Raw genomic sequence first — 101,249 nt, 5'->3', positions numbered from 1 at the left:
CCAGGAACGTGGGGACAATTACAGTGGCTCTGAAGGCCGGTCGCCCAGCCTTGCCATCTGACCGCTTCCGCGATGTTACAGGAGACTGCTTGTGAAGCCATTTCTTTGTTTGCATTTTGGAAATAAAGCGAGATACAACTTCAGAAATGTGTGTGCCGGGCCCTGAACTCCATATTAATCAAACAAAAAAGAGACACTTTTAAGAATTTACCTTCTAATTTTATGAAGTATGAACTTTTTTTGTTTTGTTTTTAAAAGGAAAACCAGGTTTTAAGTCGATGGAGACTTAAATGATATATGTCTTCACAAATAATCCTGACCCACGTATAATCATTTAACTTATTTTGACAAACTGCATTTGGAATCTTGCTTGTATTGATAACTACAGCTGGCAGACGTATTTTAAAACATGTAAAACATAAAATGGTATAAATGCTTTCTTTTAAAAGGTAATCCAATAATTATTAAAATTACAGAAAGTATGACCAAGTGAGCAAAAACAAAACGACATTTATTTTAGCCATAGAAAGTCAACTGGTGGGGCTGGGGTTGTGGCTCAGCGGGTGCCTAGCACGTGGGAGGCGCTGAGTTCTGGGTTCTATCTTCAGCAGCACATAAAAATAATCAAATAAAATAAAGGTACAACTATAATTAAAAAAAAAAGAAAGAAAGTTAACTGAGTAAAATGATATGTCCAAATAGAAATTTTTAAAAAATATTTATTTATTTATGTATCTTTAGTTTTAGGTGGACACATTAGTTTGTTTTTATGTGGTGCCCAGGATCAAACCCAGTGCCTCATTCATGCTAGGCAATCGTTCTACCACTGAGCCACCACCCCAGCCCCTCCAAATAGAAAATTATTTCACTCCTTCAATTAGTACTCAGAGAGCCCTTGGTGGTGTAGGAATTCAATGATGCCTGGGGACTTAGTCTTGTCTTTGGGGATCTCTGAGTACTCCCGAGGAGGAGTGTAGAATAAAGAGGCCAAAGGATAAATTACAGGTGCTACAGGAGAGACACCCCACAGAGTCAAGGTCATGGGTGCTTGGAGCTGATGAAAGAGGAGAGAGCCACCTGCAGGTATCCTGAAGATACATTAGGCATTAAGCCAGAGGTTCTCCAACTTTGCTGGACATCAAAATCACTTCAGACACTGTTAAAACTCCTCATGGCCCAGGCCATACCGCAATTAAATCAGAATGCCAGAGGATGAGAGTCTGGTATCCATATTTTTAAAAAAGATTCCAAGTAATTCCAATGTACAGCAAAATTTGGGGGAATTATTACTAAAGCAGAGAAAGGAAATGTAATGTTTTTAAATTTTTCTGAAGAAAAGTATCTGACCAGTAGGTATGTAGTAGGTGCTAGTAATTATTCTTTTATTCTTCCTTTTCCTCTGCACTGTCTTGCTTTTTAGTAACCACTCAGGACATTATTATTGGAGTTAGAGTAAAAACTAATTTTAAAATAGCTGGGTACAGTGGCACATGTATGTAATCTCATACACATGTATGTAATCTTAGGAGGCTGAGGCAGGAGGATGGCAGAGTTCAGGGTGCCTCAGGAACATAACAAGGCCCTATCTCAAAATTTAAAATAAATAAATGCCTGGGGATATAGTTCAGTGGCAGAGCACTTACTGAGCATGTGTGAGACCCTGGGTTTAATCCTAGGGGCTCAGGGTTTAGCTGAGTGGCAGAATATTTGCATGGTATGCTTGAGGCCCTAGGTTGGATCCCCAGCACTGCAAAACCAAACCAAACCAAACAACAACAAAAAACAACCAGATTCTATAGTTTGGATGCTGAATGTCCTCCAAAAGCCCATGCATGGTCTCCAGCTGGTGTTATTGGGAAGTGGTGGAACTTTTAAGAGGTAGGGCTTAAGGAAAGGTTTTAAGGTCACTGAGGGTATGCCTGAATGGGGGAAGATTCTCTTTTTCTCCTTTGCTTCTCAGTCATGAGGTTAGTGATTGTGCTTTGCCACATCCTCCTGCCACGATGTGCTACAACAACACCAACCCACCGTGGACTGAGACCTCTGAAACTGTAAGCTGAAATGAACCTTTTTCTCTTTATATCATTTTAGGTATTTGTTATAGGACTGGAAAGCAGACTAGCATACTAGGCCTTCCTAAAGAATGCCCTTTAGCACTAATTAGAGTCTAAATTTTACAATGGTGAATTCTCACCTAAGGAGAACGTAAAATGCAACATTTTGACAGTTGGTAGAAAAAGTCACTCCTCTCAATTCATCTGCTTCATCTTCAGGTGTGTGCTATAATCATAACTATATAGGACACGGTCCAAATAGCTTTGTTTCTATTTTTAAGTGATTTCTCCCTCTTTACTAAAAAAGCCCAAAGCTTGCCAAAATTTTGGGTGTGTTAATCATGATAAATGAAGAATAGCCCAAGGAAGAGGCCACAGAAGAAGGAATATTCCTTCCTGTTACTTGAGACAAGCCATTGGGGCTGGAAGCTAACTAAGGTTCTCTCCACTCACCAGTTGCTTTGTATCCCTGCAGCTCTCAGAAGAGAATGATTGGCCTCCACTTTCTTGCCAAGCATTCTTGGAGGTTCTGCTTTGTAACTGCTCCGGCATGAAATGGCCTCTTGCAATTTATCTCCTGTTTTGAATGGTAGTTCCATCAGTTAAAAGGGAGACAGGAAACAAAACAAAACTCTTTTAATCCAGACTGAGTCAGACTGCATTTTCATTAGATCACAGACCAAACGGTTTGAACTCCCTTTTTAGGGGAAAGATGGTGGGGGCCTCTAGTGTCTGACATTCTAAAAGACCTCGGAAGCTCTGACTAAAGAACATGCCATATCACTCAGGGCTGAGGATGTACCTCAGTGGTACAGTGCTTGCCTGAGTTCAATCTCCAGTACCACCAAAAAAGAAAAAAAAATCTACACTTAAATTCCTATTAAACACACTTTCCATCCCTGTCAATGGCTTTACTTGTGACTCACCTCATTTTAGGCCAGCTTCTGCTTTTCAACGCTTTGTGCTTATCTCAACTTGTTGGTTTCAAAGGCACAGCTACTTTATTGCCTCTGCTATGGGACTAATGAAAAAGGTTTCCTTTCAGACCCATTCTTGGCCCTGGCCAGGATTTGGGAAAGCCTTTGTGACATGAATCTAAGTCACAAAACTGCCCTTGTAAATCTCATGGGGTCACAGTTGAAGATAGTGCTTCAAGGGAAGACCAATGAGACAAAATAAATGCCTTGTATTTGCCTTCCTGCTTTCTTACAAAGAGATGGCAAAAGTTCCTAGAGGTTAATAAAACTGCATCATAGTAGTAGAGTGCTTGCCTACTATGCACAAAGCCCTATGTTGGATCCCCAGCTCTGGAAATAACAACAACAAAAATAAAGCTAATTAATATAGGAATTTAACTCCCTGAGGCTCCCCATGAGTGGACTTTATTTGACAAAGGAGTGTTTTGTTCTGATTCACAGTTCCTGCAAGCTCTTGGATCTAACGTTTCCTTTCCTTGAACCAAGCTGACCTTGTTTCTGCTGGGGAGGACAGATGTCTACCTGCTGCCTCCTTCCCCTAACACTCTCCTAGTGATTCTTCCAGAATGCTAGATGCTCTCTCTTTAAGCAATTCTTTGGTTTCAGATAATGACATGCACAGAAGTCATCTGAAGGGGCTGGGGATATAGCTCAGTGGAAGAGCACTTGCTTAGCATGTGTGAGGTGCTAGGTTCCATCCCCATCACTGTAAGAAAAAATAAAACCTTCTGATAATTGTCATTTAAGTCACCAGCAATCCTAAGAAGGTGGAGCACTGGTTGGGCCAACTTGAATGGACTAGGATCCTGGCATGAGAAGAGCAGGGTATAGGCATTACTTGGGAGATTTTGTTTCTTTCCAGTTGGATGAACTTGTACAAGTCACTCAACTTCTCTGGGCCTCAAAAACTTCTTATGAGAAATTCAAGGGAGTATAACAGGTGCAAATCCTCTAACAAAATCCGTATGCTGAACCCCAATGTGTAAAATGAATGAAGGCTGAATGGGGTAGGAGACCTGCAGGTGCCTGATATGACAGATTCCAGGAATCCACAAAGACTTAGCAAATTACAGAATGAATATGTGAGGTTTTATTTAAAATTTTTCTTTTCCCTCTCCTCCTCCTCCGCCTCCTCCTCCTCCTCCTCCTCCTCCCTCTTCTCTCTCTCTCTCTCTTTCCTTGCAGTGCTGAGAACCAAACCCAGGGACTTGTGCATGCTAGGCACACACCAAATTCCTTTATTTTTTTGATCCAGGGGCACTTTATTACAGAGCTCCTTCCCCACTCTTTTTTTTTTTTTTGAGACAGGGTAATTGCTAAGTTGTCCAGGCTGGCCTTGCATTTGTAATCCTTCTTCAGCCTCCTGAATTGCTGGGATTATAGTTGTGCACCACATACCTGGCTAAAAATTCTCCTTTAGACTGAGGCAACATTATATTGACAAGGAAGTATCTTGGGCTATATAGTCAAGAGAAAAAAAGCAAAGGTCTTATATGACAGAAAGGAAGATTTACAAAACCCTCAGGGAAAAGGGAGCTCAGGAATATGATCTGTCGCAATCTCCTTTATCTACCCCAATCTCCCTGCCTGTTGAAAGTAAGCCTGCCAAAAGTAACTGACTAACTCTTCCCATGACATGATCCTGCTAAACCCCATAAAACTCAGACTCTTGTTGTAGCCAGCCGCCATTTTCCTCTTAAAATTGTGCCTCTCGCTTGCTTAATAAAGCATCACCGATCCATTGAGGTCTGTCTCCTTTTCTTTATTTCTTTTTCTTTTTTCTTTTGTATTCTCTCTTATTTGCTTTCATTACATACTACTATTTGTGTTTAAAAGAAAGAAAAAATGATTATATATGATTAAGCATAGATTTTTCTGAGAAAATACATAGGAAACTGATAATGATTATTGCTTCTATGAGGGAAATGAGTAGTAGGAGAGGGAAAAGGAGGTAAATAATTTGTAAGTAATAAGATATATGGATAATTTTAAAATTTTGCTGTATGTACAGCATTTTCCAAAGTTTCTACCTTGAATATGCTTAACTGTTAAAATCAGAACAATCAGTTACTAGTTTGATTTCAATGGGTGTTTTATGGCCAATCCCCAGTACTCCTTGGGGCAGTTGGAGGAGTTCATCCTACCCCAGAAAAGAGCCTGGTTCTTTCTCTCTCTGGGAATCCAGCCCTGAAAGGGGATGCATTTGCCTCTTCAGTTCAGTCCTTTTGATTGGGAGATGCTGCCATTAGAAGATGTTAAATGCCATATAACATAATCTGGAATTGCATGGTGACCATTTGTATAGCCAGCTGGGAGAGGGGTGTGTGGCATCACCTCTTACTTGCCCTCTCCAAACCCCACCCAGGAGGGCTGGGAAGATACAAAGATGGTGTGGTATGTCAGGGTGGTATGCAAATGCAGGCCTCTAATCCTATCAGGAATGCTTAGGGTGTTAATTTGACTATCTTTCACAGCTCATAAATCTACTTGGGGGCAAAGCCAAGCTGCCAGACACCATCAAGCCAAACTCCTTCAGAGGCTGGCAGTTTGAGTAAAGCAGCTGGGATCATGCCTCAATAAAGTCCAATAAAGAGCTTTGTATGTGGAGGACTGAAGAGCAGCTTCTCACATTTGGATACAATAGAACAAAACAGTGGGAAATGTGAATGTCTGATTATTCAGACTGGTGGTCTCCCCTGTGCCCTGCCTGCCCACTGAGCCATGGATGCTCCTTCATTCACAATTCTTTGCACGCAGATGGATCTATCTTGCTCCCAAACAATTGCCTGCACAGACTCCTGTTGGATTAGTTTGTTTAATCCCTGTGTATAAATACAAATAGACTATATTCACTTCCACTGGAATCTGCTAGCCTTTTTATATTAAAAATCTATTAAACTCGAGTCAAGTCATTTCTGCCTAGATTCATTCTTATTTTATTCAGTGGTCAAAACAGAAGTATTCTTTTTTCTTTTTGGAACAGAACATCCTCTACCACTACCTCCCTCCCCTCACGAATTAACATCATTCACAAATACGTGGGGGTTGAAACAGCCAACAGAAATCAGTTTCAACCTCTGGGTTACAGCTTCATCCAGAATCCATCTGTTCCGTGAATTGGTCAGTTTAAAATACAGCAGATTCAGGATTCTAAGTAAAAACATCCTTTGTGTCATCTGTTTCAAGGGGAAAGAACCACAGGCACAGACTTCCATCTACTTCCTCCTTGGGCCAAACCTCCTGGAAGGCAAGTTGATTTGAAGAATGTAAAGCTCCTCCAACAAATCTGCAGTCTGGTAGGGGTGGGGAGGGAGTGGGGGTTGCAGCAGAGACACAGCAGTTATTACCCATAATCTCAGACAGCAAGTACCAGAAACATTGCAGATACCTACCCATTTTGTATCCTTATGGGGCACAAGCAACGAATGACAAGCCCACAGATCACCGAGGATTACTTCCAACCCTTCGGGACTGATTTACTCAATACCAGGAGCATAGTGACTTGGGTCTTGAGTAAATTTCTTTATTTTTTAATTATTTTAAGAGAGAGAGAATTTTTTTAATATTTATATTTTTTAATGTTTATTTTTTAGTTTTCGCTGGACACAACATCTTTGTATGTGGTGCTGAGGATTGAACCCGGGCCGCACGCATGCCAGGCGAGCACGCTACCGCTTGAGCCACATCCCCAGTCCCAGTAAATTTCTTTAAATCTTGAGCCCTAGTGCCCTCATCTGGAAGACAGATTTAATATCGTCCATGTGGACTATCTGGCTTTTAGTATACTGTTTGCTACATGGTAATTGGATTGCTATATGGTAATTGATCCACTGGTAGTGGATTTGAGAAACAACTGTGATTATTGATATTACTCATGGTAAATTTTAAAAATAAATGATTATTGACGTTGTTATTGCTGACTTTGTAAGTGACTGTTGTACCATTATTAGCTATTGCTTTCTCCATATAATGGTGAGCAGACCACAAAAAGAGCTGAATGGAGATCATTAACATAAGTCCATTCATTCACTTAGTGTTTATTCCATATCATCTATATGCCAGGCACTGTTCTAAGCACTGAAGCTACATCAGTGGAATACATCTTTTTTTTTTTGTACCTGGGATTGAACTCAGAAGCATGTGACCACTGAGCCACATCCCCAGCTCTATTTTTTGTATTTTATTTAGAGACAGGGTCTCACTGAGTTGTTTAGCGCCCCACCATTGCTGAGGCTGGCTTTGAACTTGCCATCCTCCTGTCTCAGCCTTCCGAGCTGCTGGGATGACAGGCGTGAGCCACCATGCCCGGCTGAATACATCTTTCTGAAGTTCACATTTTAGTGTGTGTAGGAGACTGATGATAAATATAATAAATACATAAATTCTATAAAATTATTATTTTTGGTGCTGCTGAAGATTGAACCCTGGGCTTTGTACACTCTAGGGAAGTATACCACAGAGCTACACCTCTAGCCTCTTTATTGAATTTATGATGTAATTAGAGTTGTAGAAAAAGAGAATGCAGGGTAAGGATAGGGAGTGATTTGGGGGAGGAAATGATACAATGGGATTTAAAACAAGGGGTCCAGCCAGGTGAGGTGGAACACACCTGTAATCCCAGAAACTTGGAGGTAGAGGCAGGAGGACCCCAAGTTCGAGACCAGTCTCAGCAACTTAGTGAGACCCATAGCAATTTAGTGAAACCCTGTCTTAAAAATAAAAAGGATTGAGCTGGGGTTGTGGTTCAGTGGTGGAGCGCTTGCCTAACATGTGTGAGGCACTGGGTTTGAATCTCAGCACCACATACAAACAAACAAACAAACAAATAAATAAAAGTCCACCAACAACTAAAAAATATTTTTAAAAAAAAAGGATTGGGGATGTAGAAATGGTGTTATCCCCAGCAACCACTCCACAATACAATACAATACAGGGATCCAGAAAACATTCCAACAACTGTGAAGGTGGTGGGGTTTAAGTCACAGGAAATGCTGAGGAAAAAGCACTCTAGGTACAGAAAGAGCAATTGCGAAGACATCTGGGGAGAATGTCTGTGTTCTGGAGAAGGCTGGAGAAGCCACAGCAGAATGATCCATTGGTAGAATGAGAAATGGTGTCACTGGGATACAGAGGTGTAGACCATAGAGGATCAAGCCTACATTTTAAGACTTTAGCTTTTTACTTTAAGCAAATGGGAGACACTGCAGCGTTCTGAGCAAATTAAGTGGCATGGGTCAACAAGATCACTTTGGAACTTTAGTTGAAAACAGACTGTGGGAGCTGGGGAGATGGGAGTGGTGGAGGACAAGGGTAGAGAAACCAGTGGACTGTATGCGAGATGTTAGGGAAAGACAGTATGACAACTTTGTTTTAAACAACTGGAAGGGGCTGGGGATGTGGCTCAAGCAGTAGCACGCTCGTCAGGCATGCGTGCAACCCGGGTTCAATCCTCAGCACCTCATACAAACAAAGATGTTGTGTCCGCCGAAAACTAAAAAATAAATATTAATAAATAAATAAATAAAATCCACTAAATACAGTAAAAAAAAAAAGGACTTACACCTTAAAACTTAGTGTGTGTGTATATATATATTTTTTTAAATTTTATTTTTTTCTGGCGGTGATGAGGATTGAACCCAGGGGCCTTGTGCATGCAAGGCAAGCACTCTACCAACTGAGCTATATCCCCAGCCCCAAGCCCTTAGATATTAATTAATTCAGGGAATGAACTCAAGGATGCTCAACCACTGAGCTCCATCACCAGCCTATTTTATTTTTTATGAGGATCTGCCACTGGGCTACCCCTCAGCCTACATTTTGCTTCTAGAAATTGTTTCCCAATAATGCAGAAGAAGTATTCTTCTCCCCTTGGGCTTCCTACTACATATAAGAAGCAGTTGTAGCTGTATAACCAACAGTGAGGCTGTGATGGTTGTTAAGACATCATCAGCACACTTCTATTGCCTCTGGTAATTAGCTGCTGCCCCTAAGCCCAAGGGTGTTAGAGGTTCCAGTTGCCCAAACCAAATGAAGAATTAACAACTGGCAGAAGAGGGCACCTTAAATCTGTTCTGACTGGATAGTGCCTGGGTAGTAAATATTTTGAATATCACTCTTTTATTATTTCTTACATACATGACAATAGTGGAGTGCATTACATTCACATTTTTTTTGCATTGCAATTCTTAATACACCTTTATACCACAATTTATCAAATCTCTGTTTGTATAGAAGGTATGTTGACACCAAATTCACATCTTCATACATGAATTTTGTATAATGTCTCCTTCCACTATCCTTGCTATTCCCCTTCTCCCTACCTTTCCCTCCCACCCCTATTCCCTATCTAGAGGTAATTTTCCACCCATGCTCTCTCTCCCTACCCCACTTTGAGTCACCCCGCTTATATCAGAGAAAACATTCGGCATTTGTTTTTTTGGGATTGGCTAACTTCACTTAGCATAATCTTCTCTAATGTCATCCATTTCCCTGCAAATGCCATGATCTTATTCTTTTTTAGTGCAGAGTGATATTCCATTGTGTATAAATGCCATATATTTTTTAATCCATTCATCCACTGAAGGACATCTAGGTTGGCTCCACAGTTTAGCTATTGTGAAGTGTGCTGCTATAAACATTGATGTGGCTGTGTCCCTGTAGTATGCTGTTTTTAGGTCCTTTGGGTATAGTCTGAGAAGAGGAATAGCTGGGTCAAATGGTGGTTCCATTCCCAGCTTACCAAGCAATCTCCATACTTTTTTCCATATTGGCTGCACTAATTTGCAGTCCCACCAGCAGTGTATGAGTGTACCTCCCCCCCCACCCCCGCATCCTCGCCAACACCTGTTGTTGTCTTCATAATGGCTGCCATTCTTACTGGGGTGAGATGGTATCTTTCTCTGATTGCTAGAGATGATGAGCATTTTTTTTTGTATATTTGTTGATTGATTGTATATCCTCTTTTTTTTAAATTTAATATTTAGTTTTTAGTTTTTTCGGTGGACACAACATCTTTGTTTGTATGTGGTGCTGAGGATTGAACCCGGGCTGCACGCATGCCAGGCGAGCGTGCTACCACTTGAGCCACATCCCCAGCCCAATTGTATATCCTCTTCTGAGAATGTCTGTTCAGGTCCTTGGCCCATTTATTGATTGGATTATTTGTTTTTTTGGTGCTTATCTTGTTGAGCTCTTTATATACCCTAGAGATTAGAGCTCTATCTGATGTGTGAGGGGTAAAAATTTATTCCCAGGATGTAGGCTCTCTATTCACCTCACAGATTATTTCTTTTGCTAAGAAACTTTTTAGTTTGAATCCATCCCATTTGTTGATCCTTGGTTTTAATTCTTATGCTATAGGAGTCTTATTAAGGAAGTTGGGGCCTAATCCCACATGAAGATTAGGGCCTACTCTTTCTTCTATTAGATGCAGAGTCTCTGGTAAATTCCTAGGTCCTTGATCCATTTTGAGTTAACTTTTGTGCATGGTGAGAGATATGGATTCAGTTTCATTTTGTTGCATATGGATTTCCAGTTTTCCCAGCACCCTTTGTTGAAGATACTATCCTTTCTCCAGTACATGCTTTTGGCACCTTTGTCTAATATAAGATAGTTGTAATTTTGTGGGTTAGCCTCTGTGTCCTCTATTCTGTACCACTGGTCTATCAACCTGTTTTGGTACCAGGGATTGAACCTAGGGGCACTTAACCATACAACCACATCCCCAGCCCTTTTTGTGTTTTGAGACAGGTCTCACTAAGTTGCTTAGGGCTTCACTAAGTTGCTGAGGCTGGCTTTGAACTCATAATCTTCCTGCCTCAGCTTATTGAGTTGCTGGGGTTATAGGTATGCACCATTGAGCACAAGTATTTTTTAAAAAAAATAATGAAAAACTGTGGGAACACCAAAAATATTCATAAGATGGGTGAGTATAAAGTTAATTAAAAAAAGATTGATATTTGGCCCTCTTAAGATTTCATTAGAACAAAAGGACTAGTGGTTAAAAGTTTTAAAATTCCTGACAACTGGGAAAACTGAAACCTAGTCCTGAGTGTTCAGTGAAATGTTAAGTATGATAAATAGTTAACTGCCAAGTATAGTAGCCTTTCTACTTACAAATAAGAAGCAGTTGTAAGGGTTGGAGATATAACTCTATGATAGAGTGTTTACCTTATCAAGCAGGAAGTCCTAGGTTCAATCTCCAGTACCACAAAAACAAATTTAAAAAGAGGCTTAACACTTCCATCATTTCCCAATTCTATTATGCTCATTTGTGGTTTCTCTTCCTGCTGGTGTTGTTCTACTAGATTTTGTTTGCAGGTATTTTAAAGAATTGTGCATTAACAGCCATTCTTTTAGTATTACCCTATTGCTGTACTTTGAAAATTGGAGGCTTGTGGCTCAGGAGCCTGAGGCAGGAGGATCGCAAGTTCAAAGCCAGCCTCAGCAAAAGCAAGGTGCTAAATAACTCAGTGAGAGCCTATCTCTAAATAAAATAGGAAAGAAGGCTGGGGATGTGGCTCAATGGTTGAGTGCTCTGAGTTCAATCCCCAGTACCCTCACCCTGCCAAAATTGGAACTTGTTTTTTTCCACTCTAGAACAGTTGAACATTGAAACTATCTGCTCATTACTTAATGGGCTGTCAGAATTTACTTATGTAACTCTTCCAGGAATTGTTTGGGACCATTTTTTGATAGCATCTCTCTGTTTCTTCCTTGGCATCTGGTTTATTTTGCTCTTTTCTGGGGTTCTGATAATTTATGCTTTACTAAAATACTACCCTAGGATTTATCTAAGGTACATTTCCAAATTTATTGGCACAGAGCAGAGCAAAATCCTTCAAAGTTCTTTAAAAAATTTTCTCTATACTTGTGGTTACAGAGATAGGGTCTTGCTAGATTTCCTAAACTGGTGCTGAACCTGTGATCCTCCTGCCTCAGCCTCCCAAGCCATTGGGATTACAAGAGTGTGCCACAAAGCCCAACCCATTTTAATATTTTACATCGTAAATTTATTTTTCTTGATTATCTTATCTATTTTATTTCCTTAAAATGCAATTTTTGTGTTCATTTTTTCTACTTGTCTTTCTTTTCTTTTTTCCCTTGTAGTGCTGGGGATTAAACACAGGGGCACTTTACCACTGAGCTATATCCCTTTTAATTTTTTGAGACAAGGTCTTATTTAGTCATCCAGGCTGTCCTTAAATTTGCAGTCCTCCTGCCTCAGTCTCTCAAGTAGCTGGAATTACAGGTGTTTGCCACCATACCTGGTCTAATGGTTCCTATTCCTTCTTTTACCCTGGCCCACCATCACTTAAAAACATTACTATTCTGGGACTGGAGTTGTAGCTCAGCAGTGGAGCGCTTATCTAGCACATGTGAGGTGCTGGACTCAATCCTCAGCACCACATATAAATAAAATGAATGTATTGTGTCCACCTACAACAAAATATTAAAAATTATTATTCCATAGTTATTATGCTACTTTGTGGGATGCCAATCTTCCAATATTGAGTCTATTGACTTGTGTTCCAAACGAACTGCTGTGAATTTTGGATGACAGTGTCTGTGGGGCTTGTTTTTACTCTAGGAAGACATGCAGCTTGGGTTTGGGTATGTTTTCCTTGTCCAACCAGGTTGTCAGGTTCTCAGCAACTAGGGATTTATATTTGGCCCTCTTAAGATTTCTTTAGAACAAAGGGACTAGTGGTTAAAAGTTTTAAAATTCCTGACAACTGGGAAAACTGAAGCCTAGTCCTGAGTGTTCAGTGAAATGTTAAGTATGATAAATAGTTAACTGCCAAGTACAAAGCTTAGTGGTATATATGAATGATCATTTAGTTCTCGAAATAACCCTGAGGTAATAAGCACAATCAAACTTATAAAGATTATGTAATTTATTTGAGATCAAGATTGCACAGTTGGCAAGGAGTAGGAATTCAAATTCAGATCCATCTGACCAACCAATCACTTAATCACTATTTGTTCACTCACTCAACAAAAAATTTACTGAGGTACTATATGCCAGACTGCTAGGTGTTAGTTCCATTGATATACAAAACAGATAGCGTTGTGAAACCTTTCAAATGATTTGCGAAGAATTTTTTTCTTAATTTCTTATCTGCTACAGACCAATATTTTTGAAAATATTAAATAAATATATTGCAGGAACATCAAGTTGTTTAAAAAGTTTATTTCCTCCCCGCTTTTTTTGTGATGTTGAGGATCAAACTCAGAGCTTTCATTGTGTACTACACTGAGCTACACCCCCAGCCCTGTCTTTACTTTTTATATTCGTCTCTCTCCAAGGGCAGGTAATAAAGAGTTTGCAGACCCATAGCCATAGGCAGACCACACTTTTGTATAGCAATGATCAACATTATGTTGGCTATTTTGGGAGCTGGGTATATCTGTGTCATGGGGAGGAAGACTGTGAGTGGATGACGAAGTGAATGAGTGACAAAGACATTTCTAATAATGGTGTCTTGTACTGTGAACAAAAAAACTTCTTAAGTAGAGTATAATTATTTTAGGTCACAGCCTGCCTGTTCTAGGAAGCATAACTCAGAAGACAGAAAAAGGCCATGTTACAATCTAACTTTATAGAAATCTGACAGTTCTCCTAGTTGCTTAGTACTATTTCTCCTACTTGCTTCCTCTGTCACTCTAGTCCTCTAATAGGACAGGACAGTAGGTAAAGGCACAGTCAGGAGTACTAATCATAAGAGCTTTGGGAAATTTATTTGCATGTTTTCTTGCTTCATTAACCTGCAAACAATTGGATCACATCATACATTGGCATGCACGCTTAGGAAATAGTAAACATTTCAATATTATCTTAAATGAAGCAGGAAGATAAAAGATAAAGCTGCTGAAATGTATTTCAAAGCCAGACTTAAGAATTATTTGCACCATCATTTTCTTATTATGGTCAGTAAAGAATTGATCACACACACGGTCACTTAGCATATTGAAATATAAAATACATAACACTATTATACTTTCTTTTAAGAGAAAAAAAAATACCACTAACTTCGAGATTTAGAAGCTTATCAGTAATGTTTTTATATGGCATAGAAAAGAAAAATATATTCCTTTTTATAAGTTAAAAAGACTGATTTCCAGGAATGAGTTTTAAGGTTTAACTGAAAGTTGTGTTGGATGGTCTAAATGTCTAAAAGCATCTTACAGCTATTTTTTTTTAAATTTTTTTCCGGGTGGTCTTCCGCATTAAACTCAGGGTCTTGCACATGCTAGGCAAGTGCTCTACCAATGAGCTATACCCCAGCCCATAGCTATTTTAATCTTAATGTATCTGAGTACACATGGCCACAACATTCAATATTTTAGACTTTAAACTGTACTCTTCATCACTATTACTTAGAACTACACGTTGATTTCTATTTGTGGTTGTTATAATCTCAATCCATTTTCTCAAAGACCATTCAACACGTTTATACTACACCAGTAATTAACATGCTACCCAGTAAAACAAGTGAACAGTTTATTAAGAATTAAATGAGGGGGTATGGAATGTGATACAGTACAAGACACTCAAGATGGGTATAATATTACTACTCACACAAAAAAATTAAATCTCACTTAAAAAAAAATCACAAGAAAAAAGAGAAAGCAATTCCATCATTTTAAAAGTAAGATATTTCATGCAAAGCACTAAAAAATTCCCCCCAAATCCCAATCTCCCAATAAACAAAAAGCTACCTGAAAATATTGCCATGCTAACATATTAACCACAATATAATCATTCATGGAAAAACACACTAAGTAAGCAATGGATTAGATGAAATAACACAGTTCACAATATTGTAAACTTATAGACCACAATGGTTTACATGACACACAAATCCAAAATTACTCAAAGGGTGAGTGATATGGCCTAAATGTTGATAACAAGATATGTAAATATAAATCCATTAATTCATCTTATTATTCTCTAATTATAAAACCTAGAGGCCTAGAGAACCTGAAAAATGTATAGAAAATTTGGCATACTCCATTTGTATTCTTAGAAATGACTTTAGGATCATATTTGCAATTAGTAGAGAGCTGTATAAAAGCATTTCAAGGTCAAGATTTGACCTCTTAACTAATGATCACAATTTATATCATAGAGATGACTCCACAAATGCATTTACTTTGACTCTTATTCAGAACAAGAAACATGACTTTCTAGCACTTTATATACAGGTTACTGCAAAGGCCAGTTAATTTAGAGACTGAATAAAATGTAAAACAAAGGTGAATTGACACAGAGAGTGAAGTGGAACGTCCTCATTGATAAGGGCTTAGGTGGATAAAAATCTTTCCTTGACTTCTGAGGGAGCTAGAACAGGTAAAATAGAATGCCAAGCCATTATGCATGTTTCTATACCAGGATGCCCAAGTATGCTTTGTAGAAAAGATAATTTCACTTCTGAAAATAGGAATGGCATTTTATGGAATAGCAATTCCCTCCACAGCTGCCAAACTGGACACAAGTTTGGTCACCACGTGGTGCACAAATGAAAGCATATTTCCAATTAAGCACTGTGTTATACAGAGGCAACCCAGGATCAGAAAGTACCTGTCTCAATGCACTTGCCCATTCAGGGGCCAAGGAAAGACTGAGACATTTACATTCATGGTTCTGGGTTCAGTTTACCCATGATGTATAGATTGGCTATAAATATAACAATAAGATTAAAAAAAAAAGAGCATAAACAAACAACACTTAGGATAAAAAAATTACCCACTCCTATTTGCTATCCTCCTCCCTTTAGATTTAAGGTAATTAGAACCAATCAGGCAATTATCCAGGATTACTTTTTTCCAACTCTGAAATTTAATTTCCTATTTACATTCCATGAAAAGAATACCATAATTGTTCAAAAGTTAAGATTTAACCTCTCTACAAAAACAGAAGCATTTGCTCTAATTGTCACAGAATGACACTGGAAAAATTTCCTAAGTAAAACCTAGAGTTTGAGGCCAGAAAAGAAGCTTCTTTAATAACCAGGACCTATCATAGTTAAGAGCTCTTTGGAATGTGTGTCTAATACATACAAAGGCATCACAAATTAAATCCCCAGAGTATTCATAATGTTCTTAAATGAGAAAGATTTCTAATGAGAGAGAAATGCTTTCATCAGTAAATTAAATCTGATAAATTAATCTTTGCCAACTAAGTTTCTACTAACAACTCAACATAGCCTCTGGAATCAAATATAAAGATCACTCAATCAGTATAATGCAAGATGAAGTACAGATGAGCAATACATATGAAAAATTTTGTAAACCGCTGTAGTTCTAAAACAGTAGATTTATATTACAAAGCAATGTAAATAAATATTGGGCTAGTACAAAAGCTCTTATTTACAGTTTTACAAATGAAATTGTATTCAGTGTAAATGCTGTGTTTTAAAGAACACAGTACTGTATTAGTAAAATGAGTTCTGTTGAGGGCATTACAGTTTCTGTTAGAATCAATGCATGACGTATAAAAGGTTCAAGTTAACTGTTTATAATTCGGTACAGACAAACCCAGTTTAAACTGGAATGACATCTGTTAAAGTGCTGAAAAACAGGAAATATTTAGAAAACACTGTACATTATTAAAGCTTTATCAAGTCAGAATGTTAAATTTCTTTCACATTTTTTATCCTTTTGCCATAGGTCTGGAAGCAAGATGAATTTTTCCAGCAAAGGAGAAAAACTTAAGAGGCCACCAGCTGCTTCGGTGATTTTAGGTTTAGGGGAATTAGTTTCCTTCCTCAAACAACTATTTATCCATCAACCATACCTTCAGGCCTCACAATCTGGTAGGTAATTAAATATTCAGGATAAGCCTAGAAGAGAAAGATTAATTCAAATATAGATAAACAAAACTTTTTGAAAGATAAAGAGAACTTCCTTAAGGATTCCTAATCTTTAGGGAGGAGGTCCTAAATTAGCCTTATAGATCAGAATCATCTAGGGCCCTTTCTCAAAACATCCTAACCTTAACTCCAGTTAATCATCCCTTAAATTCTCAATCAGCAGGTCTAAGTTAATATTAACTACATGCTTGTTTTTATTAACTGAAGTGATTCCAATACCTATCCCCTACTGAGAATGCTGTTCTAGAACAAGTTTTCACTCAGAGCAGGAAAAAAATTATATACTTCTGAGCTACAGATAGATTTTTTTTTTGTGTGTGTGTGTGGGTCTGGGGATTGAATCCAGGGCCTTGCACATACAAGGTAAGCACTCTACCAATTGAGCTATATGTCCAGCCCTAGATTTAACTTATTGAAAGCAGAATTTTGGTTAGAAAGAAAAAACACAGTAGTTAGTTCTTATTTGTAACTTCTCAAGCCTGTAATTATTCCCAAATAAAAATTTCAAAAAAATCTAGTTCTCAAAGAAGTATGTTTTGTCAATATAAGAGATGGTAAGATTAAGAGATTAGTAAGAAGTTGAAAAGTCACACTTTTGAAGATAACAAATAAAATGGAATTACCTGTTCTCCTCTATAAATGACATATTCAGCTAATGCTAGGCCATTTACACTGGGCCGACCAGTGACTGAGTGATGACCTGGAGGAGAGTGTGCCATCTTCATTGCACTGAACTGCAGAAAAGACTTTCCCAAGGTTACCCGACAAAAGAGCAGCTGCCTATAACATAAAAAGGAAAAGATCAGCCTGGAGACAAAATTCATACACCAACATAACAATTTTTTTTGTATGTGTGTCTATACTAAAAAAATCCATTTACATATAAACACAACTGTTTGCTTTGCTCTGCTATGGATAGAACTCAGGTCCTTGAGACAGGTAGGCAAGAGTTTTACCACTGAGCTACATCCCAACTGCTAAATACCTGTTTTTATCATTTTATCTTCAAAAGAACTTTGTAAAATTACCTTCTACTACTCTTTTTCCTTTTTTTTTTTTGGTACTGGGTATTGAACCCAGAGGCACCTGAACACTGAACTACATCCCAGCCCATTTAATTTTTTATTTTGAGACAGAAATTCACTAAGTTGGTTAGGGCTTCATTAAGTTGCTGCCTCAGCCTCCTGAGATGCTGGGATTACAGGTGTGTGCCACTGTCCCAACTTCTACTGCTCTTACTAGTGAAAGAAATCTGTCCATTTAGTTAATTCTTATTTTAACTACAAGACTGAAAAATGGAGTAACTACCATTTTATCTTTATTCCAGTAAAAACACAAATTTTTTATTTTGAGACATGGTCCTGCTAAGTTGCAGGCATGTGCCACTGTGCCCAGCTTGTGTATTGCTTTTCTTACTCAACTTAGTTTTTTTGAGTTTTGGCCACAAATCTAGTTTATTCACTTTATTGCTTTTGGGATACATTTATTTCCAGACAATCAAACATTTTAAATGGTGATGTACTACAACATTGCTTACTACTAGCAATCAGAACTATTTAGCCTCCAGACTATATATAACAAGTAAAAACAGCATTCAGCTTATAGGATCCTGGGAAATTACAAGTTTCCTAAACAGTCCAATTTATGATCTAAAATAGAAGGGGTGGGAGGTCATGAACATGAATCCCTCTGTACATTTAGGGGGAAAATAACAACAAGAATAAAACAAATATACTACCACTAGCTTGTTCTCTCCAGGACTGCAGCTTTTCACCTTGGTGTAATTTTGCATTACTGGGGTTTGAATCAAGCACCCTACCACCGAATGATATCCCCATCCCTTTTTATTTTTTAATTTTGAAATATGGTCTTGCTAAATTACCCAGGCTGGCCTCAAATCTGTGACTATCCTGCCTCAGCCTCCCGAATGGCTGGGATTACAAAGTGTGTATGGTGAAATTCAAGTGAGTTTTAATTATCTCTCTTCCAGTAGCAATATTATTAACTGGGGATCCAGGATCATATTATAGTGGAAAGGAGACTCCTTCAAGCATTACAAAAAATGATTGAACTTGCCAAGTAATGCCATCTAACATGTGAATATTACATTATTATTTGCAGTGCTGGGAATCAAACCAAGGGCCTGTGCATGCTAGGCAAGAGCTCTACCACTAAGCTACATCCTAGCCCCCACTACTAAATTTTTAGAGTCCAAAGTCTGTAATAAAAAATAAATATATAGGACTGGGGTTGTAGCTCAGTGGTAGAGTGTGCCTGGCACATGCGAGGCACTGGGTTTGATCCTCAGCACCATAAAAAAATAAATTTAAAAAAATATGCACATATGTGTGTGTGTATGTATGTGTGTGTGTGTGTGTATATATATATATATATGTAAATATGTATATGTATAAAATATATATGATAGAGACTTTATCATATATATACTTATATATAAGTATATATATGATAAAGTCTCTTTCGTACCCAAAGTTCTTTTCTTTTTATTTTTTAGTACTGGGATTGAATCCAGGGCCTTGAACATACTAAATAAGTACTCTACCATTAAGTTACATCCCCAACCCTTTTTAACAATCTTATTTTGAGACAAGGTCTAAGTTGCTTAGACTAGTCCCAAACTTGTGATCTTCCTGTCTCAGTCTCCCAATATTATTTTCTACTCAGTATTCTTTTATTATTTTTTATTATTAGAACATCAGGTGTTCTAATGAGTAAATGAGTTAAACAGGTCAACTGCTGAGAATCATGCTTGGCCTGTACAGGTCATTTAGTAATATCAATTATTATAATTGGTGAGAAGGCCAAAACAATGTAAAATACATCTCGTGTAGATACCTAAAGTTGTCAGACATAATGCCTTGTCCCCTAAACTTTCCAAATATGTAATCAGTTCTTATCTGATTCTTATCAAAATAAATGACAACAAGTGAGACTCTTACCTGTGGCAAATGTAACAAGATCTATCTTTGTGAACTGGACATCCAGTACCTCCTCCAATTCCATATACATACTGATTGCTTTTGGAAGAGTTTTCAGCAAAATAAATCCCAGCTCCAAACATGCCACCTATATACGCATGCCTTTCATCAAAGCCTTTATGGATAATTGCATTCACAAAGGGAGACCCTGAAATACACATAAATTGGTAACAACAATTTGAAAATTTATCTTAGAAAAAGCTAAGTCCTCTTAGAAATTTCTAATTAATTAACTATTATTATTATTTTTTGGTGCCAGGGCCTTACATATACTAGCCAAGTGCTCTGCCTCTAAGCCATACATACACATAACCCTAGAAGGTAGATCCTTAAACATGTAACGACATAGTACTAGCACAATAAAGCTAAAACAAAAAGGAGTAAAAAGTTAACTGTCAGCTGTTTCAATCAAACTAGTGATTAATCAAAATCAGCGCCCCTTGTTTGTCAAGGGACAAAGAAACACACTGAATTTCACATAACAGAAATACAGATAAATTACTCAGAATAGGATGCATACATTTTTTTATAGGTGATTTCCAGGCTTTTATTTTAGAATAAAGAAATCCTAATGTCAATTAGTGTTTTCAATAGGGTGAGTGGTTAAGATGCCAAAGGACAGATTTACTAAAAAACAGATTACCTGAAATATCAATGCAAGAGTTATTAGATTCCAGTTCCCAAATTCATGCAAATCCAGAATGAAGTCTCATAATTCATCTAGTATAGCAAGCTGAATGCAAAAAGTTTTACAATGTTGCCTACTATCTGCATTTTTTCTAGATATCAAAAGTGGCCTAAGGAGTCTGTGTCATATTCTCTTCTTTACACCTCTTGTCCTGTCTTCCATCATCTGCTACACAAGATTTATATTCATCTATAAACGCAGCACTTTTTCCTTTGTATGTCAAGAAAAGGGCTGCAGCCAGAGGAAGTTGTGGGAACCAGACCAGGGAGTGGAGGGAGGATGGGGGTGGGAAAACCTAAACTAACAGAGGTAAGTGATTAATCAAAATCAATACCCCTTTTTATCAAGGGACAGTAAAATGTTAAATTCCACTTGACAGAAATACAGACAAATTAACTCAGAGAGGATGCAGCACACGTTCTTTACAGGTGATTCCAGGCTTTATTTTAATTCCATCAAGTAGTTAAAAGCGTAAAATCTATTCCCAGTGTGATATTAGGCAAAACTCATTACATAAAGGGGGGGGGGGGACCAACCATGAATAGTTGACATTCCTATTTCTGTTTTTCCATCATGTAATCTTATTTATAAACAATCCATTATAAAATATACCAATTCAAAACAACTTGACATAAATGTAAGTATACAAGTTAGAGAAATATTGGGTGTATTTATAAAAATGACAGGTAGAATATAGATGCATTATTATTTTGTATCTGACAAAACCTATACTAATGTGGAGGAGCACTGTAGTAGGGTTGGGGGAAAGTAATCTTACCATGAAATAGCATTCTTTCATTTGCATGATTGTGGTTTTCTTCAGAAACTTCTTTTCTCCGGTGAGTGTATCGTTCCCACAGTTTCTTATTACAAACTTTCTGAATCTATAAAAAATAAACCAGAAAAATAAAATCTTTAGGTCTTAGTAACTACCTACTTCTTCATCTTTTTTTTTTTAATATTTATTCTTAAGTTTTTTTTTTTTAGGTGGATGCAACATCTTTATTTTACATTTATGTGGTGCTGAGGATCGAACCCAGTGCCTTGTGCATGCTAGGCGAGCACTCTACCTCTGAGCCACAACCCCAAGCCCCTACTTCTTTATCTTAACCAAAAGTTGGGCCATATATTTAGCCAAAAGGGAGGCACAACTTCTTTCTAAAATGTAATATATATATTAGTCAACTAAAATTATTATGTCTTAACCATAAAGCTGGGAGTATAGCTTTATTTTAAAAATCAACAACTTCAAAGAGAAAAAGGCTACATACACATGGCCATACATGAAGGGATCAAGAATACTGTTAACTGATTAAAATATCCCAACTTTGGGTTGGGGCTGTGGCTTAGTGGTGGAGCACTTACCTCATGCATATGAGGCACTGGGTTCAATCCTAAGCATCACAATAAACAAACAAACAAACAAATAAATAAAAAAACGTATTGTGTCCATCTACAACTAAAGCATAAAATATTTAAAAAAAACTTCAATTTTAAAATTATCTAAATTTCAAATTATTGCTAAAATAAAAAATAATTACCAAATATTTTTAAATATATATATTTTTTTGTTGTCAATGGACCTTTATTTATTTACATGTGGTGCTGAGAATTGAACCCAGTGCTTCACACATGCTAGGGAAGTACTGTACCACTGAGCCACAACCCCAGCCCCCAAAATTGTTTTAAAAATGCATCTAAATCAAACATGCTGAGTTCTATAATGTATTAGGAAGAGAACAGTGATCTTTTTTCCCCCTACTGTATCCGGCTCAAAGTGCCCACTAAGTCTGTTTTTAATAAAAAAAAAAAAATATTTGAAGTAGTCACACACAAAAAAAACATTCTTAAAATGCAAACACACACTCCTATTCCTCCTTTTATCTTCCAATTTCAAAAATTTTTGTCTGGAAAAGATTTAAAGATGAATGCAGGTCTCATTTGTTGGTCAAAACTCACAATCCTAGTGTTGTTGTTTTAGCTGTTTTAAAGATGATACAGCCCCCTGGTGGTCCCTAGAGCATACCCGGGAGCTGATGAGTTCTAGTTTGGCTCAACACAATTCAAAATATTGCCACAGCCATAATCAAGGACCCTAACTGGCAAAGCCAGATCTTATTTATGTATAAAAAAGGAATAAAAATAAACCATTTTATCACTGAAAAAAATTTAAGTATTTCACTAAAATACCTTTATAAAAGGAGGAAAACATCTTTCTCAAATCCAAATATAGTACTTTAGAAATCAAATATGTTTAACAAAACCTCTACACATAACTATGATCCCTTACTTCCATAATGTGTTCTAAATCATCAGATTTCTGATAGTATGACCACAGCAAACTAAAAATATTCAATATACATTCCCTATCTCAAAAATATCAATCTAATATTATAATAGTATATTAGTTGATACAAATCACTGAATTTTAAACTTATGTATTAGGAATACATTTGCCAGATATTCTAGCCTTAAGTCCAATTTTTACAATTACTGTTAAAAATATATCAATGTAGTTAGTACAAAATTATGATGCATCTCAAGTGGTGTATGCAGTTCTTGATTGCTATAACTAAAGGAAAGTACAACAACACTGGAAAAGGTCCTGAGAAGAGTAATTGAAATCAGTTAAGAGAGTCTTATTGTCTTAACTGATTTCAATTAACATGGCTACATACCACCATAACAACAGCAGTCTATTATTACTATGAAAGTGGAGACTTTGTCATAAACCACACAAAAATTCAGCTTTCTTACAATAAAATACATTAATAGTACTCCATATATTTAAAGTCCTTTTAATAAAGTTTGGATCTGGAATGAACCCCAGTGTTTCTCTTCTTTGCTTCCTGGCTGCCATGAGCTGAGCAGCTTTCCTCTGCCACATCCTTTTGCCATGGTATTCTGCCTTTCCTCAGGTCCAGAGCAATGGAACCAGCCAACTATAAACTGAAACTTCTAAAACTGTAAAGCAAAATAAATCTTTCTTCCTTTAAATTGTTATTGTTGGGTATTTCGGTCACAGTGATAAAAAGCTATCTAATATAGTCTTGAACCTACTGGATTTATCATTATCCTAACTTAACTCTTTAACTTCATTATGTTCAAAAAGAAATGAATTATTATTGGGCTATTAAAAATAGTAGAAGGACTTTGAGGATCTTTACTTTCCAAGGATATAGTCTTCCCCATAATAATCCTCGATGCCATGTCAAAGAACTATTAGGCTAGATAGATCATTATATTCTTACCAGTTACTTGATGTTTAAGGTTTTGGAAACTATGGTCCCAGGAAACTCTATTTTCACTAATTTATTACCTTGAGAATATTGTATCTGTTGAAGATGCCACCTGCATGACCACCATCTCTGTGTTCTCGAACTGTACTTTGCATCTGATGGAAAAATAAATGTGTTAGCCTTTTTTTTTTTTTTTTAAAGAGAGAGAGAGAAAGAAAGAGAGAGAGAGAGGGAGGGAGGGAGGGAGAGAGAGAGAGAGAGAGATTTTTTAGTTTTCAGCGGACACAACATCTTTGTTTGTATGTGGTGCTGAGGATCGAACCCAGGCTGCACGCATGCCAGGCGGGCGCGCTACCGCTTGAGCCACATCCCCAGCCCATGTGTTAGCCTTTATGTCTTTTTTGATTTGGGAAACATGCAACTTGATTCATCTGATTTTACTTTTGAGAATACAAGATAGGAAGTAACTATTAACCAATCATCCTAAAAACTATATTTACAGGTGAAAATTATGTAAAATCAAAGAAAAAGAAAATGCAAGGTGAATTAAACATATAAAAGCATACAAAAAGCAAAATGTTTTGCTCTGATTTTATCCTAATAAAGCACAATATGTATTTCACTGACAGTTGAAGTTTCTTGAGTTTTAGAATTAAATATCTTTAAACTTTGTATCTTTGTGCTCAATTCATACACATAAAGCATGTGTTACTCAAAGTGTAAGGAGGACAATGTTCAAAGATTTCAGTAGATTCTAAAGATCTTTGGAAGGAACACTAGAAGAAAATTTTCCTGGATAAACAGTATCTACTTGTTCTGGGCTTTGTCTGAGTCTCTAGGCTTTGTAATTGTTCTAATTAAAGGACAGAATGTTAGCATTTTCTTTCAAATGAAAGAAAACTCTTATCCAACAGAATTTTGTGTCAGTATCAACTGTAGTGCTGAATCAAGTAACTGGAATTGAACTTTATGGTGGGAATGGGCCTTAAATCTTAAATGCTTATTTTCAGCTTTCCAGGTGGCAAAAAGAGGAATGATTTTCAAAACCATACTGTATGTCCAAATAGGTCTGGAAACCTCCAGGCAATTTAGCAAACAGAACTAACAATATATGTGACTGAGCTATCTTTTCCATTTATTTAAGGAATATGAACATACCTCTTCCTCCACAGACTGAAACTCTTTATCATCAGGAGACAGATCTATGAGAATTGTTCCACTACCAGAGTTGTTCAAAGTTAAATATGGGTTAAGACCTATGAAATGAAATTTGAAGACAAAAAAAAAAAAAAAAAAAAAGCCAGTAAAACAACACCAACCAAAAATAAGCAACTGAATAATTTGATGCTTACTATTGATTAAAAAAAAAAAAAAATTTTTTTTTTTTTTTAATAGCTGTAGATGCACAGCATGCCTTTATTTGTGTATTTTTTTAATGTGGTGCTGAGGATTGAACCCAGTGCCTCCCACATGGAAGGCAAGAGCTCTGCCACTGAGCTACAGCCCCAGCCTTTACTACTAATTTTTATAAAATTTTTTTAGACAAGGTCTGGAGCTAAGGTTGACCTTAAACTTGTGATCCCCTTTCCTTAGCCTCCTGAATAGCCAGGGTTACAGGCATATACTGCAGCACCCACCTTAGCTTACTACCATTTTTAACAACTTTTAAATTTTGGAATATATACTTGATAGGACGGCTGTATCCTTTACCCATCTTTCCCATTGGTTTTATACCACTTCATGTAACCATAGTACAAGTGTCAGACTTCATTCGGATTTCACTAGTTTTCCTACCAATGTCGTTTTTTTTTTCCAGGATACCACACTACCACACTGCATTCAGATTACTAATTTTTGATCAGATAAGTTGTTAAGAGTTTTGTGGGAATACTTTAGAAAATCCTTTTCTTCTTTGTCTGGAACACATTTTTCCCCCTATTACTTCCTTTACCAACAGTGCAGCAGTTATATGGCCAGAACTTCAATTATAGGATGCTTCTGGCCTCAGCATAAACTCCCTCCAGTTTAACAATGAAACTAAAATGTGGTTTTTAACACCTAAAACAATACACCTTTTAATAACCAGATCTGGTAAATAGGAAGTGTTAATACCTGTTGAGTGAATGCAACTTGCCTTTTCCTTAATTACTAACATAAATGAGAAATAAAAATATCATCCAACTTTGTTTCATTTAATTTCCTTAGATGTAACATTATTTTCCAGTATTTTTATTTCAAGTGCTTTGAATTTTAGTTGTGTGAGAGACTTACTATATTATTTCACAGGCTAGCTTACTACCTAGTCATTATCTGTTATATTGGCATTATATATAAGATACTTAAGTTTCAGGTTGTTTAGAGTCACAAAATTTAAGAGCTAGAGTAACTTCACAAATCATCTCATTTTAACTTCAATTTTCAGGAACTAAAGAAATCCTCAAATTTCTGAATGGCCTACTAATTAATTAGGCTCACAAAGAGCTGAGAAAGTTTAGCAGCTGAGAAAGTTTAAACAGCTTCTTACAAACTTTTATATTATTACTTAGTATACCAAAGGCTGCCTTTATGTAAACTAATAAACTGGTAACAACAATTATGAAAATGAAATACCTTGTTGCCCAGAGATAAGTCTTTCAACTCCTTTAATTAGTTTGTGTCTATGTCCATAAGCATTGATTCCAATCTCCTTTAGCTCCTTGTGTCCCATGTCAACCAATACATCCAAAGTGATCTTACAAAAGAGAATGAAACTATTTATAGAGTGCTTATTCATTTGTTGGACATTCATCTTATATTGGTATTTTCATAATAAATTATTCATGCATTTGCTTCAAATTATTTTAGATAGCTCTGATACAAAAATAAATCCTTCACTAAGCTGAAATTAACTAAAAAGCTGGAGCAAAAATGTTGAGTCATGAATGTACCTTCAAATTAACCACACTGAGGTATATAATTTCTTCTCTATGATACTGTGTCATGAATTGAGGATCCTGGGCATGCTAAGGAAATGCTCTACAACTGAGCTACAACTTGGGCCCCCATTTCATCTCTTCTACTATATTTTTCCATCACTCCTTAACATCCAACCTGTTTACAAAATGGCTTCAATAGTTTCCCCAGAGTTTGGACTATGTTAAAGCAGTACTTATGTATCACTGTTCAAACTAACCCTTTTACCTAAAATATATTATTCTCACTTGATGAAACTGAAGTCATTCAATCCTATTTTATCTATATACCTTCTAAGAAACTATCCCTGAATAGTCCACAGTTCATGGTAATTTTTTCCTTCTTTGAATTTCTTAAATCTAAGCCACACAAAACCTTAAACTTTTCATATGGTCTTCTAGTTCCAAAACAAGATTGAAAGCTTCTTTGGATACAAGCCTACAGTAACTATATTTTCTGAAAAACAACAACAAAAATCAGTCACTATATCCTGGCAGAATACTTTAAATTGGAACTACCCAGAAAAATCCAGATGTGCAGATGGCATATTTATATACCTTTCCATAGCAGCTGACAAAATATAGGTGGTGACTGACACAACAGAATTGAACAAACAGAATCCACAGGTAACTTAATTTGAGAACTGATTAAGATAAACCTGTCATTCAAGAAAGCTATTTTATTACTACATGAGAGTCAGTTTTTATGGTCTGATAGGAAAAATGGAAAATTCCAACACCAAGCCAAATTAGAAGAGGAACTGATTTCCAGTCCTACAAAAAATATTCTTGGGGCCAGGAGTGTAGCTCAGTAGTAGCATGTGCTTAACCTGCACAAGGCCCTAGCTTCAATCCCTAGCAACAAACAAACAACAAAAAAAAACTTCAAAACCAAAACCCAATGAAACCATTCTCTCCCCAATAGTTTACAAGGCTCAAGGGATTTCAAGTATATCCTAATTTTTCCTTAAGTTTTCAAAAACACTAAACTAAGCAATACAATTCATCTACTTACCTGTTCTCTCTCAAATATATCCATTAGGTGCTCAAGTCCAAGATTCCTTACAAATTGAGTTATGCTAAAATCTACTCCTGGAACTGGGGAAGGGGGAAAGCAGAACAAAATTTCACATCATAATAATGTACAGTACATAACAATAAAGGTTTTTGATGTTCCTATTTACTTGGAGTAAGTAAGTATGAAGCAAAATATAGTCCCTTAGGATAGAATACTGTATGTAACATTAAAAATTGCTAAGACAGACCTATAAAATTTCAACATCATAACAGTTAATCTATGAGACCTTTTGTTGGGTAGAGGCTCAGATCCTGGCAGATGGAAGACTCAAGACATTTGTATCTGGAGGCAGCAACAGCCCCTAACCATTAGTTCCAGCCCCATTTTGCCCCAGCCAGTTCCATTTAGCCCCCTGAGCCATTTCTATAGGCCTTTTTTATATGCAGGCCAGACAAAGGTGGCACACTGCCAACAGGTTGCATAAGTAGGCATGTTCACAAGAAATGTTTATGACCTTGAGTACATACGCTGAATCAGTGTGTTCATGCCTTAACTATATACTTTAAATATAGCTGGCTGGAAGCCTCCATGTGAGAGCCTAACTCTAGTCATTTTGGGCCTGCCCAAAAACTTATCAGAAAGAAACAAAAAACAAAGCATAAAACAAAACAAAAGTCTCACTTTTTGTTTTAAACTTTAATTTTATTTATTTATTTAAAAATTTTTTTTTTTAGTACCAGGAATTGAATTCAGGGCGCTCAACCACTAAGCCACATGCCCAGCCCTATTTTGTATTTTATTTAGAGACAGGATCTCACTGAGTTGCTTAGCACCTTGCTGTTGCTGAGGCTGGCTTTGAACTCGAGATCCTCCTACCTCAGCCTCCTGAGCCACTGAGATTACAGGCATGCACCATTAAATTTTATTTTTAATTGTATCTTTAAAATCAACAAAACTCTTACTTTCAGGCTGTAAGTTCCTTTACAAAAAGTTTATGAAAACAAGTTCATCATTCTTACACAGGATAAGCTGAATTTTGACATCTAAAAAATTTATACTTAAACAGTAGGTGGCAACAATAAGACTCATCAACTTTCAATGTGAAAGGCAAAACTTTCATTATGAATTCTATTAATAATGTAAAGAAAACCACAAAGGGCAAAACTTATAGTCTGTGTTAATTGATTTGATATTAATAATTGTATTTAAGGCTAAAAAGTACTTTCAAGCATTCCAAATGAGAAATATGGGGCTTATGATACCAGTTAAGTTCTTTTTATACAATGTCTCACCTTCCTTTCTCTCCAAACTGGAAGCACCCTCTGTTCCACTTGAACTAACTACTGATGACAGTTCAGAAAAACTCCCAGATAAGTTGTCAAGACTGCTGGCTGCAGAAAGGCTTGATGGGCTGGATGGACCTGAAGACAGAGCATCTGCAGTGGCTCCTGGGCTTCTCATGCCATTGAGCACTTGAGGTTTATAACATGAAGGTAGAGCGGAAGGAGGCATGGCTGCTGTAAGGAGAGCACTGACATCATCTGCCTAGGGTACATTTAAATGAGATAAAATCTGTCACAGGCAAGTTTTAAAATTCTATTATAGCTAACAGAATGCAGTTAAAAATATGACAGTACACAGCAACTGTGCCTTAGAACTGGCAAAAAACTGGTAAGTACTTGATTGTTTTAAAAGTGAAGCAAACAGAATGATATTCAGCTATATTATTATTGATTATAATAAGAATATCCCTTCTAGATCAAATATAATCAAAATAAAACTATTAAATGGGGCAAACAATGAAAAAATTATAACTCTGACACCTTGATTAAAAGGCAATGATACTAATTACAAAAATATCTATTTTAAAAGGTCTTTACAACCTTATTACAATTACTCTGAAATAAGAAATTCACACTACATATGAAACTTCACCAAAGAGAATTATGTTTGCTTTTCTTAGAAAACATTCAGTGATATCTCTGTTTCTCAAAATTAAAAGATGTTTTTGTTTTGGTAACAAAGATAATCAATCTTAATCAAATCTGCCAGAATGGGGGGGGGGGAAGCCCTAAACTGACCAGTACATTAATTTGTTTCATTAGTGACATATAATCATTCTTTCACAGTGATCAATTCAGATACTAAGAAACAAACATTTAGCATGAAGTACTTTTTTTTTTAAAAAAACATTTATTTTTTAGTTGTAGGTGGACACAATACCTTTATTTTTCTTTTTATGTGGTGCTGAGGATCAAACCCAGTGCCTCATGCATGCTAGGCAAGTGCTCTTCCTCTGAGCCACAATTCTAGCCCCGAAGTACTTGTTTTCACGGTCATTTTTACTGCCTATTCCAATCCTCCTCATCTTCCCTTTCAATCTGTGCATTCTTGTGAAACTCACTGCTTGTATATAACATTTGTTTATAATAGCAGTATCATTTATTGTGTGCTTTTTCTGTACCAAATACTGTTCTAAGGACTTTAAATATATTACCTTATGTAATTCTCATACTGACCAGATATACTCCATCTCTTATAGTTGATGTATCTAAGGCCTAGAAGCTAGACAACTTGTATGACTGTACAACTCTAAGTGATAGAGCTGGAATTCTAGTCCAGGTCTGTTTGACAAGACTGTGAATATTCTCTACAGCATTCTATTTCACTGTCACTATCACTTAATACTATCTGGTAAATGAAGACGTGGGTTTACTTCTAAAGTAGCATGGAACTGAAAAGATGATTTCCTAGAAAAACAATGCTGCAAATGCAGTTGGTTTTCAGCCTGCTGAGAAAAATCTACTTAAACCTCAAATGAAGCTGAACTAAATCATCTTCTCATTGTATTGAAACAACAAAATCTCTTTCAGTAGAAAACAGTTTTAAGACTCTTCTTCCTTTCCATCTCAAAAGTGTTTCTTCTTCCTTTTCCTTTACTGCTCTGGTTAATGTACTGAGTGGGAGAGACAAGAGACCCATGGTTTGTACTATCTTGCACTGTATGCACAGTAACAGCATTTATGGAGGGCCTGGGATTGGTTGTTGTTTGTTTGTTTTTTTTGGTACTGGGAATTGAACCCAGGGCACTCAAACACTGAGCCACATTCCTATCCCTTTCTGTATTTTATTTAGAGATAGGTCTTGTTAAGTTGCTTGGAGCTTTGCTAAATTGCTCAGGTTGGCTTTGATCCTCCTACCTCAGCCTCTCAAGTTGCTCAGTGTATAGGAGTGCGCCACAGTGCCCTGGCCTGGAATTGTTTTGTTTCTCCACTATGTAAGCAGTTTTAGTGCTCTTTTCCCCATCTCCAAAGTACAAAATAGTATAGTACTATATAACTGATATCATACCAAAGAGATCCTGAAGAGTAGGCTAAAAACCATATTTTGCCACATTTACTATGAAGACTTTTTTTTTTTTTTTAAACATATATCAAGTGAATTTTAAAAGGTCAGGCAAGCATTGAGATTTTTCCAAGAGCCCATCACTTACTGAAACTAAATCTAAAGGTGTTTGTCCTTCCTGATTTTTAAGAGTAGGATCAGCTCCGTGGGCCAACAATAAAGCACAAAGCTGTGTTCGTCCCTTTTGGGCTGCTTCATGCAAAGGTGTGAAAGCCCATTTGTCCGTGGCATTGACACATGCATTATACTTTATTAGTAAAGCTGCCACATCTACATGCTGTAAAAGAAAATACTTCTGTTACAGTCTGAAACATTATCACATTTTAGTTCTTAAGAAGAAACTAGTTCTGTACCTACCCCCATATTTTCAAACTAACTTTGGAAATGAAAAGTAAAGCTGTTTCTCTCCAATATCATAACTTACGGGTAGTTGTTTAAAAATTATAGTAGCTATTTCAGTAACTTGAGAGACTAGAAAATAGTTAAGAATTCTACAGAGTTGGAAGCAACTTTAATGACTTTTAACTTAATCTTGTGTTATAACTGCTGAATATCAATGTATAAACTAACACATTCTTTAATTATTCAAACTTTATCACTGACATTGGTTAATAATGATAACATCCTTGATTGTTTTAAGATAGGAGTGTACATCTCAATCTCTACAGATTTCTGTGAAACACTGTGAGTTTTCTGGGCACCAAAAAATAAATAAAACAAAACCACCATCTCACCGAAACTAAGAGGTGAAAAGGAAGGTAATAAAACAAGTGACAACAAATTGAAAACTAAAATTTGGAACTTATTTGAACTTTATAGTTACTTCCTTGAAAATAAGAAACTCAAACAAAATTTCATATGAACTGCAATACTGACTTTCACATTGAAAATTCCATAGGATTTTTTTTTTAAAGACAACATAACTTACCCCATAAGATGCTGCATTATGTAAAGGAATAAGTCCTCCTTTGTCTTGCGCATTCACATCAGCTCCATGTTGTAACAAATACTCTGCAACTTCTAAATTATTATAACCAGCTAATTTAGAAAAGAAGTAACATTACTTTTACTTATAAATTTAAAAAAGTCCAACATAAACTCACACAGCTATAAATATTTATACAGCACAGACATCACTGGAAAAAAAAAGATTTTTATATAAATCTGAAATTCTTGAGTCCACAAAAATTTATCTTTTTGAAAAAATTTCCCACTGGCCTCAAAAGTTGGAAGCTTTTGGTGATAACATCCATTTGTTTTAGAGACTTTCAGAATTATATTGATTGATTTGCTTATATTTTGCCATTTAAAACCTGCCTTTCCGTTTACTACAACTTCCTAACCTCAGGTCCATGGTTTCAAAAGGCTGCAAGTCATAGACATCCAATCATAAAAAGTCATGTTAGGAATACAAGTAGCTGTAAGGCAGGAGGAAGCACACCGGAGTGGGCCTCAGGGTAGTACTCTTCTTCCCCAGAGGGTTGTAAAGACATGTTTTTTTTTTTGGAGGTGGGGGTTACCAGGGATTGAACTCAGGGGCACTCGACCACTGAACCACATCCCCAGCCCTATTTTGTATGTTATTTAAAAAAGACAGGGTCTCACTGAGTTGTTTAGCACCTCATTTTTTGCTTAGGCTGACTTTGAACTCACTATTCTTCTGTCTCAGCCCTCTTAAGCCACTGGGATTACAGGTGTGTCCAACTGCGCCCAGCAAGACATGCTTTTTATACAGAAAACTTAGGGGTACATATTTCCAAAAGACATGAAGTAAAGCTTAGTATTTTGGAAACATGCTATAAACTCCTAGCTATTACTTGTGAGCTATCTCAGTAAATACTTTTATGAGAAAGCATATTTTATTTTGACACATAGAAAACAAATCTAGAACTTAACTTTGCCAATATAAAAACAGATAACACTTGACTTGAAAATTGTTCAAAATGTTTTATTCATATTTTTATTGTAGTTTTTATCCTTTTGAAGGAGGACCTAAAGCGCAGAATTTAAAAAGATCAAGAAAAACAAAACCATAAAATTCCCTTAAATTTAGCATTACACTGATTAACAGTCCTTCTAGATTTCAATTTAATATTATATCTTCTAGGTATACTACTTAACACTGCATAAGTAGGCCAACATATTTTGTGTACATAACCTGTTTGTGACTTACAACGACAACATGGATTTTAACAGTAATGTTAAATGTTTTAGATAAGCCACAATAAAGATATAAAATCTCATATAAATATATACAGCAAAATTTCTAACCAGAGGTCAGGTCATAGCTTCTCTTGCAAACTTCTGATAGTGGAAGTGGTAAGGCTTTCTTACCCTATTAGCATTTATGGCTTATAACTTCCAAAATGCACCAAAAGACACATGGATAAAGAAATTAATTTTCTTGGACACCGTAGTCCAAATTTACATGAAGTTGATAATTTAAAGGTAGAAATAAGGGCTGAGGATATAGCTCAGTTGGTAGAGTGCTTGCCTGGAATGCACAAGGCCCTGAATTCAATCCCCAGCACCACGAGAAAAAAAAAGACAAAAATAAAACAAAACAAAAAATTATCATTTTAACTTTTTTCCCCAAAGTATTGGGGACTGAACCCAGGGTGCTTTACACTGAGCTATATTGCCAAACCTTTTAATTTTTAATTCTGAGGCAGGGTCTCACTAAGTTGCCCAGACTGGCCTCAAACTTGTGATCTGCCTGCCTCAGCTTCCCAAGTAGTTGGGATTACAGGTATGCACCACTGTGGATAAAATTATGTTTGTTTTTTCTTTACAGTGCCAGCAACTGAATCTAGGGCCTTGTACATGCTAATCAAGTGCTCTAACACTGAACCCCTAGCTTCTTGAAAACTATCTTTGAAATGTTAGCAACACATTAAGTTATACTGTAAGACTGAAATAAACTACATATTTTTCTCTTATACCAAGCAGCAGTAATAACTGCACTACTTAATTTTTTTCTTTTGTTTAAACCACGTTTAGACAACTGTGTGCATGATGAAACTTTACTGAGATATTAGCTGTAGCTAGCCCAGTGATTTTCAAGGCCTATTCTTTGTCATCTGCCATAAAGCTGAAAAAGCTGCCCTGATACTACATCACTGTTCAACTGGACTAAAAAACAATGGTAGTCTGTGCCAATTTTATGAGTGAAAACTTAGAACAAATGTTATGGACTGAACTGTGTTCCCCCAAATTCTTTTGGGGTCATAGACCTAACCCCAGTAACTAGAATATGACTGTATTTGGAGACTGGGTTTTTAAAGAGGTAATTAAATTAAAATGAAGCTGTTAGGGTAGGCCCTAATCTGATCTGACTAATATTCTGATAAGACCTGCTGACATCTAAATCTTGAACTTTAAGCTTCTATACCTGTGAGAAAACAAATTTCTGTTGTTTAAAGTCATCTAGTCTTTGGTATTTGGTTATGAAAGTTCTTTTTCTTGCATCTTCAGGGCTTTCTATTTTTTATTTTGAGATAGGGTTTTACTAAGTTGCTGGAGCTGGCCTTGAATTAGTGAGTTTCCTGCCCAAGCCTCCTGAGTAACTGGGATTAGAGGTGTGTGCCACCATGGTTGGCTGGATTATGGCAGTTTCTTGCAAAGTAAAACAAGGAATAACTTTGGTAAGGTTTATATTACTTTTGAAACTTTTTAAAGATTTTTTTTTCTTATATCTGTTCTTAGCAGTTATCATCAGAATGAAAAGCTTTAGTATCCCACGAGGAAGGCTGACTCAAGCAGGCATATATTTCAAAACTCACTCATCAAAAATGATTCAAACAATATAGTGAACTAGAGTGAAAGATGCCAAAGTACATGGTGACTGGTATAGCCTGTTTGAATTGTTCTTATTGATGCAACATACTAGTACTGAAATGAACTGGAATTTAGCTAATAGCTTGAAGAATGGTTGCCCTGTATAAATACATGAAAGAGTATATAATGGTGGCATTAAAAGACATTTGATCTGAATCTTTCAAATTTAGTTCAAATTTAGAAATATTTCACTCAGGTAAAACCAATCTCATCACTAGCCAAAATATATGAAACTTCATTCACTTACCTGCTAAATGTAAGGGTGTAGAATGTCGGCCTTGGGTATCACGGCAATTTACATTATCAGGAGAAGACAACTTCTTGACTCTGGCCAAACAACCTTTCTTGGCAGCATCAAGCAGAGCTGCATCTCCTCGAAGTAGATCTTGGATATCTGTATCTCCATCTTTAACAAGATCCAAAGGAGTATTCCCATCCCTGTTTTTCTTTGTAGGGTCTGCACCATGCTAGGCATGTGAAAAATAGGAAGGGAGGAGAAACTGGCTTAAGTGTGCCCTTTATCAACGAGAAAATAGTCAAATGTAACCATACAAAGAACATCAATTTATACTGAGACTCTACCTTAAAGATTAAAACGACTATTAAAACTTAACCCAAGGAAAGATGGTGGAATGAGACAGACATCATTATCCTAGGTACATGGATGACTGCACAAAGGGTGTGACTCCACATCGTGTACAATCAGAGAAACAAAAAGTTGTGATCCATTTGTGTACAATGAATTGAAATGCATTCTGCTGTCATGTGTAACTAACTGGAATAAAAAAAAATTGACCTATACCAGAAAATTATAATAAGAACAAAGAGGCAGTTAAGTACTATTGGGTTTTTATAATGTTTAAAATTAGAGTTTTAAATCATGTCATTAAACATTACATTCTATAGTCATGCTTCATTTAATGATGGGGCATGTTCTGAAGAAAGCATTCTCAGGAGATGTTTTATTGTGCAAACATCAGAGTGTATTTAACACAAACCTAGATGGTACTGACTGCTACATACTTAGATTATATGGTATAGTTTATTGCTCCTAAGCTATAAGCTATATATTACAGGCAAATATAACACAGTGGTGAGTATCTGTGTATCTAAATACAGAAAATGTATGTTAACCTCCATTATATTGGCTTAGGAATGAACTTCCTCAATAAGACTCTTAAAGTGCAAGAAGTAAAACAAGAATCAACAAATGGGATGGTATCAAATTAAAAAGCTTCTTCACAGCAAAGGAAACATTCAAGAACGGATAGAGAGAGCCTTTAGAATGGGAGAAAATCTTTGCCACCTGCATCTCAGAGCATTAATCTCTAGATATATTAAAAAAAAACCAAACAACTCCATCAATAAATGGGCTAGGAACTGAAGAGGCACTTCACAGAAGAAATACAAATGGACAACAAATATATGAAAAAAATGTTCAACATCTCTAGCAATTAGAGAAAAGCAAATTAAAACCACAACCAGTATAATTCCATGTCATGTTCAACAATGTGAATGAGATCCTAATTAGAATAAATTATACTCTGAGTATGCATAATATACCAAAGGACACTCTACTGTAATGTGTATCTAAACTGAACAAATAAAAAATGTAAAAAATTTTCAGCTACATTATAATTGTATAGGAGCATGGTCATAAATGCAATCCATTGTGAAATGTCAATATGCAGCTCATAACTTTATTTTTACTTTACACAAACAATTAAATAAAGCATGAATCTATCCTCTTGGCTTTTGCTGTAAAAGATCTATTGGTATCTGTATTAAACCAATGCCATAAATTTTATGCTAAATAAGCTAGGCTTATAAACTATTCAATTCATCAAGTATTCTGATTAAATTATTAGGAAAAAGTAATAATCAGAGATCATGTCATACACCAAAATTCATGTGTGGCAAATATACTGAGTAAAATTTAAAATTGTTTCATAGTTGTTTTTTTTTTTTTCTTTCTGGAATCTAGTTGCAGAATTAGGTAATTTTGTTTTCTACTTTTACTAGTTTATACTAGAGTTATTTGGGGGGTGGGGGGAGGTCCAAAACTGTTAACATATTCTAGATAATTTACACTGTCCACAGTAAGTAAATATACCTGGAGCAGAAGTTTGCAAATTTCATATTTTCCTTTTGCTGCAGCTTCATGTAAAGGTGTGAATTTCCATAAATCAGCTACATTAACTACTGCTCCATGCTTAACAAGAAGTTCTGCAACTTCATAATGTCCATAAGAACATGCATTGTGCAAAGGTACAAGGCCCCTGAAATGAAAAGTTAAATGAGAATAATGCTAGAAGGATGATTTAATTTCAATAATTATATGTAAAAGAAGAAAGAAATTTCTTGAACTAAGAGACTATACTGATTATATTTAGAACATTAAGAACTGTATATTTTTAATGAATAATGATCTTAAGATAAACTGGAAAAATTCAAATATCCTCAACAAACACTGAAACACTACATTAAAAATCAATACTTTAGGGCTGGGATGATCGATTGATTGCTCAGTGGTAGAATGCTCCCCTAGCACAGGTGAGACACTGGGTTCGATCCTCAGCACCACATAAATAAATAAATAAAAATAAAGGGATTGGTCTACCTACAACAACAATAACAAAAAATCAGTACTAGAGGGCTAGGATTATGGGTCAGTGGTCAAGCACTTGCTTACCATGTACAAAGCCCTGAGTTCAATCAAAACCAAAACCAAAACCAGACAAAAATAAATCTTACAATAATAAAGATTTTAAAAAATGTTAACTGAAATTAAAAACTATATTTAAATCAATGTAAGGAAAACAGACCACCTCCTAGGAAAAAAAAAAAAAAAAAAAAAGCTATCAACCGTCAAAAAATATTTTCACTAAGCGTAGTAGTGCACGACTCTAATCTAAGCAATTCAGGAGGCTGAGGCAGTTCAAAGCCAGTCTCCACAATTTAGCAAGACCCTGTCTCAAAATTAAAAAAAAGAGCTGGGGATGTGGTCAGTGGTTAAGCACCCCAAGGTTCAATTGCAGGTACCAAAAAAGGGTCATATTTTCCTAAAAGGCCAGATAAAGGTAAGGAAAAGAGAGACCTTAGTAACTGTTGGTACTCACCCTTTATCTTTAGCATGCACGTCAGCTCCATGCTGTAGAAGATATTCCACCACAGACACCCTGTTATACCCTGCTGCAAAATGGAGTGGTGTAGACTGACGTCCTTCAATATCTCTGCAGTTGACACTCTGAACAGTACACAGTTTCTGTAGGATTGAACACAGCATACATGCGATGCTACACATTCTCATTTCTTGTTTCAATCCATGTTGTAGGAAATTTCATGTTTGGCTTATTTTCTTTTTTTTAAATGTTGATGGATCTTTATTTTATTTATTTATTTATATATGGTGCTGAGAATCGAACCCAGGGCCTCACACATGCTAGGCAAGTGCTCTACCACCGAGCCACAACTCCAGCCCTTATTTTCTTATCTAAGAAGTATTCTCAGGAATCTATTCTGTCCCCCCCCCCCGGGCTGAGGACCGAACCCAGGGCCTTGCGCATGCTAGGTAAGTGCTCTGCCACTGAGCTAAATCCCCAACCCCAGGAAATCTATTCTTATTTCATCTTGTTGTTTACTGAGAATATCCCTTTGGTCCTCTCATTTATGCCTGTATCTTCTATTTTTTCTACAGTAAGTAGGTCAATTTTATCTTTACTACTACTCCTTACATAAAGATAACCTAAGTATCTTTATCACAACGATAACTTCCATTTTGCGGCAATTACACGTACAGGTACACTGGATCACAGGAGCACCAGCATTGTCAAGGTGCTTATTAAAAATTCAGCATCTCAGACTCCTATGTACCGAGTTAGAATCTGCATTTTAATAAGATTTCTAGGTGATATGTACACACATTAAAGTTTGGAAAGTAATGTTCTAGACCAGTGGACCTCAAATTTCCATGTGCATTGGGTCCCACCTTTAGATTTTCTGATTCAGTATGTCTCTGGCAGGACTTGAAAATTTGCAATTTTAACAAGTTTCTAAGTGACACTGGTGGTCAAGGAACTATTCTTATAGAATAAATTAATACAATGCTACTGGTTAATCTTGAGAAAATTAGTTACTCAAATAATTTTCTGTTTTTCGGTTCAAATGAGGAGGCAGAATGGAAAAATCCTCACTTAATTTTTTTTTTTTTTTGAAAATTTTTTAGTTGTAGATGGATATAATACCTTTATTTTGTTTATTTTTATGTGGGGCTGAAGATTGAACCCAGTACTTCACACATGCTAGGCAAGGGCTCTACCACTGAGACATAACCCCTGCCCTCATTTAATATTTTGCATGAAGAACATGGAAGTTTAAGGAAGGAAAGCAACATAGATAATAAATCACAGAGTAAAACAAAAAAGAACAAAACAAAATCCAAAAAAGTCACTATTAGTAAAAACTCTTTCCTCCTTTAACTATCCTACCTTGAAAAGCAGGAATATATAAGCTCAATAAACCAAGGGGCCAGTCAGTGGGTTTACCTCAAGGGGCTTTATCATTGGACTAGCAAAGCTCATTATGTTTACTGAACAAGAACTTCATAGATATATAAATTCAGGGGTCTATTCAAAAGACGGCGTTTCAAAGGTTATGAAGTTGGGCATCAGGAACAAATATTTGTAATGCGTATCAGGTGTTAGGTGTGGTATTATCACGGGCCTCTCTACTTCTCAGTTTAACTATGTCCATTCTGGGGACAGGCTTTTTTTGTGTGTGTTTAGTGCTAGGGATTGAACCCAGGGCCTTGTGCATGTGACGCATGCACTCTACCAACTGTGGTATTTCTCCAGCCCCTGAGACAGGCTTTCTAATAGTAGTCCAATTAAATATATAGTCTGATGGATCAGCACTAAACAAGTAGAACTGAGGACACAATAAAGTGTTCATTGGATAAAACATACAATGTTCTTGTTCCAGAGATTCATACAGAGCCACCTTAGAAAAGAGAAAGGCTGGTGGAGATAAATGGGAAGTGATTTTAGAAGGAGAGGGGAGGGAAGACAGCCTAATACCTCTCACTAGGAGAGCTGGCCTTCCTTAATCCAGTGGTGTTACTTTATTCTCTAAGTTAAATTCCTGCCTCTACCTTATGTCTTCTTCATTTCTCTTTTCCTCTAGACCCTTTCTGTTTTTAAAATGCTTCATATTGTGCTTACTGAAGAGTTTTATGTTTTTTAGTATGTATAGTGAAAAGGCATTTAAAATTTATCAGTCTCCCTTCCCTCACATGGGGGGGGGGGGAGCGGAATCAGCTAGTTGTCCTTTAACTATTTGGTTTAACTTAATTTTCTGACCACTTCTTTTACAAAAAAACTAAAATCCTGATTATTTAAGATGTCTATATTACGTATAAAGATAAATCCAAAAGAAAGGATCAATTTACAGAAAGCTCTTCATTTATAAAACCAGTGGAGGGGCTGGGGTGGTGGCTTAGTGGTAGAATGCTTGCCTAGCATGCATGAGGCACTGGGTTTGATCCTCAGCACCACATAAACACAAACTAATATATCTACCTAAAACTAAAAATACATAAATAAAATTTTTTAAAAAAAAGACCAGTGGATAAATTACTTTAAGTTCTAGAAAGAGATCAATATTCATATTTATTAGAAAATCTAAAATTGATTTTGTCTAGTGGGTCTGTTTAGTACTGGAATTACCCTACAGAAATAGTAAAATTATTCCAAATAGCTAAATTTGCCATGAATTAAGTCAACAAATACAGCTTTTTATAAAACTTATTACCTACTAGTGCCCCTTTAATTTGGATCAGTAGTTTTAGGTTTTTCTCTCCCTTACTAGCTTAGAAAATAAAAATAACATTTTTACATTTACTGAAGAATTATTTAATTAATGAAAAAATGTTGAATTAAATTCTTATATTAGTTGAATTGTGATCTATCAATATATTAGGCTTTTGAGTTATTTACCTGGATGTACAATTTCTGTAGGCAGGGAAATATCTGGTATATTTACCAGATATATATATAAATACAAATATATGTCTACATATATTTGTATGTACATACATATATATATATATACACACACACACACACACATATTTGTATGTGTATATATATGTATTTATATACAAATATATGTAGACATGGTAAAAGTCAAAACAGAATCTGAGGAAAGGTTATTCGGGAAGATTGGTATTACACGAAACATATTTAAATCTGTGAACTCTAACATTTATTGACATGTATGTGAAACTAAAAAGTCCTTTTCTTTCATTACTCAGTGTTTTTTATCTGTAGAGAACTAGATATTTTTGTCCTTTAAAAGCAAGGTACATATAAATAAACCAAGCTCTTCATTATAACAGAACAGACTTCATTAAATAATGTCAAAATAAAAATGCATGGTTAACAAATACATAAAGATTATATCTTACTTTTACAGTTTCTACATCTCCAGCCTTTGCAGCTTCCAGCAACTGTCTGTCTGCCTCTGAATTCCCTAATGGGATACCCTCTAAAAAGAGAGAGGGAAAGAGTGATTAATTTATGTTTAGAAAATAGGACCAAGCTTCAAGTGAGGCATCTTATCAAAAGGTAAAGTCCTTTTATAGTCTGCTAGACTATGCAGGAAATCTCCATGGCAGTGGGGGAAAAATATTAAGACTGTGTATAATTACAAAATATGATTTAAGCAACAAAAAGGAAATAAAATAAATGATAAGCTAGCCTGCTCTATAATCAAGCCATATGGAATGTTACAAAAGTATTACATCAGGAGAGCAAAAGCCAGAAATCTAATAGTGGTTCTTCCATTTACTAGATATCTGAACTGGGGCAAATCAGTGTTCTGAGGCTCACATATTTTTAATTCTAAAGAACAAAGTTGAACTAAAAAACAGATAAGGTTATTTCCAGGTCTGAAATTCTGTTCTACAGCTCATTTAACATTTCAGAAAAAAGAACATCTACTATTACCTTAGCACAAAATAAACTGAACACAGACTCAAGATTTATGTATAAAAAATTAAACCTTAAAAGAACTAGAATAAAACATAGGTAAGTATCTTCATATCTTGAACTAAAAAAGCTTCTTAGAGCAAAACTGATTTGGAAAAATAACTGGCAGGCAACAGAGCATTAACCAAATTACAGAACAAAATGGCAAAAAAAAAAAAAAAAAAAAAAAATCACATTTCAACATACAGTTTACGAAATACTATATCTAACATAAGGTGTTCTTATGAGCATACTAGAAGGCTTAAACAGACAACAAGCAATTCACATACAAAAAATAGAGAAATGATCAATAAAGATAAAATTATGTTTAAACTTGGTCATTATCAAATACAAATTTAAAAAGATCCTATTGTTTTCTTACCCACTTAGTATGCAAAGTGGAAATGTGGAGCTACACTAACAGTATTTCTATAGTTTGCACTAAAAAAAATCTCCTTTTCTATTAATTCATAGAGGCATGTTTACCTAAGAAAAATATTAATATTTACAGTATCTAGTATAACAATAAAAACAAATCTTAATACTTTTTGTGGGTTTGTGAAATAGTACATATAATTTTCCTAGAAAGCAATTTGAAAATTATATACCATTCTTTGATTGAAAAATTTTCCTTTAATAATTATTTTGAGAAGCTAGTTTAAGAGAAGCTATAAATAACAACAGAACTTAGCATAAAATTGGCAAGACTAAATTTTATCATTAGGCAACTGAATAGGGCTAGTGTTATTATCCTTAAACAGATGTGTAAAATATAGAAAAAAGGTAATTCAGAGAGCCACTGTAGTCAGTTTAGTTTTGGCAGATCCTATGAGGCTACATCAATCTGCCTTCACTTTTTCAAGCAGTGTTTCTCAAAATGTGATTCCCTGACAACAGGCATAAAGATCATCAAAATGACTGTTAAGATAAGAATGCTTGCTTCATTATCTGAGCTTTGAGATCTCAAAGCCACTCTATTAGATTCTAAGAGAAAGTAGAGATGTAAGTAAGGATATTTCAATTTTTTTTTTTTGTACTGGGGATAGAACCCAGGGGTGCTTTACCTCCAAGCTACACTCCTAGCCCTTTTTATTTCTGAGACAAGACCGCTAATGCTGACCTTGAACTTGGAATCCTCCCACCTTATTTCTAGAGTCACTAGGATTAGAGGCGGGCAAGTGCTACCTTGCCTGAAGCAAAGATACTTCAAATATTATGTGACTGGATTTCTACACTGAAATATTTAACCTGTAATGTGTTCAGACACCTGCTCTAAATGTTTAATTTTAAGAATATGAGTACCTTCAATAGTTAAATAATACTTTTTTTTTTGTGTGTGTGTGTGTGGTACTGGGGATTGAAGCCAGGGCTGCTCTACTACTAAGCTATATATCCCTAGTCTCTTTTGAGACAGGGACCAAATTGACCAAGCTGGCCTTGAACATGTGACACTCCTGCCCCATTTTCCCAAATTGCTGGAATTATAGGTATGTGCCACTGCACCTAGCTAAATAAGTTTTAATAAGCCACATAGTGTGTTACCTTGTACAAAGTATATATGACTTCAATATGCTGGATCTAAAAAGGATCCTAAAAAGGAATGAAGTATAAATGTCAGTACTTAGGGTATTATGTATTACCAGCTTGTGGTCCTATTAGACCCATCTTTTCAGATTTTCCTTTCTCTAAAAAGAAATAGCAACTATTATATCTTATTCTTAAAAATTTTCTTGATAAAAACTTGAGAGCCATCTATTTTCGCAGAATAAACGTTGTAATGAAATCATAATTGTGACTTCATGACATTTGGGTAGTTAAGTACTTGTAAAGAGTACTATTAAGAAGAAATAGCCAAAAATTTTCTTTTCATTACCAGCTCCTACATTAAACACCATAATGTTAAACAATTTAATTAAAAAAATTAATGTCACAGAAGCATTTAATACCTTGAAGCAGCTGCTGCACATTTTCATTTCCCATCTGCAAGGCAGTAAATCCCTGAAGGGATATGATGTTAGGATCACACCCATAGCTCAGGAGTAGGCGGCAAGTTTGTAGATGGCCACAATGTGCAGCTCTGTGCAGAGATGTCTGACCAAGATTATCGAGAGCATTAACCTTAATAATGCAGAAAAAGTTGAAATTAGCCTGCAGTGCACAATTTAAAACCACTCAACCATGTATTTAACACTTGCTACCTATTTAAAAGTTTTGAATATTTCTTTTGACACTGGGGATTGAACCCAGGGGTGCTAACCACTGAGCCACACCTCCAACCCTTTTTATTTTGAGACAGGGTCTCATTAAATTACTTAGGGCCTTGATAAACTGCTGAGGCTGATTCTGAACTTGTGATCCTCTTGCCTCAGCCTCCTGAGTCGCTGGGATTTCAGGTGTGTGCCACTGCACCTAGCTCAGGTCTTCTTTTATGAAATCAAAGCAAGTATTTTTTGCTTAAATCTAGAACACAAATACACCAACTTATGAAGGCTGGCTGACATCAGAAGAAAAACCCAATTTTAGGCTAAAATGCTGAGTGACAGTTGAATTTATCCACAAATTATTTATAGGTGCACTGTATTTAGAGTTAGATATTGCTTAAGAAAGCTGAATCTCTATTTATGGATTTGGAGTTCTAGAAATGTAGAGGTTAACCCCAAGATGGACAACAGTCAGGAGCAAAGCTAGAGTTAAATTAGTATTTAAAATATTTACTTCTATTGGCTTAATCCTCTACCCAATTTATCATGCAAAATATAATCTGTATAGATAAACACATGGTATATCCACACAAAGTATTATTTCTTAGCAATACAATGGAACAACTATTGATAGGTAGATGAAATCTCTAAAACATTACACTGGGTGGAAAAAGCCTTACACAGAAAAGTATGTATTGTATGATTCCACGTATATGAAGGCCTAGAGCAGCCAAATCTAATCTGTCAGAAAAAGGAAAAATGGCTGATACTGTTAGAGGTGGAGATGGCCTAGGTTGGAGCATTACCTTTGCCAGAGGATGTTTATTATCTTGACAAGAGTTTTGGTTACACAGATGTATGCATTAATCAAAATTCAGCAAATGCACATTTAAAATTTATAAGTTTTTGCTGAATGTAAATTTTGTATCTTAAGAAAAATTATAAACAAATGCTGAACTCTAGTTGATGAACATGTGGATTTAGAGATGTGTATACTAATATGCAAATTACTTTGACATGTATTCAAAATAAGATATATTAAAGGATGTATAATAAAACAACATAGTAAAACATTAGTGACAGACACTAGATGATGGATATACAATTACTTATAATTACTTATATATAATTATATATCTTTGAAATTTTTCACAAGAAAAAAATAAGACTATAAGACTCCCCCTATCTCATTTCTACCTCCATATTCCCACCATGCAAACAATTCTTTGAAATATAACTGAGAAATTAAGTTACTTAGTAATCAATTCTGTGTCCATCTGTGTTTTGAGACACTGGCCAATTCATATTCATGGAATCAGAATATTTTAAGAGGAATATAACACCAACTTCTCAATGAACATGAAACTATAAATAACTAGTTTTAATGTTTATAGAACCTGAAAAATCTATTTAAAATGCTCAGGGCAATTATTTATTAACATTTCCAAACTCAATGAAAAGTGAAAAACATCCACTAGCCAAAATTTTATTTGAGTACTACTTTGTATTAGGATTAGGATGACCAACTTGTCCTGATTTGCCTGGGATTTTCTCACTTTTAGTACTGAAAGTTTTGTTTCTGGAAATCCCTAAGTCCTGGATAAAACTGGGTGGTTGGTCACCCTAGTCAAGATTGTTTCACTGAGTTTCAGAACTTAAATTTAATATACATTCAGATACTCTTCAAGAAATATACCACATGTATGAAAAACAGCAATCAATGAAAAGTTACAGAACAGAGACAAATGAGGTATGCCAAGCAGTCAAGCAGAAATAAACTTTTATTCAATAATTTACAATAGAAAAGATCAAGATTATACATTATCAAGAATTCCCCCAAATCAAAGAGATTAGGACACTGAGAGGTAACATGAAAAGAAAGTGGGAAATTCTAAGTTGTTCCTTGACTGAAGGAAGGACAGATAAGAAGACTAGTCTGTAAAACACATTAGGGAAGGGCTACAGAGCCACCAAAGCAAAAAGGGGTATGTTTCTTTCTTCTCCTTTCATTCAAAGCAGCTCCATTCTTTCTGTTAGACAGTAAATATCTATTAAAGATTTTGTTTGAAGAAGGAAAGCATCTATGGCTAAAAGTTGAAAAATTGCTGAATTAGGTGACCATCTCTTCCAATCTGAGATGTGTATCTTTTACGAAGTAGTATTTTTTGAATTTTCTAGATAAAAAATAATGATTTCTAGCCTTGATAGAAGAACAAATATTCAATGTTTAAAATGATTTGTGTACAAGTGCTAACTTAAGAATAGTAATTTATCACCATGGGTAGGTAAAATGCTTTTATCCAAATTACTTAGTTTCCTCCTATAAAAAGTCTTTGACTTAGTTACATAAATAAAGGAAGGTGGGAAGACCATCATTGGGGTAAAGAGCAGGAGTTAGCTTTGTGACCAAGGAACAAAAGATTCGGTAAGAAAAGACGACTGTTCAGAATCAGTATTACTTTAGCTGTTATATTCTGGAGAGTGTACTGTTAAAGACCTTAAAGATAACTGTGATAAAACTGTAATAATGGGGTGTGGACAAAAGGAATGGAGAAAGAAGGTCATAAATAAATAATATATATGTGAATAAATACATAAACTTTCTGTCAAAAAAACTGGAAACAGAAAAAATTACCTGAGGGACTTTATTATTATTATTTTTTTAGGGTGGCATTGGGGATTGAACCCAGAACCTTGCCCATGCTAGGCAAGTACTCTACTATGGAACTTTATCCCCAGCCCTTTTAAAAATTTTATTTTAAGAGAGGGTCTCGTTAAGTTTCTCAGGCTGGTCTCAAACTTGCAATCCTACCTCAGCCTACCAAATAGGTGGGATTACAGGCATATGCCACTATGCCCAGCTGCAGGACTATTTAGGTGTAGATTAAAAAACAAAACAGTTAATTTGTAAATAGGGAGTAGGCATTTCATCTGTTGAACAGAAAATAAACTGTTGGGTGACCAAGATTACCAAAAAGGAAGTATACCTTTGCTTCATGTTTCACCACTACTTCGACAACATCATTATGAGCTTTTTCAGATGCCACGTGCAGAGGAGTCAAGAATCTTAAAAGACAAAAAGTCAGCCAAACAATGAGTGTATCTTCCAAAGAGTAAAATGTAAATAATATTTAATTTTTTAAAGTATACTTACTCTTTAGTCTTTTCATTGATGTTTGCTCCTTTTCTTAGCAACAGTTCACATATTTGCTTTCTTTTGGGATATGGAGATGCAGCAGCACAATGCTAAATAATTCAAATTGCAGCATTAATCAAGGACTATATATAATTGATTTTTATTTAAGAACACTTGTGTTTCCAATCAAGAATAATCAAATTATTTAACTTGTTTTATTTCTGACCTAACTTTATTCTCCAAAGACTTTCTAGTGGATAGTAACAACAATTACCAAATTATGACAAGGTCTTCTGAAACCCTATGTACTAAATGATACCTGTTATTAAATATTCTGTTCAAAATATTTCATCTCTTTGAAAAAGCCACTATGGATGTGAAGAAACACAATGTGACTGATACCTATTCTGAAGGTGTTTACGTTATTGTTTAAAAGGTTAAGAAAATACCCCAAAGGTAGGGGCTTCTTTACAATTAAGAAAGAATACTCTTCCACTTTGAATTCTGCTTGGTTAATAGCTAATAAGGTGCTTCTCTCAACTAGCTGCTGTAGCAGAACAAGAAGCTTGGATTACTTGTTTGATACAATCGGTTTTAAAACTCCATTTGGAGTTCGAAGGTGCAGCATCTGTATCTATGATATATTAAGGAAGAAAGGAGGCAAAAGGTAGGGATTTACCAGTCAGAAACCTAGTAAGTTATCTTATGTTCATGGCCTATATGTTTGCAACCTCAACCTATAGGATAATATTCATGGACAACAAGTATTTAATAATGTCTGAATGATGAATGATTAAATAAATGTATATAATATTAAAACTGAAATCTGAAACTCCCTAGAATAAAAGTTCTGGTTAATTTATAAGCAAAGCTGCTCTACACAACTGAACACACAGTACACATGAAATTTGTTCTCTGATTGTAATCTGTTAATCATAAGTCAGATCTTCATGATGGCTAAAGATTCATTCTTTGATACTGTTGTGTTCACTAAAATCACTCCTTTGCCCTTAAGAAAATAAAACCCAACTTGTGAACATAGCTCTTTTGGCACCTTAAGGATAATAACTCCCAGGAGATCTTTCAGAAGAGCACAAAAAATGGAAATAGTTTATTTCCAAGAATACTTTATCAGATCCACCTCAAAATACACCTCTACTCCTCTGCACCATCCTGGCGCAGGGCCTGCAATCTCTGGAAACAAAGAAGGAACTGCTCCTGTACCTCAACTACCCATTGACCCTTAACTTCTAGTTGTTTGAAGGTTAACAACAAGTTGTTTAATAGCATGGTATCTGGGGGGAAACAATGTTTAGTACAATGGCTCCTTCTTATTCATGCTTTTGCTTTCCATTGTTTCAGGTCAGCCTCAGTCTGAAAATATTACATGGAAAATTACATAAACCATTTGTTTTTTTTGAGACAGGGTCTTATTAAATTGTTTAGGGCCTTGTTAACTTGCTGAGGCTGGCCTTGAACTTGTGATCCTCCTGTCACAGCTCTTCCAAGTTGTTGGGATTACAAGTATGTGCCACTGTACTCATTTTCATTAGTTTTAGAAGCAGTTTTCAGAAGTGTGATGACGTCTTGCATCATTATGCTCAAGATGAGAGCCATTTCTTTTTCTAGTGAATGTACACAACTGCCTATGTCACTTGTTCATTATCACTTAGGAGCCATTTGGTTATCATCAGATCAAGTGTTGAGGTATTACAACTGTGTTTGTGTTCAAGTAACCCTTAATTTACTTAATAATGGCTTCCAGTGCAAGAATAATGATACCAGCAATTTTGATATGTTCAAGAGAAGCTGTTTAAGTGCTTCTTTTATTGAAACATCTTAATATAAAGGAAAGAAAAATAATTGCATTCTGAGGTTTCTAATGGCTACAGTAAAGTTATTGAGGTTAATTTCTTACTCTGCCTAAATTATAAATTAAACTGTACCATAGGTATAGAGGAATAAAAAACAAAAACAAACAAAAAAACAGTACACATAGGGTTCACTATTGTCCGTGGTTTCTTTTATCCATGAGAGTCTTAGAAGATATTCCTCTCAGATAAAGGGGTATAACTGTATTAGCTTTTCATACTAGACATTTTCCCATGATGTTAGTCTTTCCAAGTTTCTCTGTGCCATTTTAATGCTGCTGTGGCTTTAATTTTTATTAGCATTTCTTACAATCTGCAGCTTTGTTATTTTTTTTTACTTGGATGATTTAAAAGAAGTAACAAAAAGATACAAAATATTTATAAATAGTTTTACATAAATTTCACATAGCTTACATTAAGGCAAAAGGAAAAGAAATTTATCATAAAAGATTATTAAGTACAATTATTGTGAGTTAAATCTATTAAACACATTAATTTATCTTCTCTCACTTAAACATATTATGTAATTCATATAAGAACTTTTTCCTTTTATTTTTGGTGCTAGGGATTGAACTCAGGGGTGCTTAACCACTAAGCCACATCCCCAGTCCTTTATTATATTTTTCTAGGGACAGGGTCTTGCTGAGTTGCTTAGGGCCTCACTAAGTTGCTGAGGCTGGGTTTGAATTCACAATCTCCTGCTCAGCATCTGGAGTTGTTGGCTGTGCCACCACACCTGGCTTACAATTTTTCCTTTTTAAGGTGGCTACCGATTATACTATTCCCACTTCTATCTTTCATCACTTACCCATACTTTTCTGATTGCCTTTCCTCATATTTCCTTACTCACATCTACTCTGTTATGATTTCAGAGTTACTCTTGGTTCTATCAGGGAAGTAGCCTCTAAGATACTTTACTCACACTTTAGAACTAATTTTGAAAAAATAATCCAATATTGAAGAAAATACACCAAATAGTTTTTATTTGAATGGTGGTATAATTTTTTTTCATTATTTTCAGTGAAAATTTTCTATTAGAATAAGCCTTTATAATTTTTATAACTTCTCCAAATGGCAAATGGGATGTAACACATACCAATATATGAATAAAATTTTTTTTTTCTGAATAGATTCTCAAACTTATAATAGTATTGCCTTTTGGAGGGTGTGTGTTGAGGCTATTTATACTGTTTGACTCTTTTCTTTATATATGTGTGCGCATTAATTTAATTTTTTTTAATTACAGATTTTAAAAATAATGTCATTGCTAAATTAGAACATTATGAGTTTGGCATGTTTTTAGTTACTGTCTTTTAAATACTTAAGTCTGAAAAATTACCAATGCTGTTTCATGTGTCTGAGGATGCTTGAAATTCACCATTTCCAGAGAGAGATGTTTTTTGATTCGTGTAACATCAGCTTCACGTGCAGCTTGCAGCAATGAGTGGCCTTTAAATTCATCTAGATGAAGAAGCATTCAGATCTTTATGAGCATCATCAAATTAATAGAACTTACTCAGTAAAAGACATCTAGCATGATTCTTGATGTTATTTTGAAAATAATCTTCCCAAATAGCCTATAGTGGTATTCCAGTTCTTCTCTGTTATGGCTCAATTCATCATCAAGTGTACACACATATTTAGGTTATGGCAGATTCAGGATCTGCTCAAATACATAATTGCTCTAGAGCTCTCTAGAGTACTGTAATATATTCCCAGACCATAGTGTTATGAGAATTTTTCAAATTTTCAAAAAATTTTCAAAACTTTCCTCAATAAATAACCCCTAAACTAACATAAAGATAGTTTTGTTTAGATCTATTAGATAATTGGGTGCTAGACAAATTGTCTATTGCTAAGTGCCACCTATGATGATCAAACAAAAGAGGGTATTTTTCTTTTTCTCATCAGACTTATGAAATCACCCTTATCCTTTATTATTCCAGAAAAATATAACTAATTCAAGTTGCCTATTTATATGTAGTAATACTGTAGAAGTACTACATAATATATGTAGTAATACTGAATATAGTGGTTATTTCTTTCTGCATCTATTTCAGCTAAAAACAGAAAAACACAGAACTCAGTCCAGGTATTAAAGATTATTAAATGTTAAGACCTGGGAACTGTGTTTACAAGATGGCAATCTGATAAATAATACTAATTTCATTAACAGATTAACCAGAAAGTCATATCAAAGATATGACTGAAATTCATGCTTTCATTTCAAATAAATATCATCTATAAGGCTAAAACATATAAAAAATATAACTTGACTTCAAAAATCCTATACAAATATATTTTCTTTTCATAGTACCCAGAATATGCTGAAGCTCCCTAAACAACTGTACTTATATCTAAGGATAATATTTCATTCTGAAAATTTTATAGGAAAGAAAAGTATTCAGGTCAATGATACCATAATATCCTAGCTGGACATTCATAATTTTTATACTCACATGATAATCTTTCTTTTAACTGTGGTGTAGGAGCCAAGTCAATAGCACTTTTGTTGTGACAATTGAGTAGTGTTGGATCTGCACCGTAACTTAGGAGAAGAGAACACACTTCAACCCTATTCTTAGAAGCTGCCTCATGAAGAGGAGTGAACTGCCACAAGTCCATTGCATTCACACAGGCACCATGCTGGGAGGAAAAAGTATACATTTAATGTTCAATTTTAAGAGAATTTAGAATTAACATCATGTAAGCTTAAAATGGTTATGTTCCTAAAGTTCACTTTTTAAGCCAATTAATTCAAAACGAAAATGTTTTTCCCAATGGAGGAATAGTGGCTGATTGTTAGGCATGTCCACAAGGGGCCTACTTAACTCGAATGAAGCTTTAGACTTAATCTATATCTTCTCCAAGAACCACTGCCATCCCCCTTTGAGGTATAATTTACATATAGTGAAATGCACAACTCCTAAGTGTGAATTTTAGTGAGTTTTGATAGATATATCTATACACAATACAATATCTGAATCAAGATATAGGACACTGAGAATGCCTCCTCATGCTCTTTTTTATAGGCCATTTCTGCCTCATCCTACTTGTAGTACCATGTTAATGTGTTTCTAAATTTCATAAAAAGGAAAAAAATACAGTGTATATTTCTGTGTCTAACTTTATTCACGTTTTAAAAAAATTAAAAAATTATTTTTTTTGTATCAATAGTTTATTTTCACTGCTGAGGAACATTTCATTATACAAGCAGCTGTCAAAATGGATCTAATGTTTAACTTTACCAAAAACTGAAACCATTTTCTAAAGTGGCTATATACTATTTTACATTGCTAACAGCAATGTTCTGAATTCCAGTTGTTCCATATCCTTGCTAACACTTCATTGGTCAAACTTAACAATATTTTAGTCATTTCCAAGCATCGGAGTTGGATGGATTGTAGAAGTTATACTACTATGACCTATCAAACACAAAATCTCTTCCAGAGCATTCCTGACAGTAAACCAGATACTGCTTTTTGTATGTTCAGTGATGGGGAGCCAATTCTTGGCTAACATGGCTTTTTATAGGTACTACAGAATTCCCATTAGGAAGTTCACTTCTACTTTAATATATGCACTTTAAAATTTGTTCCATTTGTCTTTTTCGGGCATCAAAGATCAATACTCTTTTGTTGTAATATTTGTAATATTCTTAGGTTTTTCTTTTCCAGTCTACATACCTCAAAGTTCCTTCACTCATCCTTCATATCAGATGGTTTCTAAACTCATCCTTGTAGCCTTCAACTAAACATACTTTAGTCTAAGAAATTCATTTTAAAAAATATTGTGAGCCTAAAATAACAATAGATTTGCAAAGTGGTTTGACTGTGCAAAATATAGTACGTTCATGAATGCATTTGTTCTTTTTTTAAATATTTATTTTTTAGGTGTAGATGGACACAATGCCTTTTATTTTTATGTGGTGCTGAGGATCAAACCCGGGTCCCGCCTGTGCTAGGTGAGTGCTCTACCACTGAGCCACAATCCCAGCCCCTGTTCTTTTTTTTCTTTAATATTTATTTTTTAGTTGGACACAATATCATCTTTATTTATTTTTATGTGATGCCGAGATTTGAACCCAGGGCCTCACACATGCTAGGTGAGCGCTCTACCGCTGAGCCAAAACCCCAGCCCAATACATCTGTTCTTAACACTGTACTTGTACTATTGGCATAAAATTATAATAGGCTTTTAGGGTGTTACATCAATTTATACTTATATTCAATCAGTGGGCAACATAAAAGCTCTAGAGGTTTTTTTTTTTTTGGTACTGGGGATTGAACCCAGGGCACTTAACCACTGAGCCACATTCCCAGCCCTTTTTATTTTGTATTTTGAGACAGGGCCTCACTAAATTGCTGAGTCTGATTTTGAACTTTCGATCCTCCTATCTCAGCCTCCTGAGCCACTGGGATTACAGGTGTGTGCCACCATGCCTGGCTAAGCTATAGAAACAAACATCAAAGTGTATTCTCCTCGCAATTATTCTTCTTGTGTACTTAGATTTATAAACCTGTTTCCTTATTGATCCTATTAAATCTATTAAATTTCATTTTACTGTCTTCAACCCAAGCTTACTTATCCTTCCCAGCTTCATGTTAATCTGCAAATTTTATAAGTATCCCTTTCTAATTCTTTACCAAGCCAACAATAAAAATGTGGATCACAATGAAGGCAAAGACAGAACCTCTGGCAGCCATTAAAGGTTCTAATGTTCCCACTAGTCATCACTTTCTGCACAGTTGTTTAATTATGAATTCACCTAACAAAAATTTCCCCTCATTATAAACAGATCCACCTATTTGCTTCCTTGTATTGAGAGGCTTTTTAGAATGAAAAAGTTAAAGAGAACTCCTTGTATTCTTTTGTCTGCTGGTATCATACTTCATTGACTTAGAGATCATGTCTTGGTCTTGGAAAGCAGTCACTGAATGTCTGCTATTACATGACAGTTTCTATTAGCCAGACTCTTTTGCTATGGCTGTCAACTTGGTGTTGCCCGGGACCTCACATGTATTCCCAATTCCTATCTACTTCCTTTCTCCCGAGTTTCCTGAACTTTATTACTGTATACTAAACTTACCTCACCTAACATCCTTCCAAGTATGACCCCTAGTCAGTTTTCCACTCCATCCCACACTTTTTTCCCCACAGTACTGAGGACTGAATCCAAGACCTCATACCAGAGCACATGCTAGGCAAGTGCTCTACCACTGTACCCTAGTCCCAGTTTCTCAATCTTATTTACTTTTTTATGTTTTGGGGGTTAAAGCCAGGGACTTGAACAAGCTATAAAAGCACTCTACCACTGGGCTATACTTTGAATACTTTCAATCTGTTTCACTCTTTATTCATAGTAATGTTCCAAATATTCTATTGAATTCAAGACTCACTTCTACAAGAAGCAAAAGCATTAGTGCTACAAATGCCCGATACTACAGGTATTTAAAGAGGTTTGCTTAAATGCTACACATTGTTTCTAATGGGAAAAATGTATTCCATGGTGGCATATGCCCAAAAAAGAAGCACGGAAGACAAGTGCCCTCTTTTCCTTCCCATGACGGCTGCTGAGAGGGTAAGAAAAGTATTTGAGGGATAGTAACATCCTTGGATTCATTCTCAAGGATGACACATGTCTTTTACTCTCATTCAGTATGGGTCAAAATAAGTTTCTTGCTAGTAAAGCTTACCAAGTAAGCCTGCATCAATCTAAAATACAAATTAGCAAATCTTGCAAATATATTTGGTTTAAATAATATGAGCCACTAAAACTTGCTTTCTTTAGTTACAAATTACAGAATCATTTAATCTGCTATTCCCATGATGGTAGTACTATTTTATATTTAGAAGTGTATGGTATCTCAAAAATATGAGAGCAGTTAGATGATAATCTGTTAATCACCTGTATTTTATGATTATACATATAGCTTCTTTTCATTTTCTTTTTCTGGTACTGGGGATTGAACTCAGGGGCACACGGCCACTAAACCACATCCACTGAGCTCGACCACCGAGTTGCTTAGCACCTCACTTTTGCTGAGGCTGGCTTTGAACTCATGATCCTCCTGCCTCCGCCTCCTGAGTTGCTGGGATTACAGGCATGTGCCACTGTGCCTGGCATATGGCTTCTCTTTCTACTAAGAATTTAGAACACAGGAACAAACCCAGATACACTATATACTTTACAAAATTTTATAGGAGAAAATAATCAGAAAGGTATAAGAGAACTAACCTTGACCAGAAGTTCAGTTACTTCATAATGACCATAAGAACAGGCATTGTGTAACGGCACCAGATCACTAAAATGAAAGAGGGGGGGGGAAAGCCTATATTATTACATATTCCCTAGGTGTAGAGAAATTTACAAATTAAAATATGTTCAAACTTAAATTATTCTAAATTTATACTTGTTTTAAGTAGAAAATGGCTTATGTGAACTTCTAATAAAAATGTACAATTTTGGTAACATCCATTTGAATCCTAAGTCCTAAAAATTCTAACTCCTAATTCTTTTTCAAATCTCTTTTTCTTTTTTCTTCCACTAATTTTGTTTAGGTCTATTGTCTCCTGAACTACTTAAATAGCTCCACTCCAGTTTATCCTGCAAGCTATAGCAAGATTTTTCTTTTTCTTGGGACTGAAAATTGAACCCAGGGATGTGCCATCAGGAAGGTACATCACATAGCCCACCCTCCCACCCTGCCTTTTTAATAATTTTTAACCAGGGTCTTGCTGAATTGCTCAGGTTGGCCTTGAAATTGTCATCCTGCTGCCTTAGCCTCCCAAGTTACCAAAATTATAGGCATGAGCCACCATGGCTGCTTGCAGCCAGATTTTTCTTATGTGGCTAATCTTGTTTTTACATCCTTAGTGGTTCCTTGTTGCTTTTAAGAGATAGTAGTAACTTCTTAACAAGACTCCTTCTCTGGCCTTTCCCTTTACTAAAGGTATGCTGAACTTACAGTGCCCTCTGTCTCTATACATACTGCATCCTGGGTATAAGATAAATTTCTCTCCCTCCTTTGGATCACTGTTACACATCTTTTCTAGACTCAGCCCAAACAATGGCTCTTCTCTGAAATATTTTTAAAATCCTATAAAGAGAACTGCTACACTCAACAAACTGAAATCCAGTTCATTCATGATGAGAATGGAAGAACATGATACATGGAAAGGTATAGTGGAACATCAAATCCTATTTTTAAGCTTCTCCTTCTCCTTGGGGAATTAGTCACTAATTAATTGCCATAGCCACTATCATGATGATCTATGGTGATGGCCATCTGCAATTTAGTCTCTTTAGTTCTATACATCTCTCTTTAAAAGTTAATGGCTTTCTGCCATACCATTTTAAAATATATGGTTCTTTTACTTGCCTGAATATCAATTTTATTCCCAACTATGTAGTAGACATTTCCATTTGAATTCCCATTATATTCACATAAAACCAAAAGTTGTAAAAATGAACTTGTTTTCCCCCAGTTTTCACTGTTGTATTTCATTATGTGTACTTTTGGGTCTCATTCCACTTCAGGATGTAAAACAGATTTCCTTTTATTCCACATTCTCTCATGTCTAGACTTTGTGCCATCTTGTCCATTCTTACACTGTAATATCTATTGCATCTATGCCTTTATTTTCATTTTTCTCTACCATCATTAAAGATCTTCATTATGTCCAAACTCCTATAATGCTCACTTTTCTAATTGCTCCTTTTGCTCCAGTCTCTTCCTTCTTCAATTTACCTCACACATTGCTCCAGAATACGCCTCCTAAGACTCCACTAGGGGGAAAAAATCCCCTTGTTTCAGATCATAGATTGCTTATGATGAAAGAATAAAGTTTGAATTCTTCAGGATAGGATATCAACTTCTCTAAAATCTGATTCTTACCTGTTTCTCCAATCCTAATTTTTATTTGTTCCTTATATGAATCATCTGGTTCAGTCAAGTTGATCTATTCATTGTTTCTTTTTTTTCAGTGCCACAGATTGAATCCAGAGCCTTGTGCATGCTAGTTAGGTGCTCTGTCACTGAGCAACATCCTTGGTCACTGTTTCTTTCTTCTTTTTTAATGTATTTTTTTTTTTTTTTTTTTTTTTTTAGTTATTAACAGACCTTATTTTGTTTGTTTATATGCAATGCTGAGAATCGAACCCAGTACCTAACAGACACTAGGCAACTGCTCCACCACTGAGCCACAACCCCACCCCGCCGGTTATAGTTTCTTAAATGTCCTATATCATCTGGGTTAGTACCTAAATTTACATCGATTCTCTTACAGAGTGATGTTCCCCACTTTGCTTTCTTATTTGAGACTTGGCTTTAAAGTCAAGGTCAAGTACCACAGCCTTCTGAAGGGATTTCCCAACCACTTCATCCCTCACTGATAGACCCACTCCTGGAAAACCCTCTCTATCACCTGGCACTTGGTACAGATCTCTTTATCAGTTATCTTTCATGATCCATAAAGTACTGTATATGAGGCTTAAGGTTTTATAATTCTCTACCCTCAGAGTGACCTGTAAATTGTAAAAACTCAATAAATGATAATGTTGTTTAGTCAAAAACATGCTTTTTATAAGACTTCAGAGTGTACTGTAAACAAAGTCCTTATTTTTGCTCAAATGCTTACCCTTTATCTTTAGCATGAACATCAGCTCCATGTTGCAATAACAGTTGTACAATCTTCACTCTATTGTATCCTGCTGCCAAATGCAATGGTGTTGACTGAAATATTAATCAAATAAATTAATAAAATCACATAATGAATGAATAAAATATGTAAAAAGGTAAAATCCCAAATATAAAACCAGAAAATCGAATTACAACTTGTGTAACATCAATTTAATTTTTTTAAATAAAATATAACATATATACTGAGGGCACCGTATTAAAGTTTGATGTTCACTACTGCATATGGGAAGCAGACAACTTAAAATATTTATTATCAATAAAGTCCCACTAAGTTTGCTTTTTTTTCTTTTTTAAATCCCAGTTATAGGGACTGAACTCAGGGGCAATCTACTTCTACTGAGGTACATGCCCAGCCCTTTCCAGTCTTATTTTCAGACAGGATCTTGCCAAGTGGCTTAGGGTGGATTTGAACTTGTGATCCTCCTGTCTCAAGACTCCAGAATATCTGGATTACAGAAGTATGCCACTGTGCCAGGTCATTTACTAAAATTGAGAATTAATCTGAATTACTATTAAAAAAAAATCAGTACTTTCCTCAATTTAATTTACCCATCACCAGGAGATAAGCACAAACTTAATTACAAAAGGAATTACCTTTCTGCCATCACTTGCATGACAGTTGACATTTAATGGTGTAAGAAGAGCCATCATTTTTTCCTCATTGCCACTCCTAGAACACAAAAAAAGTATTAGCTATTTATGTGTGTTTTCTTGTATGGTGCTGGGGATCAAACCCAGGGCCTTTTGAATGCTAAGCAAGCACTATATCACTGACCTACATCCCCAGTCCAGCAATTTATATTCTTTATCAAATCATATCTAGAGGCATGTGTTAGGGCCATTAAGACAAAACTCATTCTCATCCCCACTACCATATATTTTTTTTTTATTGGTTCACTATAGTTGCACATATTGATGGGATTTGTTGTCACATATTCATACATGCATACAATACACAATATAATGATACAATTTGAGCAATACCACTCCTCAGCACTTCCCCTGTCCCTCTTTACATTCTACCCTTTGGTCCCTCTACTGATTTCCCTTTATCATTCTCTTTTAAAGTATACTTTTATAAACAAATTTTTAGTCGTAAAAATTCATGGTGTATATTCAATAACATTAGTACATACCTGGCACTTTCCAAAAGTTCATCTTTCTTATATTCTCCTGTGAATTAGGGGGGGGAAATAAGAAGCAATTAAAAAAAAACAACAAAAAACAAAAACCAATGACAGTTTTATGCAAAAAGATGCCTATTCTATTTAAAACAGATAAATTTGAAAACAAATTTCTAATAAATGGAAAGGGGTTAATAAACAGCATATCGTGCAGTTTAATACTTACATGAGGACATGAAATATCAGTTATGAAAGTTTACAAAAAAGATTCCATGTTATGTAATAAAGTATGACTACACCTACAAAAAATTAATATACACAGAGAAACAGAAGCCCAGAAGGAAATATTAACAAAGTTTTATCTGGGTTGGTAGATTGTTGGTGAACTTTTTCTTTTCTTCTTTTCCCCTAAAATAAGGATGTTATTTTTTTAACATAATTGACAAATGTATCCAAAACATTCAAAACCAAAATAAGGGGTTTGGGAGTGTAGCTCAGTGGTAGAGTACAGGCTTAGCAGGCATGAGGCCCTGGGTTCAAGCCCCAGCACCAAAAGGAAAATAAAACAACAACAATCAAAACAAAACAAACCTAATATAACAACATTACAAATATTACAAAAAAAATCTATTGCATCACTAACTGAACATAAATATTAAATCCTTACGAATCCAAAGAGTTTTTCAACATTGATGCTATTTTACATATACAAAAATAATTATAAACTATGCTGAAAACATTTATAAAATAATACAAATGAAACTATAAAATCAACAAAGTTTAAATTAAAGTACACTCCCTCCTCCCTAAGTAATAGTTTATAAAGGGGTAGATACATTTGAAACATTCAGGGATATTTAAAAAGTATCCTGAATACCCAGTGGCAAACACACTTAATAAGATAACAATGACAAATTTTAAAATGAATTTGAAAAAAAAAAAAAAAAAAGCTTTATCTTTTTTAGAGAGGAATCAAATGTCAACTTTCTAGATGAAGAAAAGAATAGCAACTGAACTGACAACTGTTTAAAAATCCTTGTTGAGATCATTAACTGCAGGAGGCAGATGGTCTACCTAGTAAGTTTGTTCTTTATAGTCTTCCTGGAATAACCAAAGAGAGTATATCGACTTACCAGTAAGCACTGCTTTTGCAGACGGGTCTGCTAAATCCAATGCTGTCCTTCCATCTGTATTTCGGATGGTTGGCTCAGCTCCATGTTGTAAGAGCACTGAAAAATAGCAACACTGCTTTAAGAAATGGCAAGTATAATTAACTTGATTTTTTAAAAAAATGTAATAGTAGTCCACTTTACATTTTGAATATAATCCTTGCTGCTCTGCCACTGCAACTTATTATTAAATATTTGAGATTGTAGATGAACAGGATATCTTTATTTATTTTTTTATGTGGTGCTGAGAATCAAACCCAGTGCCTTACCTGTGCTAGGCAAGCGCTCTACCACTGAGCCATAACCCCACCTAGACTGATTTTAATAAATAAAAACTTGATTTTAATAAATAATTTTCTTTTTTTTTTTTTTTGAAGTAAATCAATTTCTTAAGAGTTCTGTTCCAGATGTTTCAAAGAAGTTTAAAAATCTTTCATATTATAGCATGGTAAATGTTATATTTTAAACTTAAGAATATATAAAACAGTCTAGTATTCAATGTGTTAAAGACACACTAAATAAGTTTCCCTTCAGTTTAATGGGAGATTTTCCTTGGCTATTTATATAGATGGTAATGAGCTGACTAATGACAGGTAAGTATATAAGGGGAAAAAGGGCAAGTTTGCTTGAAAGCTTTTCTCATTCCAATGGAGACTATTCTATCATGACATAAATTAAATGTCTAAAGCTATAGATAGTCCATAAATAAGATGTATAGGATTAAAAAAAAAAATCACATGGGTAAATTTTTTTTTTCATATCTAAAATACTTTGTACATGTGTAAATTCTTTTAAAAAGTCATCAATAAAACCTAAAAGAGGGGCTGGGGCTGTAGTTAAGTGGTAGAGCGCCTACCTCTCACGTGTGAGGCACTGGATTCAATCCTTAGCACCATATAAAAATAAATACATTAAAAAGAAAAAAAACTCCTCAAAGATATAATCTAAGGCACATAAGAAGAGAAGCCTTATGCTATGATTCATATTGTTATTTGTTATAGGAAGATATTCCAAGACATTCTATAAATAAAGAGCTAAGAAAAAACAGACAAAACAAACAAACAAAAAAGCTCAGCTTAGCCCCTATTCTTTGATAGGTTAATTTCCATTTCATTCTAGTCTTTAATAGTGCCATTCAATAGAAATAAAATGTGAGAATGTAAGCCACAAATGTCATTTAAAATTTTCTAGTAGTTACATTAAAAATAAATTTAAATTAATTTTAACCTAATACATTAAATATTCAATATTTATATTCATATTATGATCAATATAAAATTACTGATGAGATATTTTACATTCTTTTATTTTTTGGTACTAAGTTTTTGAAATAGTGTGTATATTTTCCTTTATAGCACACTCAATTAAGACTAGCCTCCTTTCTAAGTCCTTAGCTACTACACTGGAGAGTATGGATCCATAACCACATCTGGAAAACTCTATGTTATTGTATTTAAATTATTTATATGCCTGAGACTCCGAGGCACTAGGGATGAGTTATGTGGTACAAAGAGTAGACTGAGCAAAGGGCAAGAATAATTTAACACATAGAAAAGGAGAACTGGACAAAGGTAAGTAAGTTCTTCATTTTGCATCTTAATAAATGACCCATTTCAAACTAATGACTTTGGTGTAGTAAATGGGGATTTTGGAGGAGGAAGGCCAGTTTAATTCCAGCACAGAGCTCCTGGACTTTTCCTGGTGCTCAGACCTGCCTTTCTTTGTGTTAAAAGAGTTTTAAGTGTTCCTGTTTTGAATCAGGAAAAACAATGGAGCTAAGGTGACAATGAATCCCAAATCCCTGATTAATAAAAAATCTCAAACAGCCTTCTCATGTATCATTTTTGTTCAGGGATCAACCTGTCAGGCAAATCCTGTCTCACTTGTTAGGTTCAAATATTCTAAATAATATTTTTTCCACCAAACGCTTCTTACTTAATCTGTCATTTTTAATCTCCTGGTGTGACCTGAGGTCATTCTCTCATTTCTTACCTGGGTTATTTTCCAGTTTCCCTGATGCTGGCATTCTACCCAGCTCCCTACCAGATTACTGTTTCTAAAATATACTACTTTCGTGAAATTGTTCACCTCAATTATTTTCAATATTGCACACTACTTACTTAGCAACAGCGAGCTCCATAACCTAAAATTCAAAGCTCTTTATAAAGAAATCCCTAACCTGTGTCCCACTAGAAAGACTAGAAAGATTCCAGGAAACTGGGCTCTGAGACTTGACTCCAGTCTAGTCATAGCCCTAATCACTTTTCTTTTAACAGTCAATTTCACTTCCACTGTATCTTTAGCTGGTTGTGTATTTTATCTCCCAAGAGAATGTATGTTTCCGGAGAACAGGAACTTTGTAAACTATTCTGCAAAGAAATTTAAGCTAAGTATTATACACAAAAAGGCAATTCAGTAAACAGTGGTTAGATTAAAAATCACAAACTGTTTAGAATAAATAAATTTAAAAAATCATGAAGTGTTCTTATTTATGTTTAGTATGGCAGAATTTGATGATAGTAACAAATAATTCAATATAAACTCTTAAACAGTTAGAATTTCTGGGAAATTCTGAAAAGTAAATAGTCTTACCAATACAAACATCAATCTTTCCTTTAATTGCAGCTTCATGGAGAGGAGTATAATTCCAATTATCTCGAGCGTTTGGGTCTGCACCATGTTGCAAAAGGAGATTGACTACTTCAGCATGACCAAAAGAACATGCATTATGAAGAGGAATAAGCCCACCATCATCACGTGCTTGGACATTTGCACCATTCTGAAGCAAATATTCAACTACATCTTTCCGTCCAAAACCTAGAAGAAAACAAATTATTTTAATAAATTAGACTCAGTGAGTCCAAGTCATGGTAAAATGTTTCAGAATGGAAAATAATAGATTCAATAATCCAAGGATTAATTATTGAAAAATTGATCTAAAATATGTTAGTAACTATTCTTAATGATAAATCTAAAGGGTAGCACTGCTAAGTAGCCTGTGGTACAGCAGTAGTGCCTTAGTTGGTGCTACTATCATCTTCAGAGAAAGATTACAAAATAACTGACCAAAAGCTAAATAGCTTTATAAGGATTCAAATTGTAAATAAAGATTTCTGCATATTTAGTGTACACATATTTTCACATGTTCAAAGTGTATAACTTAAGTATATAAACCACTACATTATGAAATAGTGACAAAACTCTTACTAGAATTCTTTCCCACATCTGTCTCATAAAATGTTTTTGTGGGGGACTATGAGATAGCAGTAAGACAAGATCCGCTCATAGGTTATATTTGTCTTTGTAGTAAGAAAAGGTGACACTAAAAAAAGAATCAAATCAGATGTTTTCAAAAGAGCCCTTAACCTGCCACTTGCACAACATAAGCAACTTCTTCCCAGGAGTCCTCCTTTAGCTACTTAATGTTCCATAGTTTTGCTCAAAAGCCACACCCCCAACCAAATAAAAGAAGAGCATGGTAAACTCAATTTTCTTACCATTTTCATATATTAATACTTAATATCCTTTTAGTGTTAATCATGAAATGAAAAGGATCCCAGGCAGAAGTTAAAGCAGAGAGAGGTTTGTCTATGGGCTGAGGGACAGGAAAAGAAGAATATTCTTAAATCCTCAACCCTGAATGTAGTCCTAAAATGACTAGCATGGGAATGGATGAAAAAACAATGGTATAGACTTCTTGGGTTGACAGGACATTGGTTGCAACTGAGGAGTTAAAGATGGTTAAAAAGATTAACTTTGTTTTAATCTTGTTAGGCTCTGTGCCCACAAAGATGAGTATCCTCGTATCCTTGTCCCTCCTTTTAAAAAGCTCACAATTGGGGCTGGGGTTGTGGCTCAGTGATAGAGAGCTCGCCTAGCATGTGTGAGGCACTGGGTTTGATTCTCAGGACGGCATGTAAATAAATAAAGTAAAGGTCCATTGACAACTAAAAGAAAGAGAGAGAGAAAAAAAAAAAACTCACAATTTAAGGGCAAGACATTACAGGTTAAGCAGGAAAAAAAACAAAAAGTACCTGGGAAAGGAGGTATGAAGGAGCAAATCCTTCATAACAGTCATGGCACAGAATGCTAAAATAGGTACATGCCAATCAGAAAGAACCTTTTGTCATGCTAAGGAGGTGTATGGACTCTGTTCCATGGACTGGTGTTCTTCAGACAGAAGATTTCAATGAAATCTTATTTATAATTTCAATGCATGTTTATGTTATCTTTACTGTTAAATAGCTAATGCTGGTACTCAGCTGGTACTCATGAAGTTCAAATTAACGAAATGAATACCCTTCTTTTTCAGACTTAAAAGAAAATATCTAAATATCCCTGTTATCTTTGAGCCACCTCTTAGGAACAGTTGGAAAAACATTCCCACAACACATTAGTATTTACAAAGGCTTGTTCAGAATAGTCCACTTTGTTAAGTTGGCTTTTTTGCCTCCTTTCTTTTTAAAAGAAAGATAACCTTGGTGATTGTGTGGATAAATGGGTAAAATGCGAAGAGAAGTAGTAGTAAGGTCTGGTCCTTAAGATTTTAGATAGCCACTGCCATAGTCCATGTGATGGATGATAAGGGTCAAAACTGACACTGATTTGTTGTCTCATTCACACTGTTCATGTAAACAGAATAGGTATATTCACATGGTTGATAAAAGGGGATACTATGAAGCCTTCTTCTCAATTCCTATTCCGAACCTCCCAGTTCCCTTCACTCTGATTTTCTTTTGCTTATATTTCCAAAATTATTTTATATATGTATAAGCAAACACCTACTAATTTTTAAAAAGATACTGTTTGCTCCTTTCTTTTAAAGAAAAATGTAGTAATATCCTAGAAATCACTACTAGTAGTACATATTCTTTATTGGAAGAATCAAAAGCTAACTAGTTCCATTCTCATGCATAATTAGGTTGTTTCCAGTCTTTTATCATTTCATACAATGTTGCTAAGAGTATCTAAAGAGAGAGAAGAGAAAATTGGTAGAACACAGTGATTTATTTGATGAAAGGAAAGAAGCTGCAGATGACTATCAGATCCATAAAATTCAGAATAAAACAGGAAGTTTTGTGGGATAATATTTGGTTTTGGAAATGCTTAAATTTGAAGCATTTGTAGGACAAATGTCTAGTAAGTAGTAAGTTCTGTGGATGCTAATTTGGAGAAACTGGTCTGAGCCTGGAGACACTTTTTGGTCATGAACATACAGACAGTATTTGAATCATACATAAATATTAATGAAGTTGACTAGAGAACACCACCTCTCCCTGTCTCTAACTAAATCATTCCTATATTCAATGTTTTAACATGTTCTAATCCCTTTCATTTTATAAAAAGTATTCTCCCTAAAGTCACTTTACCATTTCTCTGCTCCTTCACATAACCCAATCTATATTATTCCCCGCTCTATTTTCCCAAATTTGATTGGCTTTGCTTCTTCCTTACAACTTCTTTCAATAAGGTCACTTATAATCTCCACATTGCCAAATCCAAGGGACACACCTGTCTTTACTTGACTAGACATCTTTGCTGAGATGGTAGCAGTTGATCAAAAGCTTAAAAAAGATGAGGGAGTTAGTCTTGCTGGCCAACAGTAATAAAGCCAGAGTGGCTAGAGTAGAGAGAGAAAGAGATAGCATAGGAGATGAGGTTAGAAGTGATGAGGACCAGATAGGGACAACAGATTAAGAGGCTTGAAGATCACTGTAAGAATTTCATTTTTTAAACTGAGGAAAATGGAGAGTCACCACAGGGTTCTGAGCTGATAAATTACATGACATAACTTACATTACTCTGACTACTCTTGGAATAGATTGTAGAAGGTTATGGGTAAAAGCACGTGAGAGCTTACAGTGGCTTAGACCATAATCTCACGGTACTTGTCAGAATAGTGGTAAGTTTAAGACTCTGGATACTCTGGAGGTAGAGCCAGCAGTTTCCTAATGGATTAGATATGGAGTGAGAGAGAGAGAACAAGAGCCACTGAATATGAGTGAGGAGTTTTGGATGACCCCAAGGTTTTTGGCTATAGTGATGTATGGCTGCCATCAATCGAGAAAGGGGAAAGCTGGAGAAGACACACTTCACGGCAAAGGATGAAGAGTTCAAGTATTGGACATGTCATATCTTCCCCGCATCCCAGCGGGGGTGGGGTGCGGGGGTTGCTGCCTTCTCTACCCAATTTCTAAATGCCGGAATTCCTCAAGACTCAGTTATCTTTTTATACAATCTTATCTACTCCTATGACTTTAAAAACTATCTAAATATACAGCCTTCAAATTTAAATCTCTGGTCTAGATTTTTCACCTAAGTTTCAGTATGTTTACTTGACATACCTTCTTCTTGATAATTCAAATGCATCTCAAACTCCACATGTTCCCCAGCTTCTCTCCATTTCCATGGACACTGTCTGAATCCAACCAGTATTACCTCCATCCTGAACTATTCCAACTGTGTCCTAAGTAGGCCTCTCATTTCCACTTATGTCCCTAGTGATCTTTCAAAAACAGACATCAAAATACATCTCTTTTTAAAATAACTCATGATCTCCAAATGGTTGCTCTTAGAATAAAATTCAAACCCTTTATTGTGGCCTACAGGGTTACTTGCATAAAATAGCTTTTATTACTTCTCTAACTGAATTTCATACCATTCTTCTCTTTCCCAACTATGATCCAGCTTTCTTTTAGTTTATCAAGTGTGCTAGGGACTTGGTAAAGGCCATCTTTCTGCTTGGAATGTTCTTCCCTTGAACATATTATGCCTCACTTCTACTTATTGTCTAATCTGTTTAATGTCACTACCTTAACGAGGTCATCTCTGACCATCCTATCTAAAGCATTCCATTCTGCCCACCTACATTATTTTCTATATTAACACTGTTTATTAGTCTGTCTCCCCATCTCTTTGACTAGACTGCAAGCTCCATAAAAGCAGGGATTTTGGTCTCTGCTGTTCACAGTAGTATCACAATTTGTAAATATTTCTTACCTATCTCTTACTTCCACAAAAGAGTCATGTATCTTCTAGATCATCACTACTTCCCTGGTATGTAGTATATAATATCTGTTGACATTTGCTATATTAATAAATCAGGCTTTCAGAACAGAGAGTAAAGTAAAACTAAGAATAGCACTGTAGAAGTAAAGTCAGTTATCATTAGTCCTGACTTCAGTCTTCCTTTATCACTACCTGGGCACTGTTGATCACACTGTCCTCCCCAATTAGGTCATCCAACTACCAATTAGTTGTTAACTAATTGTCAACAATATGCCAACATGGTTCCTTACTGATTAAGATGTCTAAAGCAGTCTGGAAACTGAGAGAGGTCAGTGTTTCCAAAGTCACATCATAAGGACTATGTTAGGTGGCAATAGTTTGCTACATTAATAAGTAGAAGATGATTTTTGAATATTTAAAGCCACACTTTGGCTCTAAAGGAAATTACTTGGAGGGAGCTAGAAGGCAGCTCTTACAAATAAAAAATCTTTCACTGTTGGGATATTGGTGAAACCTTAAAGAGTTAAGATGCTTCCCATACTCTCAGGTAATCCCTTGATGAAATCTTTATTCTTATGATCTTAAAAACAGTGATTCTTGAGTGGGGGAAATAGCTTTATAGGATATATTCTGATCATGTTCTCACTGCTCAGGTAAAATGTGAACAGTTGTATCCTAAGAGTCAATGCCAATCTCCATATCCTAAGAGTCTCTTTACAAAGGAATCAGAAACCTAAAGTGTAGTCGTGAATGTTCAGGACACATTATAGTTTATTTTATAATTACAGAACAATATTCATTGTCAAACACTGCTCTGTTTAAAAATCCTGAGGAAATCATACATCAAGTATGAATCTACTATAAAGTTCTGACAGAGAAGTGAAGGTCTATTTAGAAAGTTTATTTGATCAATAACTGTGTCACTTAATTACAGGTATTGTGTTCATTTCAGTTTTCTCAGGGACAAGGCCAATGTCTAGCAAACAGTGGGGCTTGATAAATATTTGTTTAATCTAAGTTTCATATTTTGTTGGGAATAGCAAACAAAGAACCCTCTCAGGGAATAGAGTTGATGACTTTGGACTACTAAGACAAGCAATTTATTCATTTTCTATCTTGTCAAAGTTTCTTTATTATTCAGATGTCATTAATTTCAACAATTCCAGGAACTGTCTTTGTCTTGCCAATCATGACCACTGTTAACAGTACCATATTTTGCAGCATATACTGGAAATATGCTTTCATCTAATTGGCTTCCAAAAAGCACAGAGGTAGAAGTCACTACAAAAAAAACCAACCTAGACTCTGAGGAAGTTTCATTTAGTACCACTTTCATCCCCGTTTTATAATCCAAAGGTAGCACAGACCACTGAAGATACAAATGGCCCAATATAAGATGATAGTTTTATCAGAGGAAAAGTTCAGAAACAAAAAGGAACAACAAATGCCATGAAACAGAAAATTTCAGAGTTCTGGGAGATGGGGAAAGTATAATTAAGAGCCTCAGTTTTGTCTTATATAGCAGGGGCTACTCAACAGATTTTTCAAAGGAATGTCATTTTACATTTCTTAATTGCTAATTACTTTAGTTTACAAAAATCCAGAAAAGCTATTTCCCACATGTATTCTGTATAATGAGGAATATAAGGGAGAGGGCTTTGCCCATCTCAACTTGGAACATATATAGTATCTGGCCAGACAAGAAGAAACTTAGATATTGATAAGACAGCTGGAGATTTAGTGTGTCAAGAATTCTGAATTCTTAAAAAAAAAACCAAAAACCAAAAAACAAACAAACCAAACCCCAAAACCAACCGACCAACCAAACAACAACAACAAAACACCAAATGGCATTTATAGCCTAATAAGAGACATCACAAATTTGAAAATCCATTAAGACACACAGTGATAAATTTTTCTATGTTAACATCAAACATAATGGTGAGGACTGAAACTGATATTTTCAGGGAAGCTCATTCACAGGCATCAAATCTCACTATATAATATGGTAGTTACTCATAAATTAACTGGTTTTGTAAATCCTTTGGAACCAATAGTCAATCTCGCTTTAGGGCTAAAATAATATATTTTATCTCATTGCTTTGTGATAAAATACGTTAAGATTGATTGATTATACAGTACTAAAAATTTAATAATGGTTTAGATATAGATAATTGTGTTGTCATAAGAATGAAATAAGATGATATGCAGCACTTGCACACTGTCTAGTAAGTAGGCCATGCTCAATACATGCAAAGCAATTGTTGCCATTCTTGAAAATAAATTGTTTTAAATTAAAAATTTTGATTGGCACATGATATTTGTACATATTTAGGTACAAAGTGATTTGGGGGGCTCTATTTAGATATACACGACAGGAAGAGTGTATTTTGACATATTATACATACATGGAGTATAACTTATTCTAATTAGGATACCATTCTTGTACAAGAGGTGGAGCTTCACTGGTCATATAGAGACTCTGAATTCTTTTTTTTTGATACCAGGAATTGAACTCAGGGGTGCTTACTCACACAGCCATATCTCCAGCCCTTTTTAATATTTTATTAGAGACAGGGTCTCCCTGAGTTCCTTAGGGCCTCGCTATGTTGCTGAGACTGGGTATGAACTCGAGATCCTCCTGCCTCAGCCTCCTGAGCTGCTGGGATTACAGGTGTGTGCCAACACATCTGGCTAGGATTCTGAATTCTTGAACAGACTGATCATACTTGATACTGGGGTTTTCTGTTCATGATTTAATTATTTCTCACATTAAAAAGTTCTGAAAATAATAATCTATAATTAAAGACACAGGCAGAGAAGATACACCATGTTCATCTCTCATAAATATGATGGTGGCCTAGTCAAAAAGGAAATGGTATTGAAGGAGTTTCAGAGGTCTTTGATAGGATCATTTGTGGGAAGGATACAAATAGCAACCCGAAAAATTTCATTTATCTTTAGCACCTTACTTGTCAAAAACTTGAAGGAACCATTCTACTTTTTTGGTTACCAGTATGATAATGACCTGTTAAGTCAAACTGCCCACTTAATGTAGAAATCCCTTCTATAACATCTCTGAAAGATGACAATCTAGCTACTGCTTGGCTACTTCCAGCCAGTTCCACAGCTGAGATGGTTAGTCTGTCTGAATCCTTTTAACATTTATCCTACTGTCCTTAGTTTTGATTGCTGTAGGCACACTAGTCATATACACTCATACATGACTGACTCTTCCACATATGTGAAGATAATAACATGGTCTAGTTTTTCATCTCTCGAATAAGTACCCCTAGTTTTCCGATCTGTTGCTTGCGTATGTTCCAGAAACTCTAATTCTACTTTCCTTCTCTGAAAAAAACATTCCCTTTAGTAATCAATCTATATAACTGCATATAATAATTCAAGTTCAGTCTAAATGGATATGGAACAATAATATTACTACCAATCAAAACAAGTATTAACCAGCTGGGACTTCATGATGTGAGTTTATTTTCAACTTGTAATTCTCCCAATTACACATATCATCTTTGTGCCATACATATACTTGAATTTCTTGAACCTAATAAACATTTTTCATTACTGAATATTACTTCTGTGTATGCTTCAAAGAATATTTAAGATTCTTAAGCCATGGAGTTCTACACACTCTGGGTTCTAAGATTCTAAGGAAGGCCATATTTCTTTTACTACAATGGGCACTAAGTGTCTTTTTTCCAAAGTTTCTGTCACTTCCTATTTTTCAGAAGTTAGAGAAGCAGTCTTTCTTACTGAAGTTTGTTTTCTTGGGGCTTACAATGTCAAGAATTTCAGATATTCTTCCTTTTAGTAGAATTAGAGCTAATGCCACCCTACCACCAACTTGCCTCTACAAGTTCTATGATGTGTCACAAAAAAATCTTTCATATCCTGTGTGTGGTTAGGGGTCAGGCAGAGGGTGGATGAAAAAGGATATATTTCCAGAATAACTTTTCTCTTAAGAAATGACTTCTTAAATCATAGTTACCTATAGATATGTAATCTAGTTCATTAGTAAAAAAAATACACAATAATAGAACAATTTCTGTTTATATTAATTACCTTTTCCATTAACAATTTAATTCCTTAGGGTTGGAACTGATTTTGTCTTTTCATTCAAAGAAAGATTTTCTTTGAATGAAAAGACAAAACAAATTTTTTTCTAAACTGTTCTGCATTTTCTGAGGTCTGCACACATCTCATTCCTTCTCTTCCTTGTGAAGCAAACCAAAGACAAAACATGCCCCCACACCAATAAAATCTCCAAACTTTAATTGGCTAAAAAGATTTTTAAAAAGAATGACCCTACTCCCATGTTCCTTTACAATGTGTGGAGACAAGTAACTGCTTGGTTAGGCAGTAACACAGTACCAACACCTATGTTGAGCACCCAACAGAATGCTTCCATATACATTAACATGACTGATATATCACATTACAAAACAACTTCTGAAATGTATTCTCCAAATATTAAGAGAAAAATGAAGCTGAGTATACTTAAAGAAAATAAATGCCTCTCTTTAATCTATTTTTTTTTAGATTGTTTACAAAGCCATCTTTAAAAAAAATTTCTTAACCTTTTGGTTTAAATGCAGGACTTAGAAAACTTTAGCTAAAATGTTATACTTCAATTTTTTTTTTTTTCAGAGTAGAAATTAGAAGTTTATTAAAGGACAGCAGAAAAGACTTCTCCCGGAGGAAGAAGGGGACCCAAGAGGTGGAATCCGTGGAAGTGTGGTTGTTTCCTCTTTTTATAGTTCTTTTAGTGATGGAATGTAGGTTGGAAGGCCCAAGGGGTGGAACACAGGTGGGCCAAAGAAGTAATCTGGGCAGGAAGGACTTCATTAACACTTCTTTGGGATGGGCTATCTTCAAATCTGTTGGGGCTGTTCATTAATATTTCTTTGGAATAGACTTTGGGCCTAGCGCTTTTCTTGGGACTTCATTAACATTTCAAGAGTTGCTCAACTTTTCCGGAAATTCATTCTCAACATGGCCTCCATTTTAGATTTCACTCGATATTAGACCGGATTTACCTAACTACACTGACTACCTAATTTTAAATCTGGCTTCATTCCCCCCTCTAATTTTGGGAACTCCTTACTGCTGTAAGGAAAGGGGGCGAAGATCGTTCTGGATTCTTCAGGCTGAAAGGGGACGATGTTGGGCAAGCAGTTTGGAGTCCCCTTTAAAAATCGGGTCTATCGAGTGGTCCATGAAAGAAGTCCAATTGAGAAGTAATAGGCTGGAGGGCCATTTGAGTGATGGGTGGTCTATAAGAGAAACAAGAATTCATTAGTACTGGAACCAGATTGATGCAGCAATAAATGCCACAGCACAGGAATATGCCAATGAGTATGATGCCAAAGACAGAGACTAACAATGTTTTCCACCAGGAAGTAACAGAGAACCAGGAGCTAAGATATTGTTTCCATGACAAAGTTGGTGAGGACATGGCTTCTATCTAAGCATGTAAATCTTTAAGGATATTTGTCACATTGCCAGAATTGTCAGGGATGTAAACACAACATTTAACTTTTAGGGTTATAGATGTCTTTTTCTTAAGATACAGTTTAATAATTTAATGTCATCTGATCGTGCAAAATCTTTTTTCTAGTATGACCTCTGTGTCTAATAGAGAAACCTTTAATCTTGTTACTCAGGGCTGGATAATCATACTAGCAAACACCAAGCCTACCTGTGTAAGTTAGAAATAGCTGTAAGGCCTTAAACTAAAAACTACTCTGGCAGTTCCTTTTGATAGTTATCAGGCATTTCTGTTTGAGAATCCTTCTTTGTAGCCTCCAGTCTTACTTATTTTGGGAGGCTAACATAAAGTGGTTATACTTCAATTCTTAAGAATTTGAGTAGACTGTGAGCAGTGGACCAGTTCCTCAAATATTAAGTTTTCCATTTCAATCTGAATATAAAAATCTATGTAAAAGATACATTGAAATGTTGGGAGAGAACTGAAGGTGGGACGGTGGAGGAGAAACAAGGTCAGTGAGAAGATAATACCATAACATTACACCTCTAAATATTACTATTTTCAGACTATGAACTCACTAATACACCAAATTCTTGAAAGGTAGCAACTAAGATCTTCCTTGGCTATTTTTATCTCACAGATCAAATGAACATAATCTATGTAATACTACCCTTTGGATTATGTATCAGTTGGTTGTAACAGTTTGCCAAATCAGTTGGTTAAATGTTGACTACATGGTCAAACAGGACAATTCAAATTAACTGAAGAAAGGCAGTAACGACCACCCAAATCTAAAGCAAAATGGCTAAAGAGGTGAGATACGACTTCAGTATTCTCGCTTTTATTTCCATTGCCCACAAGTTTTTTCTAGTTCTCACAACTATGGGTCCACCCAAGCTTTTTTCTCTTAAAAAGGCTCTGCAGTGAGAAACAGAACAAAGGTGCAATTGATCAAGAAAGCATGTTTCCTGGTAGTATTTACATTTTAAAATGGGAACAGGTTAAAGCAAACAAATCTCCAATTGGTAGAAACCATACAAGCAATGTCTAAGAACAAGGAAATCTTTCTCAAGCTCCTCCACTCATCATTCCTGCCTCCAAAGAACAAGGATACTTTAAAATGTATCTCCCAATTAAAAAAAAAATGTTTTAAAACAATCATGATATACACCAAATAAAATACAAGGATTATCGAAGTATGAGGATTTCTCCCATTTTCAACCACTTTAAGTTAGAAATAGTCACAACCTTTCCTGAAAGTGAAAAAAGCATACAGGCTTTATGGAATTAAGGTGACTGTCCTATTCCCATTTCTGGCTCTTTCAAATACTTCAATTAAATGTAACATTCTAGTGTCATAAAATGAATCTAATAAACAGTAAGAGAAAGTAATTCAAATGCTCCAAATCTCAGAATGTGACAAAGTTAGCCCCAAGCTAAAGAACCTACACCATCTTTTCACTGTATTGCAAGGACTACCCACACCCAACCTACATCAGATCTCAGTTCTTCCAACTTGCTTTTTTCAGTTCTAGTCTGTGTGGAAACTTGCTAATGATTAGCTACTCTGATAAACCAATTAACGCTGCTTCAATAGCGAATTAACCAACTTATAAATTACATCCTAGCACTTTACAAAGGTCTCTAGACTTTAACTCAACGTACTGACAAGAGTTAACAGTAGAGCCTGCTATAACGATAAATTTTTGAGAGTATTATTTCTTCCAAATCAGAAGGTCCATTTACTATGTTCCCCATTCTTTCTTGTGTGTTAAGGGCCTCTCAGGGTAGCAAGACCGGAAGTTGTACAGGTATTGTTGATACTGTAAAAGAAAATAAAGCCCCAAACCCCCAAACCAATCCCCCCCACACCAAAAGCCCACTTCCAGAGAGTACAGCACGCTAACCCACCCCTAATCTCCTTAATCCCCACTTAGATGGGAGTGAGATTGCCAAGACCAGCGTCCTGAGCGAAAGGTCGGGGCAGAGGAGCACGGCGTGGTTTCGGGCCTGCAAGCCCGAGGTGCACAGGTGGGCTCGGGAGCTAGGGGAGGCAGCGCTGGCCTGGGTTACCTGCAGCGAAGTGGAGCGGGGTGGACTTCCTGCCCGCCGTGTCACGGCTGTTCACCTTCTCGGGCGTCACCAGCCTCTTGACTCGCTCCACGTCCCCGTTGCGGCACGCTTCGAAAAGCTCACGGGCGGCCGGCTCCACGGCCTCGGCTATAGCGCTCGCGCAGGCCGCACCGCCGCCGGCGCAGCGGCGGCCCGACATGATCCTGGCCGCCGCCGCCAGCAGCAGCGCTAGCAACGGCAACAGGAGCCCCGGACCCGCGAGCAGGAGGGCGAGGCCCCCTGGAGGAGACGCGCTCAGGGCCTGGGCCGCTTGGCTCCCTGCTGTCACCGGAGTCGGCGCAGTCCCATGGCCGCGCCGCCGCGCGCCCCTAGCATCGGTCGGTGTTCTCCGGCTGCCCCGCGGCAGCGGAAGCAGCGAGAACCAGCCGTCCGAGTCCTGAAGCGACGCGGCGGCGGAAGCTGGCAAGGCCCCTCCTGCCAGCTCGGTGGAGCCCTGGGAGCTCACGTGACGTCGTTCCGCGCGTGCGCACTTGCGGGGACACCGGCCGGGCAGCTCTGGGCGAGTGGGGTGGCGCGGAGGGGTTTGTGGGAAATAAGAGGCGAGAGTCCTAGGTGGCGGCTGGAGAAGGGGCTTCGTCCCACCGCCATCTTTACAGCGGTTCGGCCGAAACCGAGCGCCTCTGCTTACTGCCTTTAAAAAAAGAGAGGGCACAGGTTTCCCGAGAAGAATTTCTTCCTGTTAATATACTGAAAAAGAGCCCTTGGAAGTTTCTCTCCGTTCTTGCATATTCTTTTGGGAGTGTTAGGGTGGAAATTTTCTGTATTTTAAGCTTCCTTTTCTCCTGTAGGATTTCTTTACCGTATTTCTCTCCTGAAGCCCCCGCAACTGCTTTTGTTTCTTGTAAGCCACTTTTCAAAAGTGAACCAAGTTTGGAAGAACTGCTCCAAGATAAAGGAAATCCAGAAAGTGATGAAAGTTATTTCAGTTCTAAAGTAACAATTGAGAGGAATGGCTCTGTTGAATTACTTTTTCATAGCAAGTTATGTGCTTAGTGCTGACTGGAAGACCTGTCTATAAGTCAGTATTGTACAGGGCACAGCAGTGGTGCCAATATGCTGGGCGTGCACATCTCCAGAAAAGGTTTCTGAATTGTGATTTTTTTTTTTTCTCTGTGACCAGGGAATACAAGGAAAGCATCTAATTTATTTTCATGCTCAATGTAGAGGCATAGTTGTGAAAGATTTTCCTTACCTCAAGAAAAAAAAAAGTAGATTAGTTTTGCCTGCGTAACTATTCATGTTGACCTTTGGCATGCTGACAAGCTTTTCTCCCCTATCGTATTAACCTGTTTTTCAGGAAATCCAGTTTTTGTTTGGGAGTGTTGACTCACTGCTGTGCTAGAAGAGAATGTCCACTTTTTACAAAAGCATTTTTATAAATATGAGCGTTATAAATATGTAAGTTATGTAATCATATGTACTTAAAATGCTTAATATAAATCAAAATTTTGGTGCATTTGAACTCACCAAAGTACTAGAACATTGCCAATATGATTGTTTCTTGTTTTTCTTCCCCATTTCACCCACTTGCCAAATATATTCCCAATTTTCATTACTGTTTCTTGTTCAGTAATTTCCACTTATGTATTTGCTTCTGATGTACGTGTCCCTAAACAACACGTTGTTTAGTTTTACTTGTTTTTTTTTTTTTTTTTTTTTGAAACAGGGTCAGGCTATATTGCCCAGTTGTTTTCCATCTTGTGGTCTTCCTGCCTAAACCTCTATAGAGTAGTTAGGCTGAGCCACTGTGCTTGGTCACTTTTATTTATTTATTTATTTTTTTGAGCTTTATAAAAATATCAGTTTTTTTGTAATTTCTTTTCACTTAACAGTTTGTGAGACTCATGCATTCTTTTCATTGCTTTATAGAGTTGCATTAAATTAACATACCACAATTTTACAATTTTGCTGGACATTTGGTTTGTTTCCAATTTTTTTTTTGTTATTATGAACATTCTTATCCACTCTTCTAGTACACCTGTGCAAGAATTTAGTATGGGAGGCTTTCAGACATTATGCACTACTCATAGTATAAGAAATGCATTTGGTGTCTTAAACCAGAAAACACACTCGCCTATATCCAATGAAAGTTTCTTAAAATAATAAAATCCTATTTGCCTGTCCTATGTGTTAAAAAATGCTAATTGAGACTCTTAAAATGCATCACAGAACTCACTAGTAAGTGTGACCCAAGTTTTGAAAAACACTGAAAGAAAGGATTACAGGAAATATAAATGTTCACTTTCTAAGGTAACATTGTTTTTCAAAGGGATTGTTAATAATGTCTATACCCAATCTGCAGCATATAGGAGTTTTCATTTTTTATCACCCACCCTTGGTATTGGCAGACTAATTTTCCATCTTGGTAAATGTAAATGATATTTCAGAGAGATAGTAGTTGACTTTTTTTGAAATAGCAAATAATCATTAGAGAAATGCAAATCAAAACCTCAGTGAGCTATAACCTCATACCCGTTAGGATGTAAGTTACTATTAAAAAAAAATACAAGAGAGAACAAGTGTTGGTGAGAATGTGGAGAAATTAGAATCTTTTGCACAATTTGTGCAATCAAAAAATTGTCATCTGTTATAGAAAATAATAGGGTAGTTCCTCAAACAAATTAAACATAGAGATATCAATCCACTTCTTAGTATCTATATCTCTAAAAGAATCAAAGGCAGGATCTCAAAGAGATGTTTGCACATCCATGTTCATAAGAGCATTGCAAGAGCCGAGGGGTACAAACAACCCAAATGTCCATGAATGGATGGATGAATAAGCAAAGCACACAAACACACACACGTATATAAATATTATTGAGCCCTCAAAATGATGGAAATTTTGTCATATGCTATGACATGAGTGAATCTTTTTTTGTGGAAGTGGTGGTACCAGAGATTGAGCCCAGAGGGGCTTAACGACTGAACCACATTCCCATCCCTTTTTATTTTTAAATATTAATTACGTATTTATTTTCATGTGGTGCTGAGGCTCCAACCCAGTGCCTCTCACGTGCCAGGAAAGTGTTCTACCGCTGAGATACAGCCCCAGCCCACCTCTTTATTTTTATTTTGAGACAGGGTCTCACTAAATTGCGAAGGCTGGCCTTGAACTTGCAGTTCTTCTACCTCTGCCTCCTGAGTTACTGGGATTACAGGTATGGGCCACTGCACCTGGCAACATGAGTGAATCTTAAGGATACAATGCTAGGTGAAATAAGACAGTCACGTACGATTCCATGTATGTGACTGTCTTATTTGTATGTGACTCCATGTAGGTGACTTGAATTAAATGTACTAGTTTGCTGAGGACTGCTATGAGAAAATGCCACAAAATGGATAGTTTAAAGAATTGACACTTACTACTGTAAGGAGGCAAGAAGGTTCAAAATCAAGGTGTTAATTTCTCCTTGAGGCCTCTCTCCTTCTCACATGTCCTTTCCTCCACATGCACAACTCTGTTGTCTCTTTTGTGCCCAAAATTCCTCACCTCATAAGGATACCAGTCAGATTGGATTAGAACCCACACCAAATGACCCCATATAACCTTGATTATTTCTTTAAAGGCTCATTCTCTAAATATAGTCACATTCTGAGCTACTGGGGATTAGAGTCTCAACAGAAGAATTGGGGGCTGGGGACACAATTCAACTCATTATGTAAGGTATCTAAAGTAGTAAAATTCACAGAAACAGAGAGTAGAATGGTGGTTATTAAAGGCAGGTGAGAAAGGGAAATGGAAGATTGTTTAATGCTTATAGAATTTTGGTCTTATAAGATGAAAAATTTCTGGAAAAATGTTGTATAACAATACTTAAGATTATTGAACTATTCACTTAAAAATTGTTAAAATAAACCAGGTGCCGTGGCCCATGCCTGTAGTCCCAGCAGCTTGGGAGGCTGAGGCAGAAGGATTGTGGGTTCCAAGCCAGTGTCAGCAATTTAGCAAGGCCTTAAGCAACTCAGGGAGACCTTGTCTCTAAATAAAATATAAAAAAGGGTGGGGGATGTGGCTTGGTGGTTTAGTGCCCCTGGGTTCAATCCCCAGTACAAGAAAAATAAATAAATAAAAAGGTTAAGATGGCAAAAAAAGCTAATAAAATTGAGTATCTTAGTTTGTGATGCTATAACAAAGTATTCAAGACTGGGTTATTGTTTATAAATAACTATAATAAATAAATGTTTTTTATTTATTATAGTTCTGTAAGCTAGAAAGTCTAAGATGAAGGTGCTAGCAGCCTAGTGTACTGTGAGGACTGCTCTCTGCTTCTAACATGTGTCTTGTTCTTGCAGCCTGTGGGGAGTAACACTGTGTGCTCTCATGGCAGGAGGGATGGAAAGCAAGAGAGAACTCCTTTCAAACTTAAGCCATTTTTTCAGGGTACTAATTCTATTCATAAGGGTAGAGCCCTCAGGTCTTAATCACCTCTCAATGGCCAAACCTTTTAATATTATTGCAGTGAAGATTAAATTCAACTTGAATCTTAGAGGAGTTTGTCTTTTGTCCATTTTTATCATGTTGTTTATCTTTTGCTATCAATTTACAAGCATTCTTCATAAATTTTGGATACTGATCCTGTCAGTTATATGTGTTGAGAATATCTTCTCCCAGTTTGTAGTTTGTTTTTGACTTTCTCAATGAGAAGATGTCTCAATTTTAATGTAGTTGAATTTATAAAGATTTTCATCTAGAGTTTGTTTCTTAAGAATTCTCCTTTACCTCATGGCTGTAAAGATATTCTTTATTTTCTTCTACAAGTTAAACATTTTTACCTTTACATTTAAGTTATTAGTATTCATAGACTTGATTTTGGGATTTATTATAGTATAACAAATTTTTCTATCACCACTTATTAAGTGCTCCCTACTTTAAGAAGACAACTACAGTGCCACATCAAGCTTCCTCATATTCACGAATTAGTTTGGGATTCTCTTTCATTCCACTGATTGATTTATTATCCTTCTTCCAATACCATACTCTTAATATTTAATAGCAGTCATTGGTCAATAGTAGCTATAAAATCCTCTGAAGCATTCATTATAAATATCTCCTATGTGGAGACGTAGGCTAATTTTTTATTAGACCTTAATTCTGCTTCCTTTGAGGAATTCTGTTCATGGTTCTTGATTTTACCTTCTTGGATATTCTTCCTTGTCTATTTTTCTTCATGGCCATACGTGAAGAGGTTGTTGAGGAATATACCCTTCATGGGGACTGTACAGTTTTCTCAGCCTGCTTGCAGCTATGCAAATTTTAGAACCCAAAGTTTATTTTAAAACTAGAATAGTTGAATGATTTTTTAGTCCAGATTCTATGGTTGACCCTGTTAGTTTTTGTTTTTGGCAAAACAATTCCTTCTAAACTTAATTGGTTTCAGATTAATTTGCTTCTAGTTAATTTCATATACCTGTAATGGCACTTAAATTATTTTGCAGATACAATTCTCAAACTTGATTATTTCCTGCTTCCTGAATGCTATCGAGTTTTTCTCTCTTAATGATAATTACTTTAAGGCCATTGGGCTTGGGAAGGAGGCCATTCTTTTAATTTATTCTTTTCCATTTGTCTCAATATCATCATCATTATCATGATCATTTTGCTTTACTGGGGATTGAATCTAGGGATGCTCTACCGCTGAGCCCTTATTATTTATTTATTTTTTAAATGTTGAGACAGAGTCTTGATAAGTCGCCCAGGCTGGCCTTGAACTTGCAATCCTCCTGCCTCAGGCTCCCTAGCTAGGATTATAGACATCTACTACCTACTTGGGTTTGAGTGTGAATTTGAGTGTGTTTTAATTTATCTCTTCTAGACTTATGGTGTCAATCTTTTTCTTTTTTAATTAATTTTTTAAAATTATACATTCTAATTATACACAACAGTTGGATTTGTTGTTAGATATTCATAGATGCACAACCCATCTCAATCTTTTTTTAATATATATTTTTTAGTTGTTGATAGAAATTTATTTTTTATTTATTTATATGTGATGCTGAGAATGGAACCCAGTGCCTCACACATGCTGGGCTCACCTGCCATTGAGCTACAACCCCAGGCCCCATCTCAATCTTAATGGCTCTTTGTTGCATAAAGTTTTTCTCAATTTCCTTCTTTTTTTTTTTGTCCTTTAATGCCCACAATTATGGATTCTTTTTATTCCCTTTAAATTTTGTTTGAAATCAGCCAATTATCATCCTATTTTCTAATATCTTGCTAAATCCAACCAATAATACATGGTTAACTTTTTGTTTTCCTAGTGTCTTCCCCTACAGAATATAAAACTGTTAAAAAGAATTTGAACTTACATAATGAGGGAGCTCGTAAAACAGCCTCTATAAGGCTGTTGTCCTTTCATTTAATGCTAGAGTTTGATTTCTGTATGGCAGGTAGTTGAGAAAGGAAGAATATTAAGAGGTAGACTAGGATAGAAACCTGTATGAGCCCAGCTCTCACTACCTTCAAACTTGGTGATGTTGGTGTCTAGCAGGAGGAAAACTTTGTCAAGGAGACAGAGAAGCTGAAAGAGAAATCAGAGGAAATTGGGGTAATTACAGGCCCAGCTGTTGTTCCAACACCAATGAGGTGATCCAAAAGAAAGTTATCAATGTACATGAGCTATAACAATGCCTGTTCTGACGCTGGAACACAAAAATTATTGCTACTGCTTTGTTCTTCACGTCAAATATTCTGCAAAATAAGTCTCCTGTGGTCCACCCTAGCTTAAATGATTAGAGAAGGGAATTTGGGGAGATGTAGTTTTACCTAGTGAAATTGACACAATACAAGGCCACATAGGTGTGTGTCTTCCCTCAAATTGTTTTAATGATTAGTTCATTTCCAATATCAATCCCAGCAGTTATTTTTCTTCCTCCTGTAGAAATGTATAAGTTGATTCTAAAATCTATATGGAAATGTAAAGGATCAGGAATAGTCAGGATAAAGGACAAAGCTGGGGGGGGGAGGTCTTAGACTACTAGATATCATGACTTCTTACATTACTGTTAATAATGAAGGTCATGAACCCAAGGATAGATAATATACCAAAGAAATAGAATAAAAAATCCAGAATAAAACTGACAGTATGTGCAATTATCTGATTTATGACGAAGAAGAAACAATAGTACAGTAGTGAAATAATAGTCTTTTCAATAAATGATACTGGAACAATTTCATATCCATATGAAATGATAAATTTTTGCCTGTGCTTCACACGATAGACCAAAAGCAATTGAAGCTAGATTAAGTCTAATAAAGCTCCAAGAAGAAAGCACAAAGGAAATATATTTATAAGTTTGGAATAAGTGAAGATTTTTTTAAGAATATGCTAACCATCAAGGACAATAATTGATAAATTTTTTATCAAAAATTCCATTAAAAGTATAAAAAGTCAAGCCCTAGAGTAGGATAAGATAGTTACAATATATTTACATCTGACCACTGACTGGATGACCTTCAGATTTTATAAAGAACTCATATGAATTAACATAAAATGAGAAAATATTATAGAAAATGAACAAAAGATTAGAACATTATCAACCAATAAATGTATAAACAACGTTATCAGTCTTCAGGGAAATGTACTTCAGAACCACATGAGATATCATTATATATCCATTGAAATGGCTACAATTTAAAGGAGTGACAATGCCAAGTGCTGAAGAGACATTGGAGTAATGGAACCCTTATGTACTGCTAGTGGGAGTGTGGGTTGGTACAACAATTGTAGAAAATTAGCATCTATTAAAGCTGAATATATGCAAATTCCATGACCTAGCATTTCCAATTCTAGGCATAAGTCAATATACATATTGACTTACAGTACATATAAAAACTTATAGGCTGGAGATATGGTAGAGCACATGCTTAGCATATGCAGTCCTGGGTTCAATCCTTAACACCACAAACAAAACAAAAACTTCATAAAACACTCATAATAGCTCCAAACTGTAAACTAGCCAAGTATCCAGAAATAGGATGAATACGTTGTGAAAACAACATGGAAAATTGTAACAAACATAGTGGAAAGCAAAAGAAGTGAGTTGATTCAGAGAAGCTTCAAAAAAAAGGTGAAAGTCACCTATGATACTAGAAGTCAGGAAAATGGTCACCATTTGAGGACATTTCTAGGAGGAAGCATAAATAAGCTTCTGGGTAGCTGTTAGAGTCCTAGTTCTTATTCTTGTTATTTGGATAACCAAACAAATAGCAAAAAAGTAAAACAAACAAACAAACAAAAAACAAGATGAAATCTACAATTCTGTGAAAATATTTACATTAATCTCATTCCTTTGAAAAGTAATCAAGCTATATGCTTATAATTTGCATACTTTTCTTTAGTTTTGTTACATTTAAATAAAATCTTTACTGAACAACCATGAACTAATCCTCTCCAAACATGCTGCTGATTTTTTCTTCTAGTCAAATAATAAGGCATCAAGTACTAATCAAATAACAAAGTGAGGGATAGAAGTAAACAAATTTCACTGATCATCAGTTGAAATTATAGCATATAATAAATTCCATCTTTATCACTGAAGATAAGACGCCAAACAAATGCCTACTATAACTAGCAATAGTCAATCTCTTCCTTTAAATATAGAACACTTAATTTTATAATGAACATTTGATCTGAAAACATAAGCAATTACACAAATAATTTTTATATACGTCTGGCTTTCTATCTGTCTTCTGGGTGAAACTCATTATTTTCTTAAGAAAATCTTCAACATGAATTTTTTTCTTCTATTTAAAAATCTCATTACATTTTCAACATACTGACTTTTTCCTCTGTAGGAGTGAGAAAATAACATCATAGTTGCCTTGTATGAGTAAGTCTTCTAAATGGCTGCACATATGCGTATCTTTAAACTTGCAAATCATCACAAGCTGGAATAGCTTTTACAGTTCTTGGTAAAGACAGCCATCTAGTGGAAATAGTTCTACTAATTTTAAAAGACTAGCAAATAAAGTGAATATGAACCCATGGCTCAACTGCAAGCTGCCATGTTTAAGGCTTAAGAAGTATTTTTTAAAAAAAAAGCATCGAGTATTCTGATGCTCCTTACCTTATATTCAGGCCTGCAAGTGGGGAAAGGGATCTTGGGCTAGGGAGATAAACCGGTGCTTTGGTTCAGGGAATAGAGTGTCATCAGAATAGAAGCAGAATAAAAGCAGTACTATATTCAAGTATGCACTACTTTGGGCTGCTTTGAATGCTCCCTAAGATAACAGGAAAAATATAATTTTGTAGTATAGCAGAATATTTTTTAATGTGAGCTGAACAACCAGCACCTGGCTATGGTGTAGGAAGTGTAGTTGGCAGCTACCAGCTCAGTAAGAATTATAGGATAAGTTTTCCCTTAAATTGATATTTTAAAAAACTAAAGTCTACTGATATACCAAAAGTACTCAACAGCTCTGGTTCTGAGAAGGAATGGTGTAAAGCCAGGAGTTTGAATTAGGAATGTGAATACTTGAGTCAGATATGCTTTTGGTGTTTATCACCTGTATGACTTTGCTCATTTTACTTATCCAGATTACAGTTTTCTTATGGATAAAAATAACATAGTAATAGCATGGTCACCTGTGACTTTTGTCTAGGAAGAGAACAACTCTTTCTTTTTAGTTCCTTGGATACTAGTTGTGAATTAGTGACACTCAGAAACACATAGTGAAACTCTCATTTATCATGTTTTACTGTCTATCCATGTTTAATTTATGAGGTCCATAGGTCACTTAATGAATTTTTATAGCATACGCAATTCTACAGTTAGAGGTTTAAAATTTATTAGCATTTTCAAAAATAAAGAACATTGAAATGATTAACAATAACCTTTGATAGGTTTGATGATTGATGCCTAGAGCTCTAGGTCAGATTTTATATTTTCTTTTCTTACTCTTTGTTTTCTTCTAAATTAGAAAGTGTTAATTCACAATTATGAGCATCAGAGATGGGAAGAAATGTTTGCAGACTTTGTGAAGACTTTGGGGTTGAATATGGATCCTGAAATTTTGGGGAGACATTTCCAGAGATATATTTTGGAGAAGAACATACGTAATTCTCCAGTTAGTGATATAGATACTAATACTTCAAAATTTGGTTGTTTGCAACTCTAAGAAAAATTTCTTGACATTTCTGTTGCAGTGTTTGTTTGTAGTTTAAAAATATGCCCAATAATATACCATCTATTTATTTCTTTGAAGAGTAAAAAAAACCCCAAATATTTGTAGAGTGAAATGATTGTCTATTGAATCATTTTTATTACAATTCAGTTTTCTCATGAAATTCCAACACTTTAACCTCAGGATTATCAGCATATTTTTACCTTAAAATAAGTTCTGGCTAGTCAAGATACTAGGTATGGTACTCAGATATGCAGCTTATGGAAGTCTTTAAAAAGATCTTTACCAACATTATCAGAATCGAGAGCAAAATTTTATTCTGTCTTGATTTTAAAAGCTCATGTAATTACTTGTTTTATTTAACATAAAAAACTTTGACCTTTTTAAAATTTGTTCTCATCCCAAGCTTAGTGTTCTTATTAGCCATACCTTGATCATTGTAAAAGTTGTCTGTTTCCTACAACACCGAGTGAATACCAGAAGGTATATGTCAATTTTTTTCTGTGCTCTGTAACCATAGCCACCTGTGTGTTGGTGTTTCATTTGCATGGCAACATATACTGGTTCTGTCCATACCCAGCGTTCTGTTACTACTAAATCCACTCACTATACATTTTCCATTTCACAAAATAGTTGCTAACCATAGTTTCTTCTTCTGCAGCATGGATTCTCAGTTATAAATGCATAAAATCATAAAGTGCATTCTGTTATCTGTATTATCCATATGTATGCTATGAAATGATTCTTAATGTTAGTGGTTTTGAGCAACTAAAGAGCTACTTTCTAGCATGGATATATGATAGTAACTATCTTCCAAAGCTATATTCCAGATATTCAGAATTCAGTGTTATAAATTCTGCTAATAGCCCATTATATTTCTATGATAAAAACATCAATTTTATTGATTATGGCTATTATTCTAAACTTCTTATCAGTACTATAACTTATACTGGTTTTTATTACGAGGAATGAAATTTCGAGTGGTGCCTTTAAAATTTGGCCCCTTTTTTGCCCCTGGCAACCAAGGTATCTCAGTTTAAGACTGGAAAACAGAATTTTGTGCATATTAGTTACTGGAGAGTTCATGATGCTTTACTTACCGTAATGTTTCAATGACATGAGCTGTTTGAAACATTTTGGTAATAGATAATGCTCTAGCGACCATGAGCAAATGGATCATCAGTTCTCAAAAATCCTATGTTCCAGGTATTGATCATTATACTTAGTGGTACTTTTCTTTTGCAGATTTCATGTGAAGCCAAGTATACTCAAAGTACTCTGTACCAATTCTAGTTCTGTTCTCCCACTGTATACTTTAATAGAATTCTTAATGATGATATTTCTATTATCTTTGGTACTATTTTTATACTACAATTAATCACTTTTGAGTTTGATATATATTTTTGAACCAGAGAATATAACCCAACTTAATAGTAAAAAACTGCAAATTTTATAAATATGAAAATTAATGCAAAATGATATAAAAAGTTGTTTTAGATAAAAAAGTCTTTTCATTGTTTTTTCCTCTGAAACTGACAAATTGCCTTTGAACACCAGTTTGAAATCACTGCCATCAATTTTGGCAATTTAAACAGCATTGATTTTGTATAAGAAGAATGTAAGTGGCATTGGGTTTTAAAGACAACAAGAAGATGCTGTGAACGGGAATTTTCGACACTGAGATGTTAAGTATATATATCTCAGTGATTCTACCTATGGCTAACCCTGTATGAACACAACCCAAATCAAGTTAGAAAACATTTTCATTATCCTAGATAGTTATATCATATGTTACATCATGCTCCTTCTCAATTAGCCTTTCTGCCTCCCTCCAAGGCCTATTCTTTTTTTTTTCTTTGTTGTTTTTGTTATATTACTTGGTAGGCAAGCCCTCTTCCACTCAGTTATATCTCCAGCCCTTTTAAAGTTTTGTGACAGGGTCTTGCAAAGTAGTTGAGGCTGGCAGTGGCCTTGCAATTTTCCTGCCTTAGCCTCCTGAATAGCTGGGATTACAAGTGTGAGCCACTGGCTTGGCCTATTCATGAGTTTCATAAAAACATACGGTATGTACTCTTTTACGGCTTCTTTTGTCAGCCTAATGTTTGTGAGATAAATCTATATTGCCTTGAGGATCCATATTTCATTCTTTTAAATTTCTGAATTGCATTCATATAGATATGTATGATCTATATGTATGCTACAAAGTGATTCATAATGTTAGTGTTTTTGAGCAACTAAAGAGCTACCTTATAGCATGGATATGTGATAGGAACTACCTATATATATATAATATAGGGAGATTATATATATATATGATATATGATAGTAACTCATATATATGTATGTATACACTTAATATCTCAAGTAGCCTTTCCGCTAATTATATACATACATATAGACATATATATGTATATGTCACAATTTATTTGTCCTTCCCCTGTTAATGGGCATATGGTTATTTCCAGTTTTTTTGCTATTATGAATAAAACTCATATGAGTAATTGTGTAAAATCTTTGTGTGTTCCTATATTTTCATTTCTCTTGGATAGATACTTAAAAATAGGATTGCCAGGCCATAGGGTGTGGATATAATTAATGTTATTATAAACTGTATATCAAAGGAGTTGTACCTGTATATATTCCCATCAGCAATGTATGATTTCAGTTGATCTGCATCTTCTTCAACATTTGATATTGTCTTGATTTTAGCTATTCTTGTGAATATGTAATAGCATATAATTAAATTAGCTAAAATTTATTACTTTTTAAAAATGCTGCATTTTTTGTTTTTGTTTATGCATTAGTTTTAAAATTATAAGACATCTTGTTTATAGAAATGTAATGTTTTTGATCTATTATTGCCTTATTCCTAGAAATAGCCTAATTTTTGTTCAAAATTATTATGGTTTAGGACATATACATATATTCTTTAGATTTAAAATGTACATTCTCAAGAATAATGTTACTTTAATGGAATCAACACATGTGCATTTCAAGTTATTTAAAGCATAGTTGTTTTTAATAGCACATGATCTCTCGTATTTTCAGTTACTTTTATAAGATCATGAATTTGAACAGAATTTTATTCATTTATTTATTTAGGGATAATAAATTAAGAAGATAGTCAGCTTCATCTTTATCTAAAAATTTGATTTTATTTTTACTATGGACAAATTGTATAAGTGAAAAACATAAGGTATTGTTTTTTCTAGGAGGTAACTTTTGTTTTCTAAAAATTAATTCCAAAAAGCTTTTATTTTAAATTACAAAATTTTGGTTTACTAACTTTGCACTAGTGATGGCTTTTGATGTAGTAGCTTTTGCTTTAAATCCCCCCTTCAGATGATAGTTTTATTAAAACAGATCAGTAGGATTCTTCCCAAAGATCATTTTACTATTATAAGGTGAAATTTCAAAAAGAAGTAACATTTGAAATCTTTAAATTTCTGTTCTTAAAATAAAACTAAGTGAAAATTAAGATTGTGATCTCTAAGCCTATTTCTCTAACTGGTTTGGTTCCATATCTAGAATCTCCAGGTCTCTTTATGGCTGAGTCAGCTTTTTCAAATTGAAATACTGTGTACATACACCACCATTCCTCATAGCTTTGGCTGTTCACGTGGAAGCTCATGTAAGAATATTAATTTCAGCATTATTTATGGTGGCCAAAGTTTGGATGTTCTCTTGAGTGCCCCACACTAGGAGACTGGCTGGGTAAAATGTGGAAATTGCATACCATGGGAAGAAGGCAAGAACTAGTAGTAACTATGTAGATTTACATATGGCATATAGATGAACTTAAAAGCAGAATAAAACAAAAGATAGATGCACACTACTACTTAAGAAAATTAAAACTACCTTTATCAAATTTTTTCATGCTAACCATGTATTTTGTAAGAACATAAACAAAAAGATATTCATTCATTGGCATAGTTGCCTACAGGGAGATTAAGGAGGAAGGAGTGGGGTATGGTGATTAATGGGAGAATAAATGAATAAAACATGGGCAAGGCCCTGCACAGACCAATGATGATAATGGGACTTTAAGTGAAGAGTATGATCAACCCAACCCTGTGGAGCTAGGGCATCCACCCCTCCTCCCACAAAAGATCTAAGATAAAAACTTCTGCACTCTTTCATCATGTATTTGCTCTTCATGTATATCTAATCTCTTCAGATAAAGTTGTTCCAAGTGAGTTTGGGCATTCCTGACTTATAAAATCTCACTTTTGAATTTGCCTTCAAAAAGGAATTGTGAAAGACAGATTTTATATTTTTCCCAAATCACAATAAGAAGTAAAGAATTCCTCCAAACCCCAAGTCAGAAAAGAATAAAAAGTAGAATGAAATATATTACATAGTACTATTTATATAAATTAAAATTACCTGCACACAAAAGATATATTTTGCAAGAACATCTAACAACAAAAAGATTTTTTGTCCAACTCATTGCTATCAAGGAGTGGAAGAGATTGTCATACATCCATATTGATACATAACAGTAAGAGTGGAAGTTTAAAGATGGGGCATGTGGGAAAAGAATTTGAAGGAAATTCAGTATGTTCTGAGCATTAAATTTGATACTTTATGTGTAGTCTCTCAACAGCTCCTGAGGTCAGTTATAATCTTTGTTTTACCAATAAGAAAACTGAGAACTAAAAAACTCAATTATATTCTTAAGTGACAGCTCTTGAATGATAGAATTGGTATTCAAATCTTGATGAGTTCTCAAAGGAAGGCTAAAAAATATCTTGGTTATGCTTGAACTTGTTAGACCTAGTCCTCAAACTGGACAACCAAGACTTAAATAATATAAATGTTGGTGGAAGTTGTTTATTATTTCTGTAGCTCAATATTTCATATTGTATCTTCTTGATATGTTAAGGAAAAATCAAGCCCAGAATATGAAAATAACTTACCCTGTAATTAGGAGCATTTATTTTTTCAGTTTTCCCACATATGTGGTACTTTTCCATGGCCTTTAAAAACATATTTGTTACTCTTTAACTGTGTTAAAAAAAAAGTGGTCTGGTTTGTACATAACATGCTGCAATCAAATTGAGATCTTACTCTGCAGCTAGTTACTCATTAAATGGAACATATGATTATCAGAGAGTTGACATTGATTAAAGTTGAAGCTGGAGCCCTGAATTGCCTATTAAACTTCTACCACTGATTCCAATAGGAAGGAATTTGTAGTAGTTTATTTTTGTTACCTTATTATAATGTGATATTGACAGCATGCAATCTTCCAAAACAGATTTCCCAAGGAAAGATAGTTTCTCCTTAAAAACATTTTGTGTAACTAGATTCAGATGTATACAGAAATAAATTATCTATTGAGTCAAATTATATTTATATTCAGTTTTTATATCTTGAAGTTAAAATATCAATTATAGATTACCTACAATTTGGTTTATAATTTTTTTTTCTTTTACTCAGGCAGAGGGCAGGAAAATTGAGGCCTGGGTACAGGAAAGGGAAAAATAGGAAATGCAGTGAATACCAGTGACAAAAAGATTTCTCTTTTAATTGAGTAGAAGGGAAATAAAATAGACAAAAGAGAAAAAGAATTGGAATGACTTGTCATTGGGCACAGGCAGAATGAAATATAAATTTGGCTCTAAATTTTGTTAGAATATTTTTTAAAGAATGAGGTGTTTTGGTGCCTAAGTGGGTGCAAACTGAGAAACAATCAGAAATTTGGCTTTTAATTTTGGATGATATATTTCTGAGGGTATAAGCCCATCCTGGAAAAAGCTTACTCTACATGTTCCCTGCTAAGAACATCAACTAATGACTACAAAAAAGGAAATAGGCCCTGTCCAAATTAGAAGAAAAATATGGTCTTCCTTATACCTCTTGAAGTGGCACTATTTAAAACTGGGATGCCCAAGTTCCTATTCTTTCCCTATGGCATGTTGGAGATGGCTCATGGAGAGTGTCTTTGGTTATGATTTCCAGATAAGAGAGCAGGATAGTCCACTAACACTGAAAGGGGAAGGAATCAGCTACCAATTTTTGTCACTGAGGCAGCTACCAGACTGTCTTAAGCAGGAAAGGGTGAGAAATATGTTGGCAATCAATTTGGTACAGCATAAATGCTGTTGTTTGCCAATCTATATTCTGATTTAAAATTCATACTTTTGATTTGGTAATGGTGCTGGGCATTTTGGAAGGGATGGTATTGGGTGAGGAAATTGATGTCTGATCAGTTGAGTATTCTTTATTGCTCTTCCTTAGGAAAGTCTTTGCAAGGAACAATTGGTTAAAATTGATGGATTCCTGCAGCAGGTCCCAAAGAAGAATTTGGCTTTTTTTAAAAAAAAAATATTTGTTTTTTAGTTGTAGTTGGACACAATTCCTTTATTTCACTTATTTTATTTTTATGTGGTGCTGAAGATCGAACCTAGGGTCTCGCACCTGCGAGGTCAGCGCTCTATCGCTGAGCCACAACCCCAACCCCAAGAGAGAATTTGGCTCTTAATTTATTGATGTTGATAGTGGTGTCCTACTTTATAGCTTAAGCTAGAATTTCCCTTTGGCTCAATAGATTGCTGATAATTCTTGGAAAATAAAACTTTTATGTTTAAACGTTCATCTGCACATAAATTGGCAGGTCAGTGATTCTATAATCTTTCCATTTAACAAGTGTTCATTGCATTCTTACTGTCTTAGTTAGTATGTGAGAGATTTTAAAAAGTACAATGCATTCTGGAGGATTTCTTTGTAAGAAACTTTGAGTCTTATTAGAGAGATAATTATAATTCACATAAAATATTATAATACAAATACACATATATATTTAAGTGAAAATTTGAGTCTAAAAAATGATATAAATTTAATTAAGGGAAGACCTTGTTCTGGTCTGGAAAGTTTTCTTGGAGAAGATTGGACTTTAATTTGGACTCAAGGGATAAGGAAGGATTTAGATAAGAGGAAAAAAATGTATTCTAAGTGGTCAAGACTCAATTTAATGTTTAGAAGAAAAATTATGATGTACATACACCATATATAATTGAAAATAAAGTAATTCTAAAATTGTAAATAATAAAATGTGTATGTCTGATGTAATTATTTATTCCACATTTTCTGGTTGGAAAATTCTGGATCAGTCCATCATTATTGAGTTGTAGAGTTTTCAATATCTACTTACTTTGTCTATTGAATCATTCACCACTGGGAGTGGAAAGATCAGTGGCTTAGATGTAACATAGAGTAAGAGGACAATAAGGAGAGTGTTTTTATTTTTACTTAAGCTGGAGGGTTTAGATTAGAAAATAGTGGGAGATAAATTTAATGGGTTGGTGTGACTGGTTTTGGAATCTTTGGTGACTAGACAAACATTATGTGGTAGATGATGAGAAGCTATTAGTGGTTTTACAGTGTGGTAGTAGACGTATAAAAGCAGCATTTTAGTTTATGGTTCTTCTATATTAAAAAATGGGTCAGGGCTGGGGTAGTAGCTCAGCGGCAGAATGCTTACCTCACATGTGTGAAGCCCTGGGTTTGATCCTCAGCACCACATAAAAATAAATAAATAAAAAATAAAGATATTGTGTCCATTTACAACTTTTTTTAAAAAAGAAAGATTAGAGGAAGTTGAGGTTAGATGATGAGTGAGGAAGATGTTGAGTATTTTTTCCCCTATTTCTTTTTATTTATTTATTTATTTATTTATTTATTTTATTTATTTATTTTTTAATTTTTTATTGTTGGCTGTTCAAAACATTACATAGTTCTTGATATATCCTATTTCACAATTTGATTCAAGTGGGTTATGAGCTCCCATTTTTACCCCATATACAGATTGCAGAATCACATCAGTTACACATCCATTGATTTACATATTGCCATACTAGTGTCTGTTGTATTCTGCTGCCTTTCCTATCCTCTACTATCCCCCCTCCCCTCCCCTCCCCTCCCCTCCCCTCTTCTCTCTCTGCTCCCTCTACTGACATTCGTTTGTCCCCCTTATATTGTTTTCCCCCTTCCCCTCACTTCCTCTTGTATGTACTTTTGTATAACTCTGAGGGTCTCCTTCCATTTCCATGCATTTTCCCTTCTCTCTCCCTTTCCCTCCCACCTCTCATCCCTGTTTAATGTTAATCTTCTTCTCATGCTCTTCGACCCTACTCTGTTCTTAGTTACTCTCCTTATATCAAAGAAGACATTTGGCATTTGTTTTTTAGGGATTGGCTAGCTTCACTTAGCATAATCAGCTCTAATGCCATCCATTTCCCTGTAAATTCTATGATTTTGTCATTTTTTAATGCAGAGTAATACTCCATTGTGTATAAATGCCACATTTTTTTTATCCATTCATCCATTGAAGGGCATCTAGGTTGGTTCCACAGTCTAGCTATTGTGAATTGTGCTGCTATGAACATCGATGTAGCAGTGTCCCTGTAGCATGCTCTTTTTAGGTCTTTAGGGAATAGACCGAGAAGGGGAATAGCTGGGTCAAATGGTGGCTCCATTCCCAGCTTTCCAAGAAATCTCCATACTGCTTTCCAAATTGGCTGCACCAATTTGCAGTCCCACCAGCAATGTACAAGTGTACCCTTTTCCCCACATCCTCGCCAGCACTTGTTGTTGTTTGACTTCATAATGGCTGCCAATCTAACTGGAGTGAGATGGTATCTTAGGGTGGTTTTGATTTGCATTTCTCTGACTGCTAGAGATGGTGAGCATTTTTTCATATACTTGTTGATTGATTGTATGTCCTCCTCTGAGAAGTGTCTGTTCAGGTCCTTGGCCCATTTGTTGATTGGGTTGTTTGTTCTCTTATTGTCTAATTTTTTGAGTTCTTTGTATACTCTGGATATTAGGGCTCTATCTGAAGTGTGAGGAGTAAAGATTTGTTCCCAGGATGTAGGCTCTCTATTTACCTCTCTTATTGTATCTTTTGCTGAGAAAAAACTTTTTAGTTTGAGTAAGTCCCATTTGTTGATTCTAGTTATTAACTTTTGTGCTATGGGTGTCCTATTGAGGAATTTGGAGCCCGACCCCACAGTATGTAGATCGTAGCCAACTTTTTCTTCTATCAGACGGCGTGTCTCTGATTTGATATCAAGCTCCTTGATCCATTTTGAATTAACTTTTGTGCATGGCGAGAGAAAGGGATTCAGTTTCATTTTGTTGTATATGGATTTCCAGTTTTCCCAGCACCATTTGTTGAAGATGCTATCCTTCCTCCATTGCATGCTTTTAGCCCCTTTATCAAATATAAGGTAGTTGTAGTTTTGTGGATTGGTTTCTGTGTCCTCTATTCTGTACCATTGGTCCACCCGCCTGTTTTGGTACCAGTACCATGCTGTTTTTGTTACTATTGCTCGGTAGTATAGTTTGAAGTCTGGTATCGCTATACCGCCTGATTCACACTTCCTGCTTAGCATTGTTTTTGCTATTCTGGGTCTTTTGTTTTTCCATATGAATTTCATGATTGCTTTCTCTATTTCTACAAGAAATGCCATTGGGATTTTGATTGGCATTGCATTAAACCTATAGAAAACTTTTGGTAATATCGCCATTTTGATGATGTTAGTTCTGCCTATCCATGAACAGGGTATATTTTTCCATCTTCTAAGATCTTCTTCTATTTCTCTCTTTAGGGTTCTGTAGTTTTCATTGTATAAGTCTTTCACCTCTTTTGTTAGGTTGATTCCCAAGTATTTTATTTTTTTTGAAGATATTGTGAATGGAGTGGTTGTCCTCATTTCCATTTCAGAGGATTTGTCACTGATATACAGGAATGCCTTTGATTTATGCGTGTTGATTTTATATCCTGCCACTTTGCTGAATTCATTTATTAGCTCTAATAGTTTCTTTGTAGACCCTTTTGGGTCTGCTAGGTATAGAATCATGTCATCTGCAAATAGTGATAATTTAAGTTCTTCTTTTCCTATTTTGATGCCTTTAATTTCTTTCGTCTGTCTAATTGCTCTGGCCAGTGTTTCGAGAACTATGTTGAACAGAAGTGGTGAGAGAGGGCATCCCTGTCTTGTTCCAGATTTTAGAGGGAATGCCTTCAATTTTTCTCCATTCAGAATGATGCTAGCCTGAGGCTTAGCATAGATTGCTTTTACAATATTGAGGTATGTTCCTGTTATCCCTAGTTTTTCTAGAGTTTTGAACATAAAGGGATGCTGTACTTTGTCGAATGCTTTTTCTGCATCTATCGAGATGATCATATGATTCTTATTTTTAAGTCTATTGATGTGGTGAATAACATTTATTGATTTCCGTATATTGAACCAGCCTTGCATCCCAGGGATGAATCCTACTTGATCATGGTGCACAATTTTTTTGATAAGTTTTTGTATCCGAGTGGCCAGAATTTTATTGAGGATTTTTGCATCTAGGTTCATTAGAGATATTGGTCTGTAGTTTTCTTTCTTTGAGGTGTCTTTGTCTGGTTTAGGAATCAGGGTGATGTTGGCCTCGTAGAATGAATTTGGAAGTTCTCCCTCTTTTTCTATTTCTCGAAGTAGCTTGAAAAGTATTGGTATTTGTTCCTCTTTAAAGGTTTTGTAAAACTCTGCTGTATACCCATCCGGTCCTGGGCTTTTCTTAGTTGGTAGTCTTTTGATGGTTTTGTCTATTTCCTCAATTGATATTGGTCTGTTTAGGTTGTCTATATCCTCCTGACTCAATCTGGGCAGATCATATGACTTAAGAAATTTATCTATGCCTTCACTATCTTCTAATTTATTGGAGTATAAAGATTCAAAATAATTTTTGATTATCTTCTGTATTTCTGAAGTGTCTGTTGTGATATTGCCTCTTTTCCCCTATTTCTTATAACTTGCTTTACTTTCAGGATTATTTCATTCATAAATTACTTGGGTTTGTTTATTCCTTCCTCCTCTCTTGATTTTATTTCTCCTTACCTCCCATTTGTTATCTAGAATGTTCTATATAAAGAAAAAAATCACATTTTTTTCCTCAAACATTCATAAATAAAATAATTAAATTAGTTAGATTTTGTTTGCAAATAAAGGAAAACTTAACCAACAATAGCTTCAACTATAAGAACATGTATTGGGCTGAGGTTGTGGCTCAGAAGTAGTGTTTGCCTAGCATGTGTGAGGCACTGGGTTAGATCCTCAGCACCACATAAAAATAAAATATATTCTGTCTACCTATAACTAAAAAATAAATGTTAAAAAATTTAAAAAAAGAACATGTATTGATATTTAATAAGAACTCTGGAAACGGGCAGTTTCAGGCATAACTGATGACTCAATGATATTAGCAAGGACTTAGGGCCTATCTTTCCACTTTGCTATCCTTATTGGGCTGACCTTCAGTTTTTATATATACCACTTGGTAACTGCAAGGTAGTAGCCTCATCTCCTTAAATTTATGTTCCAAGAAGGAAGGGATAGATATGAACAATTTGATACTTCTAAGTCTCTGTCTTTTTATTTGAGAAGGGAGACGTTTTAGTAAAATTACCCTTCTAGCTTAAGCTATAAAGTGCTGAGAGCCACGGGGGAGTCTGTATGGCCCCTGGCATTTTGCCAACAGTATTGATTGACAGGCGAGGCATTACTATCCGCCTCTGCCGCAACTTTTGAGTTCTCGCACTATTTTGGAGTTCTAGTGGGGATTTCCGGGGATTCCCCGAGAGTTCCCATTGGTTGGGGAAGTGCAGGAGGAGGGATTTCGGGGAGAGATATTTCCAGCTGGGGGTTCCTGGACAAGCCTCCTGGCGTTCGGGAGGATTCCCCGGGAGCTGTGTGAAGTGTTTTCCTGCAGTTTAAAAATAAAGTTTGTTCCTGCTTCAGTGGCTGGTGATTTGTGCCCAGCCAGACTGTGGCAATAAAGTAGGACACCTTATTTTACAAAATGAGATCAAATAACTATTATTTAACTATCTATGGAAACATAGAATAAGATTACCTATGACTAGCTGAAGCCAGTCTGTGCTTAGTTGACAAATAGAATTTTAGTCATAAAAGTGGAATAGGAGGCTTAAGTGTTGATTGGACAATGAATAAAATTTGCCTTAACTATCAACTTAGAAAAAGTAGAGGAAATGGTAGGGAATGGTAATATTTAACTCAGGTCTACAGGAATTTTGTTAATTTAACAAATATAATTACATGTCAAGCAGTTTTTTAAGATGCTGGGATGTGTGTTTTGTATTTGCACTTTGGGGATAATAAGTAAATAGTCATGCATATTTAATACAAAGTCAAGTCGCAATGTGTGCAATCAAGTAAAAGAAAGTAAATGGTAGCATGGGATGGGCAACATTCTATTTTAGAGAGTTTACAAGGAGGGCTACTTTGATAAGGTGACAATTGAGTAGGTGAGGGGAAATGTATCTGGAAGAAGAGTACTCCAGGGGAGGGAATAAGACAGAAAGGTCCTCATAAGGGATGTGCTTGGCATGGCTGAGTGAGAGCAAGAAGGCCAACAATACTGAAGCAGGGTGAATGAGAAAAGAGTGGTAGGTACTGATGTTGATGAGGTAGCCAGAGGCCAAATCATTGTAAGGCCTTTTAGATTGTGATAAGGAGTTCATATTTCATACATTAAAAGACATTGGAAGATTTGAGCAAAGGGCATAATATGATAATGTTTGCATTTTAGAAAAGATTGCTTCATCTATTTTTTGAAAAATAGATTGTAGGGAGGCAAAGATGGAGGCAGAGAAACCAAATAGGAAACTACTATGGTGGCTCAGGTAATATATAATGCTGGCTGGGACCAAGGTAGAAATGGCACAGTGGTGAGAAGTATTAGGATTGGGGATATGTTAAGAAAGTGGAGCAAAAAGATTTTACTAATGGATCAAATGTGGTATGTAGGGAAAAAAAAAAGTCAAGAATAACTCCAAGTTTTTGACTCAAGCAGTTGGGAGAATGGAAATGTCATTAATTGAAATTACACCAGGGGAAGAGCAGTTTGAGAGGAAGAAATAAAAATCAAGACTTTGGTTTTGTATTTGAAACATTTGAAGTGCAAACGAGATATGTGATTTTCTTTTGTACCATCTACTCTTACCAGTAATGCATTATGCACATCTAATATTTAACCTTTTCAGTCCCAGTGGCTTGGACAATAAAAACATGGAGAAAGGAAGAGAAATATCCAAGAAGTGACATAATGAAAACTAGAAGAGAAGGAAAGATTGGAAGACTGGAAATAGAACTTGAACGGTAGTGGGGATGGAGGTGGGGGAAAGACAGAGGTGAGAATTTCCATCTCTGACAGCTCCCAGGTATTCTGATGCTAATGTTGTTGACTTGCAGGCCATATTTTGAGTAGCATTGTCATAGTATCATTCAGAAATATTTTCAGCTGCAAGAATCGTAGTTCATACAGATAAGGATTTGTTTTTCTTATATAACAAAAAGATCAGAAGGTAGGCAGTGCAGGGTAGACATCATCAAATTTCCAGGCATTTTATCTTTTGTCTTCTGCATATTGGTGTGTTGCCTCATGGTTTCAAGATGGCTACTACCATTGCAGACATTTAGTTCATAGTCTAAACAGAAAGATAAGGGAAATGTGGTGCTAGTTACTTCTGCCTCCTTTATCATGAAATACTTTCCCAGTCTTATTTATCCCAAACTATTCTTTTAGTCACCCCTAATTGGAAGAGAAACTGGCTACGAGCTTATTTAGCTTTTCCAGGATAGTAGAAGAAACCAAGAAAGAAAAGGTAGAGATGGATACCAACTGAGCCAAACTATGGTGCCTAAAACATAGTTATAAAAAACAGCACATTCGCTGGGGATGTGGCTCAAGCGGTAGTGCGCTCGCCTGGCATGCGTGCGGCCCGGGTTCGATCCTCAGCACCACATACAAACAAAGATGTTGTGTCCGCCAAAAACTGAAAAATAAATATTAAAAATTCTCTCTCTCTCTCTCCCTCTTTCTTAAAACAAAACAAAACAAAACAAAAAAAAAGCCAGCACATGCCATATACCATTGGTGATTGAGTTGGTATCAGCATGTTTAGTCATTTTCACCTGCTGTACTCTGTTCTCAGGGTATATCTTTACTGGAATAGTGTCTGTGAAGGTCTCCCTGGTTTTTGCTTGCTGATTTAAACACTATGCCAACTTTGCAGTTGCTGAGTGTGCATTTGCCTAATCAATTGATTTCTGCATACTTCCAACGTTGCTCTTCTGAAAAAGCCAATTTTGACTGTGTGGAAAACTGGGCACTTGTCTTATGCAATGATTGCATTTCACCCTGAAATTTTAACACAGATAGTGCTGGCATTGTCCTGGAAGCCAATTTAGAGAATCTGGTTTGCTTATTTATTTCTATTTCATTTGTGAGAGATGAAGTTAAAATGGTAATATTTTCAACAGTATAGTGTGATTTTGGAACCTGTAGAGGGTCATTTTAGAATTTCCTATTAATATTATGATTGTCACAGAAAAGTGTTGATTTGATTCACTAGAAGCAGGTCTACTCTCATCTTTCTAGAGAGGGAACTGTTTAAGTAGGGTTTTAATTAATTCTCCAACATAAATTGATTGTAACCATGTGAGTTGAAACATTTGGCTAAATGAAGAGAATACCTAGAGTTTGAAAACTACATACATTAATTTTCTTCTTTTAAAAATTAACAGCTATTAAGCATTTGCAAATTCATTGATTCAGCATATACTTATTGGCCATTTACTATGTGACAGATTTTGTGCTATGTTCTAGAGAAATAGCAGTGAATAAGACAGACACAGGACATGAGGTCACATTCTGGACAGGGATGCGGTTAACTAAATGGATAATTACAATGAAAAATGTTGGGGAGATATTGAGATTTCTTGAAGGAAATGATGTCCAAACTAAGACCCCAAAGATGAGTAGAGAGGAGCTAGGCAAAAGGGTTCCTCCTTTTGCTATAAGGAAGGAAAAGCATGTGTGAAGGTTGAAAGGTGACATGGAATATTGGCTCATCTAGGAACTTGAAGTTTAGTGAAACTGGTTGTCAAGTATGAGTTGTAGGTACAGAACTAAGTGCGGAACAAAGAGGCAAGTGCTAAAATCTATCAGTGTTATGGGTAGTGAGGGTGGTTTTATATTAGAAGGATTGAAGCTTGAGCTGAATCTTCACATGTTCACTAATACAAGCATGGAAAAAATTGAGAATCAAAAATGAAAACACAAGACTGTGTGCTGCCAGGGTAGAGTGTTGGGTATAAAAGTGATGAGTCAAACCAATATGCCCTGGTGTCTGTCTTTATGCGTTGTATAATCTCATCTTGCTGGGCACAATGGTGCATGCCTGTAACCCCAGGATCAGAAGCCTGGGCAGAAGGATCACAAGTTTGAGGCCAGCCTCACAATGTAAGGAGGTCCTAAGCAGTGTAGTGAGACCCTGTCTCAAAATAAAAAATAAAAAGGGCTGGGATGTCAGTGCTCCTGAGTTCAATCTCTCTCTCTCTCTCTCTCTCTCTCTCTCTCTCTCCATATATATATATATATATATATGATATTTATATGTATAAATTATATAGTAATATAATATATAATAATATATATCTAGTCTTAGTGGGAAAACACATTAGAAATAACCTTTTAAATTGGTGTACAACACAAACCAATATAAATTCTATGAAGGCAAAGCACAAGATTGTGTCCTACAGAGATCTTATTTAAATTGGGGATTATGATGGTCAGGATAGCCACTTTGAGGGAGTGATGTTTAAACTGCGGCCAGAGGATAAATAAGAGTTATATGGGGAAAGACTCTTGGAGAGTGGTTTGGAAGAGAGAAAAGCACATACAGACCCCATGAGGTGGAAAGAATTTGTTATGTTTGAAGACTTAAAGTAGCAATGTGGCTGGAAGAAAATGGGAGATCAAAGAGATGAGATGAAGCTGAAGAGATACAAGAAGCCAGATCATGTAGATGTGAGGATTCTGGATTTTCATTAAGAGGCCACTGAAGAGAGTTGATTAGATTTACACTTTGAGAATATGTTTCTAGCTAGTGTTCTATGGACTGGGAAGGGAAATGGTGGAAGTGGAACCATCAAGGCAAAAGATTATAACAAAAGATAAGAAGGGGAACACAGGTGGCTAGGACAGGGCTAAATCCTTACAACAATGTGGGTTGAGATATATTTTGAATTCGGAATCAGGATGAATTGGTGATGGATTATATCTGGGAATTAAGGAAATATGAAATATCAATGATGACTTTCAAGTTTCTGGTTTGGGCAACTGGCTTAATGG

The 101,249-nt window shown here is 35.5% G+C and overlaps 1 protein-coding gene and 1 non-coding gene across 2 annotated transcripts; one reads left to right on the top strand and one right to left on the bottom strand.

Annotated features, from left to right (window-relative positions):
- Positions 1–14,517: 14,517 nt before the first annotated feature.
- Tnks2 (tankyrase 2) lies at positions 14,518–75,329 on the bottom strand. Its single transcript, XM_046449951.2, has 27 exons — positions 74,858–75,329; positions 62,863–63,087; positions 60,235–60,330; positions 59,114–59,150; positions 58,572–58,647; positions 57,916–58,010; positions 55,514–55,580; positions 51,735–51,921; positions 50,615–50,736; positions 47,423–47,514; positions 47,256–47,334; positions 44,014–44,185; positions 41,506–41,585; positions 38,162–38,307; positions 37,156–37,321; positions 35,290–35,509; positions 32,134–32,243; positions 31,294–31,482; positions 29,093–29,345; positions 27,798–27,880; positions 26,442–26,562; positions 24,990–25,087; positions 23,912–23,986; positions 21,371–21,476; positions 19,866–20,052; positions 17,529–17,685; positions 14,518–16,875 (listed from the first exon to the last, which is right to left on the bottom strand). Exons 1-27 carry the CDS (start codon positions 75,054–75,056, stop codon positions 16,813–16,815), a joined length of 3,501 nt encoding a protein of 1,166 aa, XP_046305907.1. The 5' UTR covers positions 75,057–75,329; the 3' UTR covers positions 14,518–16,812.
- Positions 59,582–59,656, top strand: Trnaa-agc (transfer RNA alanine (anticodon AGC)). The gene has a single exon. It is a non-coding gene; the product is annotated as a tRNA-Ala (tRNA).
- Positions 75,330–101,249: the final 25,920 nt, after the last annotated feature.

The sequence above is a fragment of the Marmota monax genome, unplaced genomic scaffold (assembly GCF_021218885.2).
Source record: "Marmota monax isolate L192 unplaced genomic scaffold, Marmota_monax_Labrador192_F-V1.1 WCK01_AAM20220418_F8-fsc00004, whole genome shotgun sequence".
Taxonomy (NCBI): domain Eukaryota; kingdom Metazoa; phylum Chordata; class Mammalia; order Rodentia; family Sciuridae; genus Marmota; species Marmota monax.
This window is presented reverse-complemented; position numbering and strand designations above follow the sequence as displayed.

Coding starts and splice junctions, on each gene's coding strand:
- Tnks2 (XM_046449951.2), bottom strand. CDS start 75,056: ATGTCGGGCCGCCGCTGCGCCGGCGGCGGTGCGGCCTGCGCGAGCGCT. Junction 58,648..59,113: donor GAACTTTTGGAAAGTGCCAG/GTATGTACTAAT, acceptor TTTGTGTTCTAG/GAGTGGCAATGAGGAAAAAA. Junction 31,483..32,133: donor ATAATGCAGCATCTTATGGG/GTAAGTTATGTT, acceptor TTTCTTTTACAG/CATGTAGATGTGGCAGCTTT.